Raw genomic sequence first — 144179 nt, 5'->3', positions numbered from 1 at the left:
TTCTATTACAAGTTGGGCAGCTCTGTGGAGCCTTTACATTATAAGTGTTCCAATGTCAGTAACTATGTTTCTCGCATAGAAATCCACTGAAATTTTTCCCAAATTATAATACCTAAAATTTGTTGAATTGAAAGCTTCATATGTTGTGCTTATAATTGTTGATTTGAAAGGCAATTTCATATTGTTTGTACTTATCGGGGAAATCCTGAGCAACATTTCATCGAAGCTTCTCTTGAGATTAAATCAATTTAGTAGAAAAAGGGATTTTCTAATGAATGAAACTCGTCAATCGAAAGTTTCGCGGCGATAAATCTCGCGGTATGTGTGAAAACTCCGATGTTTTCTGAATTGAATTTTTTTGCCAGATAAATAAAATATCGGCTCCCTTTCATACGCTTCTTCTCTCGTTTCTGCTGGGTATTGAAAGGTATTTTTTTATTTCCATAACACGCAGACCAGTATTCTACATTAAGTCGTTGTTACCTTCTATGCCATTTTCGCCCAGCTAAGCGACTTGTTTTGGAAACTCTTTTTTTCAAAAATCACCCTGTTTTCCCCGCTACTTGTGCTTCCTGACGATGTATCGTCTGCTCGCATGGTTCCATTCGCTTTTAAATCGTTAAACGTGAATGTAAGTAGTCGAACCTTTCATTTCAATTCGGTCTGTTATGTTTACGAATTTGTAATTAACCGTTCCGTACCGTTTCGTTCTTTTATGGTGTTGAAAGCGATTTATAAACAATTTGAATATTTATTTTTGTGAGATAGAAATAATTTCATAGAAACATTTAAAAACAAATCTTTCATTTGAATTTTCTTCCAAGGAGAAAGAAGTGTCTCAATATTTTTAACATAAAAACCAAGTGGAAGCAATGTTTAGCTTTGACTGCAAAAGCTGTGTTTGTCTGCACATGATTTAAATGAAGATTATAAATTTAGTTTACAAAATTTACATTCATCAATACAACACATTTTTATTTAATGAACAGAATAAAGACTTATAAAATAAATAACAGAATAAGGATTTATAGTTCATATTTGTTGCAATAAAATATTAAAGGAGACTGGAAGGACCAAAAGAAGAAACAGTTGTGAACATTTTTTTCGAAACACATGAAACTTAAATCTTCTTACTTTCAAACAGTCGAGTAGAAACAAATAGAATGGTTTTGTAAAAACAATAACAATACATGATTATTTTAATCGACAATCTTGAATGCACGAACTTGCATGAATGTCTGGCAAAAAAATTTCAGCAATCAACATTAATACTATCTTCCTATTTTGTTTACACTACAAATTATATATATTACGAAATAAAAGAAAGAACCTGTATAAAGTAGTAATAAAAACAGTGATGAGTACTAGAAATTATTGACTTAACCTGAAATGGTCTGCCTCTCCAAGCACGCCGGTTCCAAGCTGATCTATTTCTAGCCATGCTACTCGTTGAGATTTAGTGCCGACCAAACCGAGGGAAGGAAGACGCGGGTGGTAGCGAGACAAGCAACGGGGGGAACAAAAAAACACCACCCCAATCCGCGGCCGCCAAGAAGAGCGAAATTGAATCCATCCATGCCGGGCCGTGGAGCGTGGCAGCTCTTTCGTGCAGCAAAATGCGCTCGCGCTCCAAAACGCCGGTGCAAAGGGAGAACTGAACGGTGGCGAAGAATGGAACCCCCGAGAATGAGCTTATTCGCGCACCACCGCAAACATGGCCGCCCGGAACAATCCCACGCACCGAGGTGGGGAAGAAAGCAAGAATGAAATGAAAAATAGATAAACGTGTACACAATTGGACAGGTAAGAATTGATTGAACAATGTTGGGGTGGGGAGGGGAAAAGGGAGATGTACTTTCGCGAAGATTGCTGCTGCCTCAAGCACACGGGCTCGCTGGCTAAGAATCCACCCGGAATCCATCCGGTTCTGACCTACAAAGAACCTCTGCAAAGAAAATTACAACAAGGTGCATTTCTACGTTTCCCTTTTGGCCGTCACTTTTACTGCCGGGGAAACGGAAAGTATCGTGACGTTAGAGAGAGAAAGGGAGAGAGAGTGAATTGAAGGAGGAAACAGGGGCGTAGGTGAATGAAGATGAGGAGATGAATTCCAACTTCCCTTCCAACTACAACCCGGCGACGGTCGGCTGCCCGTCTTCTGGGGAGTCTTCGTGGTTTTATTTTTAAAATCCCCGTAGAACCAGGCCCGCTCCCGGGGGCTCAGGGGGCGCCATTTTTCTGTCAGTTCTCATATCCCGTTTTGCAGTTTCCCGCGCCTCAGCCCGACACCTTTTCCATCCCCATCCGTCAGGTTGTTTTATTTTTCCGCAACAGGCCTTTATGCCATAACGAGATGGTCCATTCTGCCACTTTCCCTTCCACCGGAGAAGGTTTATATTATCTTCACCACTTTTCCACACACACATAGAGTCTTGAACATACAGAAAAAAATGCCCCGCACCCTTCACCACCGGTTCGTACGGTTCTGGCCTTCCACGTTTTCCACGTTTTCCAACGAGGCAGCAGAAAGCGGGCTTATGTACATCGGTGCTTTTGGAAACCGTCATTTACCATCTTTTTCCTTCAGCATTTTCAGCCTGCCACCCACCCGTACTATGGTCTCACACACAAACACACAAACACACACACATATACACAATCCGCCTGCGGTCGCATCCTTTTCGCGTCCCTTTTTCCGTGCTTGATGTTCACCGGTCGACAATCAGAGCAGCATCCATCATCACCATCGTCATCGACGTAGTCGTTTGTTGTCCTGGCCAGCGCAAGGAGGGGGGGAAGGAGTGGGAGGTCTGAACCAGGCCGGTGGGCGGTAGGGCGTGTGGAGTTTGTGTCTATCGGCAAAGGGGAGGTGTGAGGGAACGTGGACGACCGAGAAAACTGGTTGGCATTTGTTTTATGCCTCGGCAGTTGCTCTCTCTCTTTTCGTCGCAAGCGAAAAACCCAACCCGAAGGAGCAGAAAACCGGCTTCAGCTGCTCCGTGGAAGCCGTGCCCTTGGCCTTCAGCGCTCTTGAAGCATCCTTCGGGCCGCAAGTTGCAAGTAACAATAAGGAAAAAATAATAAAAATAATAATAATAATAATGATAATCAGAATGCGATCCCACCGACGGGCCAGGGAGACAACTACCGTTCTGGCACAAAGACACACAAACACACACACACAGACGTGCGCGGATTTTTGCTTCCATTCCCTGATGTTTTTTTTAAAAATCTTCACTTTTCGCGTTCCCGGGTCCGGAAAGCGTTTCGCAATCGAGCCGTGCCAGCAACCGGTTATATCATCGCTTAACAAACGGTTGAGGGTTGCCAACTGCTCCACTGGACATGGGTGCGATGAAAAGTGCTGCATGGCGGGATGTATGGCAGAAAAATCTGCCTCCATCCGTTTTGTTCCTCATCCGGCCCGATTTGTGCCGCCCATTTGTGGCCACGCGGAATCATTCACATTCAGCATTTGTGTTCCGATAGCGATAGCGTTCTTTTGGTTTCCTTTTGTTCTGGTTTGCAGTTTTTCCTTTCGTTGTCTATTTTATTTTCCTTGCATGGATAAACGCTTTTTTCCATCAGCAGGCTAGGATTCCAAGTGTTTCAAGTGTGCGTCCGTTTGATGCCTCTCCCTCACACCGTCACTTCTGAGCAAAACGAGAAAGCAAAGTTTCCAGTGCACTTTCACACGAGGCTAAAAAAAAGGGTGTGAAAACTGTTGGCATCCCTGCGTCAGCATTTTTCCGGTTGCTTTCGATTTTTAACTTACCTTTTTTGATGTTTTCAAACACTCTCGCACGCCTCGACTCATCATTCGCACTGCAGCGCATCCTTATGCGGCATCCGGTTGGCCTGCTGACCTCGGGCCCCTGCTTGCTGAAGTGCTTCCAGTTTTATTTGGTTTTTCCGTTTTTCAGTAACTTTGTGCGCTCTGTTTTGCGTCCACTTACCGCTTACTCTACATTTGATGGTTCGTTTGCATAGCTTTTGTCTACCGTCGTTCTTAACCCGTTTTCGGGTTCCATTGTGGAGTATTGTTTGCGCAACTATCGACCTTAATATTTTGTGCTCAAGGATGCAGGGGAAGCATAAGGTGCAAGGATAGGACTGCTGGTTGGTGTAACTTGTAGAAGTGGAGAGTAATGTGCACATTAAAGGCGATGCTCTTACATAACTACTATGTAACGCTTAATTTTTCTGGGTATGGTGTATTTTGAAAACGAACAGAATTCATCATTCAACTTTTCCAACTAGACCAAACCTTCTATTTGGATAGCAACCATAAAGAGGTTGAGTTAAGTTAAATTATTTAATTCCAAATGTTTTAAAGGTTTCTATTCATTACTAACTTAACGGAACGTGATTGTGAGTAACAAATTAACGTTTGGACATAAAAGATTTTTCTAACAAACATGCAGCTAACATTCCAAACTACTTATTCCTCTGTTTGAATGTTTTCGATTTTTTTATATGTATTGCTTTGTATATCGCCTTTCACTTGTCAACTAAAATAAATGAAAGATCTGAACAAAAACCTATTGAAATAATTGTTTATTAGTTTTCGATTATCATTCTTTTGTTAAGGCCTCTGAAAAGTGGAATATTTTTATAGGTTAAAGGTTGGTTTACGCACCAGTGGATGTAACGCTTTCATTTACATTGGCTTGTTGACTGCCAGCTAGGAATTTGATAGAATATACTCAATATTTGTTCGCGTTCAAACAATTAATACTACACCGTTTATGATCTTCATTATTACTCCCCACCGTAACACGTAAACTTTATAGAAAGCACCTTAACAATTAATATAACCTGGGTTTATATTATTAACATATCATATTCCTTATTTTCTTTCTTAGCAACTTGTGTGTAGTGATACAACTATTTGGGCCTGGTCGGAGTGTTGTAAGTTTTGTTTAAAATTATGGTGCAAGATTGTGATTTCCATAACGGTTTAAATAGAGACATAATTTATGCTCGAACCAATTATTTATTTAATAGATGTTTTAGCCAAAGTTGAGCTACAAACATTATTCAAAAGCTGGCCTGGAGAGACATAAATTTAGTAAGCGATAAATTAGCACATTCTGCTGTTGCGTCGAGTTATGTTTTTCATTTTTAATTGCAACCGTTCCCGGTTTCTCCGCCAGCTAGCCTCCATCGAAGACGGCTCGAAGAAATTTCCTAACCTTCGCCCCATTTGTGACATTTGGCAAAGTGCCCGCAACCCCCACGAGCCTCACAAACTCCGCACCGTCCAACCAGTGCTCTCGTCTGTCGAAAATATTTAGCAGCGAGAAAGATAAATTTTTAATTACACAATTAGACCACTTTCCAGCCGGCCAGAGCTCGGATCGAACCTCAACCCTAGTGCGGGGCCCAACGAGGACACGGACATTTGGGGCCAGCTCACCACGACTATCACCACCCTCCTCACCGCCAATGCCGTGGCCGTGTTGTGTCCCACGGTGCGAATTTGCTAAAACGGTCCGCCGGCATCCGGCCCGGACTACTTGAGAAGCATTCGACGCACTTCAGCAGTCATTTAATTTAATTAATGCTTCTTCACGGGCTCGCTGGCACTTCTCACTCTCGCTCTCGTTCTGTCTGTGCGAAAAACACTTCATTGCACTTTGCGAAGTGAAAGAAATAGAAGGCGGCTACCCTCGATGTTGTTGCAGCGGGGAGGGCGAGGAACGGGCGGGGAACAAGATCACGAAACACAACATGATTGGGAACTTCCTTCGTTCCCAGAGAACTAATTTTAGACCCCCAAATCAACCCATTTTTGAATGTCTCATCATTGCCCCAACGATAGCGTCGTCGTCGTCGCTTACCGCTGTCATAAACTCCATGCTTGCCGAGTACCTCGTCTTGATGCAAAAGAAGCGGAGAGAAAAAACCAAAAACACATGCTAGGAAGTCGCCAAATATGGCCAAACGCCAAATGCAACCGAACGACGCGACCGGAGTGGAAAGTGCGCACAACAGTCAACAGTCGGCCAAACACGCCAAAGTGTATCAAGTGCAGAGGGCTGCACACACACACACACACACATGTCCGCCTGCGACCGAGACCTCCGCCATTATTGCACAACTGCACTTGGAGCCAGACGCCGGCACCCTTCCCGGCTCCCTTCGGCCACTGTCACGGTCACCAGCCCGTCACCGGGTTTTCCGGTGGAGTTTTCTGCTTCTGGTTGTTAGGTCGAGTGTTTTCTTTTTCCTTTTTAAATCCCCCTCGCTTACCCTCTTTTTGCAACGAGGGTGGGGGTGAGGGGAGATCTGTCTCTTTCTCTCTCAGTGTCCCTTTTATTCCCTTTCACCCACATCATCAAGCCCGGTCGGATGCATCGGTCGGCTCTGCAGACGGTCGACGATGACGACGACGAAGTCGCGCAGTGAAGTGTGTTAGGAGTGCAACCGTCAGCGTGCCATGGTCACAGGGGCAACCCGTAGGTGGAGGCGCCCGTGTATGTGTGTGCAGTTGAATGTTGGCAGCATAGAGAGTGGGCACGTTTGGGAAAGTGCATCCCTTCGGTGGTGCACCACATGCAGCTTGTGTGTTCCAAAATTGCCTTCTTTTTTTGGTTTTTGTTCTGCCTCTTGTCAGTGACAGTAAGTGGATGCTTTTACGCCGCAAATAATCGCATTAGGAATTTAAAGGTATATTTTGAACCATTCCGAAGCATGAGCGGACAATTCCTAACGTTATGTCACGTTAACTGAACGAAAATGGGGAACAAGCAAAAAAACAGCACTTTAGAGAAATCTACAAAGTGTATAAAAATAGCATAAATGTTTCCACTTTTCATTTACTAAGGATTGAAAGAAGAATATAATATTGATAAAATATCTTCTCAAAACAGTAAAATTGGGTAGTCAAGTAAAAGAGGGTGTCAATGTTTCCATTAAACAAATATTACCAGCCATTAGAATTAAGTTTTATTATACATTTAGACGATGATTGATGAAGACGCGTACTTGAAATAAAAAATAAATATATCAGTAAATAAGTAGGTAAATGAATTATCAAACGACTGAACTAAGTTATGAACATTATAAGTTATGCATCTTATGCAAAATAATTGAAACATTTCTATGTGTTCTAATCACGATTAAACACTTAGTTTGTTTTAATATTCTACTTAAAAATTATTTTCAATAAAAACACTAACGAAACGGTTATGTCATGCGCAATCCGGAAAGGAAAACCAGATAATATTCATGCAAACGCGTATGAGCCTACTGTGGTGAGGGATGCACACACGAAGGAAACGCATGGAGCAAACGCAACCCACCCAAATTGCAGTCGCCAAAGTCGATTCAATGTCAAAAATGCAATGCAATACATTCCCTGCTCGTACCCGTTTCTTGTCGCTTCTTCTTTCGTGGCTAAGGTTGCTCTTTTCGCTATGCACTGTTCAGTCGTTCAGTTCAGTTCATTGGTCGTTCCTGCCGGTCTGTTCAACAGCTTGCTTGCTTGCTGAAAAGCTCATTCTGGTTTGCCGACGGCAATAAACAGTGAACGTCGATACGCGGCGCGAGTTTATTTGGAGTTTTAAAATTTAAATTATCTTTATGAACTGTCAAGCTGGTCCATGGGGTTATATTTTAAATTTAAATTTCATTGCAAATTTACGTGACGTTTAATTTTATTTTTATCGAGCTGTTCAATGTCTTCTCACCAAAACCGTCACCCACTGTACACAGAGTTACACTCTCTCCAGTGCTCTCTTAAGCTGTAGTGGTTTAGCTGGAATGTATGTTAGTAGCTTCACGCCCGGCCACAGACACACAGCGGTTGCACTTTACATGCATGCAGTGCCGGATGCACCTTCACCATGCAGCTCCACCAGCCATCGAAAAATGTATGCCCGAAAGAAACTAATCCAATTCTGGCTGCCCATGCGGGGAGCATCTTCCCTTTCCTCCCGAGAAAGGGACGTGGAGCTGCACAAGATCGATATTTCGCCTTCCCCCGAAAACGAGCGTAATTGTCGATAATGGAAAATGGAAGGGGGAAAGGGGAAGCACGGCTTGTTGTGGGAGTGAAAATTGGACTGTCATTTTCACTCCTGTACGAATCGTCCCGATTGCGTGCGTAAGCTCTACCGAATGCTGATTTTTCACCGAGCATAGCACACTCGGCCCTGTTCAATTTTTCCCGAAACCCATAGCCCATCCCACCCAATGCACACACACACACTAAGTAAAACGTTTCCATTAAAATTCCACCCTCGGCCATTTGCGAAAAACACACGCCACGCCACACGGAAAGCATTTTTGGCACGGGTTGCGAATTCATTAAAATCGTATCCCCTAAAGTACGTTAAAATTAATTTCCCTTCCAGCGGAAGGATAAAAGGCGACAAGGGCTGTCCCAGGCTGGTGGCAAGTGGAAAGGAACTGGAAAGAACGTTCCCGAAAAACACGCTCGACGATAGCGGTCGCTTTCCAGAATCGAAATCGATTCCTACCGAACGGCGTTAAGCATTGGCGTTGGTTTTCCGCGGGGCCAGGACTCTCGTTGGGTTCGAGGCCTTCCCGGCCTGGCGGTGGACGGTAATTATGTGCGGGGAAAATAAATGCAAACAGGCAAAAACAAGACAAATCGTGTGGCCAACGGGGGTAGGGAGGGGAAAATGTACACGTCAAGCATTCCATGCTTTAAAACTCATCAACACAAGGAACAACCCTGCTCACTCATTTTCACACACAACGCAGTCGGCTGGGTGGGGGAGACTGGCTGGAATCGGGGTGTAGAATCTTACCTCACTTCCGTCCGCGATCGTCGGCGACATATTCTATGTTGTCTTTTTTTGTGTGTTTGTTCGAAGCGCCCTCAGAGGACGAAAAGAGGTCGAAAGCGAATCAGACAGCATAAAACGGCTACAGCATAAAAACACTGCGGGAAAACGGGAAGCGAGAGCGGATGGGAGAAGCCTGCCTCCGCCTGCCCAACCCACCGGAACCCTTCCACCTCAAGAACAACGGCCAGACCCCTACGGGGTAGAGCCCGGATGGCGGCTTTCATAATATATTGCATAATCGCAACATATCTCCCGTGGAAAGAACGGGAAGAACCCCACCGGGTTCCCCTCCGGAGGCCGCTTCCTGTCGCACCGTCGACTACCCCATTTTTTTTCAAGAGCACACCACATCCTCCTCCTTCGCTTCGGCACGTACTTTACTGGGGAGGCCCTCGTTTTGCCTGTGTATGCGTGGCATTTGGGAAGTCGTGCGCAATCAAACACCAACCGGCGAGACGATGGTTTCCCCGGCTGACGCTGGAAAAGCGACGATGTTGGCCATCTTGGTTGGTGTGTCGGTCGTCGTTGTTGTTGTTGTTGTTGTTTGTTTTAATTCTTATTTTGTTCTGGCCGCGGCTTGCCATTTCCTTTGCTGCTTTTATGCAACATCCCTTTCCCTCCGAACGCAAACGCTTTTCCCCGAAAACCTCCCCACCGAGTGGCATGATGGATGGCTTTAAAGCACCTACACGCACACACACACATACACGCCATCGACAAAACAAAGTGCAATAGGACGATGGCGGTGCCGGTTTTCCCGTCGGACCGGCCGTTTTCCACCCGGTTCGTTTCTTTCGTCCGCGCCTTGGTAAAAAAAACAACAAACCGCGAGCATACGTTTGCTACTTTTGCCGGCTTGTCGACGGAGGAGTTGTCTTCAGGGTTTGCTATTTGCGCTGCCACATTTGCTTCCGGAGCCGGCAGCCGGCCCTGACAGTGGCCGTCGCGCGAAACTGCCGGACAGGTGCCGAGCGCTAATGGCCGACGACGCGGCTTGCGGATGCGTGTTCCGGCCGATAATTCGCCCGATTCGCTGGCAGCTTGCAGTCCAGCAGCCGAACGGCCGAGCAGCTCCAGCGGGAACGGTAGCACCTGCCGCGAAACGTTTCCATTTTAGCAGCTTTTTGGTGGCGTTCCCCCGGTTTCGACAGGTTATCCCCGTTGGGCAGATGCAAAAATATCTTTATTTACATTTCTACGTTCGTTTTGGCTTGATTTCACTATCTGCAAACCAGCAAAACTGGTTTAAATATTTTCAAGTTCAAGGAAATGTAAACCATTACGATGAGCCATTTCATCAATTTTCTATGATGATTTTGAGAAGACTGATAAAGTACTTATCTTCACTAATTATGAAATTCATGCTTCATTGATGTCTGTTCACAAATATAATCTACTAAAATGAAGTCGAATCTCTCTGCAACTAAAATAAGTTGTTTTGAAAAAGTTAGGCACTGGAGCTTGCTTAATGTTCGTTTCATATTCGAGAGGTTTTATATTTCTTGCGAATGCTATTAAACATATTTTGTAAAATGAATTATTGTACATTTTTGAGAAAAAAACTATTTTTGTCGCAGTGAATCAGAAGTAAGAGTAAATAAAGTTTAGCAGGAAAATCGCTAAAGATAGTAATTAGTTAGTAATTAAGTAAATAAGTAAGTGAGATGTAAACGAAATATAAATGTAAGCAGTATGCGTCATATATTTGTTTTGACTCAATGTTCAAAAGTACAAAATTCCATTACTCTAAGAATTTCATTTTGTTGGATTAGATTTATCCAAAAAATTATCATTTTTTAAATTAAACCATCGATGCGATTTTGTGTTAAGCTAACATTTTAGAGAGATGATAATCGATTCTAACAGTCAATCTGCTGTAACTATACACTATAATAACACAGATTGCTTCATTTTAAACGGCAAAAGAAAAGCAGATGCTTTCCAAAATGATACATCTTCATAATTTCCTATTAACAATTTTGATAACGACGTTAGAACGCATTACGACACTTGCTTTGATGGTTGTGGCATGAACTTCATGCTGCCAGCATGAATAAAATCTCGCCAAACAATGTGCAAATGTTACACTCCCAGCCCAGCGGAGCGGGTTCTCTTTATGCGCCGTAACCAACGATCGGTAAAATAGTTACGCCCTTCAGGCGACATTATTATGCTCGTTTCCATGCCATTTTGCCATGCTGCCCGGGCGAAAATATGCGCATGGCCCGGGAAAGCGTCCGGGTACAAGTCGAGGGTGCGCGGCAACAATTTTCCTACCCCAGCCCCTACCAATCCGCCATTGCCGGAATCCTCCGGAGCCGAAGTCAAGTGGATCGTACACAAACTCTCTCTCGTACACACGCAACCACACACACATACAGAGGCCATCGGGCGTACTTTGTGCCACCGGGTTATGAGGCCCACAAAGGCCACACTGGGCCGAGGCAGGTGGATGGGGGGCAAGTAACGTAGACCCGTTTTCCGGGACCTCACCCGACGAGCTCCCAGATCCGTTCGCAATCATGCGCTTTTCAATTGCTTAACCTTGACTTTGTAGCGAGCCCGGTGCCAGGATCCACACACGGGGGCGCCAATGTACTACCCACACACACATAAACATTGGACCCTTGGCAATGTGCCCACCCGCATACAACGACGCTGCAAAAATACTGCACTGCAGTAACGTCTCCCGGGAGCGCCTTCTGGCTGCTGCTGCTTCTGCAAGTGTGTGACCGCCCTTTTGCGCCCTTTTCCCGGCCTCCTTGGCCCAAACCAGGACCCATCTCGAGGAGCAAACGTTTTGCTTTTATTATGTGCCAGCACATTTTCATCTTTTCCACATTTCTGCACCATTTTTGGCCCCAGAAATTCCTTACTGGCCTGCGAAAAGTTTCCCATCCTTTCGTTGGCGAACTTTTCCACTTGGCAACCCTGGCCCGGAAAGGACACTCGGTTTTGAGTGTGGGAGAGAGGGTGAGAGAGAGAAAGAGAAAGAGAGCGAAAGTGAAGACAGATGGATGCTGATAAAGTCCGCAGCGTGCCGAGCGCAAACACTTTCCTCTTGACCTTCTTACCGGCCATCGGCGGGGGAGCCGATGGGTTTGGCACAAAGATGGCATATGGATCCTTGGTTTACTTGCCTCCCATACGATCCTCCCCCCTTCCGATGTTGCCGCCTCACCCTGGCCAGCAGGACGCCATTGAAAATGTATGAGAGTGAAAGTAGAATATGTCTTCCATCCGCAAGTGGAAGCACTATCCGCTCGGCGACGGCGCGCCAGTTTAGTGGAAAATGAAAATGATAATAGTAGTTACGAGTGCATTTATGTGTGTGTGTGTGCAAAGTACGCTAGCCTAAGAACGACGTACGTTTCCGCTTCCGCGAGGAAAGGGTCGCAATCAATATTCCTAGCGGAACAGTGGCGTACCTTCACCGCAGTGAAAATGTAATTTTCTTCGGTGCGGGAAAATTTATCATTTTCTACGCGGACACTCCGAGCTGGGCGGGGGGCAATTAGCAGACAACGCACCTCGGGGCGAAGGACACTCTGGGATGGACAATTCCTCGGGGCTCGAGGAGGAGGTGTTCAACTGCCTCATAAGGCCTCCACGCTGCGGAAACGTTCATCGGCTGAAATCGAGAAAGTGTCAGTTGAATAATTGATAGGTGATAATTAGCAGCGAGAACCGGCCGACACCGGAACCCCTTTTCGTTTCGTTCGCTCCCTTTTTGCTGGAGGTGCTTGTGTTTGTGTTCTTTAACTTTGTCTTATCTTAAAAGGAACGATAATTGTCTGCAAAGTATTCTGCCGCGTTTGATATCTTTGAGCGGCAATTAGTTGCTACGCACGGAGACTTTTTTTAAACGATTACCGGCCCGGATTCGGCATCGAGTGGATCCATGACATCGAGTCGAATTTCCACCCGCAGCATTTAGTGGCCACAAGCTTCTCACCACTTTTTTTTTTATTCGTCCCTCGTTCCACCATCCCAAGCACCCCCGGAGGCCGTTTTTATCTCAATATATTCAAATTACGTGCGCGTTAACAGTTTAATTATGGGGTCGCATAGTTTTCGGTTATGATCGACCGTTTCCGGCGTTTCGTTGGAAGATTACATGGAATGGCAGGAGGAACCGACGAAAAATAAAAAAAGGAACTCCCCAAAATGCCTCCCACCTCCCGCGGGCGTATCGCTATTTGTATTTTGGGAAGCATTTCAATTAAGTTTCCCCACACGGGATTGTGTTCCAGGCGCAAGAAAAAATTGTCGTAAACACAGATCGTGACCAAACCGTGTCCGCCGTCATTTGGAAGTCATTAAAACGGCCTGCATCGGAACGGGGAAGCGTACTTGTGCTCGATGCTGGCCAACTGTTGAGCTGATTATGATGACGGAGTGAAGCGGAGGAATTTAGCGTTTGCCCGTTTTTTACGGTTCATATTTTACGATCGGTTCATGACGCGATTTTGGAGGAGCGCGATTTATGGTGGAGTGGGTGATGATCGAATGGAAGGTATGTGGCTTTAGTAGTCCTAAGCGTATTTTTTTTTAAAGTAAACATTACAATTAATTCTGAGCATGAACCTTCAATCTGATGGATCAAATCCAAACTCATTTCTTTCTGCACGTTTTAACGTTTGACTTTCGATATGTTGATCGTTGGGAAAGTGGAACACCGATTCGGAACAAGCCATAATACAAATGACCTATTTTAAAACAACAACATCTATTCTCTATCACCAAACTAAAGACAAAGAAACTCCTTATTCAACCAAAACGCTTACATCAATGAAAACATCATCCCGAATTCGAGCCGGCAAGAGGCAAACATATGTTTTCGCCCGATTCAATTTATCACATTCCCGTGCTTGGTTGGGTAACCCGAACACAGTTTCTCCCGGCGGGTGGTTCGTGTGAATTAGAATTGGAATTCGTTCACTAATGAAAACCATCCACCGAAAACGCCATACGCGAGGAATCCGCACGACCTCATTCGCGACAGAGAGGGGCACGCCGAACGGTATTAAATCATCGAATGACTTCGGGGTGGGAATCTCCCAAGAACGGGAGGTACTGATTTTAGCCGGGCGCGCGGTCGAGGCTGGACTCAACTTCTGAACCCCGTCTTGGGTCCACCGAAGGAACGTCATGTTTCGGGGCGGATTCTCACAGGGCAGTGGCGACGGATTCATGTTAAAAGTTCTTTGTTCTCCCGGATTCGGAGACGACCTTAGATGGTTCCGGCACGGGAAGGAAGGGGAGTTCTCTCGCTGCAACGCCAAAGTGGGTCTACTGCAAACATATGTTGCACTTTTATTTTGGTCGTAGGTTTTTTTTCCTTCCCGTGCCGAACATTCGGCCTTCTTGCCAGCACGGTCCCATTTCAACCGCATCGCACGCACGAACCGTTTCGTAATGAGTTGTCACGGTGGAATCAGGTCAGGGCGACCGATCGTCAACCGCGACCGGATGTCGGCTGCTCGGCGTCCAGAACGGCACGATTTACGATGGGTTTTTATGGGCAGCCGGTCTCCAGAACCCGCACCTTTTGTCCAGCTTGTGGCTTGAAGCGGGCTGTCTTCTTCTCCATGTCACCGCCATAGTGGAGCGTCTTGAGAAGCACCAGCACACTCTGGGACCTCGGTGGTTCAACATATTTTTATTTAAAAAAACCGGAACAAAGGAAACATCAGCAGGCCGATAACAGTGGTTGTCAGACGTTCTGTCCCCCCGCCCGATGCGATCGTTCCTTGAAGGTGCCGTGTGGGATTGTGGGAAGATACGTGCCAAACTCAACCGCAGACTGGGCCTATTTGTTTACGCACTTCAACGCCCGGTTCAGCCTGTCATGGGAGATGTTGATTTATGAAAACATAAGTTTTGCGTGCGAGGGGTTTGTTTTATTTTTATTTATTTATGTTTTACAACAGCCTTGCACTATCTTGTTTTCGAACGCGGGTTTTATTATGAAAGAAAAATGATAAAAAGCAAGTTTTCGATAACAAAATGCTCATAAGACAAGTAAAGGAAAATGCTCACTACAAAAATAAATGTATAAGAAAATCATGAAATAAGAATTTCTATATAGCTTACCTCTTAACATCCCTAGTCAAAGTGGATCTAGACAATTGAATTTTTAAACAACATTTATTAAAATAAACGATTTCGTATCTAAGCATATAAAATTGTAGTCATGCCATCTAAAAGGTTTCGTTTGAATTAATGTTAGATTTTTTATTTCTTATGTATTCAAATGGATTGTACCTCCTTTTAAGTAAGATGTTGTACTATTTACCATTTGCTTTACTTACTACTTTTAAAAAACACTATACAGGTCCCAACGTCTGTGATTTAGTGAATATTTTCTAAGAAAATCAGTAATTTTTTAACTTCACCACAAAAAAAAATGAAAACAGAATGCGTATGTGAACATGCAATCAGTAATTCAATACTTTCACTCACTGACGAATACGTGTAGCCTTATATGACTTTCTCAAATGTTGAAATATTGAACTAATAGATGAAACTTTTCCCATAATTTTAGATTGATTTAAATGTTAAATCGATATGTACTTGTTTTATTGGAACAACACAGATAGTTTGAACTTTTATATTTTTGTATTATATATTTGGAACAAGTTAGTTCAATGATTGATAAGTCTTAGAATGAAAATGTTTTCTCAGTTTAAAATGTTACAACATTTTAACATTGTTTTATGGAAATTTTTGTCAACTTTTCAGTGGGAATAAGGCACTTAGTTTCAAATAAAGCGTGGTTTGCATACCGAACCCTTATTTGAAAAAATATAATTATTTCTGCCTATTAAAGTTCGATTTACGTTATGCCCCGGACACCTTCTTTCGTGCTCCCAAGCACTCAAAATATGATCACTATCTGGCAATTATTGGCTCATATCCGGAGCAGGTGCACGTCCATTGTCCATTGCATCGCAGATGATCTTCTGCAATATGGTGGCATTCCTGCCTTCAATGCTTCGGTTTCACTTTCAACCAGCGGTAGTATATTATTAGACGAACTGTAGGCCGCCCGGTTGGTGATGGCCAGCTGTTGCCAATCTTCCACATCATGCAGCCAATAATGGAGCGGCACAATGGACGTCAGCCGATTCTGGCCAGCGGTCGGACTTCCTTTTTCCAGGCTACTGTGTCATAACCCAGATGCGCTACGGCGAACGCATTCCGCCCCAAAGGCCGACCAAAAGGAACTTACATAACCCACTCCGATCGGAACAGGGCTAACTAGAGCCTTGCGTTTCTTCTGCTGAACGCAGGACACCGAGCAAGATCTTTGCCGCGTGTGCAAACGTCCCGGAGTTACGAACGCTCGAATCTCGTCATCTCCGGGCTGGCAAACAACGGTTGCGTTCTAATTCCGAACGGCCAGAACGACATCTCCACACCGTTCCCTTTTGCAGATTCCTCCCAGTTCTCTGGAAGCGACTTCTGGCCGCCATGCATAGAATTGTGCGTTCCCAGAACGTGAACGAAACCGAAAAGCGAAAACGAAGGAAGTACTAATACTGCCAACCGAGCAGAAGCGCGTTCGTGCCACAAGAAACCCGGTCTGCGCGTGCAGATGTTATTAATTTTAAATGAGACAGAATAAAAGCCGCCCAAACATAGGCAGTGGGCAAGGTTGGAACTTGGGGCGGCGCGGTGGATGGACGTCGACGACAGGGAGACATGACTTGATATGGGCGGAAAATAGAGGGCAGCAGGGCAGAAATGGCCCCCGAGCGCACGGCTCTTCTCCTTCCTCCCTGCCTTCTCGCTACGATGCTGAGGTCTTCGAATGAGTTTCGTGATCATACCCAAGACGGACTGCGTACCGAAAGGCAAAGACGACAGAAAACAGCGAAGACGGCGCTAAAGCACGCACGGCCCACCCAAAAAATCCATACACACACGGTCAAACACGCGCACACAGTTTCTTAGTAGGGAGGATTACTTCGGGAGTACGCAATGCCTTTTATCCCCCCCTCAGCATCAGTGGACCAAATCTTGAATCTGTTCCCGTGAATTCCTTTCATGCAAAACTCGCCCCAGTCCCGGTCGGTCCCTTGCGTTGGGGCCACATTTCAGAAATCCACTTGACAACCGACAAAAGAATTAGGAAATGGCACACGGCACGAAGCGGCGCGGCGGAGGAACGAACGGAAGCAAAGACGACCCTTGGATCGGTACGGCAAGATGCGGCAGGAAGCGGAACAAGGCACCGGAGAACGTTGGACACTATGTTGGCCAGCATGCCAGCAGGTCGGACCGATGGGCGAGTGAATGCAGAAGACGAGCCAGATCGAGCGTGAAGCAGCGTCAAGAAACGCGCCAGGGATCGGGGGTTGGTTGTTTTTTTTTCGAGCTGGAAGTCAAAGGCAAAGAATGAGATTCTTCTCGTCGCCTCCGTAGCCGCGGGCTAATTAGACTTCGGTCTTCGTACGAGTGCGTTTACGACAGGCATACCAAGCGACCGAAATGTAATACACCTAGAGCGTTGGTGTCGGCCAAACTGAAGTGGATATTTGAATTTACTTTAAGTGCTCAATTTGAAACTAATAAATACTTCTTCAACCAGAAACTGGTAATCTTTGCTTGGAATTTTCAAATTTCAATCGTTTCTTTGGCAGATACAATTTTACAGCAATGTTATTTCTATTATTTAAATCATCTCTCTCTTTACAGATTTGATACATTGTTATATTAAAAAAAAAACATAACAAACTCCAAGATACCAAAACCGAAATTTCTGTCCTTCAGCTAATAGAGGTATTTTTCAATGTTTATTTCACATAGTTTATGAATGGGTAAATTATACCTTCCTCGATTAAATCAGTGTCTTATATTAATAAGGATTTGATTACGAAGGATCTTATTATTTAAAAAATGTAAAGAGATACTTCTTATTTGTAAAATATCAGGATGAGAAAAAATATTAGTTTCATGTTTGATTGCTTTCTAAAAACCAAAATTTTATCTTTGATTTGAAGCGCAAAAACCTATAAAACATTATCAAACAGTATTAACGTACTAATTGTTATCGAGTGACTTATAAAGTTACAAACAAATTAGTTCAAGGATAATAAAAATAGTTTAATATAATGATAATTAGTTTCTACAGAAATTTTGTATTTGTCAAGAATCGCACTTGTTTAAGAACAGTAAGGAAAAGTGTAGACCCTATCCAAAATCAGGTCCTTGAGGTGGTTGCGCAAATTTTGCATCCCAAACCGAAACGATCCGAGCGGGGAACAAAAACAACCCGAAAAACTGCGCCTACCTCCGCAAACCTTTTGTTCTAGATTTTTGGATATTCTTCTTCCCACTCGCCACCGTTCTGACCCCCCCGGGTGCTGGCGTACGTCAGTGCAACACTGCTGCAGGTCCTTCGGAAAACCCACTTGTTTCTGCCTGCCACTCGACGATGCAACCGCTCTGGAGCAGTGGACCATTGGCACACATATGTAAGTGGGCACCGGCGACGAGGGATCGTGATCCTGGTCGTGTGCTTCTTTTGCTATTCGCTTTTCGTCCCGTTCGGTATGCAACTAATCATCATCCCGATAGCGGGAGAATTTCGTCACAGGAAGAAAAAAAATCCCTGGCGAATGGCGAACAATACAAAACAAAGCAAAGGCGGGGGCCGGAGTGGTGTTGGGGGAGGCGAATAAAAGGGATATACCAGGAAGACACACACGAAAAGAACAAAAAAATGCTAATATCAAACAAGTAATTCGGGAATCTGTGTTAGAAGGTCAGGAGAGCTTGCACGTCCCGAAGCACTTCCTGTGTTTCGCATCATGCGTTAGGCAAAGGAGATTTTTCCCTCGAGTGTTGCTGATGCGTGGTAATAATAGCTCCAAAGTGGGCTGGAGCGGTTTATGTTTTCGGTAGGCCTCATTGTTTCGCTCCATCGTGATTCCGACTCGTTTCTTTTTACTTATTTTATTATTTTTCTTTCCGCAATCCTTTTTTCTGAAGATCGTCTTCTCGTGGTGTAATAATGTGCGGCTGGCGCTCTATGCTTTTCGGACGGTTCTAAGTGCTGAGCAGGGGAGCTCATAATTATAAGCGCCGCATGGCTCGGGCATCGTTTCGCGTATCAATTTCATCCAAGATCATGCTTTTGATCAACGCGGCTCACTCGAAAACTATTCGCGGCCGAACCGGAGCTTGAGCAGAATGCTCGGGGGATTCGAAGCGAAAACCATTTAAACCACACGCTCGACACGGAGGGCTCGATTTGAAGCGTCGCCGTATCGGGTTACATAAGCACGGCAGCGTTTCGGGGCAAGAACGTACCAAATCAGCGCCACCACGCAGCTAAGCCACGTTTTGGCATTGAGATTGAAATTGAAATAACCAGCCCGTGCTGCTGGTGGTTAGCGGAACGCGACCACTCGAGCAATTAAGAGTAATAAGATGATCGTCGAGCATGGGTGCGTTATTTTTCATTCGTTCTCTTTTTTGTTTGCTTATTCGTGAACTTTGGGGGACTGGCAAGTGTTGCCTTAGCGCTTCGGGAAGGCAATACAAGGAAGTCGTTTGGCGCGCGCGGTTCGAATTGCTGAATTGGGATGATTGATGGTACAAGGTCGATTAAGATTAGCGAAAACCGATTGTTTGATCACGTTCAATCAGGCGTCTTTCAACAGTTTTGCGCCAGTCGTTTATCCCGATACTCAATAGCCTAGTTTCAACGCTGGGTAAAGTTGACTCATTAAGTTTTACCAAGAGTTTGCACACCATTTGTTAACAATTTGAGAGCGATGTTCATCGAAATGTTGGAAATGCTACAGTAATCATACATTGCAATTCAATTTAAGCGGAAAAGCTATACTCAATTTATTTATAAGAGCTTGAAGAACGACCTCAAATTGCTCAATTGGATTTTAAACTGACGAGTTTTCAAAAATCCATTCCAAATTGTTGTGACAGACACCATGGATAAAGTATGGTCAGTATGTGTTGAATTCTATGACGATCAGTAAAATGAATTTATTTTATGGTTGATCGTACTTTTATGTTGGGAAGTTAGATACGTACAGTGCTGTAACGAATAATTCATATTCTGTCGCTTAAAATACAACAGTTCACTCAGTTAATTTCGTTAATAGCATTCTCCTAAAAAAAATGTATGGTTTAGAATGTTCCTATGATTACTATAATGAAAAGTGTAAAAATATTGATTGAAATAAACAACACATGATAAGTTAATTGAAAAACAAGTATTTGATCATCATTTTGAGTCTAGAAATCAGTTTCGTTATTAATAGATTTTTTTTAACATGCTGTTCGATTCACCGTAGCATTACAACAGTGCAGAAATATTTTGCCCTTTTTTTCGATTCATAACATAACCCATAAGGAAAATAGATCTACTACATATTTTAGCTTTTTTTTATGTATGGAGTTCTATGTACATTAAAAACTCAACCAATACTGAACCGTCGCTTCTGAAACTCTCCACACATTAAGTTTAAGTACTGCAGATGTTGTTGAAGGTTTGTTTGATCACTATTTTTAATAAAATCATCTAAATTTTACAATTTAAACTCAGTTTTACTAACACAAACAAAACAAGCATATAAACAAATGTCAAGGTAAATCAACCATAGCTACAACAAGGTTTATACAATATGGGGGAATTGATGAAATATCAAACAATTTAAATATGCCGTTATTGTTACTATTAAATTAAATCGAACTTTCAAGTAAAGAGTAAAACCATAATTCTTTTCTCAACCTCTTCTTCACCGAGCAACGCCGGGGCGTCAAGCTAGTTTTAAATAATTAAAAACTGATTGAATGCCAAAAATATACTTCGTCCTCGAAGTCCTTCTATTTTGTCAGGAAGTTGAGAGCTTTGTAACATCTTAAATTTAACCACGGTTTAGTTTGAAGTGGATCATTTAATTGAATTATAACTCAACACCTGATAATGTTAATCGTTTTTTGATTGGAGACAATAAGGCTTTAAGTAGAATAGAAAAAAAGAATGGATAGATTGTAGATCTTTTCAACAGAAAGTAAATCCAACTGGGATACATTGATCTGTTTGGCAAAGAGCTCTCAGAAGCTCAAAATACCATTGGTATTACATAGTAAGTATAACACAAAACTCAAACTTTATACTACAACAAACCAGCATTATGCCACTCGTTAACCGTTAGCCATTCCATCAGATTTAGATCCATTTTAATCACTCGTCCGTCATATCAGAAGGGCACGGATGAAGATAAAAATGAAGAAACAAAACCTATCGCCCTAGAAAAGCGCCAAAAACCGCAAAAACCACGGTGACCTGCTAAAAGGTATTAACAATTACCTCCGTCCCGTGCGCTGGATCCACTCGGCCCAAGCGTCCGATCGGTTTGAAGTGGCGCACTATTGAACTAATTTCAAATTTATGTTAAGCAAACAGTGAAAACTTACCTAAAGTTACGCGGTTACAGCGTGACCAAGAGCTGGAACGAAGGAAGTAAAGTAAACCTCGCCTCAACCTGCTTGTGTGTGTCTGTGACGGAGGGCAAACAGCACCACTTGCAGAAAGAAGAGGAATCGACCGTGATTCTTGACTCGACGCCCGTCGGCGAACGCCAGCAATGCATGTTTGATGAGCAACTCGGAGGGTTTGGGAATGTTTCAATTATCTTGGGACTCTTGCGCCGCAGGTACACCGTGAGCTACACAATAGAGATCATCTCCACCCGGTTTCCGCGGTTTCCGTAACTTTATTCTAGCCCCAAGAGCGCTGAAGAATGGTTTGTTCCCCGGCGAAGGTTTGGTGGTTTTTGCCTTTTATGTTCACCTTCCTGCATATAATTGTTTCTTCCTCTTTGCTAAAATCTTCGCCAAAATTAAGCACACAACAAAAAAATTACTACTCGTGCTAATTCCAAAACCGGCTCACGTAATGCCAGAGTTCTCCACCTCATCTGCTAGCTGTTGGGTTTCGAAGTGGAGTTCTTAATCTATTTTTATTACCAACCTTACGCGTTTCACCCTTCCATGATGTGTTGTGGCCCGGAATGAGCCGTTCGGCGGATGATTAAAAATACGCCTCCGGACGAGCTAGACATCCATGGACATATTACCAGCGGTGCGAAATCTGCCGCGGTAGATCTGTCCCAGCGGAAGTTGTCTACCGCCTTTCGGAATCGTCTACCCAAGAACCCGACTCCACGTTGGAGTCGTCCCAAAGGCCGCCAAAAGGAAAAAAAAAACAGAACCCAACCTCCTTTGCGCTCGTTGAAGGTCATAAAACAATGCCAAGTAAAGTGGGGTTCGAAATAGAAAATCTCGGCAGTTTCGCGTCCGCCTGCGGTTCGACGCCACGATAGATTTTCATGGTTCAGCTCGTTCCACGTTCTTTTTCCCGCCCGGTCCACTGCTGCCTGCTGGCCTAAACCACGAAGAATCGATTTGAAGGCCAAACTACCCTTTAGGTACGGCGTTGGACGGAACGATCCGTTCCCGAAGGGGGAACTGGATAGAATTGTTGTTTGTCTCAACTTCTCGTGGAAAATCGCATACTGCAAAATTCAATCCCGCTTCCAGGGTTTGTTCTCCTGCCGAGCAACCGGGAAAAGGGGCATTTCCACGACCAACCAATACAAGCACACACACGCACTCACACAAACACATTCATGTATACGGATTCCCCTTGGCGGGGTTCGTTTTTCTCGCCTTTCGGTGGTACAGTTCTCGCAAAAAGGATACAACAGGAATCGTATGTTCAAAGGACATTCAAAAGAGGAAGAGATAAAGTTCGCGAGTCAAAGTGCGCGAAAAGGAGAATCTTATTCTACACAGAACACGGCAGAAAGGGTGAGAACATTGTTCACCGTATGGACAATTTCACTCACTCACTCCTTTCTGCCCGGCCGCGGTTCACTTTCACTTGCCAAAATTTTCCCCTCCACTCGACAAACGGATGGAAAATTCGAGCAGTTTCGTCAAGGATACGTTTTGTGACTGTAGTGGTGTGTGTAAACGATTTTCGAGCACATGAAACAGGCAAGCACTATCCTTGTTGTGTCCGAAACAGGTTGAAATGAGCAGGATGGGACGAGCAGGGGTTGGCGAGGTTCCTTGGGGTGGAAGAAAACTTCCTACACAGTTTTCCCTCCACTTCCTACTTCTCCCACCTCTACTAAATAGTGTTCGTTGTGTTGCGTGTGTGCGTACGAAAAATGTGGCCTACTGCCAAATGATAGCGAGAGTGATTATGTTCCAGCTACCCCTCTCTTTTATCCACCCAGTTTCCCTTCTCCCCCTCTCCACCACCCTCACTCGTTCGTAAGGATCCACCATCTACTGGAGGAGGGGGTCTTTTTTCCATGATTATGCGTGTACGCAACCGAGACCGCTTTTTCTTCACGCACAAAGCAATCAAATACGCACCGCAGTATTTTGGAGGAACATTTTCTTCGGACTACTTTCGTCTCGCTTGCACCGGCGTCCGAGGAAGCTGGGCGGCCTACGGGAGGGGCATGGAAAAGTAGGTTGGACGGCCGGATGTGCGTAGAACGGAACCGCGTGGACGGGACGCTCGGTACGCATCCTGCCTTCTTTTCTTCCCCCAAGCCGTTCCTCGGCGTTTCGGTTCCTGCAACCCCCAAAACGATTTCTTTTATCTCTTTCTTGGGTTGTATAAAAGAAAAAAAAATTATACGCATTGAGGTATTTTTTACTGTTTATTCCAATATCGCACATTTTCCACTCTCGAAGTGATGGAACGAATGGAAGGCGAGCCGTTCGGGGCCTCGTTCTGTTACGCAACCGAACACCGCACCCCAAGGACGGTACACAAAACAACCGAGAACCGAGGCCGGGGACTTCCAGCGGGAGAAGGACCGGACACGAACCCGCAAACCCTCGGGATTCTGACACGGGAAGCGAAAGTTCGAGATGTGTTGCCGGGCGACCGTGCAGAAGCAAAAATACGCCTCCTTTCCCGGGGCTTTACGACCATCCGGCCATCCCGCTGCTCCCGAATCTCGGCACATTACGGCAGGCAAACGAAAGTGCTACCGCATCCACGCGTAGTGTTTGTGTTTGTGGGTCGAAGGATGGGCCTAAGCATGGGCCTTGTTTTGCGGACGGGAGTGTGAGGAAACATGGCATGGCGGAGTTTAAAGATGGCTGCTAAATTGGCAAATTGGTTCCCATCCTCGGTGGCATTCGGCACGGATGATGCCCCTGCGAGGGTTGTGAAGCACCCGGTTTCTAGGGAAGGTCAGCGAAATGTAATCAAGATATGGCAAACCTGGTTTGTGTATCGCAAACAAAGATGGCCGAAAATGGCCAATGGAAGCCCCTCGATAATAGCTGGCGGCTTTTTTGGTCCACGCAACTGTCATCATTCTTGTTTATCATTATGTCGTGCTGTGAATTTTGGTAAACCAAAACTGACTAATGAAAAATATAACGACCCCAATATGTGCTATATTTACGAAAAAGCAAAAAGAAAAGATATGAAAATAGAGGAGCAAAAATATTAAATGTTTTTTTTCAACTCTTTATCAATCAACCGTTAATGGTGGTTAGTAGTTGAAGTCGAAAGAAATTAGAAAGAATTGTTAACAAATGTCGTGTTCATTTATCACATAACCTAAAAAGGCTAAATACCATCTCCCAAAAAGGACGTTTGGAATGTTATATGTTTAATGTTATTTTTATGTAATCCTTGTTGAAAGAACCGATAAGATAGACAAAACAAGTTGTTAAAAGAGCTGCTATGGTAGATCAATGCAGAATTATATGAAGAAATGAACCTTGAATCAGTCGTGTTTAAGATAAAACTATTCACATCCATTTCCCAAAGCGAGTGAACCAAGTGTCTAAACTTACATCTTACTTTTATTCAATTGGACTCAAGGAAATCTTGTTTAATTGTAATTAGTCATACCAGACACAGACTTGAATTTTATTTTATACTTGTTTACTTTCAATTCATGGCAATACGTAATCGCTGACGGGTTAGGAAATAAGGTTTAGTTTCCTAACTAACTAACTAACTAATAACTAACTAACTAACTAAATAACTAACTAACTAACTAACTAACTAACTAACTAACTAACTAAATTAACTAACTTACTGTATTTGAACACATTTTTTAAAAAGTATGTTCATACTGAAATGTAATCATACAATTTACGCAGTCCTAGTTGATGGCTTCTCATTATATAGAAAACTTGTAGCAATCGTAACTAAAACTCATAATTTTCGCCTTTCTGTTTTAGTTATAATCTGTTATTTATAACACAACGAAAAAGGCAATGGCTTCATAATTAAAATATTAAGAGAGTAAGAAATATCAAACCACATATTACCAAGCTAATTTCGCCGTCGCCTAATCTCCGCATCAAATGATGAAATTCCCAGCACCAGGTGGTCTCCCCAACTACTCAGCATCCAACCGACAGACGTGTGCAGAAGCAGTGACAAGTGTCACACCGGCGGCCATCACAATTTCCCGCATGTACATGGCGAGCTTCCGAAAGTGTTTGCTCATGCGTTTGCTCGCCAACCACTCCACCGAATCTGCTCATCATCAGCTTCTGATCCCGCTTGGACAATTCAGGAGTCCGGAGATGAATCCATTTGTTTTTTTGTTTTTTGTTTTGTGGCGTTCTCAGTGGGACATGCCAATAAGCCCACACTTCCCCCCACGAACATCACCAAAGCTGCAAGAGTACTTGAATTTAAATGTCTTTTCAAGCACCCGCAACGCAGCCCGTGAGGTCCGCGGCTCGCCATAATTCGCCCCGGTTACTGGAACGGTGGAAATGACGCATCGGAATTAGAGACCACGGCACGTTCGGCCGTCGGACGACAGCGCAAACGTCACCGCCAAACGTCCAGGGACACGGATCCTCCACGGGATGGACGGAATTATTTCCGGATGTCTGGGATTCGTTTGCCTGGACGCGGGTTATGTAATTTGCTTTTATTGATTAATGTCCTCTCGGTTGTGCCCCTCGATGTGTTGGTGCAGCATACAGAGGCCGCGGCATGTATGGTCGGCGACTGTTCGAGGCGTTGTGTCTCCTTCCGAAGCGTCATTTGTTGGCTAAATAAATGAATTTCAACATCCTCCCGCTCCCCCAAAACCTCGACAGCATCGCTTTGGCAACGACGAGCCGCGGAGTCGCCCTTGACGTTCCTCCACCGGTTTTTTTTTCCCAACCCAAGGAAATCCCATCGTCGCCGGGTGACAGCGAACAAATAAAGAACTCCACTGCCATTCGGCCCCTCCAACCGCCATCGATCGACTGCCGAGGGAAAGCAGGAACATGGAAAACTTTTCCTTTCGAATACGCAACACCAGGGAATGCGGAGACCTCTGGCCTCCCTGAATGGCGTACCGGAGACCCGGGAACCGTCCGCGGAACTACGACGTGGTATTATTTTCCCTGGCCTGGATAATGCTGACGCTCCCGGGCTACGCCCCAACAACGCCATCGCCAACGTGAGCACAAACACACCAATACAAGCGCACACGTTGTGGCAGGAAGTGGGAAAACGTAAGACAGAGAGAGAGAGAGAGAGTGAATGAGCTCCCCCACATGAGTTAGAGCGGGCCGGAAAAAGGACTCCAGGTTTTCCCGTTTCCGGTGCGCAGCGCGTCAATGGAAGGATGGATGGCAGGCGGGCGGGTATGGTTTGAGAGGTACAAGAGAGCGTAAATAGATTATGGGGCTAAAATAGTGTTCGTTAGCGTTAGTGTTAGCGGATGGGCCAGATCGGGCTGGAACAGCTCGCGGACAAGAAGTGAAATAGAACGAAACACGTATCCGGGGGTTTCGCCAGGGACATGATCACAAGGTTTCGCTTTCGGGATTTTTCCTTCTTTTTTCCTGCGGCCCGACCTTCCCGACTTTCCCGCTCCGCTGGCTATCCAAGCATGTGATGGACCTCGAGTCCTAACTGCGCCGCAGTCAGTGCTCGCTCCCATCCCAACCGAGGACGGAGAGGAACTTCTGGCACAAGGACACGAAACGACGCAATAGCCAACCGTAAAGGATCGCACATCCGGAGGAGGAAAATCGCCGGGGAGACACACGGGAGGCCAGATCGAAACTGGTGAACCGATTCGGTGAAAAGTAGGGCTGCCTTCGGGGGACGTGTTCGTGTGTGTGTGTGTGTGAGTGTATGTGTGGGTTTGTGTGTCTGTGCCAGTGTGCGAGTTCCGCAGTTCCTTGCGCTTCGTCGGGTCGCCAGAGGGTGTCCTGGTGTTCCCCTTTTTTCTGGTCCGTACTGGTCGCTGCTTTTCCACTGTCTGCGCGTTTGTTCGCAATGGATTCTTTTTCTATTTTTCATACAACTTCCTACTAGTTTTTCTGTTCACGCAGGATTTGTTAATGGACACTGGTTTTATCTACGAGCGCACCGGACGCCATCGCTTGCCACCGGAAGCGCTTGTGGAAATTTCTCGAAATCGATTTCTGCGACAAAAGAATTTTTTATTCGGGTAATTTAAATTTTCCTACCACACCGATTGTTTTGCCGCAGGAAATAAAATCGATTAATAGAATAAAGAAAAAGTGAGCATAAATCTTAAGCGCGCTATGTTGATATTGTAGATTTGTAAATAAAGCGCCATCAATATTTTCAATTACGTAATCGAATATGTGATTCTTGCAGAGTTCTGCAATAGACAAAAGGACTGTCCAAATGAATTCAACCGAATTTTCATGTAATGGCTTGAACAAATGGTTAATGGATAAAGTAAACGGAAACGAAATGGTCAGTGAAAATGATTTACCTCTATAAGATAAGAAATAAACCCACTGTGACATAGTGCGAATCGCGTGGCATGCAAGGTAACGATAAATATCTATTTTTATTGTTGAACTAGTGAACAATTCTTGATAAAGCTTACCGCTTCATTTCATGTCAATATAGTTTAAGATTTGAAATAAAAACAAACCCCTCCATGTAAGATGCTCGGTGGTTGGAGATTGTCTGCTGAAACCACCTTCAAACTCTCTTTTTCTTTTGTGACATCGTTATTTTTAGAAAACTTTTCAGTGCCATAGAAAGCTGAACTATTTTCTATAACTTTGCTCAAGAAATTTCTGTTTTCTTTAAAAGTGATAATGGAATAATAGCATCTAGAAAAGGAAGGCACCTAAACTACATAGAATAAGTATGATTTTGAAAAACTTTCAAATTACTAACTTTAAAAAAGGAACGAAATTATATATTATATGCATTTATGAGGATATAGAAAAGATATTAAGCTCATGTTTGGGAGATCCATACTTCATTCGTAAACATCAGACTTCATACAAACAAGAGGGCAAAGAAACAAATCACTTTTTATATCATCATAGCCAAACAAAATCAGTTACCAACCGTTTCTAGTTAGTTTGAGTCAACTAATTGAAACAGCCATTTTCCAGAACATGCTGGTGTTGGTCGATTCGGCAATCAGCAGACTGATACCAGTAGACCAATTTAAAATACAACCCAAGTACCCAACTTTTATTAATGGAAGCCACCTAAATGACAGTCATTGTATGAAATTGATATAAAAACTAAGAAGATTGGAATTATAACAGACCAAAATATATTTCATTTAATTAAAGAAGTAACATGGGTAAATCATTGATTTTACAATAGCAGTAGTTATTTTGCAAAGAAATGCCAAGAAAGACTAAGATATGTCTCTTCATGCATCAAATTCACAACATATCACTGTGAAATAGTACATTTAAACTGTTGACAAAACACGTCAGAAAGTTGGCAACACTTGTAACTTCTGTGAATGTCACCTTTTTGCGTCAAAAGAAAATTATAAAATTATCGTCCACTTTTCCCGACCGAAAGTGAGCGTGTTTGGCGCATGGTGAACTGTTGCCGGCTCACTTCTCACCTAACGAGCGCATTCCGGTGAAGTGCGTGTCCCATTTGTCTATTATATCACGCCCCCTGTCACCGTAAGTTCTAGCCTCCCTTCACGACCCTTATCGTCATCATGCCTCTTTGTTTCGGAAAACTCGCATTGTTGGAGCACAAGCGAGTGTGAAATGCATCGCCATAAAAGAAACTCACTCTCCTTCTCTCGGATCGCGGTCGGTTTTCCACGAGACGTTCTCATCTGCACGATGGAGGTGCCATGTCGCGTCACCTGGCCGTGAACGTGAAAACAAATTCACCGCCGGACGCCGCATCGCCATCGTGTGGACAGTTTTTATGTCGCGTAGCCCTGGCCCTGGCTCCATTCGCCCGCCACGGGTTTGGTTTCGCTTTCCGTTGGCCTCACGGTCTGGCCACGCGCAACTACAACCGGCACCAACACAACGTTCCGGTCGTGTCGGGCATCCGAGCCCGAGACGAATGCCGAACCCGGTCGCCGAAGTGAGAGTGAAAACATTTCCCATCCATCATCACGGTCCTTGCTGCAGCGTGCACGGTTTTCCCATTTCCCCGCGGCTCCCGGAAACCGGCGCCGCCAGACGCCGGGTGCATCGCACACACCGGGACCGGCCACCGTGACTCGGGACCTCGGGACTCGTAACAACGATCGGAATCGATGCAATCGGCTCGCCGAAAACGTTTCCCGTGCGATTGCGCACGCCGGCTCGGGAAAGCTTCGTGCTTTTCCCATCGGTGGAGTTATTATTTTTTCCCTTCCCCAGTTCTTCGGATTCCATCAACCTTTGCCCCAACTTTCCCTCTCCGGTCGGGGAGGAACATGGATGAAACCCAATACACACCCGAGTACATAGCCACGGAAAAAGGAGAGCGATGTCGGGCCGAAGTGCATCCTGTGTGCATACGCGATTGCGGAAGGTAAACGTTTCCTCTTCGGTAATACCCGGGGCGCGGGGGATTTACCTTTCCCGTGTTTCTCCTCCCCCCCGGCCCTATATGGTCGATGACGGTCAACGGCGAACGGTGGCGTTTCCCGAGCGGCAGGACACTGCACCGCAACCCGAACCGGTGGCCAATGTCCTTCCAATCGAGCGCTCCTCGATCGAAATAATGGCCCGGGAAAACCCATTCTCGGTTTGCTCGGATGCAGGCAGGCCGGAAGTGGTGGCCGTGATGCATGTGCAGGGTTGCAGATTGTAACTGAAAGTGAAATGGTGATTACATTGTAGTGGTGTCACACGATGCACTTTACGAGCGTTACAGCGCAGCTTTTACTGCAATGCACCGGGCCATTACAAACTCATGCAAACGCGAGCCGGTGCCGTACGTGTGCAGTGTCTGCTGCAGGAGCGATATTCGACATTCTTTTCACGGAGGGCACATGGGAAAATACGTTGCGGAAAGTGAGAAAAAGAGAGGGCGGTTGAAGGGATGATTTAAAACTGGGGCTTCCCGTTCGCCTTCCGAATCACCTGTGCCTTAGGTCCGACGCATTCAATAGCATAATTCAAGCTCATGGTCACGGGCACATCCTTGCAATTTTCCCAGCGAAACCCAGGCTTCCGTTTTCCCCACGGCAAACTGCAGCAAACTGCGTACATACTGCAACGCCGCCAGAGTGCATCAGCGTTACTTTCACCATGCTTTCCAATCGATTTTACCGGTATTGGTGTAAAGAATTTTTTCCCGGATTGATCCTGTCCGTGTTCGATGATTTTTCTGGAGCGTGCCAGTTTTCCTCCCTCCTAGATTAAATTTTCCAGATCCAACACCAAGATGGGAGCAACATTTATCGATGGTGCTACCTGTAAATCTTCCACAAGGAACGGTTTTCAAGTGAGGACCTCACCCCAAACGCCGATGCCCGGGCGGGGATTTGTCTGTAAATGTAAATGCACTTTCTGTTCCAGAACTTGCAGCCCAGTTTTCCGCTGTGTTTCCGTGCCCCGCCGTGCCACTGCACCGGGGCGCTGCATTGTCGTGCATGTATCTGTGGGTTTTTGTTTTTTGTTTTGCCTTTCACCTGACCAACGTGACATTGACTGAATTTTCCCAAACCACAGGTGACGATCATCATAATTGTATGGCACAGTGGGTCGAAATGGAAATGGAGCCTGACTGGCGCCGCTTTTCCCGCCGCTTTGGGCTGGTATGTTGGGGCCTAGCCTAGGACGAGCCCGGGGTTGGATTGGACGTAAGCGCCGTGGAAAGTTGCATGATGCACTTCAGAGGAAAATATACACATCCGAATGAGTAGTTGCCGGAAGTTTTACAGCTGTGTCCAATTACATGAACTGGCGTAAATGACAACCACGATTTCAACATGCCACTATCCGCTTTTACGAAAGTGAATGAATTTCACTCACTAATAATATATTTGTTGAACGACAGTCGTTTATGGAGTCTAATTAGAAACAAAAATCAGACTTCTTGTTCACTTTCTAACTTAACCCCACAATAAATACACATTTACAGCCTTTATTTAGAATGAGATCCGCTGTAGTATCCTACCAAAACAATGTTTGGCATCGTTCAAGAATAAGTTAAATATAGATAGTACCACCAGCTTAAAATTCATACAGCGATTAATTTATCAAATATGGCTGATTTATTACATAAAGAGTAATGTGTTTAAAAACTTGAAGTATCTGATTTCTCTTGTTATTCAATTATTTTATATGGCATTGAAATATACTATGCATTAGTTTTACGCTTTACTTTTGTTGCCATATTATTCTGTAGTTAGAGGACATTTATCAAAGCGAATCTTCAAAAATAATATTACACATATAAAATAATAAATAAATAATAAATAACATTCACATAGGTGATAAAATAATATTCACAATTAAAACAATAAGCAAGTATACCAATTCGAAACAAGATTCGAATATCATAAACGTAAATTGGTTATGCAAACTCTATTTAAATATAGAACCTACGATCACACAGTTTCCCTTCCCAATTGAAATGTTGTCATACGTTTCTAATGCACTTTTCTTGGTTTTAATTAACTTTGCCTGGGATGGGGGTTCTGAACAAGAATTTCCTCTCATGGACGCCATTGCGCTCTGGAACGATTCGTCAGAAATGCAAATTAGACAAACGTGCTGACAGAATACATTATGTCCTCCAACCGAACACTAGGCGGTTCCAAACCGGAAAAGCACCGGTGTCCGTGTGGTTCCTTTTCGCAAACCGTTCACCACCGCATCCGGATGTGATCGCTTTGGATTTTCCTAGAATTTTCCTCTATTCTGTTTCATTTAATTTCTTTTTAGAATTCGTTTGTTTTATTCTCTTTTACGTCCCAGCCAAGTGAAGCGAAATAATTGTGGAAAACTGAAGCGTAAATGTCGGAAAATGTCATCACAAATGGACAAATGCATAGGAGAAAAATACACACTTTGCCGGAACTGGGAAAAGGGTCGTTTTCGGGAAAGCGCTACACCTCGCACGGACCTTACGAACTAATAATTTTCAGCTCAACCATAAAGGGAAAATAAAATCATGGCAAACTAAGCTGCCATCATTTTCGGTTTTCCCGGGGTTTTTCCCTCCCACCTCGTTTCTCCGTATCTGACCTCACATCTGCTCCCGTCTCGGGGTTTCGGGAAAACTTCACCATTCCGAGACCGGCATTCCAACCAAGGCTTCCCTTTCGTGGGCTGGCAGTCGGTTGGAGCAAAGGGGCGGGTAAAATTTAATTTTCTTCAACAACAATTTAAAATGACTCACATACAAAGCGCCTACCGCTCGCCACCTTCCACCCCACGGTGGATGAAAAGTCCACCCCCTTTTCCACCCAAACCAAAGCACTATCTTTTTTTTCGTGGGTCGGTGTTTTGGGGAAAAATTACGCTTTCCTTTTCACTCATTGACTAGCACACATACGCGGCACGTACAAACGCACATGTACAGCTACGCAGGTTTACGTTGTTCTCTCTATTGCCCTCTTTTTCGCACGATAAAATCCTGCTTCTTTTCCACTCGAATTTGAAACACACACAAAAAAACTATCCCTGGAAACGCGTGCTGGTGGAAATTCCAAAACGGCGCCCGGAAAAACTGCGAGGAAGGAGCCAAACAGCGCACGCGGCGCCATCGTGTGATCTCGCTCGTGCGCCCGCAGCACGCGGACCTGCGGTGCCTTTCGTTTTCATCCAATCGAAGGACACTTTCCCCTTCGATTCGTCGGACGCTAAACCAGGTCCGGAAGGGAAGGGTGGCGGAAGAAGCGGCGAGCAGTCGGAAACGAATAAGCATGTGTGCGAACGTGCGCATGTGTTGGTCGCCGAAACGGCGGGCGACAACGCACACTTCTACGAAACGCCGGTGCCGGCCGGTGTCACGCTTGAAGTGGTGTGCGAGACGGTCCCTGTTTATGTGTACGTTGACGTTTGACGCTTCCGTTTGTTTTTTTCGCTCTGTTCTGCGAATGCAATTCGTTTGAACCGGCGTCGGATGATGATCTCTACGAGCACACACACAAAAGCAAGCGGGCGCGCGTATACCAGCGCACAGTGTGCCGACGGATTCGGTTGCGTGTGTGTTGGTGTCACTCTCGCTATCGTCGTCGTTTTTTGCTATATACACTTCTGGAATCGATCGCGAGCAGTTTAGTTACGTTTTCGCTTTCCATCGAGTCAGTCGCGAGCGAACGAGCAGCAGAAGTGGAAGCAGCAGCAGCAGCCGCAGCAGCAGTAGTAGTTGAAGCAGCAGAAGTAGCAGCGCGCGAGTCGAGTCTCTCGGAAGTGCGTTTCGGAGTGTAGTGAGTCGAGTCGCGGGAGTGTACGACCTGTTGTTCTTTTTTGTTTTATTTTCGAGTTTGGTTCTTCGTTGGTTTGCATTCCGCAAGGCTCTGTTGTTTGGGAGGCGCTGTTGTGTGTGCAGTTTTGGTGACGTCGTGGTCGTCGGATCCTCAGGATTGCGTGGTGTCCTCGCGAGAGGTGCGTGCATCTGTCCCGTGTGTGCCGTTGCACAGAGGCACAGTTTCGCCGTTCGCAGTGGTGCGTGCATTAACACTTTTTAATGGAGTTAGGACAATCGACGGTTGGCAGTATCAATTCCGAGAACCGAGTCCGAATTCGCTGGAACGCAACAAGAGCAATCATACGCCGGAGCGAACTGAACGGTAAACAACCTCCTCCGGTCAGCGGAGGTTAGTGGTGTACAGAATTGGCAGTTTCTTGTAGTAATTGCTAGCGAGTCAAAATTGGCACCCAGTATAGAAGAAGCAGCAAACGAAGCAATCGAAAATCTACCTCGTTTTTTGTTTTTGGAAAGCCTTCGCTCGTAGAAGAAACGAACATATTACACTTACGGGAGGAAAACAAGAAAAATACATCCTGCCCCTGGAGAATCCTGGAGTTTTTCTTCACACTCTCTCTCGGCCCACTGCGTTCGACGACATCATTTCCCGCGCGATTGAACTTTCGTGTGCCGTTGCGCCCGGCGAAGAAGCGAAGAAAAAATCGATGCCACAACGTGCGCGCCCTCCCGCCCGGGAAATCCGTTTTCCCCAGCTTTTGCGAACGGTGCGTGCCGGTGCCATCCACCGTCCACGGGAGTGACACGGTCGTCGTCGTCGTCGTGCTCGGCTGGTGCACGGAGTTCCAGTGAGTCCACGCGGGTGTTCGCGTTCCGCTGGAAGTGTGTGCCGTGGAAAAAATCATGTCAGATCCTGCTCTCGTTCTCGGATGAACCGGATCGTTTGTCGTGCGTCGTTGGGAAGGCAGTGGCAGTGAGAACAAACGGTGAACAGCGCGTCTTTGCGGAAACTCGCCAGTGTTTGTTGGAGAAAATCGCAACATAGTGCGAACGAAGACTTGAAAGACGGAACTCGAAATTCTACCCGCATGGCAACTGTCGATGTTGGAGGGTTTTGTTTCCTTTTCACCAGAAGTTGCTACGCTCTCGACGGAGAACAAAAGTGAAGGTCAGCAGACGGGACGATTTTCCGAAAGTGTCAAAAGCCGTGTGTCTCATCGTGGTAGGCCGCGCGAAACAACAAACACAAAGGTAACTCCTTCCAAAGACACAGTGTGGATTTTGGCAATCGTGTACCCGGAAAAGGGCAGCTGTTGAACGTGGACCAGCGATGTCCGAGAACTGTTCGGTTCCGATCGATTGCGTATTTCTTAGAATGCTTGAGCAAAGCGCGAGGAACGTGTGACAACAATAGCTCCCTGTTTCGTTGCAAAGTGGATGCCACTGTAGTGCAGAACATAATAGCTTAAATCGCGAAACACTGCCGCGAACGAAAGTAAAACGAGTTGTGTTGGTGCACCAGAAAAATAAGAATTGTGTCTACACATTTCTTACGAACAAACCGCAGAGATAGTTGATAAACTAAATAAATTGGCTTGAGAAAACGTAAAACACAAAGGCAAGAATCGAACCACCGAAAAACGAAAAAAAAATTTTTGTCTGTTCTTGGAAACCGAGTAGCGAAAGAGGGTAGCAGACAGACGACACAAGTAGGCGATGATACAGTGCATGCTGAACAATTAGCGGCAATCGCACGAATGAGTTGAAAACAAACGAAACTTTAGTCGAAATGAGAAGCAAATAAAATCAAACAATCTGAAATATTCTCGGTTTGCCAAAAAACCCCAGTTAAGTTCAGAAGTAGAAGTATTCTGGCGCCTGTAGCGAAAAAGGTCAATCAGAACAATCGTTTTTTTTTACCGGCAAGCAATGATGTAAGTGCAGAACATAGGAAAACAGAAAAGTGTAAAACATTCGTTTGAACAAAACAAAACGTGTTTGAACGTGTCGATACCGAGTTTCGGTTCGGTCGAAAGACGGAATATTTTTTGTGGCGCCTACTTAGACTAGAACGTCATTGTCGTGACACCGTGCGCGAAAGAAGATACGAAAATTGATTCCATCGCGCTGTACCGTGGCTCGTCGTTGTTCGCAGCGATGGCTCCAAGGCGTTCGGTTGGTGGTGGTGGATCGGTGGCCGTAGGCGGAGGACAGGTGCAGAGTCAGCAGCAATTGCATCAGCAGACGACTGCTTCGCTGGTGGCCAACACCGGCAGCAGTCTGTACGATCCATTCGGCTGGGGTGGCGCATCCGGTGACTCGGATCACGGTTTCGAGTCGTCCCATTCGGCCGACGGTTCCGGCTCGGAGGGCGCCAACATGACCCGCTGCTGCGTCCCGGTCGGCGAGTGCCTGAAGCCCAAGACCGGCAACCTGCTGGCCGACTTCGGTGCGATGATCAACGTGGAGGATCTGCGGGATTGCGTGCGCGTGCTGTGCAGCAACGACAGCTGCACCGTCGGCCAGTACATGCACCGGGAGTGTTTCGAGCACTGGGAGGACGAGATCCTGGGCTATCTGAAGTCGATCGGGCGCGCCCGCTCGTGGTCGGACAAGCAGCGCCAGCAGAACCTCTGGACGAAGAAGGGCTACGATCTGGTGTACAAGATGTGCGGCTGCAAGTGCGGCCGGGGACATCTGAAGAAGGATCTCGACTGGAACGCACCCACCACGGCCAGCATGTTCGGACGGGCTCTGGTAGGTTCCGGAGGAGGAGGCGGCGTTGGTGGGGCCGGCAACGGAGGCAATTCCCTTGGGCCGATCGGTTCCGGGGAGGACGAGAGTATGAAGAAAAAGAAGAAAAAGAATCGCCACAACCAGAAACCGGCGGCGGCTCTGTTGGCTATTTCGACCAACGCTAATTTGGGAAGTACGACCAGCAGCGCCAACAGTAGCGCCACCAACAGCCCTAACAATCAGATGCAGATGGTCCAGCAACAACAACACCATCTTCACCAGCAGCAGCAGCAACATGGTGGTCCGAATCACCAGCAGCAACCGGCCGGGGGAGTCACCACGAATGCCCTCTCGGTGCTGAGCAATCTGAAGATATCGGACCATTTTGCCACCTGTCTGCAACTGAGCGGCATCAACCCGAACGGCCTCATCAACAACCACGTCATCGCGATGTCCACCGCGGCCGCCGTCGCTACGGCGCGCCTCCGGGCGAACAGCCTGTCGTCGATCAGCAACGGCTCGAGCACGCCGCCGGCGTCGGCCTCATCGATCGGTGGTTCGGAGCAGTCCATCTCGCCGATCCACAACCAGCCACCGAGCCCGGCAAGCATCGCCAAGTTGCCGCTGACACCGAAGTCGAAGGTGGAACTTTACTCGGAGCGTGTTCGGTAAGTCAAACCAAGTTAGTTTACATTGTTAAAAATCAAAATTGGCAACAGAATCCCATATGAGTTCTATTTGCTACTGTCGAGTGCTATACTGTTTTGTCTGGCAAAAATCGTTTTGCTCTGACAACAGCTGATGGAAGCTTTATTCCTTCTTCCTGTGTTGTGTCATCGCGTGTGTCTCTTCCTCAGTCACTCAAGGTTCATCCTAGGGGCAAACGCACCGTGAACCTTTTCCCCTACGTTTTTTTTTTATCAACGCAACAAAATCCCTTATCACTCACTCTCTTTTCTCCCACCTTTGCTTGCGCTCACTCTCTTCGCCGGTAGATTTTTCCGGCGAAATCCTACTCTCTCAAACTCATCTCCAAGGACCGCCGCACTTTGGAAAACTTTTCCACGGCGACTAGGAGAACAACGAAAGCCGTGTGCGGCGTTTCGTCTTCGCCGTAGATTTCCGTAGAAGAAAGATGAAGTGGAAAAACAAGAAGGCAGGTCAAGGAGAAAAGTGTCGTTTTTCCACCGCGCGAGGGTCGTCCTCGGCGGGTGAAGGAGGAGGCCTACTGTTTCGGAAAAGAAGGCACCGACGATGAGAAGTAGGCTTCTCGTTGTTTCAAGTTGCCTGTTGGGGTTTTTTTTTGTTCCTTGTTGCTTCCCAGCAAGAATATTGCTTTCAGGCAAGATTTGCGGCGTGTCGGCGGCGTCGGCCTCCCCGACATTATGGCCCCGTCGGTTGCTTGCGCGAGAGGGAAATGGCGGGGGAAAAGCGGGCGGCAGTTATGTTGAGAAGAGGGGGTTGCGTTCTCCGTCGGGAGTTTTTCTTTGTGTGTTGCGTTGCGTGCCTCGAAGGGAGAGGGCGGGGAGAATGTGTTTTCCCTTGGAAATGTTGACCTTGATACGCACGCACCACATTTAACACCGTCTCGTCGAGCCTATGCGACGCGGGGTGTGGGTAGTATTGGAGGTTTTATTTCCATTTTTCTTCACTTGGTCCTCGTGGCGTTAAAGGGCTTCAAGCTTTCCACGGAACGTTTGGGGTTGGATTTCCACGAGTTTTCTCGTGAAAGCAAAACGAGGACCTCCTGTTGCTTTGCTCTTGGCAAGTCGGTCTCTCGACTTTGGTGGAAAGGAAATACAACGTCGACCAAGTGTAGAACGAAAAAAAGTATCCAACGCTACGATCCGTTTTATTTGCAAACCAAACCTCCAAATGCTATGGAAAACAAACCAAGAAGAAGGTACGAAAAAGAATGATAACATTTTATCACTTTCGCCAATCGGTCCGTCGGCGGTATAGCAGTCGTCATTTTCGTTTTGGGCCGTCGGAATGGAAAATCGAATGAAACAAAGGAAAACTTTGTTGAGGCTCGACGGAGAAAATTAAGCATAACCTTTTGCCTGCCTGCTGCCCTCCCCCCACTGACCTTGGTTTTGGTCGCCTTGCATCAGTTCGTTTGCCCAAATCAGGCTTTTTCCGAGCCAGTTTTTGGACGACAGGAGATAAAATAAATGGAATTGTTCTTGGGCGCTGTGTTGCTTTAGTCCTTGATTTGCTCCGGGCCCCCAATTGTTTGTTGTAGCGATCGATTGGAGGTCGTGTCTCTGTCGTCTCCTCTTGCTTAAAGATCCGTAGGGAAATTTTGTGCTGGAGGCCGTAAAGGAATTAGATTTTCTCTTTAATTTTTCCGTTGGATAAATGCTGTTTGTAAATTTATGTCACAGATTTGTTTTTATATTTTAAGTAAGGGTTTATTTCATATATTCTAAAATGATCTCGATTGAGTGCTTCGACTGAAGTATAAGCTTACGATTTAAGTGATGTTGAATTTCCCTATGATTTCGCAAAGCTCACGAAGATATGGGCCCTTGAAGCATAATCCCCCTTTGCTCGAACGTCAATCCTTTATCATAATCGCACCTCGTCACGCCGGGTCGGTGGGTGAGGTGGCGGTTCGATCGGTTGGGCGGAGGAAATGCAAACAATATTTTTCTCATCCTTCGTTTGCCGTCTTGCTGCGAGATCATCTCCCCTGTCCTGCTTTCGTCGCAAGGCGCCAATGCTTGCAAAATAGACGAAATCCAATCCACTCGCTTGTGGCTCCTATTTTTTTTGTCCTTTCTGATTTTCCACGTGGAAGTGAAGCTAGAGAAAGAAAAATGCTGTGGAAAACATTGCCCCGCTGGGTGCAATGATTGCGCGTTGGCGAAATGAAGGAAGACGGTTTCGGGAAGAAAAACCCGTAAGGATACGATAAGAGGCATGCTACGACGTTGGGAGCGATGGCGGCGCCATGAATGATGGAAGGATAGCTTGTTAGTAGGAATTTTCGGTTCGATCCTCCACACTCTCATTGGAGCCCGGGTTTTTTTCTCCCGCGATCGATCGAACCCGGGGGCTGATTGTGGAGGAGGAAAGAATATTGAAAAACAAACACATAAAGTTTCATCGAGCTTTTTTTTTGCGCTGTTTGTTTTTTTCTTCCTGTATCTCTCTATCGTTCAATTCGGGAATCTTTCGCTTTTCCTCTGATTGGCTTCGTAGCACCACGAGTGGCACGCGGGGGTGGTGGTGTGGCTTGGGGAAAATATTTGTTTTGAGCCAGGAATGTTCGGAGGAGCGTTGAATCCTTCTTTTATTTTGTCCGTTCTCTGCGCCGGCTCTCCCCGCATTCCATATTTCCGGTTGCGGGTGGATGATTGTTGGTTTTTCCGATTCATTTGGACGCATACTTTTTCACACTTCTGGTTTTCTTGTGCTTTTGCTGTTTTTTTTATTATCTGTGCGTCTTTTGCCGCAGGGCACAATCAATCGGTTTGGGAATATATCGATTGTTCTCTTGTTGGCCCTTTTTTGCGATTGTTGTCGGATCCGCCGAGAGACGATTAGCTTATTAAAGTCGTTGTATGTATTTTCTTATGTTGTTTTTCATTCCTTTTCTATTTGTAAGCATTTAACAGATTAGGTTTAGATGCTTTTAAGTGTAAAATAGTCTTAGATATTTTCTTTCACATTCCCAGTGCTAATCAATACAATTATAAGTTGTTACGGATATTCTAAAGTGTGTGCCGTTTTTATTACTGAACTAGTTGGTTTCCACGCTCAATCAGTTCTCGAACCAGTCACGCTAACGACCCGAATCCCGAACCCGCGGGGGCCGGATTGTGCAACGCGTCGTCGTCGTCGTTACATTATGCTGCCTTCCTCCAAACAGCGTCCCCGTCTCTCCATCCCCTCCCCTGGCGTTTGGTGTGTTAGGCCCGGTCGGACACAAATCTCCATCTATCACGGGAAGATGACGGTCGTCTGGTTATGGTAATGACCTAGAAATTAAAAACCGGTTGTTTCCCTCGGAGATCGCCGTGTGCTGCGCTTCGGGGTGACGAATGGAGTCGGAATCGTTGAGATTGTTGTGTTGCTGGCGACGGATGACAACGGTCCCCCACAACTTCTCGTGGCGCGAAGGCAGCTGGTGGTTTCGCTTTCCTCATCGAAAATGCCCGGCAATGATCGCGCGTCCATTCGCCATGCTTCTCTCCATGTGTTGATGGTTTGTACTTTTGGTTCCGCATACCTATTTGATTGGGGATTTTGTTCGTGTTGTATTCGCGCGCTACGTTGAGGATTCCAAAGAAGTTGGAAATAGATCATCAAAATTGTTCAAATGGAGTTGAGGCAACGGTGTGCAATTCAAACTAATTTGATTGATTCTCTTGTTTTAATTCAAACGATACATTATAGCCATTCAAATGTTAATATTCTGCATGTATTCATATTTCATTTGTTAGTGTTAAACAATTTTAAATACGCCATAAATAAAATCACCAACGTTTTTATTGTGACAACTCATCCTGGTGACTTCTAAACATTATGCTGATGATGCTGTGACGTGATGAGTTAATTTCGCAAAGCCGTCACGACCTGCCTTTTGTTGTTGTTACTTTATACCGATAGAAATGCGGGCGCGCGAACCTTCAAATTGCTTGCTGGCTTTTTTAGCTACAAACACCGCGCAAAAATGTGGTAATTATTATCGCGCGCGCAGAGTCCATTCAATTGCAAATTGGCGCCGTCCAAGCTGAACATGACAGACACTACGCATTCGTCGTCGTCGGGCGTTAGCAACATCGGTCTGGTTTAGTTGTTTCCGTTTTATTTATTTTCCTACCAAACAGGTGTAACCTGGTGGACGTTTCTTTTTCGAAGTGTTAAGCAAAAAAAAAGTTTACACACGATTCCGTTGCAGCAAAAGATGATCCAGCAAATTAATGCTGCAAGTTTCGTTGTTGTTTCTTTCTAGTGCACCCAGTTTTACGATGTCGTCGTTTTTTTTATAAATTATTATACTCTGTTATTTAACACCACTCCTGTTTGACAAGTGTAGAAAAAAATAGGAAACAACGAATTAATTACAGCAGCATAAGTTTTCTCATTCTATTCACGATGAGAGGAAGTAGAATCGAGTAAAAGAGCAAACCTAACAGGAGGAGTGTGCAAGTCAATTTGCGAGGCAACTAACCGAACTTTTTGTTGTACACCTTTAAGAGTGGAGTGTGGTTGTATTTTTTGCTTCTTCAAACCGCGCCAGCATTTACCGGCTGCCACCAAAATGCGCGACGTCACCTTCAACCATATGATGTGTTAACCTTGAATTTTAAGTTTGTCCAAAGAATTGACTGCTTTTTGGGGGTTGCTTTTGGATACCTTTTTTTTTCAACTGGTTTCCACGCGCCCGGAGTGCCATCATATTCGGGGTGGTGCGCATATTTAACTAAATATACTTTGTCGGTAAAAGGCGCAGCTGAAGACTGACTGATTTTTCTTTTAGTATTTAACATGCGGCACCGCTCGTTTTGGAAACTCCATCATCGCTGTACTATCTCTCAGCCTTTTTTTTTGCCGGGCGTGTTTTGGTGGGAAGTGAAAATACTTACAATAGAAGTCACTTATGGTGCACAGCGTTGTTGCGAAGCAAAAGTGTCGTATGGTAATGCGCTTCAGAATGACTGCAGTTTTTTTTGTTTATCATTTTTGTATCGAAAGAGCTTTGGAATAAATTTGTGTAAAACCATTTTTGAAAAAATGTGCCCCGTTCGACTGTGGGTCCGCCTCGGAAAACAGGGTATATGAGAGTGTGAAATGCATTAAATAGGCAGGTGGTTTGGTGGAGGGCGGTCGCGCTGCCACAACCTCTTAACACACTGTGCCTACCTTTGCGGCCTTTGGTCGTCCTTCAATGTCGCCGCGTTTCGTTGCAAGAGATAACCTTGAGGATTTGGAACACCGTTTCCGCGGAACGGTTCGTTTTAGTATTTGGTCCGAACGGATCCGCGCTTTCGATCGGCTAACGACCGCCAAAGCTTTAATTGATCTTCAATCTGTTTTTGGTTTAGCTATGGTTATCAAGTTTTGTGCTGGCTTATAAGCTTAATAGTTTGAACTTAATGTTTGTCTTATAGTAAAATGGTGTGTAAATAACCCACCAAAAAAAAAAACCAACAACAAACTAAACCCCCTCTTGTTTTCTCCCTGTGTTTTCGTTTTGGTGAAACAGTTTCCACCATTGTTTTGGATTCGCCACCAAAAGGCAAATTAAAATATTTAACATACCCACTGACCTCGAAATTGGGTTCTGTTTTGCATGTAGTTAAACTTACAAAAAAAACCTAAAGAGGTATGCAACAAAGCCAACTCTACTCTTTTAAAGGTTATCAGCAAGAGCAGGCGAAAGGGGTGAGTCACACAAAACGCAACAGGGGGTGGGGAGAATGGTGGTCGACTTGTTTCGTGCATTTTAACGTTTTACGCATGGCTTAACCGAACTGACACGCATGTTATGCCATCGTCTAACGCGCCGCCATCGTCATCAGCCGGCATGAAGTTCAATTTCCGTAAACTTGACACTATTATGGTGTTGGAAGGGTGTGCTGGGATGTGTGTGTGTTTGTTGATTAGTGCGACCGTCATTCTTTGTCACACTCTGATTGACCTCCAACGATGCAGGCTCTGGCACTAAACTAGTGCGTTTCCGTGAGGGAAAAGGGAAAGTATCCTTGCTTCTCTTACCTTCCCACAACACATGGAAGTAAATTCGATTTCATTTTTAAAATTAGCAAACCAAAAATGACTCTTTTTGGAACTCTGGAGAAGCGTATTTCACAAGACGGCTTGTGTATTGTCAACGAGTAAACGAGTTTTATTTTTCAATTTTCATTTACACAGCTAATTATTTTTAGTTTGTTTTTTTCACTACAAAGGCAACTAAAAAATTAATGAACATTCATCAACGTTATCAGACCAAACCCGCATGCACATTTTTTCAAACTTGATTGTCCTTATCTGGGATATTTCGATGTCAAAAATTGGACACGACATAAGTGTTGTTGTGCCTTTTATGAGAAAATTTCCAAATATGGTGTCATTTTTTAAATTTTTACCGAACTCACAGAGAATACCAGTTCAATTAATGACATAACTTTATTATATTATTTTACTTGTTTCAATTGCTTTATGTGTATTATTACATTGCTTAATTCTAGCTTGAATTAGCAAATGTTAAAAAAAAAACTATTTTTATTTTTGTCTTTTTGTACACCCGACTTTGTGGGTAGGATATAAAACCGTTGTTGCATCATTGATGACCTCATTTCGCTCCGTTCGAAATCACACACTTCCCGCCAGATGAAAAGGATATCCGTTACCTTCTTGAGCCGCTCGTTTTATCCTGCTTGCTTTCCATTGAACCGGGAATTCAAACCTCTCCGCGGGTGATGTTCGTATCCCGTGCTTGTTTCTCTCCATTCATTGAGCTCATCACCTTCGATAGAGCAAGGGTTTCGACGAATCGGTTTAATAATCCCCGCTACGCTCGTTGAGAAGCCCGTGGAAAGTCCGTGCGTCGTGGTGTTGTGGTGGTGCAAGGTAAGCATGAAAAGGATTTTAAGGTTTTTAAAACCCTCCAAGAAAACCCGCTCTTACGTGTTCTTTTTTTTTCTCTGGCCTTATCCAGTTGGTTTTCTTTCGAACTTCTCGCGAGGTGTGTTTATTCAGGTGTAGGTGGCAGGGGACTGGGGCAGGGATCGCATTCATTCGCCGGTCGACGGAGATTTACGGTAGAGATATCCCGAGACAATGCAGTGGCACGGAAGATCCTCAATAAATCATTATACTTTCAACGGTGTGGTATTATGTTTTTGAGTCCTTCGCCGTTTGGTTTATTTTTCTGTCATTCCATTTCACATTTGGCGCAAAATGGTGGTTTGGGAAGGATGGGGAAGGGATTCGTCCGGAACGCATCCCCGTGGTGCATTTTTGCGCCTGAATGGCCTTTAAATCGTTTATCTCGCTTTGTGTTCGGCATTTCGTTTTGTTGGTGGTGCACAGAGTTTTACTGTGCGAACATCTTCATTTGTGGAGTCTTTTTTTGCTTCTTTTTTTGTTTTTTACAACATACCGTCTGGGAGAAATTTCGTTTAAAATTCCCCTTTTCATCTGCATCGCTTATTTATCTGGTGTTAATTTTTTTTTTCAATTACTACTTCCATTTCACCCACTTCCGGATGGTGTGGAAACTAATTTTCGTCCTTGTTTTGTTTTCCGCCTGCGAGAGGGAAGATAAAGCAAAAGAAAGCAACGCGGGCGGACCAAGAGTGTCCTTTGTTTGTTGTGTGAGGGCTTGGATCGACGACCGGTAATTTCTTTTCCGTTCCGCTCACTTATGCTTTTTTTAAGAAGTGTTGCCGAGGGAGGGACGTGGTGAGATAATGACGTACACACACCCAGTGTTCTAGCGTGTGATGACGCGCTCGGTCGGTAAATGATGATTTATGCTAAACTACTACCGGCTCCTTACGGGTCAATCTCCTTTCCTCCCTCAGCGCCGCCGCACAAACCACCCCGCGGTGGTCCAATTGTTGCGGTGCGTTGACAATTGGCAATTTGGGGACATTTCGCCACCTTCCCTTCTACCGCCCACGAAGGAATCGGAAAGATTTGCTACCAGCTCCAGAACCCCGACCGCGCGCGGGTGCTCGTGTCCTCGTGGCGCGACGGTGGGCAGTTTCTTGTTATTATGATTTCGTTTAGTGGTGTCCCCTTTTAGCCTGCCTGCCGTGTTAGCCGGTCCTTTTTGAAGCTCTGTCACAATCGTGAGGGGAAAAAATTAATCTCATTTGCATATTGATTGAATTGGAAGGTTCGGTCGGACGAATTTGTTGGTGTGTTTCGTGTACGAGCGGGCGGTACCTCACATCGATTGCCGTTTGGATGGCGATTTAATTCTTTTCCGTTTACCCACCATGCTATGGTGTGTAGGAAATGAATGTCGAAACGGTGCAAAATTTAGCAGAAAGGAAGAGGGAGGGCACGTGGCTCCTATTACAATTCTCGCACTCCATGTTGGGTATTAAATTTAAAAATAGATGCTGTGAAGTTGAGGTTCCATTTGTGTCTTACATGTTTTCATAATTTAAATTGAGTTTCGTTTAGAATGTTGTTTGAATTATTGAGTTTATTTGAGTTTGTGGTGGTAAACATCATAGCAAAGAAGATGCCAGTGTAAAATAAAATTTAACAATTTTGAATCCAGTATAGATTGTCTGATTATTATTGTAGGTTGCTTTACTTGTAGTGCAAAACAATTGATTGGTTTTGTTTTGTTTTAGGAATTAAGTTTCGTATGGTGTCTGTGTCTTCGTTTTTATTTAATTAAAAAATGTGCGCTTTGTTAAAAATTCGATCACACCAAACGGGCCTCAGTTAATTGAATTTATAATTTATTCTGGAATATTTTCAATCAACAAACATTTGTTAAGCACACTGATTGAAAAACAGAAGTCCATGTAACAACTATCTTACAACTAACTATCGTTTTGATAGACTGCAATGGCACTTTGCACAAAGTTTGTGGGTAGAACAAAAAAAAAAAATTTTCAATAACGAGAATGCACCACCACTAGTGTCCTTGGTTCGACACAAAGCTTCAGTCATTTCTTCGTGCACTATCCTCACTCCACAAAGCTTATTGTTTAGAATGCGTATGCAAATGTGAACTCTCCCGGTTGTTGGTGGTGGTGGATTGGGAAAACTTCTTCGTTCAAAGTTTCCCCAATAGCAATCGGGATGATTGCAGTTATGGCACGGAAAAAAAATGTGCCAACGAAACCAGTCGGGAAAAAAGAGTGCATGTAATGGCTCTATTTTGCTATCATCATCTCGCGCATATGCTTTTTTTTTGCGTGGTAACGATGGATGCATCTGGTCGCCAAACCCCCGACCATTTGCAGACGTTGATCAGACGCTGGAGCACGGCAGGGGCACCACCACGAACGGAAGGAAGAAGTTGATCCTTTTAAAACCGGTTCCATCGCTCGCTTAAAGGTTAGTTGTTCTGGCAGTGAACTTCTTTGGCAGCTAAAGATGCCACAGAGCTCGATGTTGGACACGCGGTGTGAATATTATGTGTGCGGGTGAATGGCGATTTTGTTTTTGTGCGCTTAATTGAAGCGCAAAATCCTGTGTAGCTTGTTGTTGTCCCCACATTAATCGCCCATTCACCCACACGCGAGAAGGCTCCCTGCGGGGGGTGAGTCATGTACGTTGAATTAACTGAGTAGGTTTGAAAAAGGAGATTGCCTTTTTCCTACCTACCGAGCAGAAAGCTCTGGCCACCTGATTTACAACCCGTTTCCCATCGACGTCGTTTGTAGGGTGGTTTTTTTAAAATTATTTGACTGTATTTTACGATATCCAGAATATGACCCAATTTTTAATGCCGGCGTTTTCTTTATCTTTTATCGCTCCGTCACGCACGTGTATTTTCGATAGTCCCTCTCAAGCATTCTCTGTGGTCACACGGCGTGAATGCTCTTTGTGCACTCTGTTTTTCGGTCTCCATCATAAACTTGTTGGTATTTACCGATGCGCGGTCAAGACTAGCTCTGAGAATGTGTCTTGTTGATGTCCTTGGGCGGCCCAGTGCGAACCCTTTTCTTTTTCCCGCACACCCGTTCGTTTTTCAACAACGAACTACACAAAGGGAACTCATTTGGGAACGTTAATTAGAGCGTGTTAAATTCACACTGATATCCTCTAATGGGCCGCCATGATATCCGTCACGGGAAAATGGTTCCATCGGTTTACAAACGGTTTCTCCTTATCTATCGCATGCCGGTGGTGGTCGGTGGTGGCCGTAGGATGCATTTTTCATGCCCCCATGAGTTCGGGGGTCCTTCCTCCCTCCCCCCACACAAAGAAAGGTACCGGCAGCGGAGAGCAATAAAGACTGCAACCCGAAAAGAACCGAAACACTTTGCTCCTGTAAAGCAAATTTGCATAATTTACGATCGTTTGCTTTCTCTCTCTCTTTGTACACACCCTCCTCCCCAGGCCTGCCACTCGCCGTTACGTCAATTCATCCGTTCTTCCTCCACGGATGTGGGGTTATAGGACCCCCTTGCGCCCGGGCAGGTTGTTGTTTTGGCCCACCAGCGCGCCCGATCGTGCGCGCGTGTATTTTGCCTTGTTTCGCTCCGCGTGATCCAATTTAAATTAAATATAACACCCAATTACTTTCGCCCCGAAAAATGCGCGCGCCTCCCCTTCACATGTTTTGTTGGGTTGGGGGGAGGGGGGCCTTGGGTGTGTTTCGGCGGGGTGATTTTTTAATGTTTTAGTGCGTCCGGAGGTGTCTGGTCGCGCCGCGCGCTCCTCACAGGAAGAAAGCCACTCGGAGCCGGTCTCGCGTTTATCATCGTTCCGGAAAATAATGCTACCGAATGTGTGTGTGTGTCTGTGCACGGTAGCGCGAGGATCGGATGGATTTATGAACGCTTTCCGGTTTGGGGCTCTGCCATCGTAGCTTCGGTTCGGTTTTGGGTGGCCTGTCGCTTTGTGCGGGCTTCGTCGTGCGAGAGCCGGAAATGGACGAATAAAAATAGCGTACGTTTCGGCTTTTTAAAGGCTCTTTGAAATGTTTTGTTTCGCCACTGTATTTAGATCTGATCTTTTGATGATGATGATTGCGGAGATAATTTGTACGCATTTTGTGGGCGCAATAAATTTCAGAAAGTTTTGTGTACGGTGCGATATATATGACACCTCGGCTTTTACCGAATCCTTTATCGCACCTGAATGCCACAACAAATAGTTTGAGGGCTATTTCAGTGCTTTGTATCACGGTAACATAAATTGCTAGTGGTAAATGTTTCGTTATTGCTGAGGGGATTGAATAAAATACTGCGTAAATGAATTCCAACGAAAACTTTCGAGCGTCAAAACTAGCTGCTACAGTCGAGAAGATATTCATTTAATTCCTACTGTTTCTAGCAGCGATCCTAACACGCGTCTACAAAAACAGTAAATCATCAGACAAATGGTTTGTTTAAATTTTTGTGACTCGCAACAACATTATTTCTATCAATCAACGATCCATGCAGGATCGGCTACTCTCACAAATTAAACCTACTCTTTTAACGATCATTTGACGGCGACAACACGGAACGTGTCGTTCGGCACGTTTTCTCCACTGCATACACTCCCGTAATCTTTTCCGCAAACATCATCATCCCAAACGTGGCGCCACAACCGCTCCGTGTGAGAAGTGTGTGACGATCTAAGTTCTGTTTCATATTTCTTTTTTCAACATCTCTCGATATACGAGAGATTATGGTTCGTATGAGTTTTTGCTTCACAAGCAATACAGCGTGTGTGTCCGTCGCGTTTACGGAAACGAACGTTTCCCAAACGTAATCTCGATTTGGATGAACAGTTCTTACCTACCAAACCCCCTCGTTCATCTCCCCTTTTCCGGCCATCGAGAGGGAAGTTTTCATTAAGGCAGATTGTCACGTACAGCCAAAGCAACCCGATCGTGCTGCGTGAAAAGTGTTTATTTCTTTCCATTTTATTCCGGAAAAGAACTAGCAATTAAGAATCTGAACTGTTTGGATTAACTTTTTTGAAGGTTTTTACGACGCACAGAAATATGGTTGTATCCGAATTCGGTGCTGTAATGAAGTGAAACGCTTAGCAAGGAAGGGAGAAAGGAACATTATTAGGCCTAATGTAAATAAACAAATCAAGCAACAGCGCGCGACGCTAAGCATCCACTTTCTGCTGATCGGTGGAAGTTAGAAGCGGTGGGCTTCGATCCGGTGGAATTTTACACTCTTAGGAGTGCGGAGTCAAGAAATGCGCCCCAGTGTAAACAACTCCGACGGGTGGCGCAGTTGGATCGTAAGAGGAACGTTTAAAGAACCGCTTCGCAAGTTTGTATGTGCAGCTGCTGCGCCAGCTTGTGGTTGTTGCAGCAAAACCAATGCTGATTGATAGTGGTTTGCTGCATATTGGTGGGGTTTGAACAGGCACAAGGAGGGATGTACGCGGGGCCAGTGGACGGACGGATTGTGAACGCTGTTCCGGGATGAATGGAAGCCATTGTGCACAAGTTGAAGTGCGCGATTTCGAAGTTGAGGAGTTTTGCTTATCAGAGGCACATTTTGTGTCTTCCAAGCAACCAAACCGTTGGAAGTGAGAGAGAAATAGGAACTGTAGTGGGGACTCGAAGGGTGTCGTACGGGTTGATTGTTAATTCCTTCTATGTCATAAATGCGCCCTCCCTCTATGCACGTGTGTGTATGTTGTGTTTCGTTGGGCAAATATTGGTCGTCAACTCTGGTAAGTTTGCGCCAGATGATGGTCAAGAAAACGCTGATCGCGCTAGACTTGACATGATCCATCGAAACACACCGTCGTACGCCACACCAGAGGAGGTGGTCGGTCCGTTAAGTGTCATGTCGACGTGTTGTTGTCGTTGGTTTATTCTTCGACAAAATATTTTCTCAACGCACGTATCCACCACCAACCAAAGGAGCACTCCTCCACTCCTCTTGGAGTAAATTTAATACCGACGGAGGGGAATCTTGGGCGTTTGACGGTGATTTCAAAGAAGCCCCTTGTGCGCGCACCCCGAACCACTAGGTGGCGCCACACAGTGGTGTACCCTTTTTGGGGGCAGATGTGTGTGCTGCGCATTGTTTTTCCGATTTTGTCGCGGGTCAAATTGCGTAGAGAAACACACAATGGCTAAGAGAGTCGGGGACAGGTGAGCGTGTCCGCATAATAAGTACGAACCGTGTTATAGCGGATCATCCATACGATGTCTTCATTGGAAGTTGGATGGTATGTTACGGTTATTGGGTCGGAGTAAGACATGGCTGGTGACATGTGTTCGGCTTGATGAAGCATAACCGTTTGTTGAGCCAACGCCGTCTTCCGAAATTTCTTAGCCTCTCTCCACCATTATTCACTTTGGGAATTCATGTACCAACATATCGAGTATCGATGTCTGATGGCGGTATGTTGGTCCCGCACGTCTTAAGTCTCCGCATTTCGTGGGGGTGTCGGTTGTTCTGCATAACAATTAACGTTTTGCCGCCCGATTTCCTTTGACCGTATGCGATCATGGTGAGTGTCTGGATTGCGGGGACGACTAAATGTTTTTTTAATGTTCAGACGCGAAATTATCCACCCGAGTCTGGAACTAATATTAGTTTGAAGATTATAGTCATAAAAAAAGAACTCCTAGAGGAACTACAGCGTGTTTAGTTAGCGAATCTTTTAAGAGATGGTCATTTTATGTTTCGATCTTTATTTATCGCGAAGATCGAATTCCGCAAAAATTTCCTATGATCCCTCCTCAGACGGTCGCGCCAGGAGATCGGTACAAAATGATTGAGACTGGGGTTTACCGTCATAAATCTTTCAGACGTAACCGAAAATCCCTTTTTCTAGTTGCATTAATAGGTCTTAGCCCGTCGGTGTTGTGCCTCTTAATGGTTGGATTTTGTGTTACGGTTTAATTTGATCGTCACTTCGACGAAAAGCGAGGTTTGGGTCGAGCTTTGAAAATCTGCACGAAAACGCTTGGTTTGGAACTGGTGTGGAACCCTGATGGGCAGAAGAGTGCCTAATCGAATCCAAGGTGGAAGTGTTTATGTTTGACCGTTTATTTTGATAGCTTGCTTGAGCTTTTACAACACGGAACGAATGTGTGTGTGTGTATGTATGTTTGAAAACCCCCCAACTTCGTGTGAGAAAAGGTTGATTGCTGCTACCGCCATTGTTACAGACATTGGAGGAACACCGCAAGTCATCTTCGTAGATATTCCTCCCGACGAAGCGAAGCGTTTAAATAAGGTTAGCAGGGGGACGAAAACTGTAGGCTCCCGCTTGCGTGCTCATGTATAGAGATGTAATAAATCTTGTGTAGTCTTGGAACCGCCAGTTTGTCCATTTTGGACCCCTAATCGTTCGATTCGGTGCCATGCCGACAGTGGTAGAGGAAGGACATATTGTTGAATCGAGTCATGTTCACCCTGTTGGGATTCGCTTCATTCGATGTGATCGCAGGGGGTAGCGTTTCGAGACGCTCATATACCAACACTCCACGTACCACCAATATAAGACCCTTTTGGGAGGTGACCCTCTTCGGGGGGAAAATGATGTTTCTTTTGGTCTCGGAGGGCATGTTCCGTACCCCCGTTATCTTTTGGTGACCATCTGCCATGTACATGCGCTTCAGGAGTTGTGCCTCGGTGGATAACCAGGAGCCTTTACAGAGCTCTATGTTGCAATTCTCGTACGTCGAATTGCATACTTGTTTTGTACTGAACTGATCAGCTTCACCCGAGATCGAGATTATGGCAGCCTGTTGTTTCCTTGAGAAGATGCAGATCGATCTTTTGGAGACACACTCATTTTCGTGTTTCGTTGCATAACGCCGAATCTGGCCAGGCATCGGTTGGCAGCTGCCTGCTAAGCACGACGCCGCACACTGCACATCGCCAGACTATAACCGAGACCGACACGTTTCGGTTGTGGTGCATCCCCACCTCCTCCTCCATGTGATCCTTCCGTCGTGCGTCATTGGCTCGATGATGGTTCGACTCGTCGCTCATAAATATGCTCACGCCATCCGATGGACGGAACCGTCCGGACTATAAACATCGCCGAGCGAGATGCGGTTGTTTATGGTGGAAATATCTAATTCATAGAAAAAGGATCTTTTCTGTCTGGGGGACCCTGGTTTTTTTGGACCGTTCGGAATCGAATGATATTGACTAGGCTAGCCGCGCGCGCGCCCGCTTGCATTTGAACCCAGGGCCATTAATGGTGATTTGGGTTAATTTTCATTTGGAGTGGCTTTTTTTTCGCCCCCCATGTCTCGTCTCTTTAATCATAGACCTATGCCAAGGTATCATCTCTCGCGCGACCGATTGTGTATTTATTCGCGATCGCCCCGAAAGATTGTTGCCTCGGTCTTCTTTCTAACCTTGACGGGGTAGAGGACGGGTTTGCTACCTGCCCTCTCAGTCTGGGAACTCGAGCTCCGATCCGCGGTCACTTTCGAAACAACAATGGTCCGTGAATCGAAAAGGCCTGCCCGTTATTGTATGTGGGAACATAAAATTGTGTATAGCTTGGCGTCGTTTCAAGGTCGCCGTAGGAGAACAGTCCGTGTCTTTTTAGAACCAGGATATATAGCTGGGAACATAAAACATTAATCTTCTTATAGCCCACGACGGGTCCACTGTAGATGGGATCTCTACGTGCCCGACGACTCGTTTTCGCCATATTGCAAAATCTACTGAGTGTCTAATTCAACTACGCTTCGATAGTTTATAGCGACTAGTATTTGCTAGCATCCGCCTCTGCGCAAATTTACTTTAAATATTGGTTGTTGCTGCATCTGGGATGACAAATATATATGTCCCCAAGGCGAGGGTATATGTGTATGTGGCCCAGTTTTATGAGCCTCGTGGCGGCTACACGTAGAACCAATAAATTGTGTCGCGCACACCTTCGGGCGCCAACGTCGAGGAGAAGGTTGTCTACCAACACCACCCGGAGGACTCCCGTTACTGCTATTCTTGTCGTCCAGTTGATGAGCAATCGAAGGGTTAGTTATTTGCGGGTGAACCGTTTTGCAGGCCACACTTTTCCGGTGTGTCTAATGGACTATGGATAGGCAATCGTCGTCTTACACACGCACTGGAGTATAACCCGGCCCCATTTCCTCGATGAGACGCAGGCTACTAGAGTATTTAAACTAAAGCTCACACTATTGATTCGCTACCAAATTGGAAACCCCATTGAGACGCGTTTATCTTTGCTCAATGGTTACTGGCGCGCACGTTCCCTTCTGTGTTTGGAGTGACAGCTGCGTGGTTAGAGTGTGTCTAACGCGCTGGACTTTTGCAGCAGAATAGAGGATGGATGGTACGGTGTGGGCTACTGTTGTTTGCCGTTAGTCTAGTTTGGCGGAACCCACTTGTCACGACGCACTACTCCCCCAGTTAAAACCGCACGAGGTGGTTGTGCACCCAACAACACAATGTATCCGATGATTGATTATCCGACCATCGGCACAGACACGGCGTCTTTCTAGAAAGAAGTATTGCTAGACAGTCATTGTTGGTATTAGTGGTTCGCAAAACACACTGTTGTTACTGCCCTTTCTGGTTTCCTTCCCGCACGCGGAAAACTCGTTCCCTTTCAGAGAATGTCTGGAAAGAAGCCACCAAAAACCAACCAGGCAGAGTGTAGAGCGCTCCAGCTAAGTTTATCGTCTGCTTCTAGGTTGTGTAAGTTTGTGGTATCAACTGGACCGGAAAAAGGGCGCTGAGGAGATGAGCCCGCCAACATGCCAAACGTGGAGGAACTCCTGAGCGTGAAACCCCGTAGGGGCCTCTCCACCCTTCGTTCTTGGTGGGCGATAATGATTGACCACAAGTGGAATGCTGCGAAGAGGCAGGATGTATGGAAAAAAGGTAGCGATAGTGGGTCATGTTTTTCTGCGCACCCGTTTTGTTGGTGAATGATTAATTGATTTTTCGCGTTTACGGTCAGTCACTGTCTGCCGCCATGTGCACATCGCGCTAAGGTTGAGCGAAAAGAGAGCGGACATTAAACTGGCAGCAACATGCAACTCACTTACACAATCGATAATGCAATATAGGATGTCTCAGGACCCCATTGCAGTGCTGCTGCTCTTCTGCGGAAACGATCGTCAGTCGGTTTCTCCTACATTTTAGTGCGTCACGCAATGTCCGATATTACAGAGTGCTGCTATTTTTATATCCCCTCGCAAGAGACTCATCGCGCCGGTATGTGGCTAGGAAACGATAGGCGCCGGCTTCATAACCCTATCGAGGGTAGGGGACCACAATCGATCGGCACAGAGATTCAACGGAGGAGATGATGGAGTATACTCTAAGGAATTGACGATGGTCTGTGGTTGTGGAGAGTGAAGTGGTTCCGAGACGCGGATAATTCTTGGGACGTTCGATTTTGGTTCGCCGGCTCGCGCGCGCTACACTTATGATTTATGCCGTCAAAGTATCTGTCTGGCGGGGTAATTATTTCCAAGGTCAACCTGGGGTTGGTGGAAACCCCGATCCCCGATCTCGATGGTTGGTTGCGATTCCCACTCGAAGAGTGAGTCTCGTTCGTTTTGATCTTCGCTTCCGAAGTGTTTAACAGTTCGATTTGTATATTGTTTAGAGTGGAACCCCAATGGGGGAGAACGGTTTGTTTCGGAGGTAGATCTGTAGACTCCTCTTCCGTGAATGGGGACAACCTTCTGTCTTTTGTAGTTGTGGTAGCACAGTATCACGACTTTTAAACATATCGAGGGTTGAAGTATATCAATAAATTTAAACAAATTAAAGGCAGGTGGCAGGTATGTTTCGTTGGTTTATTACCATTGTATAAGTTCTGGTAACACATCATCTCCTCAGGGCTTTGTTCTGTTCGTGCTATTCATACAACCATTGCTCTCGTCAGGGTTTGCCATTGATGGAAGCTTACTGAACACAGAATGTCACCGTTTATCAGCTTCATCCGAATCAGATTGCGCCCGAGAGCGGGATTGCGCTATATATCTCCACACCTGCTTGCAAATCCGAGACCGAAAGGAACAAACCTTTAAATCCCAAACACAGGTCACCGTGATCCGATTTTTATGTTTTGGTTTATGTTCAGCCTCTCTTAGGGATTTCCCTCGAGAAGTTCATATACGAGTGATTCTGTTTCCCTCCATCCCCATTTTTTTGCATTTTAAATCACCTCCAAGTGTTAACCGGCTTCTGATTGATCTTTTTGGCATTTCGGCGGAGCTGCTTTTGCTGCGTCGTCTCGGTGCTTCTGTTTTTGCTCAAGTTTTTTTTAGTACCAAGGCAAAACGAACTCGATGGCATTTTCTTCGGTGCATGGCCTTGCAATGAATTTGTGAGATACAGAAAGTGCAAAGTGCAGCAGCACAAACGAGGGATGGAGAAGTCAGTCAACCGAGCATTTGACCTTGTTTTCGGTGGACTGGATTTTATTTATCGGATGGACACGCTCAAAACTATGTAAATCAAGTTTTTGTCTCATGTTTTATTATTGTCTTTGACACGGTTGAATTTTGAAAAGTAAACCCGAAATTAAATCATTTTAAATGTGTTTTATGGTCTATATTTTAATATCTCGTGATCGATTTCGTGTTATTCAAATTGATAGTTTACGGTCGGGAGTGTTAGTATTGTTTCATGTAAATCAAGATTTTGTCTCATTTTTTACCAATATTTTTGTCATGCTTGAAATTAAACCTTTTTAAATGCGTTTTTATTTCAAGATCTCGTGATCGAGTGCTTGTTATTCAAATTGATAGTTTACGGTCGAGAGTGATAGTTTTGCTTTATCAATTTCGTTTCATTTAGATTAGTTTCAATTTGTTGGGAGAGTTATAGCTCTTCATGTTTACAATGCGTAAAGCTGCCTTTCTCTTCCCCCAAAATATCCTACATTAGCAAAAAAAGCAGTGCACCGAAAGAAGTTGATTCAGAATGTTTATGTTTTTGATGTTAGATTTGGTAGGAGGCATTTGAATACGCACAGAAAAAAAGCATGTTGCACGACCGGACCAGCGCACAGCGATAGAGTAAGAACGTGGTTGGGGTTTTTTTGCCTGCCAATGTTCGTGTTTGTAAGCGGACCGTCGTGGGCCGCGCTCTCTATATTACATATACAGCATGTAAAAATGTGTGCCACCCATCGGATCGCGATCGCACGCGCACACACGCTCGCAGAGCCGGGCGTGTGGTTATGCTTCTTTTCGGATTCAAACGCGAAAGAAACGCCACAAAGACGCGCGAAAGAAACGCCGGAAGGTGGATTATAAAATCAAGATGGTGTGTGGTGGGTGGGTGGAGGCGGTGGAGGCGGTGGAGCTCTCTGCAGCTTCCACCGCCACCACCACCCAATCCGGCGTTCCGTCGATAATTTTGCCGACGTCTTCGCCGACTCTCAATGTCAAGGTTAAACAGCGAGCTCTTTGGGTGCTGGCATGGTGGCATGGGCAGCATATGCATGGTTATGGCAGTGCCGCCGCTTGTGGTTGTCGTGTTGCGCTTGGTCGAGTTGTTGATGTTTTCGCTTTTTTTTTCTTCCACTCCCCCTTCACCAGCTTCTACACTCTTCACCGGCAGCAAGCATTTGAGATACAGCACTGGGGATTGTTGTTGTTATGGCCAGTTTGCACTTCTTCCACTCACGCAAACTTCGCGTTTCAATCTTCCTGTTTGTAGTTAGCGTTTTAGTCAGCGGAGGGCCCTCCTCCTACTGGAGGAAGGGGGTGGTGGCCATAGGAATTCACCAACCGTTCACGTGTGTGTTAGAGAATAGTTGTTGCGTGTTTCACCTTCTCAGCGCGCGAGTCTTTTCTGCGGATGAATACGAGTTTTGTTTTCAACATTCCGTTTCCGCCTTATCGTACCGATGGGGCTAAGTGTTTCCCTCCTTTCGAGGGGGAGATCGCGATGTGGTGTAGGTCAATCCAGGTTTTCGTATACATTCCTTCCCGCGTTCACCCACTTAGCTCGTCCCCAGATCGGTGTGAATGTGTTACACAGTCTCGCAGTCTGTTTTCGTTTCCACTTCTTCTCATATGAATTTACGGCGTAAAGAAGGAATCTGGTGTAACGAAAAGGAAAGGATACAGGAAGAGATTAGATAATTCCAGTTGGGCTCAATCAGATTTTTTTTCGCACTGCGTTGTTTTTGAGTTATGTTACTCTCATTTACGATGCGGTTATGCACGACGGGGAGGTTTTGCTGGTTTATTTTGCACCACAGAGAACCGTGGAAATTGTGTGTTCTGCCTCCCGTGCTGGACGTGTTTGCTTGCTTGCTTTGGTGTGGCGTTGACCAAGCTTCGTCCGGTTTGTTCTCGCGCGCGTCAAATGAATTCCTGTCACGTTTGAAATGTGCGGCGGGAGAGGAGGATTCTAACCATCGTTTCTTCTCCTGACCATCATATTCCCCTTGCAAAACGAGATACACCAAACCTGCCGAATATTAAGAAGGAGGAAATCACGATTTGTTCGATGTTACGACCAAATACTTGCCCTCCCCTGGGTTTTTGAGTATGGGTTTGTGCCCAAGGTGGTGGATGGGTGGTGGGGTAGTTACGTCGGGGATTGATTGAGGCACGTCACACTTGGTGTGGCTCGGTAGTTGCGGTGTGGTATCTTGATTGAACGAGAAGTATTTTGGGCACATCTTTCGTTCCGTTACCCTTGGCCTTCGGAGTCGCCGAGAGAAGGGGTATAGTTCTTTGATAAGAAAAGAGGACTCCTACCGCGGGGTCTCGTGCTTTGAGACGCTCTTTGTTTTGTGATAAATCAGCGGAATGTGTTCGGTAATATGCTACACCCGTTCGCACGCGGAATATATGATCACTCCTGCGTGAGTCGATTTGGCGAAGAGAAGAGGCGATTTTAGGAGGAAGCATTCTGACCGAAGGTCACCCTCCCCAAAGGCAATGGAACCACGAGGTAGGTGTACGAATAGTTAACCTTGACGAGGCTTCCCGGGGCGGCGAAGAGCAAATCGTCGTTACGACCTCAGCTCGTCCGGCGTCCCCACTTGTCTGGGAGTTACTCCTCCCTGACCCGAACCTAAGGCAGAAATACCAATGTTGGGCTTGGTAAAGAAAAATAAAAGCCCCACACAACAGTGTATGTCCGCTAACAACAATAACAACACAATGCACAACTTAGGTAAACACGCTTCGTGAACTCTCCTCACTCCTTTCGCACGCCGGTTCTAATGGATTTTCCAAACGATGGGTGGGTGCCGCATCGGAAATGGTGGCGGTATACTATCGATGAATCATCGAAAGTTTTTCTGGATGGCGGCTGGTTTGGCATCTGCTTTGCTATCCGGTGGTGGGTTGACTGAAGCTAGAAGAAAGTTTCGGTCTTCAATCACTGGTGGCATTCAAGTTTTCCAATAAAGCAACGCTCGAAATGTGTTGTGTGCGCACTCTTTGCCATATTACTTCTTTCGTCAATCGACGTTGGAGACAACATTTCGCTGTTTGGATCATTCGCTGTTTTATATGCAGCCAGAGGTTATATGGATAAATGGATAAAAGCTAAATTTTTACCGTCAGTTTTGAGAATCTGATCAGTACATATAGTAAGTTGTCCATCTCTGATAGGTTGATTGTAAACTTTCAACTGCACAAAAATTATTTTGCATCGCAGATCGGTCATGTGGCGCCAAGTTTCAGGTGTTTCCGTTTAACGTGATCCAAACCATCCTGATCCAGATAGTGCACTGGATCACCTTATAACGGAAGGAGTAAAATATCGAACGAACGATAGCGGATTTTTGGAACAGTATCGAATTGTTGACATGATAGAATAACGAAGGTCCATTATCATCACGTTTCCCCCTGGTTGGATGGAGGAGAGGAAGTTGAGAATAAAAGTGAGCCAACTCTTAGTCCTCATGTTGCCGTGCCCGATCCAGTTTCAGTTCTTCTGCTATGGCTTTCTTTGAATTGACATTTTTTTTAACATCCTCAAGCTCTTGTTTGTTTTGCAAAAAAGATTCGCGATAAGCAGCCACCATCCCACGGTTGGTTCAGTCAGGGGAAGGAGGGGAGTTGTACGTAGGTTCGAGTATTTGGCATTCGATCGTGTTCTGGTTGCGTTTTTGTTGGCGTGTTCCTCCGTCCACCCAATGCATCGCGCCCCGACGAACGACGTTGTGCGCTCTCTGCGTCTTATCTTGCCATGACTTTCCTCGCTCCATCCCGCGCGCACTCTTCTGCAAGTTTGGGGTTTGCCGAACATTCCGTCGTGCGCTTTTCCGTTTATTTTTCGTTTCGCGCTACTACTACTACTCACGTTGCCGGCGTCTTATCTCATCCAGTGTTTATTTGCGTACCGCGCGAAGAACTGTCGGCAAATGTGCTGAGGATTCTCGGAGGTTGCGGTGGCGTGAAGGGAGGGGCCTCGAGGTTTAACGCGGGAGTGGCGATAAATTTCCTTCGTTTTGTGTGTGTTCCTCACGTGTTTATGCTCCTCCGAGGCAGCGTAGAGTTTGGTCGATCTTTGGCAGTGATCAGTCATGACGCGCGTGTAATGGATTGGAAATGTCGATACAGCTAATTGATAACATCGTTTGGCCATCGTCGTCTTTTATCCAACACTCTCGGCATCGAAGGTTTAAAGAAAAGGCGTTGTTTATGTTTTGTGGTTTAAATGTTCAACGATAATAATAGGCATGTGAGTGCGGTGAGCTGGTATTCCAATTGTTATGTCACATTGCGTCACAGTTCGATTTTGTAGAAGGCAATTTGCTTCTAAATGTTCCAAATTTGCAATGTTAAGTTATTTCATATCGTTTTCATAGAGAAATAATTTCAATTTTTAAGTAAAAAAACAAGCTTAGGGCAGAGTGTAAGTAGATTATCTTATGTATAGCTTCACGATTGAATATTTCGTGAGTTATGGAGGTGTTGAACATAAACAACGCTTGGATTATTAAAACCAATTCTCTATGGATCCTCTCAATTGCAGCGTCTCATTCAAAACTAAGTTATACCTTTTGAAAAACCACCCTAAAGATTCTAGGCCCAATTTGTGTCGTCTCTTTAGCTCTCTTTATGCTACTTTACGTGCGTTGTAATGTATAAATTTCACGGGCTCTACAACTTACCCTTTTTATTCTTCCTTCTTCCATTACAGTGCCACATCGGGTGCCAACGGGATCTTCTCGCGTCGTTTGGACTTCTCGTCGTTCAACGTGCTGCCGCGGCAGCGGATAAACTCCTACTCGATCAAGGTAGGTGTGTCGTGAGATGTGTTTGGCTCTATTCCCTTTTTCAGTCAGAACACCACACCCCACGTCTCAAGCAAACGGATTCGTTGTTCGATCGACACATTTGCTACCCCTAGTTGCTTCTCGATGCACTTCTCCGGTGCATTTCCGCTGAATTGCACGTGTGGCTCTTGGCTTACGGGTGGTCAACAGCGGGTGTGGAGATCCGTAATGTGGGTCGCGCTAGATCATGTTTCACGTTTCCTAAATGGAATGGAAGTACTTTTGGTTTTTTTTGTTGAGTACTGTGTGTGTGTTCCTTTTGCGGTTTTGTTATAACGACAATGTGTCACTTCTCTAAGAACGTTGAGTAAATTGATTTGGCGTATGAATGTTAGGTCAAGATTTAAAATTGAACATGATTATCATATGTAACATGTGAAAAGATCTTTATTTGATATCAACTTACAAGATGCAATTTTATTGCTTTCATTTTTTGCTATATTTAAAATATATTATCAACAAGTCTTTGAATCCATCCCGTACACTCTGTTGCAACGCAATACTGGATCGTCCCCTGGTGTGTGCCCTTTTCTCAAACCCCTCCACGGAGTCCAACCCCCGGCTGACATCATCGCGCAACCTAGGCAAAGGAAAACGTGCCTTGGCAAACGTCAATGTTTTACTGGCAAATTGGTCAACAATACGCGTTTGGACGGCCGGAAGAGAGATGTGTGTTCCTTTTTCTAACATTTCTATTGCGCGCCGCGCATTAGCTCAACAAACTTATCGCCTCTGTGGCGTGATAATAAAACCCTAACGCCTTTTGGTGGCGAAGATGTTGGTAAGGGTGTGTTTTAGCCCAGGGTACGCTACTGACCAACCGCAATACGGAAAATACTAGCAAAACGTTCAGGCATAGGAATGTGAGTTTTACTACTTTTACTAGGTACTCTACTCCATCGTTTTGGAACCCTGCCAGGCGTGAAGTGTGGGAGAGGAAGTACTCCGAAGGGAAAAGACGAGGTACTCGGGACCCCGCCGTTCGTTCGTGCGATCCGGTAGTTCCGCATTCTAGTTCCTTCGTCGTCGACCGTCGGTTGCATCAGAGCTCACTTGGTCGAGAAGCGCCCTGTTCCGTCGTACCCCCCTCGCCGCAGAAAGTGTCAATGACGCTGTTGTCGGTCGCTAATGAGTGACAGTCACGTTTTGCATGCCTTCGAAGTCGGGGCAAAACCACAAGAGCATGACAATGTTGTGACAATGTATTTCACTCCCCCAAACCCGAAGTAACGTAGTTTGGGTTGGCATAGGTTTGGAGGATTTCGCAACAACTGTCCTCATCTGAACCGGCTTTTGGACGAAACCGGAAGTTTTTCGAGGCTTTGACATAAAACTTACTACTCTTTAACAGATTCATAATATTCCACGCAGGCGTTTATGGTACGCATAATACCAGGGCAATCGGGGGTATTTCTTCGTTTACGCCTGTGATCGGGAATACATTTCCGAGACGTCTTCGCGCTTTTGTCGCGTAATTCATTCCAAAGGCATCTTCTTCGCCCTCGCGCGGGTCATCACACAAGCCGGGCTGAGAAACGAGCACTTGTCATGCGAAAAAGCGTAAGTGTGCTCTCTGGTACCACGCTTGGACGCACCTTTTTACCTTTCGCATGGTGTGCGGTTCCAGCAGAGCCCGGGGTATCATCGAGGTGGCCGGCTGGTGGGTTTGGCCTTTTTTAGAAGCGAACGGTTGAACGGCGAGTTCCCCGGGAGTTGATGGGTGTTTATGAGGTTACCTGAATTAACCGCCGTTCGTTATTACTGACCTTTGCTTGCTTGCTGGTTGCGATATTACGGCATCGTGTATGCACGATGAGAAGCTGGCGTTGTGTGGGCAACTGGAATGCCGCATGTATATTCCATTCGTTTTCGAGTCTCCGCTCCTGTCAGCAGGTTATAGCAGTTAATTACGAGCAAAGCGTTATTTATGTGCCGCGTATTATATTACGTGTCGTTTTGAAATTGTCAACGTGCGTTACGGCATTTTACAAAAATGTAGAAGAGGTTTTAAAGTACCTTTGTGTGTTGTATCGTGCAAAAATTAGACAAAACTTTACTTATCTACGGTTTGATTATATGTCTGTACCTAGTATTTAAAGTTGAACATATCATTTCAAAAACCAGTTTAGGTTTTGTTGGTTCTATTTTTAAACATAATTTTCAGATCTGTCGAAAGCAAACAGCAGGAGGATTTGTTTTCAAAGATCCTGTTGCTCTGAACTCACTAAGTGGACAACCACCACTATGGTGGACATTGACACCAGAAAAGATCTGTTGTGAAAAACGAGCTCTGTAAGTGGAGGTTACACATCCTTCCGGTGTATCTAACATAAAAAAACGCCGTTGAACCGTTTCGGTATTCTGTAAAAGTCGGCACAAAACCCGGTAAGCGAATTGCTGCAAAAACCTCAGTGATTTATTAGTGTTTGATACGAGTTTTGGCACGGCGCCGGTTGAAGTCGGAACTTTTGCTTAAGCTTTTTCCCCGCTCTTCCTCCGCCCCCTACCATCGGAGGTTGAAGGTGGGTTTGATGGGATGAAAAAGTAAAAAAAATACTGAACCTACCACCCACAACCCCCCATAGTGATTGACCTTTTCCATCGAGGGTTGGCTCGAAGTTTCGTTAACTCCTCTCTCTCGCCGATAACATGCTGCGACACAACGACGAAACCGTTGGCAAAAGGAAGGGAAGGAGATCGATAACGGGAGGGGGTGCCAGGCGGCAATGGCCTGTCAGTTAAATGCAACAAAAAAAACGGGGAACCTGAACAAAACGGAAAGTGTAAAAGTTTTCCATTTTCCGAGCCCCCTCCAGAGCTGCTGCGCATCCGGTTGAGGGGGGGAGCAAGGAGTCGATTGGTAGTTTATTTTTTACCATCTTCAGAACTACGGACGGCGAAGTACCAGCGAAGGAAAAGCCATCTTTCGCGCGACAATCGATAAGCAATCAATTCTCCTATAATTCTCCTTTCGGTTCAAATTCCCGTTTGCGTTCTTTCGGATGGGCATGATGTCCTTTTGCGTGATGTTACTGTGGCTTGTCGTTGGGGATCCGTCGCCTGGCAGACGATGTCGTCGCCTTTACCGGTCACCGGTTGATTCTTTTATTTTCGTTGGGAGAGGCGATGCTGGTGATAAGAATGTAACTACTTTTTAAACGTGGTATGTGTAATTAAAATTTAATCCTTACTTATCTCGTCCATGATTGGTGTGATAATTTTCGTTCGATGCATTTTGAAAAATGGCACAACCAGTCTGGGAGTTAATGATGCAGTAATGGACTTCGGGAATGTGCCCATGAAAAGTTAAAACCCCTTCATGGTTAAAGTATAAACAAACAGGTCACCATGAGCTCTGAAGTTCATTGATTCGGATAGATTTACGACTCACGTGACATTATCTTTAGCGCACAGATGGGAAGCAACGCGTTCTCTCGTCGTCCCTTGCTTTCCCGGATCCCCCCGGCGAAAAGGATTTTATTACAGACCTGCCGAGCGCAGTCTGGTGTTCCAATTAAATCATAAAAATTCAATTACATCCTCATAAAGCATCGAGGCGCACTCCCGGTCGTGACGAGGACGAGGGCTGTGTGAAGGTCGACCTCTCCGTTGGATCTAGTTTAGCCTTCGAAATTACGACACATTAAGAGAGGTCCTACTCCTCCTCTCGTAAGTGTGTGTTTGTGTGCGTTAACGTAACGTGCTTCATCCTCAAAGATGGGACATTTATTTATCGATCCTGTTTATCATAAATTTCTGTCAGGTTCTGGACGTTCCGGTCACTTTCACACATCGGTTTTAGCCTTTGGCAGCAGGGCCTGTGGATGATCTTCAGGACATCTGGTTGGCATACCCCGGGTGGTGGTGGTGGTTATGATCGGAACCGGTTTTTCGTTCAACCGGAGATAAATAATTCATCACCTCAACCGCAACACCGACAACTCACGCAACCCATCGACGACGCAACAAATGGGTGTCTGGCCTGCCGGCTTGGCATCCGTGTCTCGTGTTGTGCTTCCCGGGCATAATGATGATGCTCTTTGGAAGGTGGTTTCCTTTTCGCAAAAATCTGTCGGAAGTTTCGTTTTTTGCTCGGAACTAGAGAAATAAAAAAAGGGAAGAAAATCGACTTCGGGTAAAGGGTTGTGTACGAAGGAGTGCATTCGGGAAATTGCGGGTGGAAAATCCACCCAACGGCTATTAAAACCGAGCACACCCTGTTGCTGCTGCGAGAATCAACTCGGTCACACACACACAAACAGTGGCTTTTCCATTGTTTTTGGCTGGTGGTAAAGTGACCTCACGGGCATCCCGTTCCGGTCGCTATAAAAATGATAATGAAAGTAATTAAAGCTAATTAAGGATGAACATTTTTCGTCCTTGCCCGGGTGGTTGGTAGCTCACTTTTCGGGTGCACATTGTTTTGGTTGACTAGCACAAACGATGGGGAAATTGATGGCGGGTTGGTGGAACGTCGTGGAGCGACGATTAAAATGACCGAACTCAAGTGACGCATTTTCGGAATGGGTTCATTAGTCCCGAGTAGATCGGTTGCGCGCCGGATGGGTTCACTTGTGGGAGATGGATGGACTGTTTTTCCAAAGGTCGGCTGTGATGTTGGTCTTCCATTTTGTTCTTTTCTGGGTTCGGGATTTAAAAGTGTCCTGTTGCTAAGTACCGACTATTCCTAATTTTTTCCCCCACCAACACCATGCAGGATGACATCCCGTGTTTCCCAACAAAGAGTTGGATGGAGAAATTTAGTACTAGAGTGCAGAAGAAGGCGATGGGTTCACTGTTTGTGGATGAAGATATTATCTTACAGCGGCTCTATTTCACGTTACATCACCTGCGTCCGGGTGTCCCATTCATCAATCACACGCCACACTGTCTGCCATCTTTTCCACTGGACTTCAAAACGATGGCAACAAAGAGCGCTATCAAATCTTTCAACCCCTGTCCGTCAAGATAAAAGCCCTCCGAATGCGGGAGCGCAGGCCTTCGACAAAGAGATAATTTAGATATACCAAACGTCGCGCGCACCCAAACTTCCGCTTTATGCTAATTGGAGTCGGTGTTTAATTTTCAATGGTCACCGAATAATTTGTTTCTCGACTTCCGCGTGTGCGCGCAACTCAAAGGGAGGGAAGGTGAGAGAGCGAGTGGTGTGCTTTTTGTGGGAGAGCTTCACCGTAGGTCCGTCGTGTGTCGGTAACGAAGTATAAAATCATTCATCACCCTTACGATGGTGTCGTAGGGGATTTCCAAGCAGGCATCGGACCACGACTCCTGGGAAGATTGATTTGTTGAGCAAGCAAGCATGAGCACACAGAAAAGAAACACTCCGGGTCGGCACTTGCATATGACACGAGCACCTCTAAGGGCTGACGCTAGTAGTAATGTCTTAATGGAGTGTACACAATGAGCTGAAAAATTGTACCGTCCGATGATCTTCCAGTACTTCCGCCCTTCGCACCTAGACATCTTGGGTAAGGGATACCTAAATCCAAAAAGGGAGAACTGTGTTGTTTGGTGGCGGTCGCTTTGTCGATGTCTCTGCCGAAGCGAGACACACACACATAATTTAATGTGCTCGTAAAAAGAAAACTTCTCATGGCCCTCCGAAACACGGGAGGTCGGTCTGTGGGTCTTATACGGCTCCATCTGCTTCGTTAGTTTTTACGACATAATCTAGTGCCGAACTATAGTAACTACGAGTTTGGCGCGAGCGCGATGTAGGTAGGGGCTTGGGACGTTCATTTCTGTCGTGTTGTGTATAATGGAAACTTGCATAACTTGCCCGAAGGTAGGAGGGAAAACTTTTTCCTGTAATCCATCTACAATGCATAAATGAGGAGCGAAAGGGAGTGTACCAAGGAAATTCGCCAGCATCGGTTCCTGTCATCCACGATGCAGATTACGTTTGACATTTTCGAAGCAGAAGCAGTCGATGGTCATAAAACCAGAGGTAGAGCATGTCGCGAATATCAGTCAAACTTTTGCTCCTTCCCGATGATAGACATTGGGGCGTTGAAGGGAGCGCGGGACATATTTTTGCAACTGCATCTCTGGTTCGCACCCAGTTCCGAATCTCGAGAGGAGAACAGAACGAGCGGCTTAAAAATATGGGTTCGAGTGTCATAAAACGTTCACCGTGTGTACCAGTTTCGGATCACTTGACTCTGCCTCTCTTGGAAAAGAAGTTTCATGAGCTCTCCCCTCTTCACCGAACTTACTTTCGGTTGAGATCAGAAGTTATACGTTTATTTTCTGGGACTTTCGAAGCCGGTTTTTGGTAAAGGATTTGTTCCGATTTCGCTCGTCGTCGTCATCGTCGGTGATGTATTTATGTGTCTTACGAGCGTGGTTTATGTTGTATGATTTATGGGCGGCGAAACTGCTCGGGTAGTAGTGAATATGAGCTCACCATCGGGCGTTGTTGGTCTGGCCGCTGGTTTAAGGAAGAAATTAAATTTGTGCGACCAAAAACCAATACTACCACTACTCATAATAATCAAGAGAAGAAAAGAAGATGCACTTTCGGTAAAAACTGTACGTTCAGCGGGAGAGGTGTCCTGTTGGTAACTTGAAGTTTTGCTTCCCTGACTCATCGGTCGGAGGCCAACCAGACGGGCGTGGCGAAGGTGGTCATCGTTCGGATCAAGTCTAATAAAGCTGCTTATTGTTTAGGGACCATGTTTCACGGGCGAGCATTGGCGAAAAAGCTATAAATTGTACAGTTTTCGTCTGCGAATTGGAGAGGACGCCTTGTATGAAGGTTGTCTCAGGACGATAGAAAATCGGGAATTATTTCATCAATTATTTTATGATGAAACTGATTTTCGGTTATAAAGAATAGAAACTGCAATGAATGCACCCTAAATATATGTTCAGAAACAAATTTCCTAACTATGTACATTTTTGTGCTCCTTTTAACACCGTTTATGCCTTTTGCAATTTAATTTGAAAATAGAATACCAGCGATATTCATTTTCATACGACGACTACTTCACGGATAATGCAATGTCGATGTGATGTGGGCTAAACGTACAAGGCGGAACAAATAAAACGATCCCGGTCAGAGCCGCCATTAGAATCACTAGGATCGACACTTTCCCGGAGTCGCTCCGGAAGGCAGGAAAAAAGATCATCCGGTGGTGGGGAATAAGCAGGAAAAGCTGTGTGGAGCCCGAGAAAGCCGTGTCGCGTCAGTCCTCTGTCGTAGACGTGCGCAAGAATGCCATTACAGGCACAAACCATCCGAACCTTCAAGCAAAACTTCGCCCCGGTGTCGTCGGAAAATCCTGTGGGTGGGTGGTGTCGTCTGGTGGGTTCGAAGGAATGTGGGAAAAGAAAGGAAGGTGATGTCGTCTTCGGTTCCAATAACAAAAAAAAAAAAAAAACTCCGGCATGGCGCAAAAGTGCTTCCTCCCGGAATGATAATAAATTAAACGAGGAAGTTTAATGAGAAAAAAGTTGCTGCAAGAATTTGTCGCTCTTTTTGATCGCTTCCTCGTCCTGTTTTTCTTGCTAGGGCGGAAAAGCGTCCCTGAAATGGATGGCGGTACAGACACGAGTATATCCAGCAGCAGCAGGAGATTCATCGAGTGAGACAAATGCGCTTTCGGGTTTCGGGGTGAATCGATTTGCGTTTTGTGCACGGACGACACAAACGTCGTTTTGTTGTGTGTGTGTTTGCTTCCCGGTTTGTTTCGATCGTGATCGGAAGGTTTGGGAAGTGATTTGCATAGCATAAGCCCAGGTGGAGAGTTGCGGCACGATAGCCGGGGTTGGGTGAATTCTTTGGAGGGTTGTCTCTTTTTATTCGTACTAGGCGTCGGGAAAAGCGCACACCAAGCCCGGGAAAAGCAGACGCCAGGAGAGTAAGCGCGCTGTTCAATAACCGCGTCGACCTTACCGAGGAGAGTGAGTTATTGTTGGGACAGTAGTAGTATTTCCTTTTTCACGTAGATAACGGCATCGTCCATCGCATTCCCCAGACGGATCCCCCACTCGGTTTCCCCCTTCATCCACACCTCTTCCCAACCGATCCCAATGGGGGGCGGCGTTATGTAAACATTTGTTATCCTTTTGCTGCGTCGTATGGACATTTTCCACGGTCTATCGCGCGCCTAGGTTGCTGAACTCTCTCGAGCATAAGGGGGAGGAGGGGAGGGGTGGTTACCCAAGGACACCCCCCAAGTCGGTATTCCATCTTGATCGCTGTTTTAGTGTATCGGCATTTGCCCTCGATAGGTTTATGGTGGTGGTATACACACGCATTTCCTAGCTTTTTGATGCCGGATCTCAAGCAGCGTCTACCTACGCGGGACAAAAATTCCAAGCTTAAAGCTACATTGTAAAAGAATAAAATTAAATCTGTTTTTCCAAAGTGCTTTCCCAGAGGACGGGGAAGAAGAAGTCTCAGTTTGTCCGTTTCGGCACCATTTAACCCACAAAAGGAACGATGTTCGTTCCACTCGAAGTGTCTGGCGGCGAGAGGTTGATAAAATAGGAAACAAATTTGCAGACACCTCACACATAGTGCCCCATAGTCCCTGTGTGTGTGTGTCTGTGTTGGACCTGTGTGGTAGAAATAGAAAAGGATATTCTCCCTTTGATGTTCCGCACTGAATATTGGCTATCGGTTGGTCAAACACTCTTCTGTATGGCGCTAGGTTTTTACTTGTTTTCCACATTCCCTTTCCCCCGTTCTCGGCGTGTGATAAGGGTTCGATGGGGGGATAATAAATTTCCACATTTCACACCTGCTGCATTATGCTTCGACAGGGAAGTTAGTTCAACTATGTGTGGGTGTGTGTGTCGCACAGATATTGATGGGAACTGGCGAGGGGAAAAGCTCTCTCACATTCTTCGGCTTCGGTACCTATTTTTGATGAAAATAATTCCTGGCGAAGGTTATCGAACTGCTCCCTCCCTTCCATCTAGTCCGTGTTTATCTCAGGTGTTAGCCTTAGGGAAATGTATGCATTGGTCATCCATTCTAGTGTCCTTGGAAAAAGCCCTCCCCCATATCGATTTTGTGCGTTACAATAACAGGTTTATTTAAAGGCTGTAGAAGTACAAATCACGGCAGTGGATGGATTTAAATTCGAGTAGTTCGCACCGCTACAGAAAACACTCTTTATATGGTGCATTTTTCCGAAAGCAGCAAACAAACCAAGGAGCTTTTTTGTCACTAGTGTAACTCGCTGACGAAAAATTGGATTCAATTAATCACCAGCTCTCTGCGTGTTATCGCGTCTGGCTCGTTGGCCATCTCGTGGCGAGGGAGAAGAGCGCAGATTCAGTGTTTTTTTTCTTACCTCCACGATGATATACCGCTCAGTCGCACGTTGCAAATGCGATGTTAATTAGGTGTAATATTTTACCCGTTTTGCTCGAGTCTCCTGGCAGCCACCTGAGCCGAGAGCGGGTGGGGGAATGGTGTGTGTTTGTTCACGAAGAAAATCCGGCGGAGAGTGCGGCAACAAACGAGTCCCGAGAGAAAGGTGTCAACATGGTTAAAGTTTTCTTCTGCACCGAGAATGCAAACACTGGCCGGCTCGTTTTCTGCTGTCTGGAAAGCGAGCTCAAATCTAGAGGAGCGGAGAGGTGTAGAAGAGGATGTTGGTGGGGTGGGAGTTGGGTGTGATGAAGTCATCAACGTTTTACAATCTTCCCTGTTCAACCATAACCATTCGATAGTAGACGCTGTACCAATTAATATAAGCACAGTTTCGAGCGTTATTCGGATGGAGCGATTATTTTATTCAGGATCGGAGGAAAGGTGTCCCTGGGTGAAGGATCGAGGGAAGGACGAAGGTCTTCCGTCTGGCCGAAAAGCTAGGGTATCCATGATTGTGCAGTCTCCTCTTTTAGTGGTGTTTATTTTCGTTCCTTCTCGTTAGGTTTTGAATCATCCCCAGCCTGAATGGGCCTTTCCGAATCGTTCGATTGAATCTTTGTATCCACCAAAGGTAGTTCTAGAGCAGAAGAGTGGGGGGAGAATCGATCCCATAACCGGCCAAAATCTCCATCCGTCTGATGGTTGGGAAAAACCTTCCCTTCTCGATGGCGTCACGCTGCTTCCGATCCGGTCAATCTGGGACCGACGCAGAGAGTTTCGGGGTTTGAGACATCTATTATGATAACATTTGCGGTCTCGTCACTTTTGTGGACTCGTCGGACGTGACCGGGCGGAAACAGCTCCAGAAGGTGAGAGAAAACCTTTCTTGGTGCGGAGATGGGTTATGTTTTGATTTGCGGATTGCAGACAACGAAGAATCCTCAACCTTGCTTCCTCGAAAAGCCATCGCCAGACACCTTCTCCTTTCTTGAGCTGTGAAAATGAAACGACAAAATGAATAATGATAATGACGCGCAGCACTACTGTCCAATGGCCACAAACGGCATTTGCACAACCGCTGTATAACCGCTTTTACGTCTGTCTGCACGAGTGTTGGAGCAGTAGATTGTAGTAAAGGACGAAAAGGACGTGATACTGAAAAGAAATACAGCAGCTCGCAAAAGCAATCAATTTAATTTTCGGTTTGTCCTGTGGAGTTTCGGTTCCTTCGCTCAGCACGCGACGGACAGGCGAATTTTCCTGGTCCGGCGCCGGAAGAAACACCTGATCCTTCCTGGTTTTTCCACGCTTCCGCCATCCGGCTGGTGGAAATTTTCCCTGATTGGTTGTGGTCGGGTTTTCGCGCTGCAAGGTAGAAAAGAAGGATGCTGTGGAGAAGGGATAACGTTAGGCAGATGTTTTTGCAACACCATCCCTTTGAACAACTTTCCTCCCGTTCGTGTCGAAAAAGACGGAAAGGTCATTGCCCTGTGCGATGCCGAAGCGTGTTAGACGAGAATATTTCACACCAGACGGACGAGGTTTGGTTTTGCGAGAAGTGACTGACTGACAAACGAACGGGTCGGTAGGGGACGAAAGGTTTGCTTACGGGTTTTCCAACTTGAGGCACGAAATACGTCGTACCCACCTGTGTGCCCGGTCTTCCCTCTCCTCCACTTTTGCCCGTTGAAGGAAAAGGAAACACGGTTTGACATTGATATTCATTGAATATTAATATCGATAAAGGTTTTCCAACCGGCACGGCGACGCGAACACTTTCGTCCTTTCGCACGTCGGGAAATGATGTTTTTAAAAATGTATACACCGAGCTTTCGGGTGGGTTGTCTGTTCGCGGAAAAGCCCGAGAGCAGAACGAGGGTCGAAGAGGAAGGTGTTGTTCATCTTCATCGATGCTTCTGTTGGGGAAGGACGAGACACACGGCCTGCGGGATGCTGGTTGCGATCTTGTCGTTTTCAACGCAGTTCTGCAGAGCACCGTGGTTGGCTTCACTTTGCCCAAGGAAATCCTTCGTACGTGATTTTATTAAAAGAAAATTAAATCCTCTTCGATTTTTCTTTCATCCTACTACTACCCGGTCGTTGCAATGTGCGTTCCCGATGGTTTGTCCTTATTTTCCGCCCATGCTTTTGGGTGGTGATGAGTTTCTGTGAAATATAAAGTCAAAAGCTTCTTCTATCCCGGGCCCTGGATGATGGCAGTAAACAGTATTAGTGAGAAGACCGCAAGTGAAGCGAATGCTTGGGTGGCTGAACTTCTTTTCTTCCTTCATTCTGGGTCCCGAAATGTGGCAAGCTTTGTGGACTGTTGTTGTTGTTGCTTCCCTTCTCGGCTTGTTTGCTTAGGTGACCCCCAAAGTGTGCATCGTTGCTCGAAATTGGATGGGAAGAGACTGTTTTACTTCAGGATTTTTCGTGCCTCGGGAAAACACGATGGAGCCGCCCGGTTGGTGTCATTTCGACGCTTGGAAAAAATAGATCTTTTTTAGGAGGTTGAGAAAGAGTAGGTGTATTAGGTTGAATTATTTTTCTTAAGCAGAACGAAACGATGATATTTATTGAATTCAAAGTGAACGGATTACCCTCCTCCACCGTGTTCTCTCTGCTACTTTCCTTGGTTGTGTTATTTTTCGCGAACGATTTTAGCTCGCCGTCGTCTCGTTCGCAGCAGTATATCTCTCCTTTCGCCGGTCGTAAACCGTATCCAAAAATGCAGCCATAAATTGGGATGGAATTGTAAATTGAATCCTTTTGGGTTTTTGGGGGTCGTCTGTGAAAGGCAGCAAAACTGTAAACTTATCTCTATCGTTGGTGGTTTCGTTTCGAGGCGAAATTTTATTGCGAATCGGTTTAAGATAAACTTCCTCTCAAACGCGTGGAAAACTGATTGCAATTGCATTCTTGCAACGATTGGGCGTTCCGTTTAGGTTCATGTTCCGTTTCTACGGTTTTGTTTGCTACAATTTCTTTGAATTTAAACAAATTGGGTTTGTGCTCGAAAAGAGAAAAACACATTGCCAGTTTACGAATTCCGCAATTTGAAAGAGGTATATTTTTTTCTCTTGATTTTCTCGTTTTCATACAGATATGCTATTTTTCTTTTTTTTTATGTCTCGTAAAACAATGTGCAACAAAGTGCACTTTTTCGTCCGATGAAACCTGGGACCATCAATCATCGCTCTTTAAATATCGCTTTATTGTAATTTCAATCGGTTTTCGTTCTCTTTTCGTTTTTTATCGTTTTTTTTTTCTCCCGCCAGTTTCGTGTTTATATATTTTCATGTATTTCACACCCTTTTTTTACTGCCTTGATTGATAAATGAATACTTTTACTCCGCGCTCCTATCGAAATGGGAGGAAATTGAATTTTTCGCATCGAAGCAACTTCCGCAACACCTTTTCCTGGTTGGGGCGAAGCACCACCACCACACCCAAGCGTGGGCGATGGTTGGCAAAAGTAGTTGAATGCACTAAGAGGAGCGCGCGCTCGCCGGCAACGAAAGTTTGAACGATGACAGCTGTCATCGATCGAATGCCTCCTTTCACTCCCAGTTTTCCATCGGTCTGGTCGTCCCACTGAGCTCGGACGCGACGCGCCGTCTGGCGTTTGTTTTGTTTGGGTTTCTGACGGGTTGTATGTTGTGATTATTTTTTTTATATCTCAGCAGCGTTTGGAAAAGTAGTTTTTCCAAAATGATTCGGAGTCACTTCCGTTTTTACTTTTTATTCTTTAACTGTCTGTATTTTTCCGTTTTTACTCTGCTATCGTATGCCGGTGAAGGATCTTTTTGCCAAAATTTATGCAATTCTGTTCCTCTTTTCTTCCTGCTTGCGGCCGACTGGGTGGGAGAAAAAAAGGATCTTCGAAGGAAAACACTTTTCCCATTGAAAAGCGACGTGAGGATGCCGATTCGCGCGCGTATATGCATCGCCGCTCGTCCTTGGCCGCTGTTCGATGACTGTGTGTTCCACGGCTTTTCCCACCCTACAGAGCCACGGGTCGGAATCGTACCCCCCCCCCCCCCCCCCCCCCCCATCACTTATCTACCCATTCCGCTCGCGGTTCTCAACGATTTGAAAGAGAGATATCTGTCGGGCGGAGGAAAGCGGCGGCGTTTTTGTGAGCTGCGATTTTGGCATGAATAGGAATGTTTATAGCTTTTTGAAAGCTCACTTTAGCTCACGTCGGTGGAATTTCTTATGCCGCCCCCGTAGGAGGAAGGAAGAAGGTGGTGTGGCGCACATGAACCGGGGCAAGAAAAATGGCAGTTTGAAGGACGACGAGGGTCGCCGTGCCGCTGCGTTAGACAAACATAGATAAATTGGGTAAATATAGAAGCTGTTGGTTCTTCCCGAGAAGTGACGGTTGTGGGTGTGTTGGGGTGTATGGTGTTGGTGCCCTTTTTTTTCCTATTGCATCTACTTCCTTACCATTTTCATCGCAGGCGCGCAGCAGTGGTCCTTGACAGAGAAAGCATCCGGGAAGCGAAGGGAAAAGTCTAGGAAGTTCACTGACTTTTCCGTGTTCTGTTGGGTTGGATCTTTTTTCAGGGTTTTTTTTTCTTCTGTTGCACACTCCTCACCGAAAGGCAATCGTTCAAACTTACGCATGACTGAGCATGGGGATGCTTGGATATGTTTTATTTTAACATTCAATGGCAAAACGCAGGCCAGTCGCGCAGACTAACAGGAACAGGACCCCGCACAGAGTGAAGCTTTTTTCTCACTTTTCTTGGTGACCTCTAGACAAGGGGCAAGGGGAGGAGAGGGGTTGGTCGAACAGGATCGGGAAATGGCCACGAAAGTGAAAGAGTGGGCACACCGCGCACCGTTCGCTGACAGACGGTTTGCAGGGAAATAAATTTGAAAAAGCTCACCATCTGCAGATTAAAAATGAGTTTTCCCACCACTCCGGTTACCCGGTGGTGGGTTCGTGGTGAAAAAGTAGGAGTTAAAGTGGTGCCAGCTACTATGCCACTACGTTGAAAAATCCAAACCTCTCCCTGGCCCCTTTCGCTGCCCCGTGAAACGCGAGGAGTTTTCGTGCGAAAAACTCTGGGAAAAGCAGGACCTTTGTGCAAGCATATTTCGGAACCTTCGTCAAACATTGCCTCATTTGGTGTACTTCCATCATCCTCTCGTCCTTTCGGCGAGGAGAGGCGCAGTGTTTGGGGGTGGTGTTTCTTCCTTGGTAATTTATTACGCAATTCCCTGAATCGCGCGCTACTTTACTATAGCATTGTACGAGCGTAGCGTGGTACTCCCGTTGCTTTTCTTTGCAATGGCGCGCGATTCCATTCGACATCACATTCCACGGTTCGTTATTTATGAGATCCCCCCGTTCAGAAGTATAGAGACCCAGCGCACAGATTCACAAGTGGCTAATTTCGGGTAGATCGTTCTCGAGGTCCTTCAGGTGGAAAAGAAGTACTTGACGATTATTTCATTCATTGGTTGTTTGCTGTATTTTTTAACGTAATATCTATTTTGATTCAGGAATGCGTTCTGAAGGAATCCTCATAACGAGTGAAGGTGTTTCAATTTCGCAAAGGAAGCTTCTTGCATGCTCAGAACGAATTAAACGGAAAATATTGCTTCGTTAAGGAAGAATCTTATTTTAAAATTTCGCAATCCCACTCCATCGTCTCGTTACGAGTTCGATGCGATGGCGACAAACTTGGTTGGAATGATTAATTGCCGAGGATGTCCCCTTTTGTACCTCCCGAGTCGCATTACATGCCGGCATCAATCTTTGGTGACGGTGGTTGGTATCCTTTCGCTTCTTCTTTTCCGTCTGTCTGGCTTTTGGCTGGAATCCTTTCGTTGTTCTTCTTTGCGGCCTAAAGGTAAAACCCTCTGGGTGATTATCCGATTAGGGGGCATCAGCAGGGTTTCGTATCTCTCGGACGTATCCTTTTTTTTCGCACACGCACATATACACATAAGGATCGTGTTTTCTCAGTTTAGGAGAATATTTTTCCGGCACATGCACAGTCACTCGTTCTCACTGGAAAATTACTTCTCGGTTGTTTTTCCCCTCCCCGTTGTGAGAGTAAAATTCATTCATCGGGAGGCAACTTTGAGTGCGTTGACAAGAGGAGGCTTTTCCGATCCGTAAATGCCGTTGCTTCAGTGGAGAGTGGAGCCTCCGTGGAAAACTTGAGTTAGGCTCTCGGGTTACCATTTGAGTCACGCGCTCTCTTGTGTACGCAACGATGACGACGACGACGACGAATACGCAACCGGTACGCAACGACGCCGAACGACAATAAATAAAAAAAGAAACAAAACGAGTAAAAAATTGGAAAAGCACATTGAACTTCGCGTCTGGCTTCGGGTTCTTTGTGTGTCTGGCTGGCGTCTGGCTAGCTTAGCCCCCCTTGCCGGTTTTTCCGACCTCTCTCACCACCGAGCCGGGAAAGGCCTTTTCACCGTAGGCTCCACTCCGGGTTCAATAGACGCACTTCGGCCCCAGACAGGCTTTTCCGAGTGGGCACGAGAAAAGCTTCGGCTCCGAACCAATCCACAGACGATGGAAAAAGCCTACTCCGCGGGTGGAAATGTGAAGCCCTTTGGAAGATACTGTGCACACCAGCGCAGGCCCACAACCTCACGCAACTTTTCCAGCTGGGGTTCTCCTTCTTTACGGTTGGTGGCCTGTTTTTCCTCCTCGTAGGCGGTGGGTCAGGTCGGGCCGACGATGGTTGTGCCAGACATCATTTATGATTCCAGCCTATTGGGTGGAAAGCCATCCGGTGGAAAAGTGCGGAGGAAAGGCAACGATGCGTGATTCCTCGCGTGGTGATTTTGCCCTTCTTTCTTTCAACCGTCGTCGTCTTCGTCGTCGTCGTTGTCGACTGCGCTCCTCTCGTGTTGTGCACGGTCGATGGGTTTTCCGTCTGAATCGTGCCGAAATCGTTTCGCCGTCTCGTAGGCCTATTTCTTCTTCTCCTTTTTTTTTTGTTTTTGAAAGGGCGTTTTGGTGCGTGCGAGAGTGTCTCAAGGACAAGGTCAAATATTGCGAAACGGTTTTACACGTCGGGTGGTTGGTAGGATGTTGGGAAAAGGGAGATGGAGTGTGGAAATGTGACCGGAAAAGTTTACTCCCCACCGGGCACTCTCTCCGAAGTCCGAAGTGCGTAGGCTCCTCGCGAGTTTTACGGCGAGTTTCCGTCTGATGGAATATAAACGCTCTGTGCTTGTGCGGGCAGAAAAATGCGCACGAAAACAGCTGACTTTTCTGTTGGAATGCTTTTATGAGTTTGCTGTTGGGGGGTTTTTTTTTTCAAGCAAGATGGATGGTCTCTAATAATGAACGAGGGGTTTAAAGCAGGCTTAGGTTTTTGGAGACTTTAATATTTTATGAGTTGGGTGGTAATTTTAGATTGAAAGAGCAATGAACTGCAAATAAATACTTCATATAGTATGACGCTTATAAAAGAGTTGTTTTGGGATCTCTAGTTTTATTATACGGTTGCCATGAATAACTTAACAATGTGTTTTTTTATATTCTTCAATTATTTTTAAAACTATTCCTAGACGTCCTGAGCATTATCCATTTCGATTAACGTCTCCGGAGATTTGGAGAAACAAATGCTACTACATCGTCAATTGGCAAAATAAATGAACACCATTAGTCAACATTTAACACCATTAGTGGCGCGATGGCCGACGGTACAACTACTCATGGGCAAATGTTGCAGAAGATATAAATCGTTGGATCATGCTTTAGGCAACCCCGTGTCGTGTCGTCTAACAACGGCCGTGTCAGGTCTCTGGTTGGTCTCCAGAAATTCTACTTTACACCACCTTGGCGTAGCACCTGCTGGCAGTTTGCCGCATAATGTCGTATGAGAAATAGTTTTATTAGCACACAGCACCTCCCAAAACTTCCCCGTAGATGCCTAATCTTCTCGGTAGATGGCCCTGCTTCTGGGTGTGTAGCGTATAGCAAGCGAAAGTTCTCGTCCTCAAACGACCCAGACCAAGACACGTTCGTGGGAAGCGCGCACGAGCGCCTCGTACGCCGTTTTACGCGATTGTGGAACAATAATTAGGTATGTTTAATTAAATTTCTTACAATCTAATTTACGATGCGCGCGTAACACCTGGCCTCACATCGCATACGTGCATGGTTTTGTTGTATGTCTTTTCCAGTCCTAGTGCTCAGAGGGAAATCCTCGCGCTGTCGTCGTAGGGAGGAGGGATGATGCTGTACGTCGCAGCCATAAACACGCTGCTAGTTTTCGCTAAACGACGGCACGGATTAGGCAAGCTCCGCTTCGGGACAATTTGGAAGAGCAGTCTCGTGTGAGATTTTAATGAATTCTTGGCGATGCAAGAGAACTTGCCAGAACAGAAAGGCTTCGAGTGGGAGCTCCTAGTGGAGTTGCCTGCGCGCTTGTGGTGGCAAAACGGGAGAAGAGTTCATCAGCACCGGTGGCGCCCACCAAATGTCGGTTTGAAGCGTTCCCGGAAAGGGAACTAGTTTTTCCTGAATCGAGAAAACCGAGAGTGACATCGGTGGAAACCTAGGCAGACAGGTGGATGGACAGGTTCTAGTTGAAGTTCATCTTCGGGGGCCCCCGGTCGGTAACTTACTGCGAGATTACTTGAGTGACAGGAGGAAAAGCAGCACAGCGGGATAAGTAGTGGGAGTGTAAAAAGGCATGGAAAATGGAGTGAGACAGCATTCGCAAACTCGGTTGCGCTCTCCCGCCTAGTCACCGACGGGGTCGGGTCGTGATTTGACAGATGAAATTCAATTATCCTATTTCTATCCCCTGCAGCGGATCGAAATCATGTCTCGGTAGCTTTCGGGCTAATCACTTACCGCGCAGAAAATCTCGGCGGTGTTTCGCCTCCATGCGAGTTCCGGACGTCTCTCAAGGAGTTGTGAAGTTGGAGCTTGTAGTTGGGGAACACAAAACAAAACATCTCCATTTTCCTCGTCTTCAGTTGAGGTCATTAATTTAAAGTGACTTGAAAAATGACCTTTCGTATGACTCACATATTCACCATCTGTGTGACAAACTCACGTTTGCTTCAGTGGTCCATTTTTTGTGCTCCACTCGCACTACTGAGGTCAATGCACGGAGAACCTTTTTTTGTTCCAAATTTTTGTGCGCATACATGTGTTGTTGTTTGCTCTGCTTCCTTGCTTCCGGTGAGTGAATTGTCAAAATCTGTTGCAACGTCTCTTACCGAAAACACACACATCATCCATTCCAAAACATCCAAAAATGAATGTGTTTTTTGTCGATGATGCGAGACTTTGCATATGTTTGCGATGGTAATGAATAAACCGTAATGAACGATTCCCGTCTGTGCGGAAGTTGCATCAAGTGCTTGTTGACTTTTGAAGATCTCCTCTTCACGGAGGGGGGGGGGGGGGGGGGGGGGGGGGGGGGGGGGGGGGGAATCGGGGTGAAGCAGGTCCTCTTGCATTGCAAGGAAGTATAAATCATAACATTTTCGTGTTTTTTATTCATGGTTATCGTAGTTTATGTGGGACAATAATGTTGAGGAACATTTTATTAAACATCATGAAATATTTTTAGGCGGCACCCAGAATTTGCTGCCGCAAGGGAGAATTTGAGGGGGTTCCTCTTCGGAAGAATGTCTCTCAGGCACACGCGAGACAATTTATGAGCTATGCGTGCCTCAAACCGAGTGGTTGTCTGTTACGCAATGGCGGCGGTGTTTTGCGAAAGTTAACAAAAACGAAAAAGAAACCTTTGCGTGGATGCTGGTATGGAGGTGCATTTCATCTCTTCGTTCTCATCTCTTCCTCGAAGAAGCATTGAGGTTTGGCACGAAAAAGGGGGTAAATAATGCTTGCGTTTAATGGGTAAATAATCGGATAATCGATCTCTCGCCGCGGTAGCGCGCTACTTGGAGAATCGTGGCCTCGGGGTTCCTCCTCCTCGCGGGTCACGTTTATATGGTTTCGTTGACCTCCCGACGTTGCAAATTTTTTCTACGGTGTTTCCTGTTGAGAGTCGAAGGGTATATGCACACACGGAGTGGAGAGGGATTAATGACGCAAAAACAGCTGTTTGCCATTTTCGACGATTTTTTTGCAACCTTTTTGTTTTGCTGGTGATAGGTTTTCTTGCCATACCGTTTCCACGAGATATAATATCCACCGGCGAAAATATGTGCTCGGAAAAGACATCCATATTGAGCTGCTGACGGTTTTGTTGCATGGGGAAGCAATTTTGGTGGATTTCTGTTTGTCTCCCCACAACCCTTCCTCTATTTACCCTTCCTTTTTTTTTGCTGGGCCAGACAGTGAAAGTGGCGAGGAATAATTTGACGTTGTGTGTTGTTCGTTATGATGATCGTACAAGCGAAATTTCGCAAAAACACACCCTCCAACCCTTAACCGGGGGCCAAAAGGTAGGGAGATGCCATCAGCGCAATGTGAAGTGTGCTCAGAATAGAATTCTTTCTCCGTTGCACAACAGCGGTGGTTGAAGTCATCAATCGAAAGGCGATCCTTTCGGTTTAATTTTTTCTTCTCCCTCACGCCACAACAGGAAGGAAGGAAGGAAGGCAGGAAGTGGAAGCATTCCTCGTCGGTCTTGTCATCGCGAATACACCCGACGGTCGGTGCACGGGAGAGGTCGATTGCTGCGTCTGCTAACGATCTACATATGGTTAACGTCGCGAATGGTTGGAGGGTTGTGTTGTCGTGTCCCCATGCAGTTTGTGGTGGACGTGAGGGAAATCTGCCGAAATTGTTTCCGACCGGCGCGCGACGAGCGGGCGGCATAATGTGACAGCATATTTCATGAAAATGTTAATGGTAATGAGAGAGTCGTCGTCGGCGACCCCATCCTCCGTTGTTCTGTGCTTGCATATGCAGTTTGGCGGTACTTAGGGATGCCGTTGCAATATTTTACTCGTACCTTTTTTTTCCTTTAATCCTCATAAAGGACCTTTTCGTGCACCGATGGCTCGTTGGGAGTTGATTTTGGACTTTGGTAAAAGGGAGTTGGCCTTTATCGTTGTTTTTTTTTTGCTTCAAAGATAAACCTCACCTTGAAGAGAAGAATGAGCGCTGTTCAACATGGCCGTTCGTTCGATGTGGGAAGACGTTCATTTATCAGCGGTTAGTTCGTTTTATTAATGAAAGGAGATTATAAAAAGGCTAAGGCCTTATACGATGTCGTGCTAAAGAGTTTACTGTTTTATTATTAGGTACAAGGTAAGCATGTAATCTTGCGCGCTTCTCGTTTCAACAATGTTCCCCAAAAAGGGTCGATGTGAAAATTATTGTAAATCACGACGAAGAATCAAACGATGACGCCCATTTTGTCTTTAGCGGGGTTTAGATAAATAAGAAAGTAAAGAAACGGAGGAAAATGTATCCTTGAGCTACACTGCGAAGGGTTTCTATTTAACGTGAATTTGGTCGTGAACACCTTTATCGTTCATGTTCGTCATTTCTCAAGTAACACGCGATAGATCGAGGAGTTTCGAACTCGTTTGCTTCTCATCCTCATCCCGTTCATAACAATTCCACCACGAACCATAGTTGGATACGAGCATCATCTTCAACTAAATTGTAATTATTATATAGCGAACGAAAAACAGGAGAAGATTCTTCAGTTGCGAAATGACGGATAGAATATCAGGGGAGAAGTAAACGGGCACCATTAGGGGAAAGCTTCTTAAATGATTTTTGTTTCACCTCCATGAACCTCTCCCTTTCGTTCGGGCTGAAAGGTACAAATTGTAAATGTCTGGAACAGAAGATTGTTCTGGTTGGTACTTCCTTTCGCGTTGCAAAATCACAAAAACATAAACGGCGCTCTGCTGCCAAATCGCAGTCAGATGCCATTTGCTGCACTCCCACGACGACACCTCAACTCGGAACTAATTGGAGGCGACGAATTTCTTCAATGATAACTTAAAAAGAGAGAAGGGTCGCTCGTTAGTTAGTTCTGCAGAGGTCTCATTTGCAATCGTGGTTCGCTTCAAAACGTACTTTCTTTTTGTGCATAAACCGGTGGGAAGAGTGCATTACTTACTTACTTGCCCAGTGTAGAATTTTATTCGCTTCTAACACGGGCTTTTTGTGGACAGTTTTTCTGCTCAACTTTGCATTCAAGTCTTTGCTGGGGTGGAAAATGAAAAGGAAGTCACAAAGAGGAACAGTGGTGGTTGGAGGTCAAGATAGGAAGAAAATTTACACTAAATGTCTTAGCTTGGACATTGAGTTTACGGCGAAGACACCCAAACACACACACAACAGCGCAGACGGTTTGAGTAGTAAACTTTTTCCTCGTTACAGACTGGAATAAATTGTTCGTTTTGTGTCATTTAATTTTTCATTCGCTCAGTTTTTTTTTTATTAGATTTTCATTTCCTTCCGCTCCGGGTAAAGATTCTTCTAAATGCCATATACTTTCTTGACCATGGTTCACTGTCGCTACTCCGAAAACTTAGAACAGCATCAATTTAATCAATGGAGGGATGGTGTACTCCAAATGGACTCTCTTTTGTGTGTCGTTTTTTAAATTTAATTATTTCTACTCCATGTGAAATGATACTTTCTTTGTGCATTCTTTGCTTGATTTTGGTGATATTTTCCTGTGTCCAAGGTACAGTCTGTGGAGTCGAGCTCTTACTTCTGTACTCATTAGAAGTCTTTTGCAAGGCCGTTTTACTTGAATTTGTGGGCTAAACAAAGTTTAAAAATGTTTGTAAATTGATAGGTTCAAATCTGAAATGGAATTCTGTTCCATAAATCATAAATCATGTACAGACCTAAGTAGTGGTTCGTCTAATTAATTATTGTGGCAAGCGGAATTATCTACACTTTTATTGTCTTCTCCAATAACGAATTGGGTACTTATGCCCATTACGGGTTCGATAGTGGGATAGAAAACGTGCGCGATGCCGTTAGGAAAATGTGTTGCACAAATTGCGTGTGGAGAATTAAAGACACTTCAGCTCCCAACCTAAACGGGGATACGGTGAGGTTTAGACCGCAGTTTTCTTTGCCCGGAACCGGTCGTGATCATTATCGCCGTCTGTTGTCGAGTGGTATTTTATTGTTGGTCGTGAAGATGTGCGAATTGTGCGACTTCCTAGAACTTTTAGTGTAGGAACTTATAGCTGATAATGAAACCGTATAGTATCGCCCCCTAATAGAAACCGATAAGAAGGCAGATCATAATTTTGTGACCAACCGGTTACCGTTGAAGTGGAACTTTTGAATTAATTAATTTCAGTTGTTGCTGAAAAGCAGTTCATTGTTTACCATTATGGATAGATATCCCTCCGGTGGAGTCGTTGAACCGCAGGCTCCCCCACAGGATCCACCATTATCCTTCCCACCTACCACGCTCCATGCCACGGGGAATAACACCGACGGTGTGGTGAGCGTCGGGGACTAACGAACTGATAAAATGTAATTTAGGTTTCAACCACGCGCACGTTTTCCTCCTTTTTCCCGGCAGCGGATTTCGATGTTTTCTCTGATTGCTCGTAGCGATTTACGAATTCCGGCGTGTTGTTTCGGCAATACACACCACACACCACACCAAGAGCCCGACCTGCCGGGGTTGTTCGGTTTACACCACCAGTGCGTGAAAGTGTATTGCATTAAAATGTGCCACACGTAGCATGTTCGCTGTCCGGACCTGACCGCTGGAGTAGGAACAGCGCGAACAAAAAAAACCCTGAAGGTGAGTGAGAACCGCACACGTGTGCGTTTTCCTAACGTCCATTACCCGTCCTTCCCAGAGGAAAAGAGGAGCGAAAATTCACTGAATTTTCCCATCAGGAAATGCATGGGCGTTTTTTTTTCGTTTGAGACAAGCAAGAAGAGCAAAAGCTCAGCGAGGATTTTCCGGATCCACATCGCGTGTGTGTCCGTGGGATGCTGTTGCTTGCGTGCAGACGGAGACTGGCTGACCCGCACCCGGAGTCTGTGGGAAAATGAACGATGAAGCTAGTTTATGGCTGAGTAATTTCCCCATCCGGTTATCGCTCTGAAGTGGGATGATGGGCCGGCTAGACATTCCCTTTGGCTGTCGCGCGCGCCCGCTTTAGGAATCCGCACGGAATCCCTGATGTGGTGTAGTTACTCGCGCGAACGGATACCGATCGCGTCGTGTCCGCATCGCATCGCCTTCCGCAACGTCTTTCATCCTGAGGCAAAACCCGCAGATTCGCATGGTCAGTCGATAGGATATGATGCGGTACGTTCATTAATCAGATTTGCGATACAATTTGTTATCCTTATGGTTTTGGTCTGTGTGGGCCAAAAGGAAGCGGAAAGGGCCGGGGCAAGTTATTGGTCGGTCGGACATCGTCGAACCGAACCGTCAATTGATTGCTTTCGTCCGCCACGCGATATCCTTGTCCCTGAGGCGTTTTGTTTTTATTGGTATGGAGGGGGGACGCTCGCGGGAGGCGTTGGCCTCGTGGTTGCGTGTGTTGACCGCGGGTCATCATTATGACAACGGTCTTCACACTCCGGAAACATAAGATCGATATCATCGGTTTTTCGGTTCATTGTCAGGGTGAAGTTTGTGCTTCGAAGGACTTGAAAACAAAATGTTCATGACTTTTGGAGGATATAGAAATGAACTAAATTTAGCAATGAGACATCAATTTAGAAATTTGAAGTCTAGTGCATGAAGACGTTAACTTTTATTCTGGATACCGTCCTTTGTTTATCAAATATTCTGTGACACTCTCTGGTTTAGTGCAACACGATAAAGGACTTCATTCTGCGGGCAATTGAACTTCTTCTTCTAATTTTCTCTGGCATATTGGAATATTTTTCCCACTTGTGAAAACTTTCCCTTCGTTGTGTACTCCGCTCGGTGTTTTGAACATCAGCACAGCAATCACCTCGTATAAACATACCATAATTGCTTGGACATGCCATTGTTCTACCCGCGTCCGTTTATTGAGGGTGACTTCGTTCCTTATCATGCTGTCATCCGCTCGAACTTTTGATCCTTCGGAATGTTTGCGGGTTCTGCTTATCTCTACTGTCGTCGTCGTCGTCGCCCGGGTTCGACGGTTCAAAATATCCTTGCACATTGCCCTCTGCTTGTGATGCTGTGTTCCAGAAGAGAGATGCTGGCACTTTTTTTTCCTCCACTCCACTCGAACAACGCCGCGCTTGGTTTGGGTCGGGAGATAGTTTTGCTATTTAATTATTCCTACGTGCAAATGACTTTAACTCCAACCACACACCACAGCGAGACCCCTCCGTTACGTCGGCGTGTGTGTGAGTTTTGGGTACGCTGGGAGTGGTTTCGAGTGTTCTGTTGAAGTTAGCTTTTGTCTTCCACCGTTCTGATCCTTCATCAGTCCCTTGGCCACAAGCGTTGAACCACGAGTTCTGTTTCTCACTCCCAGTGAGACGCTTCTTCGACTTCGAGGAACTACTTATGCTCTAGAAAGCACGAAAAATGACGAAGAATGGCACTTGAACCTTCATGTGGTGTGATATGGCGGGTCCTCTCTCCCAGCGTGGTGGTGCCTCTTGTTGTGTGGCTGCTTTGGTGAATGAAACTGATAGTATTTGCTTGGTTGAAGTTTTCCGCCTTAAGTACTAGACGAGGGCAAACCGGTGTTTATGGGGGAAGCGGAAAAGTGTTGGCGTTGGAGTGCAAAGGAGCATTCGCTTCCCACACTTCTGCCTTTCTTCCCGTTGGCGAGGTAACTACTACCAATAACACAAACAAACTCAACAGGATACGCTTTTGGGGTCCGCGGGAACGACTTCTTCTCGTTGTCGTGCGCTCTTCACTTGTGCCGTGAATTTCTTCATTCAAAATAAATGTGATTTTATGGCTGCTTTTTTCGCCCATAAACACAGACGGGTGGCGTTAAATTGATGAACCACAGACGACGGGCGGGACCGAGGTTGGTTGGTTGGTGGGTGGGTGCCATTGTTCTGAGGCTTATACCCCCCAAAGGAGGACACTCGCTGCTGCACACCGTGAAGCGGAAATCCAGTCTTGGAAGGTTGCTGCTGCTCTTTTCAACGTCCCACCGTTATCGCGACCTTCCCTGGAGTAAAGTGAGAAATACCACCATTGGAAGGAAGGAGGGTTTCTTTCGTTCACTTTTGTTGTTTTATTACATCGCGCGCCATCTTACTTCCTTAGGTGAGTCGTCGTCCTCATCGCGTCGTCATCGTGATCGTCGTTGTCGTTGTCACGCCATAGGATAATAAATTTAATGTCTCGGAACATTATTCTTATTTCCTTACGGATAGCTTTTTTCTTCTTCTTTCCTTTGCTCGATGAGTGCTCTGTGTGCGTGTGGATCGGGGAGCGAAATCGGCGGTAATGAAGACGTTTACGGTGGCAAAACGGTGGCAATTCCTTTTTCTCGGTGAAGGAACTCGTAAACCTGTGGAGTGTGGTGCTACTACTACTGGCCCGCCTGTGGAACGCAGATTGAGACTTGGGCCGCTCATTAAATTGTTCCATTAAAGAGCTCCGAGGATGCTGCAGGGAAACATCGGATGCGCGGTCTTATTTGAGCAATCGAATGTATTTTTGATGCTGTAATTTTGTCCAATACATCAAAGCGGCGGTGGAAAAGTTAATATTTTTCCAAGACTTTTATGTCATATTTCCACGCCCTTTTTTTCAACCCCCCCGGTGTAGGGGTGACCCACGCTAAGTTAGCAACAGGTAACCGTGGTCGAATTGCGTTTGTTGGACACTTTCATCACGATATCCGTCCCTTCCACATCACATGCTGCGTATTTTTTGACGTTGCGCAGTGCCGTTCCCGAAATTTATCGTCCTTTTTTGCTTTCTCCCTTTGTCGCCGCTTTCTCCCATCACACTCGATGTCCTCCTGTTGCCGTCAACCAACCGGAGTTCAGTGGCGATCCTTCAGAAAAGAAGGCGTAGAAAATCCTCCTCGACCCACCGTCAGGAATTTGACGAGCATTACAAACGAGAAGGGTGGAGCGAGCGTTTCCGAGCGACGAAAGTTGACGGTGGTCTTTGCACAGACGTGTTTTCTTTCTTCTTACGGAAAGAGGAGAGTATATTCCGGAAAGAACTCCCAATAAATGGTTGTTGTACCTAGAAGATTGCGTTGCTTCAAGAACATCGGTGTTCGGTTCTTTGTCCTCACTTCACCGCAAGGCAACAGCATCATCGAGTTGTTGCGTCGCGCTGCATAGTAATGGTCATTTTGTCGCGGTTATTTGGACCAGTTTCGTTTTGCTCGCCCCGGGAGTCGTTTTGTGAATGTTTCCGTTTGGTAAATCGAGTCGTGTTATTTTCGCCGGGGAATGGTAACGACTTCGTTACTATTCTTTGGAGTCGTTTGCCGCGTTGTGGTGTGTTAATTAGTGTCATCAGTACGTGTCGCCATCGAAAACGGGCCGTTTGAAAGTAGCATTCGGTTTCCAAACGCAGAATTTTCTGTACGCACTCAATTATATTGCCGGCGAATAGTTTGGGTGAACCAAGAAGTTACTTTTCACGTTGCAGCAACAAAAACGACAGTGAAATCAACTAATTTTGATGACAAACTATGCTGAGCAGTATTCTGGTAAAACTCTTCACCAGCAATTTTGTACCTTCAACATGTTTAATATATGTATTTGTTAAAACCACAATTGTTAGGAGTTGTTAATGTAGTTGGTTTAATTCGTTGCACCATTCTGTATGAAATTACATTTGTCATCTTTTATACTGTAAAATACTACTTCTTTGCCATCACGTGGTTACATATAATCGCTGTATTTCGAATCAACCTAAGTCCATCTTTCAATTTTGCATAACTTGCTTTCTTGCGGGTCAATATTCCCCGGATGTATTCGAAGCGTAAAACCGCTTGCCGTAGTAAGTGTACTCTTTCTGCTGTCAGTTGCTGCCACTTCAGTTCAATTTGGTAAGAGTTCATTTTCCTCGTCTTGTTGGTTTGGAGCGTTGCCAACGAGGTTAACGACTAGCTTGCTTTTGGTATTGCCCATCTTGCGCAAAATCATTTGCTTACGAAAATGTCTCCATTAGGTTGACGTTATTTGTGACAACGCTCTGCCAAAAAAAAAAAAAAGATTCTATTTTATTGAAACATACGCCTCACCAGAACCAAAAAGAAAAACGTTTTCTGAAAAGTTGCAATGTGGAGATTTTTGTTATCTAATGATAGGATTATGTGGTCTATATAATTTCGCAAATCTTAACTGCTGTTCCACGAACCACCGATTAGTTCTATTGCTTCGGGGGCGGCAAAGAAAGTTTGCGAACAAAGTTGCGCTGAGCTTCGCTTCATCGTAACGCGTCGGTTATTATCGGAAATTAATAAACCAGATTGATTTTTTACGATGGCACAACACAAACCAACCCGAACACCACACCACCCGGTAGACTTCGATTGAAACAAACTAAGTCTGGTGGGTGATTATCAGAGTTCGGTGAAGATATTTTTTGTTCGCCATTTTGAGCCCCAGTGGTAAGCTTCTGGAGTAAAATGCAAAGAAACCAAACGGAAGCAGCGAGTGTGAGAGGTGGTTGGGTTTGGTCAAACTTTTCCTTGGTGTGTGGGGGGAGTTGATCTGTCGGCGATGTTTTCTGTCAAAAGTTTTCCCTGCACGAACATATTCTCCATCTCTCCAACGGTTGGTGCCATTGAAGACGTTTTCAAAAGGAGCTTTTCCAAAAAGATTTCTTAAGGAAGCGAAAAGAAGAAAGCTTAGAAACGAGTGAGGGGGAGTTGCAGGAAGAGAGAGCGGAAAAGAAGGAACACAAATTGGTTATAGAAATCGAATCGTGCGGCAAACGATAGAAGTCATAAGAAAACACCCATAATTGAGGATTATCCTTTCCAAATAGGATACGGATAACGGTTTGGGAAGGAATAATACTAAAAATAGCAATATTCGGAAGCAATGGACAGGTCAACAGTGGAGACACGTACACCACGATGTGTGTGAGTTGAAACTGTATTCTCATGCGACTTGAATTTTGGCTTTCAAAGACGGAACGCAGCTGTGGACGCTGGATTCTTGATTCAGGTGCTTTGGGAAATGTTGACGGAAAATCGATTCCACTGGTGGTATTTTTCCGGCTACAAAATCGAACTGTGTGTGGTGATATACTTGAGCCTTGTTCCCTCTTCCCTCACGAAACGTAGACAGATTATGGTTCCAGTGGAAGGAAGAATCAATGATGTGGTGTTCTATAAGAGTCGTCGGAAAATCGAATGGTCATCAGTTTTGCTTTCACTTTTTCGCCGATTAGGCGCTTGAAGACGCGAGGTTGCGTTGTTGTCCTGTGTGTGTTTTTCGTAGATCGGAAAAGTGTCTGGTCGGCCAATGAACTCTTTCTTGTGATACGTTTTAGTTTCCCGAATTGTTGGTATGAGGCTAGCGAGTCGATTCAGGACAGAAACATGCGACATTTGAAGTCTAAATTAATCATTTCCACGTAGAAAATCATGGTTGTTCAAAATCTCAGCTCTAATGTCACGGTGGTTAAGTTAACCCCGCACGTGTTCAATCCTTTCCAGCTTAAGTAACAATCGTTTTTATCGTTGCAAGAAACGGTGTAATGCCCTCCTGCCACCAATCACTTGTGGCTACTCAAGCGGGGAAAAAGACCGTGGAGGATCTATTCTCGACGCCCTAGGGAGACTCGCCGTGAGCGGCTTGGAAATGGTGTTCATGTTTTCTTCAAGGACGAAGCGAAAAAAAAAACTCAAACGGGCAACGCAAGCTCTGAAACTTGATTTACGGCCACGATCAACAGGATACACAACGGTTCAGTCGACGAGACCACCACCAAAGCGGAGCAGCGCGGTGTGGCGTTTCAATGCCAGTAAATCATTCCACGCGTGTGGCACTTTCGCCAGCGTCCACCAATAATGTACCAAGCAATTCCCTTTGACCACACCATACACCCCACCGTGTGTGTGTATGCGGTGTATCCTGCCGTTCTGCAGGACCTGTAAGCGAAGCGGAAAAGGCAACCGCAGGAGATGCATCTTCTTTTCGGGGACTGTTCGCGCCGGAGAAGGATAATCGTGTTCCCGACACCGTTTCTCAAATGCGTTGTATTATTATTGTTACCCATAGAGAGGACACTGTCAGCAGTGAGCATCGCTGTGGCTGGTTCGGATGGCGGAAAAGGAAGCGGTTCCGTTTTCCCTACGTGACCACAATTTCCTTCCACAATTGACAGTGGACACACGTTTCCGCACCATCGGATGGTGGAGGACATCGTTGGGAGTGTTGCGAGAGAGGGAGGTCGGGTGTGAAAACATATGGACATAAATTGCTCTCTCTCTGTGGTCAATCTTAGATGGCGAACCACACTTTTCCTAAGACCGCCTGGTTGAAGTCGTCCGATGAAACACAACTACAATGTGGGGTTAATTTTTTTCAATACCAAATCAATTATCGGGTTATCGTCGGGATTGAGTTTCGCCAAAATGTGTTGTTTCCAGCGCCATGGGACAACAGGACACACACACACACCTACTCACTTCTGGGGTGAATTGTGATTTATGGTAGTGGACGCGGTCGCCGTATTTTTAATGATGCACTCGTGTCTTTTGTGGATGAGGGAGGGTGTTGGTTGATGACACGTGCTACGAAAGTGTGATCAAGGATGCTATAACTCTTCCTGGTCAGTTTGCCGTTGTCTCTTGTGTGTGTTGCATTAGAGTTGTGCACATTCACCGTGTAGGGTAGTTTATGTATTTATCGATAGCTGATAGAAAAAATTAAATGATACTAAATGATTTATTCTCTCTTTTTCGTTCCAGGTATGTGGAAGTAACCATCTCTCGTGAGCTGTAATGCGTAAGTTGACGTGTGTTATTTGATTTTAAAAACATATTCTCTTAATTCGTACAACGTTGTTTGTTATTCAACTGAGATGGTTGAAACTAAAAGAAAAAAATCCTTTAATACCAATTCTTTTGGGATTTGAATTTGGTTCTTCTTGGTTTTTGCATTGGTGATGAAAAACTTAACAACCCACTTTATTCAAGCTACCATCTTTATAGTATTTTAAATATATTACTGTTCTGGATTTTATGTTTCAATTGCCATTAAGCATGTTGTTCGCACGGCTTTCAGGCGAAATTCCAGTTTCCGTACACCCGACGAACGTATTTCACAGCAAAATTGCACTCGTTTGTGTTTTTCACAAGCTTGTTGATTTTCGCACTTCGATTCGTCGTTTTTTGTTCCTTTACCCCGGCCCCGGGGTCGAACGCGCAATGTCCGAGGTCGACCTTCAAATTGCGTGCATTTTGCTTAAGTGTGAAGCTGATGGCTCATTTCATAGACCATTGGTGAACCGATCGGGTTTTTGAAGTCCTCCCCCCTGACGCCAGTAAGGGGGAGAGGGAGGTATCATTGAATAAAAGCGATGCAAAACGAGAAGATGGTTGGTGTGTCCTGTCTCTTCTTGTGGAAAGCGGGATGCAAAAAGGGAGAAAAGAAATGACCATAAAAATAAATTTTCATGCTTCCTCTACCTCACTGTGTTTGTGTGTGTGTATGCGCATGCATGCGTTGTCTTGGTCTGGTCTTTCCCTGCGGAAGGAAGGACTGGCGAAAAAATGTTTTTAAAAAGCCATTTTGAATAAATAAACGATTTCGGGCAGGATCAATTTCAATCTGTTACTTCACCGACGCCCCATATCCTTTTCCAATGTGTGTATGTGTGTATGCATGCTGCAGCAGGGATGTGTAGGTCGGCAGGGACGACTACCATGATCACCAGGAATGACATTAGATGGGGTCTTAAATAATGTCGTTTGCGTGATCTAACTTTCTTTCGGTGCTGCCGTTTCGGTGGACGCCTTATCAGGAGTACAATTTTGCATTTTACCTCACGTTTCCAACTATGCCTTGAGCCATGGCGGCAGATCTATCTCACGAATGAACTTTTAAACATACTATAACTTTTTATGGGATTGCAGATATAAGCTCCCGGAGATATTTGGGTGTTTGTGTGTGGCTGAAAGAAGTTGGCTCGCTTCTGCATTGGAAGCGATGGAAAGCTTTTTTCCGTTGCCATCTAGGGGAGGAAGAGTTATCTGTTGGAGAAGGAATCCAATGCATAATCCGGAAAAGTTCACAACTATAGGATAGAGGGTGGTTATGCCTCCTTTACCGTTGGATAAACTTGTTCCACACATTCATCGAAGTGTTTGGCTATTTTTCCTTCCCCAAAAACTACCGACTTCCCATAAGTAGAGTTTCTATTTGTGAAAAACAGAGTGTGTGTTTAAGGGCCGGAGGGCGATATCGTTTCACTTTGAGAAGATGTTTGCCCTCCTTGGCATCCTCGCTTTGAGGTAGCAATATGCAGTATGGGAATTTTTCACTTCTCATATGACCCGAAGACGTTTACGCGGAGCGGGAGTATGCTAGAAAAGTCACATCTGTATGCAAATGTTAAAGGACACAGTAGCGTGTGTTGCTTTGAAGAAAATCCTCCCAAAGAAGAAGCACCAGCAGGAGGAGTCGCTCTTCACTTTTCAACTTTCTCCGGCAACGCGCATCATCATCACGCGTGCTTGCGGACGGGGGAATTTAGTTTTCCTGATCCTGGAAAAGCACGCGACAGACATTTTCTTCCCCAAGGGGGGGTAAAGCGAGCAGAGCAGAAGGTCATCATGCCGTGGGGAGGAAAAAAACTTGACAAAACGTTCCCTTGGAGCCGTTTTTACTAACGGCAGTTGAAATTGTTTGACAGACATATTTGGCGTCCGCTTCGGAGCCAGCCATCCTCCATACCGTTTTGCATTTTTCCTACCGTTCGTTTGTGAAGATTCATTCGAACTGATAGGATGGCTCATGGAGAAACGCCTTGTTTGTGCCTGTGTGTCTGTGCGTGCCGGTTGAAGGGAGCTTGAGTTGCATTTCGTGGCTGGAAATGGATTGGAAAGCTGGAAATAGTTGTTCCAGTTGTCAGCGGGAACATACACCCAACCGATGGACGAACGAACAGACGAAGACAGCGGGGGATGGATGACATTATGGATGGACAAATTTTCCCTGTTTTTGCTACGGAACCCTTTTTTTCCTAGCGGGAGCGTGCATGCTCTACTGCTGCAAAGTTTGGGTCGCTATCTTGCTAAAACATATTTTGAGGTTATTTTTCGGTACGAGGCAACCATCATCAACATTTACGATATGACCGTGTGGAAGCTTTTAGTGAAATGATCTGTTGTGTTGGGAAGCGACAAGATGCAGCAGCCAACGAGTCGTCGACGATTTCATGGAGGTTGGGCATAACGCACCGAACATATGCAAGTTAAAACTTTCGCCGAACAGGCGATGCATTTGTGATTGATTTTATGAGCTCGGGAATCGTTGTGCGTTCGTCGTTTTGTTTTTCTTTCGACCGAAGAAACCCGTATTTCTCGCTCCGACGACTGGGCGACATATTTTTTGTGCTGACATTTTCCTCCCGTCCTTTTGCTCCCCCGGGGAGCATCATATGTGTTTTGAATTTGGGTGGTTTTCAGATAATAAGAAATTTCATTCGCGTTCCCATGTCCCCTGTTTTTGTTGTTCGCTGCACTTTTCAGTGCTGCGATTGCAAAAAAAAGGAAAAAATAAAATACAAATATGGATCCTTCCTCTCCCCGGTCGGGTTTGGTTCTTAAAAGTAATTTCATTTTGTAACCGCACTGTCGGAAAGAAAAACGTCAAGAGATACACGCCGCCGCGACCCTTCTGCGGTTGACATCTGAACCCCTCCCTGACGAAAGTGGGACACTTTAAATGGGATGGATGGGGGTTCACACAAGAGTATACGGTGGTGGTGTGGTGTGCTGATGGTTGTTGAAGAAAAGAAAGCGAATTAAAGCCGCCCCAGCCTCTGCCGCATATGTTGTGCAGCTGAAGATGTGACGATGCTCTTGTTGCATATGGCCGAATTTTGCCGTTTTTATGTTTGCCTTTTATGTTGCAGTTGCGGGGTTGTTTTTTTTTTATTGTTGTTTCCCCCCGAAAATGTGTTGGCTTTCTCTCCGGTTCCATAAGGCCCACATTGGAAAAGGGGGAGAATACGAAGAAGTTGAACGTGCATTTTCGGTGCATCCCGGTGCGGTTGGCAATTGTTTCATGGTTTTTTTCCGCGACATTGTACAGTAAGCGTTTAAAAATAGCACGCACATATCGTGTAGCATACTGAATTGCATGTGATGAGAGACCCTCTGCAATGGACCGGTATGCCGGAGAAAATGCAAATAAAAGGACTGAAAGAATGATTGAAAAATAAACAAAACTTTGCAAAATATGTGTACCGTACCGAAAATGTGCGGCGTAAAGAAAACATACTTAAAAACCGGCGAAAAAGCCAAAAATGACTGATGATGATTGCGTTCCATTCATCAAATTTCGGTGCCAGTGGAGCCAATTTTCGGTTGGACGATTTTTCAACGGCGGCAGTAACGACGACGTGTGCAATATGCTATGCACCACTCGCACATCTCGTCGATGCGTTTTTGCATACCGATATGTGATGTGTGATGCATTGGTGTCGCCGGAGTGAGTCTGTCGGAGGAGGATGTGCGATGTGTGGGGGGTATGTGCAGTCTTCTGTGGTTTCGTGCGTCTGGGGTCTGCTGCTGCGCGCCATCACCACTCGCAAAAGTTCACCTCGTTTGACGCATTTTCATTTGTCAGTCAGTCAGTCAGTAAGCAAGACCGCCCAGCTTGGTCCCGGCGGCAGTTAGTAGTTGGCCAGTCACGGAGTAATTTTCGAAATGCATTTTTGTTTAACATAAATTACAATGTGTGATTTAATTGGGGGTGAGTGTGCAAAATGCGATGGGGTTCGTGAAAATAAAAAAGTGCGGACAATAAGGCTTTTTCATTTCTATTATTTTTGTCCTCTTATCAAGTAATTTGATTGAAAATTAATCTCAATTTTTATAATGACTAGTACTAGCAACCATACTAGTTAAATTGTGATTTTGTTTTCTAAGTTTTCGATGACTTAATTTAACAGTTAATTCATTTTTATATGAATTTTATTTAACTCTCACGTGACACTACTATCACTCTTGCCTTGCTAAGTATTGCTTAATTTATATTGTAATGTTAGAGGTAGTAACTTGTTTTATGCTTCACAAGATGTATGTATGCAAACACATCAAAAGTATTTTCTCCCTACAGAAGCTACGCTAGGGTGGCTTTGTTGAATGCATCACATGTACTGTTTCACTTCTCGAAATGAGGCAAACCATGTTCATCCTCCCCGTTCATCCTGCAGTTCATTTAGATTTTCTCATTTCCACATGTCACATGCATGAAATGGGATTGGAAATTACTATCTCAAAGTACTACACGCTGGTTTGCGCGATCACCAAGCGATGGGAATGTTGTTGCTGTTGAAAGAAATAATCACGGTTAATGGATACTACACAGTACGAAGGAAAAAAAACACAATAATGCAAAACTTTTTATTCAATCAGGATGTTTGCTAGCTTTTGGTTTTGCTAGTTTTGTATGGTAAATGTCAAAAAGTAAAACGAATGTGTCTGTAGAAAAAAAGGACTTTCATTTAGGGTTGATGGTCCTTTGGTGGTTTCCAAGTATGTGTGTGTGTGTGTGTGGGCGGGGGGGGCTAGGCAACTGGATCCCTTCCTTCATTTTCCGCTTCTGTCGCCTGCTGACTGTTCATAAACGCAATCTCCGATGGAGGAACGATGGATTCGCAATTGCATATGCAACGACAGTCGCCGTCACGAGCTGCAGCAGAGGAAAGCAGAGGCCGTTAACGTAAAGTGTGCCTCCGTGAATGAGGGGGTGGTCTGGGCATTGTTATTAAAATGATGCATTTGGGTGGTTCATTTGTTTGTACAATAAAGTACACGTTCGTTGTATGAAGGGGGAAAAAGGGTGGAGTAAAAAACTGCACTGGCACGGAGGTAGCGTTATGGACCCTCGGAAAGCAGAAGTGATGACTTTGGGGACTTTGGCATGCTGGGTGGGGAGGCAGCACACCCATTGGCCTGCAGCAAATGGTGTAGACGGCAAAAAGGAGGAGAAAACAATGAATGGATGGGATGTCGATGCAAGCAAGGGGCGAGGGGGGAGTAGGACGAGTGTGTGGTTTCCCAACCTCGCCGGCGGCGACGTTTGAGTTGTGTCATTTTTCGTTTTTAAATATTTGCAAGACACATCGCAGGAATGGAAAAGAAGTAACGTTGTTTAAACAGAAAATACAAAAAACTGTTTGTTCGTTATCAAAAAGGAGAGAGAACACGATGAGAAACATTGGGAAAGCAGGCAGCGAGAAGAGGACACGAACTGGGAATGGTAAAGGCACAACGTTCCTACGGTGTCCTTCATCCACTGCAGCTGTGGCATTTTTCAAGCATGCCAAAATATGTGTGTCGATGACAGACGGGCGGCTGCAACTGCAACTGCAACTGCTCCGGGAACGTAAACCACGATGCGATGGGCGAGGAAGGCACGAGAAAAGAGGAGAAAAGACTGTCCGAGGATGGTACCGCCGAACGTTTACAGTTCTTAATTAGCGTTGATGAAGTAGTTTCATTCCATCTTTCCTTCATTGCCTTCTGTTAACATTATTTTCTCGCTCGCTCCTTCTGCTGCATCTCGGTCATCTGCTGGTTTCCGCAAGGATGTTTTTTTTTGTTTTTTGGAAGTCATGAAGGTTTCTGTTTTTACGCTCAATAAACCATCGATTGATATCCTTATTAAGAGAAATTTTGTTTTCTGCTGACCGGATTATCTTTTAGTCTTTTTAATCCAAGGCAGCAATACAATTCTTGCGATCGTTTGTTACTTGCTCTAATTTTTTTTATAAAATATTCTCAGCATTTCAAATATGGAAGAAAGAGAAAATATTTTTTTTGCAATGTGTGGCGCTTGTTGGGTGCTTTCATTTTTCAAAATTTGAGCCCCATGATTGATGATGGTAGCTGCTACCAGACGGAATCAAACTATGGTCTTCCTTTTTTAAAACTAACGACAATAGTTAAAACAAGTGTAGCTAAGTGTGGGAAACGGTAGAGGAAGCAACAAAAACACCAGGTTGCCCTAAACTCTACCGAAGTATTCCCGAATCCTCCTGGTGTGCTTTGCGACAAATTTCACACACTCGCATCACATCATTACGTGCAGCCGAAAGGCCGTTAGCCGTAAGGTTATTTAGCTTGATCCATGTTTTTCACTTTTTTGAAGGTGGCGAATCCGCGCGATGCCTCTAACACCGGAAAAGGAATAAAACGAAACCTTAGAGGCTTCGTTGTAGTCTCCAAGTGAACCGCGAATTGTGAGGAAACAGCTGATTACAAAGTTGTGTGTGCAGCTTGAGAGGTTCGTTTTGAGACGTTTTGCTTTATTTTTTTTTGCAATCTTCGTCTCTTGTTACCCCTCCACAGTCTCGAAATCCGCCTTTCCACAAAATTCCGATAAAGAGCGAGCGGTAGCAGCAACGAGCCCAAGACGTCGATGGAGATGTTTATTTATTTACAATCCAATGGCGTCCATCTGAACCGCTTGCTTGTCTGCCTCGCCTAACCTTTTCTCCCTCCTCCTGTGTGCTTCTCATCGGCGGCGTACACGGTAAATGCACCGTGGTCGCGGAATTCGGCGAAGTTGGCTTTTTTCTGCCTTTTGCTTCCGATTATTTCTTGGCACTTGAGCAACGGGAAGATGTTGGTGTGTTCTTTTTGGGGTTTGTCTTCTGTTTGATGGGGTTTTTATTTGTTGCCCAGCAGCACGATCCGACCGGAGGAGGTAGAGACGACCGAATCTTGCACCAATCGTTAGAGGATGTTGGCAAACGGACGGATTTAAATAACCGAAAATTCAAAGACCATGGAGAAGTGGTGGACCGAAGCTAAGAAGGGAGGAAATAGGTTTATTTTTAGCTCCTGTGATTTGTTCCTATATATGTCCCATTGAACTAAGAAGGTTTCATTCATTAATGGTATTTTGCTTCCTGTATCGTTTCAAGCTGAACAAAAGTATAGTTTTGGAAAATTTAAATTTTTCAGTTTTAATTGTATTCCTTATGGCGGATAAAGTGTGTTTGCTTTAAGTCTCCCATCAAATTTAACAGCCCAATATTTACCTCACACCGCTTTCGAGCAAAGCAAATATTTGTCATTGACAAGGACTACCACCACCAACACCACGACGCGACGTCTTGCGGGGCTCTGGCTTGTCAGTCCATCTTCCCCATGTGGCGATCATACGCACTACAAAAAATAATATAAATAATTTGCACACCGGAAAGACGCGAAAAATGTGTCGTCGCTAATGATGTCATCAGCCGGGGGGCGCTCGTTTCGCCACCGTGTGCCGGTGCTGTCAAGTCGAAAACTCGAAAAGTTTTGCTGTTGTTTTTACATCGCGCTCTCCTCGAGGGTAAGAAATAGTGGTAGAGACCCCCGGTAGACCAACCCACGTACATTGCAACATGGACGGGAGCAGCAGCATCAGCGCAACGTGTGTTCGCATTCGGAATTCGTTCAATTTGTCTTCTTTCCGTTACGGACATTCGTCAGCTCGTTTCCGAAAGCCGAACGGGGATCGAAATGTTGTGTGGTGTGGTGAAAGGCTTGGTAGAGAGAGAGAGAGAGGTTGGTACAATTGACAGACGTGTCATCATCATCGTCCGTTACGTAAAGAAGTAACGCACTTCAGTTGGCAAATCCAAAGAAACCCGCATTTCAAGAGTTCAGTGCCCTATGTGTGCACCGCTGACAAGCGAACTTTGGCTTTGATTGGCCCGTTCCGTTCGAAAACGTATAAATAATGACAACCAAATGATGTTGCCGGATAAAACCATCTTTTGAGTGGAACTTTTGCATCGGTTGCATTTGGTTATCTGTTTTTTCTTCTTCTTTGAACTCCAACAGATAGACGCTTATGCAATTAGTAACCAATAAACAATTATCCTTAATGGGGAATTAATTAATCCATGCACTCTTCGTGAGTCATGGAAGGTGCAGTTTAAAAATGAAATCCCCTCTTGAGTCCTACGTGTCAAATGCACTTACCGCGCGCGCGCCATCAGTTCGTGTTGAATGGAGGTGAAGTGACATTAGTATTGAAATTTATTAGAAAAATGCATACTGGGTCGACCTTCCCACCTCTACCCCCCTGTTGGCATTCATTTGGTCTCATCCGAAACTTGTTTCGTGTCCATAACCATCGAAGGACCTACGAAGTGGCACGATGCAGTCTCGGTAAGGGAGAAACTTGAGGGTGGGAGGAGGCACTGCAGAGTGCATGTCATTACAATCTATTCTTGGGGGAGCTGTGTCGAACCACCCGGCTGGCAGCCTACCGTACCTCTCCTTACCGCGAACGAACTGCATTGCGGGCAGGGCATTGGCCGCGTACAAGGTAAAAGCGTAAGCTTCTTACACTCTGCAGATCGTGCACAAGCTCTTTGGGGTGTCAGTGTGTGTCTCCGGTTGGGCTGTGGGTCAGCGCGGGCCGGTGGAGAGTTGATGATGATGGGAACTGGCAACCGTAAGCTGTAGGCGAGGCGCTCTATTAGTCCGCTACCAGAAGGTGTCAGAAAGCGGGCGCATTGCAGAGGGAAGCGTTCTGTAGGTCAGAGGAAGCAAACAACCCACAGCTATTACATGAATCTCGTGTGTCTCGATGACACTAGCGCGCATAACTGGGTGAGGCCGGCGGTTTGAAAGGCGGTCAGAAATGCGCAAACTTGGCAGCTGACTAACTGACCGACAGAGAGGGAGGAGGATAACCACTTGTCGCGCGGCGGTGTAGGGGAGAGATGATATAGGAGCAATGAGGAGTTCAAATGCCTTCCATTCCGCGATATTTGTAGCGGAGAGTGTCGTAAAGCTGATGGTGCATTACTTATGCAGTCACATTCATTCTGCATCCATCTGTGTGGCGTTCTTCATTCGGTGAGTCCTTGGCTTGCACATTTTTGTGCGTGAAAATAATCATCTGGTCAATGCTTTCCGCAAATTAAGAAACATTATGTGTACCACAGTGAAATATACGATCGCTCCCTTGACCGACAATCATTCACTCAGATCGAACGCGCAAAACACGCTGGAGTGTTGTGAGATACAATCGAACGACGTTTAAAAGTTATGGCTGCACTTATTCTCGCTTGCCCCCTTATTACAGCATGCTTGCGGAGAGTCAAATTGAAAAGTCAAGGTATGCAACATCGGGGACGGTTGGTTGTTCCCCAACCGCGAGTTGTTGTGCGTCTCCTGCTGCAGGTCCGTACCTCCCCCGAAAGGGGACTGGTTGATGCATGTGTGTTTGAATAAGGCATGAAGGAGTCCTCGGTCCCTTTCGGCAGAAGGCGGCACGCAGCTGTCATTTGTTTGCTCGACTCCGACGACATCCCAAGGCACGATCACGAAGGGACAACACCACACCGGGACCTGTCATTGCAACCTGGTGTGGCGATCGCGATCGCAAGATGGATCGACTTATTAGCTCATTCGATATGCAATCTGCTCTCACGATTTGTCTCACCGCGTGCCGTCTCAGGGTTAGAGGGGGTAGAGATCTCTTTGGGCGTGGGTCGTCGCTTGTGACTGCCGGTGAGAAAATAACAAGCGTACAAGAAGGTGGTGCCTCGTTCAGAAGGTAGAACAAGGTCTCGTGTTCTGAGAATGGGTTTTGAAACAGACGGTAGCATAGGTAATTAGATCGGTACAATCAGCCCGTCGAAACGTGACTCTGAGGTCTTTGTCCCGCCCGAGGAATGTCTGCTGCTTCTAAGGCCTCTATGAACACGTTTTTTAACTAGCAAAGAAAAACGAACTAAACGGATATGGTCGCGTATATACCGTGTCGAATGAAGAAAATTGACTCCTATCCTCAAACAAGAGCAACCGCAGATTGACACTATCTAATCAGGTGTTAAACTCCTTGAACTAATTTCGCCGTTCCAGTTACAACTGACCTGCCGTCAAAATTGGCTAATAGATCTCTTTTCATGGCTTATCACCCACCACAGTGTCTAGGAATAACCATAAATGGTCGAAATTCGCAAAGTAGAAACATAGACAGGCATGTTCTTTTTTCCCGGGTTCCCATGTGAAGAGCAAAAACCGGATGGTTCAAGGAAGGCCTATTAGTTACACCATCCAACAGGCTCTACCACTTGCTTGCACATCACCAGGGATAGAGTTTAGCGATATGATGTGAGATTGTTGACCGTGTGTAGTGTACAAGGATCGCTGGTGATGGCACACATGCGAACCGAGCGCGCACATTCGACGGCGATAAGAACAACGGTCCGTTGAAAGGGAAAGTAATGTGAGTGTGTATTAAATAATAATCGCTGCTACTTACTGTACTGGGGTCCAGTGGGAAGCTGGATAGTTGGAAGGAGGCTTGTCAGCTGTGACTCAGGGCAGTAGGTAGCAGCCATCATATGGTGATGATGTTATCAAGTGCCGCTACTGTTGCATCACCGTTGAAAGATTGTTTTTTCGAACGTTGCAGAAGCGAACTTTGATAACCCCCGCTGCAGCTTGCGATGCAACCTACACGAGTGTTTTGTTGAAGTCTCTGCTGTGTGAGAGATGTCCGACGACAGTGTTGACATACATTTGCAACATTGACAGCCACAATGGCTCGTCGTTGTCGTCGGTGTTGTAGGGTGATGAAGATAATTTGTATTTCGCACGTTCGGATTATAGTAGGTATGATTTGTTCTCCTTGACCATTAAACCTCGTTGCGGTCATTAAACCACCCGGAGGTCGAAACGAACATACTCGAACGTGAACGATCTCAATAACCAAAGCTTATTTGACTTACATGGTCATCTCTATTCCCTGTCCCGAGGATGGGTAACATTTCTTAGGCCAATTTAAATCGTTGAAAAAATGAGAGATAGCGTTAGCTTCTAAGATTTGACCTCTAACTCAATTCTCGAATATATCTAGATGGCGTTGACATGGTGCATACGTAATTGATAAAAAGGGAAGGGTAGCTTTCATCAGAGGTTAGTTAACCTGTGCAAGTCGTTGCTTTCATCCATGGGTCATGGTCAAAACAACTCAGCGAGTTCACATACGGTGACAGTAAACATTAGCCGCTCCTACGGGTGTGTTATCTCTTTCGGCGTCTGTTGCGTATTCTGGGAACTGGAACTTACCTTCGTCAATCAGTGACTTGTCGTCAAAGTGTGGATGTTGAATTTTTAAATCGTGCGACCCGATGCTTGGCCGTTCTAGATAGATCGTATACACGAACAGCCGAGAACTGTGTGTGGAGATTTATGCACCGAAGTTGAAGTTGTTTTCCCTTTCGGCCGTCGCACCGGAATGCGGACTAATGTTTGGTGGGGGGCTGAATTATTCACCATCATCCAGTAGGCAGTCCGTCGCACGATCTCTTAAAGGTCCCAGCAAAACAGTGTCGGTCTTTAAATGAATGAGTCCCGCCACGATGGTAGAGGCCGGATGTCGGCAACCTCCTTGAAGGAAGCCGAATGTCAGTGACATTTGGATGTGGAACTGTGTTGGGCGCCGGTTGGGAAGTCAAGGTAGTAATGCTCGGAATTTAAATGTCCATTTGCGTATGTGTGTATTGCCAAATGGTTTTCGGTGGAAAACGACCCATGAAGTCGTGGTTTAAATGCAAATGGTTCAGGGTGTGAGAGAAGAGAGGGTGTTGGTGATGGGTAGCGTCACCGACGGATGAGATTAGACAGCGTGGGAATTCGAAGAATAACGAAGGGATCCTGAAATCCGGAACCGTTCCTGTGAACTTTGCGCTTCGGCGGCGGTCGAATACACTGGACGACGTTCTATTGTGGGGAGGAACCTCCGGCTTTTCCGGAACGTACACGGAGGCTCCGAAAACTGTCCGGGATCTCGGAAATGGAAGTTTAGAATTGATGATAAAATATGCAAATCCATTAGACTGATGTCTGACGTTTCCCAAGCCCGCAGAGTCTGGATACAGGTCGTCAGGAGGAAATAAGAAAAACTGAAATGACCTTACCAAGAGAAAATAAAAACCAGATGATTTTAGAGAGGCAGCTTTCATCATAATCTTCGTCCTTCAGTAGTGTTTTTGAAAATAATAAAAACATCGCCTAACTCACGCCAACATCCATTCAAAAAACTCTGTGAACCACAATTTAGTCACTGAATTGGCTGGCTTCCTTCAGAACAAAGACCAAGCACAACACATCGCACTGGGATCGTATTTCATCATCAACAGGTTGTTGCTACTAGTTCCTTGGTGGCGATGCTGACTGAATTATTCACCGCAAACGAGTGCAGCGCTCTACTGTGGATTCCACACAGCTGTGGAATTCGGAATCAATCCGCGCATACATTCAATACACTTTTTCTGCTTTTTTCAGCGCTCCGTTAGTGATTTGCTCAAGCCAGAATTGAGCGACCATCGGGTCAGTCAATTCTGCACTTTACTTCTCCTTCAGATTTTGTCTTGGACTAGATGAAGTCGTCGGAAACATTTGTTCACCCTCGAGCCGTGGTGAGGAAGCATAAAATCACAGAATTTATTAATTATTCAGCATATGCATACGAGACCCTGGGAAGCAGCTTTTGAACCAAGCTTATACGGAGCGAAGGGAACTGAGTATGTTTTACGTCCTCGGACGTAGAACTGTTTTAAATAGAATAATTTTCGAAATATTTTACACACTTCTCTGGCCTTTTAGTTTTTATACCTATATTGGAAGACAAACAAAGTGTTTTCGAAATAAAAAGAACTAAAATGTGGGATATTTACGAGTTCCTAACTCGTCGAAACATCATGGTTAATTGAAATGTTACGACACAATTTCAGCAAAAGCCCTTCTCCTGTAGTTACAGCCTATCATAGCTGTGTTATTGAATATTAAGACATAACACTGATACCGGTCTAGAGTATAAGCTTTCAAAGACCGAAACGAAGGACCATCTACTTCCTCTTTAATATTATCGATCGTAAAAATCGTGTAAAACATGTCACCGATCATTGTGCACGGCGTTATAACCGTGTTGGCCCATCAGCGCTAGCCTTTGTTAGGCCTATGTAGCAACATACCGCACAACAAGAGCTGGAGAATAGGATAACTTTCATCGCTTCATTTTCTCTCAGTTTTTCTCCCTCGTCGAACTGTGCCGCCATCTCTCGGGCTATACTCGGGTCGGGTTCGTGTGCGGCTTTCCGGTGGGCTCGTTTACTAATAAAATCCTGCTACCCAAGAGCCGTAGACAGCAGAGGGGTAGGATGTGTAACCATTCAACGGCTGATCCAACGAGTTTGCCGGCAAGGCCACACCGAAAGGAAAAGCCGGAAAAGCCTAGTCGCTGTGAAGGTGGAATTCCATTAAACGGTTGCGAGGGGCTGGATGGCGCTAGGTGTGTGAGGTAGGCCTATGTCAAGGGCTCCTTCGGTGTAGCTCTCAGGCTTTCGGTGCTGCCGTTTAGGCGCTCGTTTGTCGTCTCAATGTGAAGGTTCTTGCCGCAGTCTTTCCGTTTGGTTAAGCTTTTGCTTCGACGCGGTGGAATGTTGCGACCATAACGAGCTTACTTGAAAGGCGCTTGCTGTTTTTCTCTTCTTCACTCGTGTGTGCGTGTGTGTGGGTGCGATGAATGTGGAAAAACACATAGAGTTTGTCGGTAGTTTTTTTTTCCCTCTTGGCGCATTCTTGGAGATGTGAGTTTTTTTTTCAAGAAGCTTTCGTATGATATTGGTGACTTCCACTTGCGCGCCCTCCCGGTTGCCTCAAACAAGACATTCTTTATTGATGCGATATTTTTATTCGTTCCATTTGGCCCTTTTTTGTTATTTACACACAGAAAACATTCATCGTAAGCACTTCGTCCGACGTTTCTTTCACGCACATGCTCTTGTATGCATTCTGATTTCCTCACATGCCTCCTTTCGAGAGTCAGTCCCCCCCTAGCTTGCCTCGGCGCAAGAAAACGATTATCGTGCCAGCTGATAACATGTTAATGTTGCTCTTCGTCGCTCTGCTGTCCATCTCCGAACGCTTCCTCAGACTGTTTCTCCTCTTCCTTCCCCAAACCGCGATATTGTTGGCGGCTGCGAATTAATTCATACCCTTGACAGCAAGAAGCGTTGTTTTGTGTGTACTCTGCTGCTCCTGCGTGCATTAGGATTGCGACTTTCTTGTGTCGTCAGTTTTCTTTCACCGCGTGAATGGGTAGAACGTGTGGTTGTTGGAGCCGCCGCACTGTGGTCGGTTTTCTTCTGCGGTCGTTAGGCAGAATTGATTGCCAAGTGAAGGAAGAGCAGCTCCAACAAAACACACACACACACATACGGTCGGGAGAGCATCTTTGTTAGGAAAGCTCGAACGCTTTCCACGATCGAAACTCAGGGTAAAGCAATCACAGGAAAAATAGTATCTCTTTCCTTTCTTTCCGAACCACTTAACTGCTTTCTTCAGCGCGTAGACGAGTGTGTTGTGTCTTGTGCCAATCTTATTGTAGGAAAAATAGAGTAAGAAAGGAAATTGAACAAGTAAAAAGGGGTGGTTGGGTAAAAGTGGTGGATATTGGTGCGTGTTTGGACACAAATGCAGAAGACGAGAAGCATATTAGCAACGGATAAATGGCTTGGTGAGTTGCGTGTTTCATTCTGCTGCTTCGGAACCCACAAATGATCAAGTGAAAAAGATTCACCCCGAGATAGTCGGTGATAATTGTTTTGCAAAACGACCGATAAGTCGTTCATTACGACGTGGGTAACTAATGGGTGATGTTTGTTTGTTTCAATGAAATCTCTTCAGAGCGTTGTACTAGTATTTCTTTTCCATCTACACATGAAAAAGTTTTTGTTTCGCAATGGAATGAAGCGGAATTAAACTTCTCCCAATTTATTTCTCAGCATCCGATTAGGGTCTTGATATTACTGTTTTTAAATTGCACAGGAAGACAAGAAAAGATCGAAATAAATAAAATCCTTGTGGTTGTGGTTATTGAATCCTATTTTATTTCTGCCACGCCAGCACAAAGACTGCCAATGCACGTGGTATGTATCTTATTTTTTAAAGACATACATTTGGGGTTGTTGAAGGGCAAACTAAAACCATCGATAGAAAGAGGCACCCTCTTCTGCTGATGTTGTTCGCTGTTGCTGATTCCGAGGGCAAAGTCCTTACTTGACATGGCAGTGATCGTCATGATGTGTCGCTGTTTCTCTCGCAGCATGACGGATATTGATTTTTTCTTCTGGCTTCCTACTTGCCCGGAAAACCTGAGATGTTGGTTCCTGTTTTTTTCCTAACCCGTTCGACCTCGTCTCGGGAAAAGGAGAATATTTTTCAGCGACATTCGCCCTTCCGCATCGCATCGCAGTTTTCCGCATATTTCGAACCGAAGTCATAACCATTCACCACCACCACACCCACATCGTTGGACCGCGTGTCACGGTTTGTTGTATTGCCCTGAGGAAGGAAAGAGGACTCTGTTTGATTTTTATAGCCCGTTGGATCGAATTGGATTTTCGCTTTTCCAGGTGACGACTTGACAAGGCGCAGGGGAATAGTGGCAAGCGAACGAACCGAACGAGATGGGCCCTCTCGGCATGTCCTGTCTGTCAACCGTCACCACACCGTCTCGAGGTGGTGGTCGTCCTTCGTCATAATCGGTGTGTGCTGTTGATTCGCTGCCGGCTCATTGCACTTTCTGTTTCGCGGGAGCATGGTCAGAGGTACATTGGGGTGGCGGAGGGGTGGAACCACCCGAGGAGAGTCCGAGAAGCGTAAAAGTCATCATAAATTTGGTTGATTTCGAACGCCGCGCATTCGTTCTTCCAGGTGCATGCATTTTGTTCCATTTTGCGCGACGCGAACGTTGGCAAACATCATCAATGTGGCGAATGGATTTGGACGCTCCTCTGTCCTGGTCCGTGTTCCCTCAGAATATCCCAGGTTGGTGAGGGTTCACCGAAGTATTTGGGTTTGCTTTTGCCTGTCAACGCCCGATTGGGTAAGGGGGTGGCGGGTATAGTCGTAAAACATGGATGTCAATTTATTTAGACGTCTTCTCGCTGGCAACTACGCGGATTTGCAAGATGAATATTCTTACAGTGAGATTTGATTTAAATTATAAAACTTTTATTTAGATTTTTAGTGTGCAAACCTAGTCAAATGTTGTGTTAGTTTTGCTGGCTCCATTTGAGTAGCTTCGGCAAAATGGATCGAACAAAGTTCGGATAGTTATCTTGTAAATTTTCTTGGCATTCATCATAACTAATATGCTTCAAATAATGAGCATATTCCATTTTTCCCCGTGAAAGTGACGATCTATGATGCGGTGGCTGATAAATTGACCGATAAACGCATCACCAATCGAACATCGAACCGGAAGTGGCTTACTGTCAATCAAAAACCCCGATCCATTGTGATCGGATTTGTCATCAACCGAGGGACGGACAACGTTTTGGTGACGCGTGTCGCGTGTGTAATTCCGTTCCGGGTCCTTTTAGTAGTCGGGGCGTGAAGGGGCAACATGAAAAGGGAACATTTTTGTCGTCGAGTTTGCAGTCCTTTTCAATGTAGTTTCCCGGTGCAGGCTTTTGACTGACGGATGAGGAGAGGGTATCATGTGCACAAACGACCGGTTCAAAAGGTCACGAAAAAAGCCGATTTTATCGTGGATGTGTGGTATAGTTTTGGAACGTGTGCGCTGCCGTTCGCCGCCAACTCACGAAATGATAGTGCTGGGAAATGTTCGCTACAATGCATTGCCACGGAGAAGAGACGCAAGCATCAGCCATTCACCGGAGCAAATCAATTCCATGCGATGAAATTCAATTTCCATATCAATTAATTAAATCTACACGGTGTTTGCACAGAAGTAAAGTCGGCACCGCTTGTCGATGTCGGTGGACGTCGTTCCACACTTCCATTTTACCCAGCAGAATGGTTAATTCTCAAACCGTCTGCGTCCATCTCTGATGGAGTGGAAACAGTTTAGCCGGTTATGATTGTTGTTGGCATGGCCATGGCCTGCAGAAAGTAACATTGATATCCAGAACCGAACTCGCTAGAACAAGCGAACGGAGTGCGGACGGCGTTTGTTTCGTGGATCACATATTTCTTCATAGAAATCAATCACCCATAAATTTACTCCTCCACAGAAAGGAGAGGTGTGTGCCCAAGCTTGGATGTTTGTCTGGCTGCATGGTTTCCCAGTGAAAACCCTAGTCTCGCTTCGAATATTGGCTGCCAAGCGCGCCTTCTCAACACACACGGTTGGCCAATGATTTCCAATCGGGTGACCAACCGGAAGTCACGAACACATTTGGTCAAGCCCGGGTCTCCGGGTTCGGGTGGTGACGGAAAGGTCCTGTTTTCGGTCGGCTGATTCCTCCTTTGCGTTGGTCCAAAGGAATCAAATGGATGTTTGTTATTCTATCGGCGAAGCTCAAAAGCGTTTTCCAGCAGCGAAGCCCCCCAAAGGACGCGCAACGAAAAAGAGTTACAGCTCCCGTCGTGTGTAAGGACTTCATTTTGTTGATCACCTCCTAGCCATCGGTCAGTGTCGGTTATTTATTTATATTTGCAATGCGCATCACTGATGCGAGCGAAGTTCGCTTGGCGCTTCCCTCGAGCGTTTCAGGTTTTTATTGACATTCGCCGCAAGGTTTTCACATCGATAGGTCAGGATAAAATTTATGTTCCAGGAAGGCAACACCTTTTTTTTTTAGTTATCTGAAAAACTCATGAAGTAGTCCGCCTCTCACCGTTTGTTGATTATATGTAATATGTTGGAATTGGAGATGGTTTAATGAAAACAGTTATGTCTTGTAACAAATCCTGCTGAAATTTTGTATGGCTTCTTAGACTAAAGCTTATTTTTTTCTTATTCGTATAATTTTTGTTCATGTTCTGTTAGTTTTGTTTGCTCTTATTAGTTAATTTTGAAATAGCTTAATCTGTTTGCAATTTTCCTTCGCGTTTTTTTTATTAAACAGAAAGGCCATTTAGAAAGTCATTCGCTTTAAACAAAACCATTTCATTTATAATAGTTTGCTCTTCACTTAAAAATCAATTCTCATTAATTGCTAGAACCGAACGAAATTTCGTACCTTCAATAAAATGCATCTTAATACTACAAAGCATGTCGGTACAACTGCCGAATTTGTTTTCTCATATTAAAAATGAGAAATTTTTTTTGTTCATTTTTCCCATTCATTTATCAGAAGCGAAGGAAAACGTTTTTCCGGCGGTCACCCTCCCCGGGAGTCATTTATTAAAGCTCGATTCATCTAATTGAATTATGGATTTGAGCCAATTTGCGAGCCGGGCTCGGAGCGTACCTCACGTTCCGCGGTAACGGCAGGGAAACAACGTAGACGGAAGAGTCGAGGAGAAAAGCAAACTAACCAGGAGGTATAACACTTGAAATACGATTTATGTTCGTTCGTTGCTTCGTCCGAAGAGTAAAACGAATCCGCCTTGGGATAATATTCTCTGTTTAGTTTGGTGGAACGTTTAGCTCATAAAATTATTTTCGAAAATGCAGTATGATCAAATAGCTAGCAGGTACGAGTTGCAGGAAGACATTTAGCAACATGACATGACGGATACCGAGAACGAGGAACGAAGAAGTTCGTTGTCCGAATCTCCCGTGTTGCTGGGGTTGTTTTTTCCCACCAGCTGCTAGATGAGTCCGATTTAATATGAGTCTCGTCCTTATGGTGTTTCGGCTCCCAGAAAGAGGATCCTAAACCCTGCGGGTGGAATTAAGCTTGATGACACGCCGTGAACCATCATCCCCACCGTGGTGTCATCCCTTGTATTTATATCCGTCTGGACAGGATAATCTTCCGATGGCGGGGTGAGCTTTTCTTGCACTTTTCCGTTGCTTCTGTTGTTCACTTTCGCTGCGGAGCCAACAATAAAGGCAATAATGGTGGCCACCTTTCCTTTCGCCGATGACGACGGAAGCGGCTAGGAAGATCAACCCGAGATCTTTAACGGGCGTCATATTGTGAAATTTAATATTCAAACCCATTCTAAGGTCGAAAAAGGGAAAACAACGCTATGCTGCCATCAAGCGAGGCAGGGCAATGCTGCACCACACTAAACACAAACAACGTTTCGGTAAAGAGCCCGAAGAGGATGTCTTTTTTAATGGCTTTAACGCAACCATCACCATCATGAAGGAGAACTGAACCTCGCTTGAACCTGTTCGAACCTAACCTTAGGAAAAAGGTAGGTGAAATGAAAAACAAAAACGTAACCTGTACAGTTTTTCCAAAGTCACCACCATTTTTATGACCATCGCCCGTCGAATCCTATTTTCACTTGCACACTCCAGCAATAACACGGGGTGGTGTGGGTTTTAATGAAACGATCCTTGGCAAGTTTCTCACCGGTCGAGTGATTGCCATCTGTTGTTCTACGGTGGGGAGAAGAGGGAACTGCTTCAGTTTGATGGCGCATAGCGAATCCCATGTTTGATCGTTAGTTCCGGATGAATAAATTCAATTAGGTTTAGATTCAGGAGCTCAAGGATGTCCGCCCTTTGTCCGCCTCGGTGAAATGCAATTGCTAGCTAATACTCTCCTACCAACATCGTCCGTAGGTGGGACGTTGTTGAAAGCGCGGATTACCGGTTGTTAAATTCCGGTCCACAATGACACTAAAAACTAACAATTACAATTTTCCGGACCAAAGAACGGCATCGTGTTTTCGTTACCCAATTTTTGCTTTCTCCGATGGAGAAGTGTCTCAGCTTTGCTGTTCATCCGAGGTTTGTTTTTGTTCCTCTAAAGGATCCCGAAATAGGCACACACATAGCATATATTCACCCAGGAGAAGCCGCATGGAGTTGAGTTCTTCCCCTGTTAGGTGGATAATTAAATCGTTCGTATGCTGTTTCGGTACCAGAGGACCCATTTTGCCAGTAATATGCGTCATTCGGTGGCTAAAAGCAGTATTCAATTGTTTTGAGTGTCTTGTGTGTGTATTTCCCTCTCGCCTCCCCTCTCCCCCTGCGCGCCCACGGCACGGAATGGCTGACAATTACATCAAGTCAATTGTTACGACCTCACCATTAAGGGAAGCTGCTAATGGGTGCTAATTCTTTCCGACTCGTCTTGAGCGCGCAGATGTATTTTTCAGCTGCATTTTTCGGCTAAGAACCAAAAACAACGACGTTTAGTTGGTGTCTTGCGAATTGCGATTTGATTTTCGGCATCGGTTAAAATTTATTCACAGCAAATTGAATGTCCAATTTGTTCGGTAAATGTCCACGAAATAGACTAGCGGCTAGCAGAACCTGGTTGTAAATGTTTTGTTGCCAATTGAAATTAACATATTATGCATTTCCGTTTTTTGTTATCGTCTTTGCTCGTAGTATGCCATGCTGCTAATGCATTCAAATGTGCCTGTTTAATACCCGCCGAATGGTTATGGAATCATTTTCCGTTCCCCTACCAAAACTCAATCCCATCCCTCCTCAAATCTATCCCACTATCATAATTCGTCGGTCGTGAGCCAGGGGAGTACAACACAGGTCATTTACCTTGCGAATACACTCGGAAAAGCGCCATGTCATTATTTCGGATTTTTTTTTTCCTTTTTTGGAACTTCTTGATCCTGGCGTACAGTGGGAAGAAAGGTAGAAGAACGGTGCGGGAATTTGTATTGACCGGTCGTGTGGGCGAGTCGCAGCGGTCGGTTAATGATCGTGTGCAGAATTTTCCTCCTCGCTCGCCGGTTTCCTTTCCGTCGTCTGCTTTGTTTTTTGTTCTTCAAACCGGCGCGAGAAAACGTGGCAGGACCGGAAGGCATTAAACAGGGAACAGACAAAAAAGACACCCTGTCGATCCGAATACCGGTGCCGAAAGCGCTAACCACCATCACCACCATCCACCGTTACCTACCATCTAATTCCTCCCCTGCGCACTCCTCTTGCGGAAAATGCCGTTCCCATTCCGATGGATTAATGGGGTGTTGAAAATTTATTGCCCCGGCATCGTCAGGAGCAGCAGCAGCAGCAGCACACAGCTGGCAATGGCAAATTTCGGTTTCAGTTTCAGGTTGCCTCATGCAGACAACCGCCACCCCTCCCCATACCACATCATGCCGTTCACCTACGCGGCCGGTCATGCCTTTTTTCCATCGCCAGTCGGAAAACCGGTTGTCCTGCTTTGCCTAACCCTACTCTCGCTCCACATTTCCCGGGAAGTCTGGGAAAAGTTGGTTCTCCAAAAGCGGTTGGAACCGGGAGTTCGCGGGGGGGGAGAACGGGTGGATGCTCGAATCGGTGATTTATACTTTCGTGATTACAGTCTAAATGAGATCGTCTCGAGACTTCCTTAGAAAGGGAGGGATGTGTGAGAAAGGGGCAAAGAGTGAGATCCTTTGCCTCTTAACGATCGCCAGGTTTTTCACCGCCGAAAGGCGCTTTTCCAGGGGAACGACGGAGAGTGCCGCCTGATTTCTTCCTGCTTGCTTGCTTCGGGGAAACATTTATTTTCCAACGCTTTTCGGTAAAGCTTTCTAAAGTTGGAAACCAGATCATCCATCCTGCTCCAGGGGGAGGGAAAAAAGCCCGCAGCAAAATATGATAAAGGATTTATTAATGACAAGCTCTTGGGTGGTTGGGTGGTTCAGTATACACATACACAAAAATCGCACCCTTCATCCAGAAGCGTGGTAATGTTGACCTTCCTGGGGGATGGTTTTTGAGTACGTTTGTCCGAAAAGATGTGGCTTTTTTTTTCTCGCTCGTCAGAAGGTCCTCGAGTATGAATAGATACATATATTTATGTGACGTTAAGGCAAATGGAGATGTGCCCTTCGAAAACAACATTATGCACAGCTGGGATGGGGTACTTCTAGCACCCGTGTGGCATCTGGTTTTAAGGCTATAAAGAAGTCTGTGTCGGCAAAGGAAACGTTAAGGCATTGAGGCCAGTTTTATGGGGCACTATTCCCCAGACACCTTAATCACTTGGGCTAAATATTCTTTTTCAATATTTTTGAAGGCGGAGAAACCCCCTTCGACTTGGATTGTTTAATGTAGCAAAAAAAAAAAAAAATTACAACAGCTTTTCTTGCAATTTGAGTGAGACTTAAGAAAATATTTGATTGTCAAAAAAGTTTGTAGTTTTATGAGTTGCTTTCAATTTAAATTTAATACTTTATACATTTTTACGCATGTTTCGAAGAAAACCGCAGTTCTTCGTTGTGGAATAAAAACCTAGAAAAAAAACTTACCCACTCGTCCTTGACCTCGAACGCCGATTCCCTGTCACGGATGGTCGAATTAAGGCCAGGTTTACCAAATGAGCCGGCAAATTTTATGTGCTTCATAAAAATTGATATCACCTAATCAACAGAATCCTGTTGACTTTCGACTCCGTGGACTTTAGCTCCGTTGGTGTTGAGTTGTACCGCGTCGAAGCCCAAGACGACGTAAGAAGGACTCCGATTCTTTCGCCTTTGCGACGGAAGCAACCCACCTTGTGCTTCCCGGTTGTGTTCCCTCTCTCTGCCATCGCCTCCAGGTGCATTTATCAGAAACATATTTTACAGCTCATTAATACTTGATTAAGCAAATCCGCTTATCGTTTGCACCCTCCGCCGTCTCCCTGCTCCCGTTTTGGCAGTTCCCAAATCGAAACCAAGTGTCGGTCGTCTCATCGTGGCGTTTTTCGTGGAAAAAGTTTTCCCACCGGTGCGCTTCCATTGCGAGTTTTTCCTATTTTCTGTGTTTTCTCCGTTCGTTTTCCACCCCGTCAGCTGATTGTTGTCGGAGGCTAATTTGTGGATGGCGTTCGTTCTTTCTTCGCCACTGTCGCGCTAGTGAACGTTCGGGACTTCCAATGGAGGAGGAACCAGTGTCGTTCGCTCACGGCCCCGGAATCAATAGCCCTTAACCGGTGGGGGATTGCAAATTGGCCATAGTTCGAAGTTCATTAAACAGGCACACCGGGCATCGTCGTCGCCTTCTTTCTCTCTCCCTCTCGAGTCCAATCATTGAATGCCTTTCTTCCCAAAGAGTTCTAACGTGCCTGGCAAGAGACGAAAGGCCAAAGAAGAAGGATTGACATTGGCCCAACCGACATTTCGAAGGATGTAAAAGTTGTCGAATAAAATAAAAATTTATAACTTTTAATTGAAACCGGTATTTTTCGGAACGATTAGGGCGTGCAAGCTTTTATTCCTCCTCAGGGGAAAGTTTCTACCAAAGTGATATCGATTTGTGCCGTGATGTGGAAATACGAAGGAAGGTGTATAATGAACTCATTTTTGGTTTTGAAGAATGTTAACTGCGCTATAGAATATTTTATACAGCTCAGTTGTGTCATACACAGTTGTGTCTCGTCTAGTATTAGCGTAGAAAAAATGTTCTCCAAATCTAACTGAAAACATGTATCAAATAATTCGATTTAAGACATGGTAATCAGGACCGCTTCGCGAAAACTTGATTGAGGAAACTTTAAAATACAATTAAAAGCTTCACCCTGTGGATGAAGTATTCCTCGACTCTATCAATTGTTATCACGTTCTCCTCAGCAGGACAGACAGAGGAAGTGGTTGATTTTTCTTTACTTCGCGAAGCGCGCCCCGCACGGAAGCACAAACAAACTTCCGTCTGAACTTTGTTTTCCGCACCACACCACCTTCCCTGTGTGCGCCTCTCGCGGTGTGTTGACGGTTGTCTACCACAACGACCTCTTCCGGCCCAGTGGCGGCGCTGGCTGACGATGGTTTGCCGGCAGCTTTCTCGCCTCGATTGAAATGCCACGACGCGACGAAAATCGCTTTTAATGAAAAGTAAACAAAACAGCTGTTTTTCATCAGTCTGTGTAGGGGCCGGCGGGGAGGAGGAGGTTGCCTTTTTGCGGTCGATGGATGATGGTTTGCAGATAAGCCAAGTTTATTCTGCTCTTCGAAGCGAAGGATGGATAGGCCCGCCGTAAAGCCACCGACCGACAGACCACAACCCCCCCTCCCACTCACGCCGTGGTGGGTGACAAGCGGTGGGGGTGCAATGTCAATGTCAGGATTTCACCTCACGCGGTGTTCACGGTGGTTTCGTCGGTTGACCGCACGCGGCCCAAGATCCGAGCTGCTTTCTTTCGCGATGTCGCGACTCGGGCACGGATTAAGCGATAAAACCACCTCCATTTTCTTCCTGGTTGTGCGGCGAGGAAAAGTCAGGCCAATTCCTCCGAGACGCGCGCACACGTTGACGTCTCCGTCTCCGCCTGACAGCTGTGGAAATCTTTCTCTCGGATCACTTAGTTTTTCTCAGAAGATGGGATAAATTTATTCTAGGTGTAAAGCACAGCAGCGCGATGAAGAGATGAAGAACCCCCCTGCTTGTGTGTGTGTGTGAGTTGGTGTGCGCAAGTAGAATAAATAGAACTAAAGCTCATTCACCCGTCCTTTTGAGGGTGGTTTTGTATTGAAATTCGGTAGATCCTTCTGAGTTCCTTTTTTTTGTCTGTTTTAAGATGACGTATTGTTTAATTACGTTTGGCGCGAAGTTTTCCTCCTTCCGATCCGCGACGGGCGTTCATTTTTCCGTTGATTGGATGTGGAAGCAAGTGCAGGCGATTGCAGGGGGACCAGGGGAGAAGAGCTGCCTTAATGAATTTAATCAATCACGACTTTAATGGATTTCCGTTTTCTTATCCGGTTAGCTTCGGTTCCTTCGGCAAGAAGCGCTCGGAAAAAGCTTCTTACGATAGCGACGAAGACATTGTCAGCCATCGAGAGAGAAAGTATCGAGGGTACAGGTGTAGGTTGTGGGTGCAAGTTTGAATTTAAATTGCAGACGAAAGACAAACGAATTGTGCTGGTGTTGCCCTTTGTGTACTTAGCTATTTAAAATGATGGACTTGCTTTTCCCAACATGGATCATTTTTTTTCCATCAAATCAAAACAACAGTTTTATCTTTAATGACTGTGGTCTAACATTATTTTTTTTTATTTTTCTTTCTAGGTAAGGACTAATTCTTCAAACCATCATTTTTGATGTTCTGAAGAACATGAAACCTCAGCCTTCCTCGTGAATTGTCTTCGCCATAAAAAAGTAAAATAGTAAAATGCAGACGTAAGGTACGTGGGGATCGCCTTATTTGTTCTTTCGTTTGACATTCGATACTGTCGGCAAAGGCAGTGAGGAGAACATTAACTTGCACTATTACTCCCCCTAAGGAAAACACCGAAATAAAAGTTGCGTAACCATCTTTTACCCGGTCGGCACAATGCCCCCTCCCTAAGCTAAGCTTGGTGGAAAATGTGTGCAATAAGCGGATTCTGGTTTGCCATTTTCCGATTCCTTTGTGTACACCTACACACACATATACACACACACGCGTCTTGGAGCTGCAAGTCCTTAGATGGGTTCCTCCACCAAAGTATCGTCGAAGCACAAAGAAAAGTGCAATGCTCGGACAGAATGCAACATTGTGTTGTGTGTGGGATTTACTTTGCACTTCATTCGAGCGGAAATGGATTTCCGAGGACCGTTTGATTCCGAACCAAATTCAATTGCTGTTTGGCTTTGGGTTTTCGCGATGCTGAAATGTTTCAAGAGCTGCTCTTACTGCGTACTACGGAAATAGCTTTTTGCAATTGATTATTTTGCTGTTAAAGATAGGTTTTTAAGTATGTATTAGCCTGCACAGGAAAATGATGATGCTTGTATTCCAATTGGAAATAATTTTGGCGATGGAAAATAGGATGCCAAACAAATAGAGTTAGGTAATTCAGGTTCAGATTCGTGAATCTGAATGATTGTTTGTATTTTTGCATGAATCTTTCATCAAAAGATTCATTAATCCCAAAGGTACAGCAACTGATGAAAAGTAATGAGCACAAAATGGGTTAACACGTTGACTGGCCATGTCACTCAATTAGTTCTAAAAAGTTTTGGGCCCATAAATAAAAGAAAATGCAACATAAAAACTATAGTAATATTAAAAACAAGTTCTTTGGGAAGCAAAGTCTCTACTTTGCTTTGGAAAACCGTCGGTTTAACAAATGTTATAAACAAATTTAATTCGAGAGAGATTCGTGAAAGATACATGCAAGATTCATTAAGGTATCGAAAGAATCATAAACGTTTGAAGATTCTAATTCTCGATTCTTGAATCCATCTGAACGAATTTTAGATGAAAATTCATATGAATGAATCTCGCCAAAAGATTCATGAGGCACAGCGCTACAAACAAAGCTTTCCGTTACCTTGTTAAAGCACGAGTACGATGTCATATGAGCGGTTTTATTGGAATTATCGAAGAATAGATGCAGTTTTTTCACTCCTTGCAGATCGAGACAAAACTCCAGATGGAATAAGATTTTTCACCCTTCACGGAACCTCGTTAGCTGTTCTCGAGTCCTCTACGCTGGTGCCGTTGGTTGATGGGGAACACGTCATGGCGCTGCGTCAATCCCCACGGTGGAACCGGAAGCGGAAGGACGAAGACCGAACAGAGAGAAAAAAAAAGGAATGTCTACTAAAGCTTCCTTTCTTCGTGACGAGCGGCAACTCGTGCAGTTTTCCGAACGCGTCCGACTGGCTTTCGCGAAACGATGACGAAGCACACGTAGACACACACACATACACCCGTGCGCGCTGTTTTTCCGTCGGAGTTAAATTTTCCCATTTCCACCGTGGTGTGCTTTTCTCCCACGTGTTTCGTCGCGTTCGATGGAAAGAGAGGAAAATGTTGCCCACCGTGCTCTGTTCCTCGCAGTTGTGTTGTAGGGTTGTTTTAAAGATCGTTCTGTTGCCGTTCGAATCACCGCCAGACGGGGGTGGTCTCACGTACAAAATCCACCACCCAACCACCCACCCACAACCACGAAAATCGACAGAAGCGTGCGGGGGGGCCGGAGTGTCGGAGAAGACGACGGCTCGCGGAAGGTGTTCGTTGTCCGTGCTACTTACCGACCCGGAACAAGGAACGACGGAGAGCGCTGGCCTGCCCGGTCGGTTCCTAATAACGTTATATTTGGCGGAGGTTTTTGACCTCGTTTCGTGCCGATGCCGGCAACGATCCTCTCCCGCTTTGCAAGCTTTTCCTTCCGCGCTCTCTCCTTTTCTCTCGCTCGCTTTGGCGCTCTCCTGGGAGCACGAAAAGTCGTCCTTCCTGACGGAAAAAGGCACCGGCTGCTGGTGGAAAACTCGCAGCAGACGAACGAACCGACACCGTTCTTCCTCTTCTTTTTGGGCGAGCGGTTTCGTCCTTCCGGTTCCGGTATGCGACAAAAGAGCCTTTCCCATGGTGTGAGTAGTGTTGTGTCAAGTAGCTCTTTTCATTGAGCAGAGTAGAGCCTGCTCGCTCAATTAGATGAGCAGAGCGAGCCACCTAGCTCAGCTGCTCAGCTTGCTACTGAGCTGAGCTGTTGTTACTGAGGTGGCTCACCAACTGAGGTGGCTCACCAACTGAGCTTGCTCACCTACTGAGGTGGCTCACCTACTGAGGTGGCTCACCTACTGAGGTGGCTCACCTACTGAGGTGGCTCACCTACTGAGGTGGCTCACCTACTGGTGGCTCATCAAACGCAGTTGTGCGGTGGCTCAGTAAACTCAGTTGTGCTGGTGGCTCAGCAAACTCAATTGTGCGGTGGCTCATCAAACTCAATTGTACTGGTGGCTCTTCAAACTCATTTGTACCGGTGGCTCAGTAAACACAGTATGTTTTATGTCCATGAACCGACAGTTGAGTAACATTGTAAAACTGATAAGTTAGATGGTCAAACATGTTCGTTTAATGCGGTTGGAAACACGTTAACCGCCATGTCAGTCCCTGGGGACTGACCGTTTCCGTTGGGTGAAGTTTTCGTTCACGCCACGTAGGTCCCTTGGGACTGACAAACCTATAAGTCGTGGCGGTCGATCAGCGTCGGTCCGCCAGTGTCGGTCCGCCAGTGTCGGTCCGCCATTGTCGGTCCGCCAGTGTCGGTCTTAGGCAAAGTTGAAGGGTAAGACTTTCCCCTTCGTGTCCTCCTTCTTGTCTCTCCTTAGTTTTTGCAGGCCGTTTGCTCTGAGCGAGGCGCGGATATCGCGGCGCGTTTGGGTTATGTTTCTTTTATTTTTATTCTCTTTGTCGCACTTGTACGGATTGCATGCGCGTATGTGTGATTGTGCATGGGTCTATTGGACCCGTTAGTTTTTTTGGGTTATGTTTTTTTTTTTGTTTTTATTCTCTTCGTCGCACTGGTACGCATTGCGTGCGCGTATGTGTGATTGTTTACGGGTTTATTGGAACATTTGTACCAGCTTTGTTTCTATAAACTGCGGTTACTTTTTCGTCTCGTTTGCGTTTGAAGCTTATTCGTGTTATTGCTATTTTTAAATATATTTGTGCAGCAGAAGCATGTAGCGGAAAGCATGACAGTAAAAATAAGGATGTTTTATATTAATGATTTGGCTCTAATTAACGTCGCTACACATCTGTACGGATTTTTACGAAAAATAATCAATAAGGTCCGAGGCATGTAAAATTACACTAGGCCCAAAGTTAATCCGGACGCTCAAAAATGAACATCCGTCAGATTTCGTTTCCATTTGTAGGTGTTGGGAAATTCTTTACTTAATCGAATTTCAATTCGTCAGGAAAAACACCTTTATCTGTTATCTTATGCCCTAAATAAGTTACGACTGATTTGAAAAATTTACATTTACTGGGGTTAAGTTTAAGATTATATTTTTTTAATCTACAAAATACTAGGTTACTGATATGATGCTGTGCACTGCATCCAATAACAATTATATCGTCTATATATACAAATACGAGTTCAGGTGTCAACCCGGCCATGGGTATTGCCATCATTCTTTAGAAGCTGTTTGGGCTAATGTTTCGTCCAAATGGCATTCTTGTGAATTGGTAATAGCCTGAAGGAGTTGAGAATGCTGTATATCTTCGCGAGTCTTTGTCGAGAGAGATCTGATGGAAGCCTGACATAAAGTCTAAAATACTGAAGTACTTGGCTCTTCCTAATTGATCTAAAATTCTGTTAAGCCTTCATAATGGAAATTTGTCAGTCACGATTTTCTTGTTTAACTGTCGAAAATCTACAACTTATTTCAATTTTTTGTTTCCTTCATCTGATTTCTTCGGTACCTTAAGAATTGGTGAGTTGTATACTGAGACAGAATGTTCTACAATGTTGTCTTTCAGCATTTTGTCGACTTGCTTGTTGATTTCATCTGCTTGTGAATGGATTTGTTTGTAATTCGGAATGTAGGTTTTTTCTCCTTCAATTGAATTTGTTGTGTAAAAGTTGTTGTTTTTGATTGGATCAGATTAGCAGCACAAAAAAAGAGCTGTTCTTCGGAGATTTTGCGATACTTTTTGAAGTTTTATACTATTTAATGATGTCTAAAATTGATAGTTTGCTAATGTAAGGCTTATTCCATATGTTTGAAAACTTTTTCCATGATAGTTATGATAGATTCGTTATGATAGATAAATGATGATTTTTCGTTCCAGCAAAGTTGTGTGACGCATATTTCAACGAAAACTTCAATAATCGAAATCGAATCATCCGGAAGCTTCTACCGATGCGCAAGAGTTGTCTGAATCGATGATAACAAATATCATGAATCGAACCTTACTTACATACCACTTTAGCTAACAAAAATACGATGAAATCAAACTATCCGACTTTACGTTTGGCCGTCAACATTCTGACTTTTTCCACTCTATTGTTTATAGTGCCGCTTTTGGAGGATTTTTTAAACCTTTTTTTGCACGTACTTCGTAGCAAATGGAAACAAGAAGATGCAATGAACAAACATCTTTATTATCAGTTCTAAGTACTCTAAAATCGAGCACAACGTCGGACGCATGTTCATTTTTGAGCGTCCGGATTAACTTTGGGCCCAGTGTAATTTTACATGCCTCGGACCTTATTGATTATTTTTCGTAAAAATCCGTACAGATGTGTAGCGACGTTAATTAGAGCCAAATCATTAATATAAAACATCCTTATTTTTACTGTCATGCTTTCCGCTACATGCTTCTGCTGCACAAATATATTTAAAAATAGCAATAACACGAATAAGCTTCAAACGCAAACGAGACGAAAAAGTAACCGCAGTTTATAGAAACAAAGCTGGTACAAATGTTCCAATAAACCCGTAAACAATCACACATACGCGCACGCAATGCGTACCAGTGCGACGAAGAGAATAAAAACAAAAAAAAAACATAACCCAAAAAAACTAACGGGTCCAATAGACCCATGCACAATCACACATACGCGCATGCAATCCGTACAAGTGCGACAAAGAGAATAAAAATAAAAGAAACATAACCCAAACGCGCCGCGATATCCGCGCCTCGCTCAGAGCAAACGGCCTGCAAAAACTAAGGAGAGACAAGAAGGAGGACACGAAGGGGAAAGTCTTACCCTTCAACTTTGCCTAAGACCGACACTGGCGGACCGACAATGGCGGACCGACACTGGCGGACCGACACTGGCGGACCGACACTGGCGGACCGACACTGGCGGACCGACACTGGCGGACCGACACTGGCGGACCGACACTGATCGACCGCCACGACTTATAGATTTGTCAGTCCCAAGGGACCTACGTGGCGTGAACGAAAACTTCACCCAACGGAAACGGTCAGTCCCCAGGGACTGACATGGCGGTTAACGTGTTTCCAACCGCATTAAACGAACATGTTTGACCATCTAACTTATCAGTTTTACAATGTTACTCAATTGTCGGTTCATGGACATAAAACATACTGTGTTTACTGAGCCACCGGTACAAATGAGTTTGAAGAGCCACCAGTACAATTGAGTTTGATGAGCCACCGCACAATTGAGTTTGCTGAGCCACCAGCACAACTGAGTTTACTGAGCCACCGCACAACTGCGTTTGATGAGCCACCAGTAGGTGAGCCACCTCAATAGGTGAGCCACCTCAGTAGGTGAGCCACCTCAGTAGGTGAGCCACCTCAGTAGGTGAGCAAGCTCAGTTGGTGAGCCACCTCAGTTGGTGAGCCACCTCAGTAGGTGAGCCACCTTAGTAGGTGAGCAAGCTCAGTTGGTGAGCCACCTCAGTTTTTGTTTCAGAGAGGTAGCTCTCTGCTCAGTGAGGTGAGCAGAGCGGCTCAGGTAGCTCATCTGCTCACTACACAACACTAGGTGTGAGGGACTGCGTGGACGCAAGGTCGATAGCGAAGGCAGGGGTAAAGACCGTCTGAGCGGTGTCTGCCCGCTGGTGGGTGGCGCTCTCGGGGGGTAAGTTGGACGTGTGGTGATGGCGTCCGGGACCTCCATCATTCATCATTTCAGAGTGGGAAAACTTGGTTGGGAGAAAAAAGCAGAGGAGACCTACGGGGCGGCAGCCTTGAAGAAGGTGGTCCTTTTGGAGGAGGTGGCCACAGATGGTTCGAAGCTGTCGCCTTCTGGCTGCCTGCGGGCTGGCGCGAAGCATTAGAAGAGCCGTGTGGAGATGTAGATGTGGCTACCATCACCACAACGAGTGTTCACGGTAGCGTGGCATGCCAGGGTTTCGCTGCGTTCGTTGTTGTTGGAGTCGGTGGAGTGCAATGGATTCATTTTTCTTTCGCTCAACACGACAAACCCGACCGAGGTACGCTTCGGTTGCTTCCGTCCGCGCGACACGCTGTGGACGTAATCCTTCGAGCTAACAGGATTCAACACTGGGAGAGAGAGTGTACACACGGGGGACACAAAGACCTCCTAGAGTTACCGGTGCGGCAAACTCACTCTGCTGCTGGCTTGTCAGATGCCATTTGTAATTACGGTGCCTCATAAGAATTTAGTTTATTAGATTGTTTTGGTGTCGTGCGGTGGTTTTTCTCTAGCGACCCGAGACTCAACACAGAGAAGCGGGGAGGTGACTGCAGATGAGGAGGGACTGGAGGATGCATTATGCTGAGTAATAATAAAAACGTCATATCCATCAAACCGTCGAATGATGGTGGTTAAGAGTTTGTGGGAAGTATATTAGTTTTCAGAAGCTCATTTAAAACTATTTCCGTATCATAAAAACCCGCTTTAATTCATTTTAGTTCCCGAGTGTGGTATGGTGAAGTAGAGTTGACTCTTCATTTTACCATCTTAAAAACGATTTGTCATTATTTTGGTTAACACATCTTAAGGCCCCATGTTTTCGTTATTTTCGTAACTCCAAAACCCGTATCGTCATACATAGTCAAGTATATTGAATACAAGCTCAGCAATACCGTTGATCCCTTCCGTTTGCATCCGTAATCCACGATGCATGACAGTTTGCCTACCTTTCAGGCGCACTCAATCATCATCCCCCGTCGTCGTTGTTCTATGTCATTTCTGTGCACGGTTTATCCTTTGCTGCTCTGCTGTTCCGTTGTTATGCTTCCAACCGGCGGTTATGAACATTGTGTGGATTATGTATGTGTTGGATATAGGAAACTTTACTTTCAATAATATCGTCATCGTCACCGTACTCAATAAGCGTTATTGTCTTTCGGATGCTATCCAACCCGTGAGCGAAAGGGAAGAGAGAATGTCCGACCGGTTTTCCCAGTTTCGGTTGGCGAGAGGTGAAAAGCGTCCCTAGAGTGTGGGAAATTGCGGTTTGGTTTCACTAGGAAGGAAAAAGGGAGTCTACCACTATCCTCGTATACATTACAAGGAGGTCTCCGGAACGATAAATTCCCCATCGATGGTAAGTCGAAAGTTTCTCTCCGACGCTTCTTTTGCTCTATCACACACCTCTATCGGCACGTGTAGGACGGTGCATTACCTGTCCGGGCTTTATATGTCTACGTTTGTATCGTTATCAGACCGCTGATCCTTTGTTAACGCCCCCTTCCGATATCTCTCTTCTCGTTCGGTTCGCATCCTTCCAGCCTCGTCTGCTCCATCGTGTGTTCGTCGTCGTCGTTGTCGTTGTGTTTCGATTGTCGTCTCGTTTTGCGGCGACGTTATCATCGTCTCATATCATATCTATTTGTTATGGAAAGTAATGTATCCTCTTCCTTCCTTTCTCTCCCTCCACCTCCCACCGTGCGCTCGATCCCCGCTACATCATCCAAAATTGGAAAGGAAAAGTGTCGCCCGGTGGATAAGCTTTCCGCGCTGCAGGAGGACGGTGGTTTTTCACCGGCATTTGGAAGGTGAAAGGCCCTTCTGCAAAACGTGCTTTTGAAGGGAGACATACTTAGCACGTCATTGCGAAATGTGCACCCCGTCTCGTACATACCCTTCTCATGGTACTTTCATTCCTCCCGAAAACTGTCTGCCTTCTAGTCACATCGACGTTTACGGAAGGGAAGTTTTCCGATCCTCTTCATTTTCCTATCTCGCTTTGCTATCGCCCACGCCAAAGGTAGCTATGATCTTTTCGGTGATGATATTTTTTTATCGCTCTATCGTGTTTTCCTCATACGTTTGTTGCGCCGCGACACCCACGGAAAAATATCCTCGCGGAAGGAAATTACTTTTTAATCCATTTCACAGACGAATAAGTTCTTTGACCATTTTTTTGTGTCTTGCGTCCCTTTTTAAAGTATTTTAATGATTCAAGAAGTTATTAGGAAGCGGTTTTGCTTCGTTCGAGAAATCTACCTTGTCACTCCACATTTTCCAAACAAAAATGAATGAAGCACTCGTAACGAACTCAAAAGTAATTAAAATATTTTTAAAGTAATTATAATTTGTCGAGTGTTGCGCAACGATTAAAATCTTTGATGTTGAAATATCTGTCATTGGAATTCAAGCCAAACATGTTTTCGTGTCCATAGTCTTTTTAAAGTATTTTTTTACTTTTTATTCACCACAAACTCTCGTTGTCCTCACTGTGTAGCTTTTAAACGGAACACTCTTTACTTCCTTAAACAATGTTGAAGTTTATTATTTAGTTCCCAAAGATCAAACTTAGAAAGAGCACTCTTCGCTCTATCAATGGGCCATTGTGTAACGTTTCACCTGCTTGTGGCATCTTAAGAATCGGTAAAGCGAACTTGGAAGTTATTAAACGATTGAGTATGTTAGCGTGGTGAGATGGCGTTCTTAGGTGTTTTTTATTCGGCTCTTAGGAATTTTTCTTTCGTTCTTCCCAAGTGCCATTTCCCTTCGACCTCCTCCGTCAGAGATCAACGTTTTTTTCGGAACTCTTAACCCTTTACCAGGATGCGATGGCGAAAAGTCCCACAAATAATACCACATCACAACGCCTTCTTCCGCCTTGTGAGAAACGAGAGACCGTAGGTCTATGTGTGTTGTGTGTGTGCTGCGGTATGTGTGGGAAATGTACGTACTTTACCCCTTTTCCCATCTATTCCTGTTATGCTTCCTGCGCCGTTGTTGTTGAGGCATTCAAGTGTCCTTTTTCATCATCTGCCTTACCTTCAACGAGCTGCACTTGCTTTTCCTTTTCCATCGGTTTATTTGTCGGACTTTTTTTTTCGCTGGTGACTTGTGTGTGGATATTTTTGAGAACGAAAAGGACCCTCCGCCCTCCGCCTCCCTCCTTAGGCTGAGCGAAGTGAAGAGACCCACTTTCACATGGCGACTTCAGCTCAAAGTAGCACAACGATGCGCCGCTCCGGTGGTGGTGCGATAATGAAAATGAACTGGAAAGTGAGGCGGTAAAACATTCCCATGCTAACTTCTCTCGAGGGTGCCCTTTTCCTCTTCAGCTCGAGCAATCGGGAAGAAGGGGAGGTGGAGGAGGAAATGCGTCTGTTGATATGGTCTCGGAAAAGTGCTACGAGGGGCGTCTGTATTGCTGGCGAGATATTTACTTACTCCCTTGGACGGATGCATCCTTTGCAGTAAGGTGTAGGATCTGCAGTCAACCGGCTGTTGTTGGACACTCGGCGGTTGTGTGTGTGTGTGTCTGTGTGTGGATGTTTTGACTTGTTACCGACAGAGAAGGATGAGCTCTCCTTTGCTTAGGACAAAGGAACTAAACTCTTTTTCGAAACGTAAGGACGAGTGCTACACGTCGCTTGGAGTAGTTTGTTATCACATTTTAATAACGTCAACCAATAACCTCTCTTAGTGAAAGCCATTTCTAAAGCCACAGAGGAGCGGTTAGGATGAAGAAAATGCCGTGCCAACCGCTCATAAACGTCGAAACGTTGTAAGACATTGACATAAATTGCTGGAATGCTCCCACTTTCTCTTGGTTGAGCCATAATACGCTTCCAGGAATGTTTTATGCATAGATAAATTTAATCCTACTTGTTCTTGCTCACTCTCTTCAGGATATGTTGCGTGACTCATCCTCTACGGGTTCTACGGCCGAACAATTCGATGCAAAAGTGCACCATCCGTTTGAGTGCGCTAAATTATGCAACTTCTCGCTTTTCCGCTCTCACGCGGGAGCGCGCATCCGAATGGAAATGGAGAGCGAGCTTGACGCGCGCTAATGAAGGTGATAGCGAACCGCTTTCGTCGATGTTCTTTGGTGCGCGCGGAGGGTGCATGCCTCGTTAGCGGAAAATCAAATTTAATTAGCACGACATCACACGAACCCGGTGAATGTGTTATTAAATGTTTTACGCTCCGGTGGCATTCCCGTGGTCTGCACTTGCGTGAGTGTGAGTTGACAAAGTTTAAGGTTTGGTAGGGATTTTTGTTCGCTATGGCACATTTGCGTTCACCTTCTCGTTTACACCTTTTCAAAGGATGGAACGGTGGAAGGATACTAATTTATTAATGTATTCATACACCAATCCTCCTAATAGCCTTCAACGGACCCCGTGCGGTCGATGGTGGAAGGTTGATGATACACCGCACCTCCCCCCGGTCCAGGATTAAGTGTCCACCGACCGACCGACCGGTGGCTCCCGATCCACTGTGGGAGGTTGGGGTGGATGAATTGGCTCGTCTACATATCGTTCTTCATTGCTGCATGCGAAATTCATTCCTTCTGAAGTGAAGTGTTGGGCTTTCGTGATGTAAACCTCATCAGGGTTTTTCGGCGGTGACGAATAACCCTCCCCGATCGATTCTCAAACAGCACAATTTCGAAAACCATCGGCCATAAATGATGACCGGTGAAGAAGGAAGGGGAGGTTATAAATTTTTACAACCGTCACGTTGCAATCCTCACGCCGGAAACACGCGCGGTGTGTCGCGAATGCCAATGAAGTGCAAATGATTGCAGCAAATCTGCGATAGAGGCAGAGGGAAAGAGAGATATGGAGCCCCTACAAGTCAAGCACGCGCCTTCAAACGTCTTATCCTGTCTCCGAATGGAACGAGATTTGGAATCGTCGTGCCACGAAAAGGGTTTATGGCACCTGAAAACAGTACAGTGTCCCTTTCTTGTACCTTCGCATGTGGTTATACAGGCTCCTTTTGACTTTTTTTTCTCTGGCCGGTGCCGTCGGAACACTACGAAACCTCATGAGATATTCACTCATCTCCTCTTCGTCTGTGGATAGGTTTCTCGCTTTCCGCTGTCCCATTTTTTTTGTTTTAAATTACGAGTCTGGGTACGCGAATAAAACAAATTTTTATATTTCGCACTTTTCGCGCACTTGCGATTCACTTTAGCGCTTCCTTTTCACTGTGGTCTCTCTGGGACCAATGCCTCCCTTTTTTTTTATTTGAAAGGAGCCTTTTGCATTCGCTTGGAAAAGGAGTTCTCCGTTGTGTTTGAGCGTTATGAATATTTTAGTATGATTTTCCCAGGCCACGGCGGTTTGTGCTGTTTTTTTCGGGTATGGTTGTTTCTCTTTTTTGCTTGCCCCCTCCCTTGTGTGTCGGGGATACAAATTGTGGCGAATACAAAGCGACGTTCGGTGGTGACCCTCCCCCCGGCTGGTGTTGATGTGATGATGGTGCTTTGCATTCTTCCACCACCCACCAACCACCACACACGTGCGTTGGAACGAAAGGCTATGAATGTTTTTGATGTAACGGCTGGTGCTGAGGTGATGTACTTTTGTGGTGGAGATTCTCCAATCCGGGGCCGGTTTTGTGTTCGAGCTGCAAATTATCCCCGTGTACGCGATTAACATTCATGGTGTTTCATTGCTCATGAATCTCTAACTGGATGAGATCTTGCTGGATTACACCATTTTCACCACTCTGTTGGTGAATTTAAAAGTAGGAAATATTCACATCCTTCCAAATGTTTCCTTCGTTCTACGCTTGGGTCATTGACACTCGTCTTGAATTTCCACCAAAATTTTGGATTCTATACCTGTTGACAGCGTCGTCGTCCTTATCGATTCTCCCCCCAGCGAGAGAGAAACATTGGCCACCGGATGCATCGATAATCAACGGCAAAGGCACACCTGCATAATCATGCTAATCCACCCACACCTCCGCCGCTCTTATCAGCACAGCCACCACCCTCTCCCTCTCTCCAGCTTCCAGTGCACGTTTCACGAGTGTTGCCCCCCGCTATTATTTGTTGGCGTAAGCATATCCTCGGTAAGCAAGATTAAAGCATCATGATGAAATAATAATAATGCTAATAAGATCGTTGTCCTGTGGCGTATTTGCATTTGGATTTTACTTTTCCATTACGAGCGTTTCCATTTCGCTCGAGGACACGTTTTCGATTGGAATGTTGTTGTGTGGCGTTGGCAGGAGGAGAGGTTCGCTGTTGGTGGGAGTATTGGGGGATAGCTGAAGTATTAGGGGGGGGCATTGAATGAAATGATTTTAGACTGTTGATTTTACGCTCACAAGCCACATCCGTATGCTTGTGGCGCTTGCCTAGAGGAGCTTCGGTTCGACGCATTGTTGTATCCCGATCGAATCCGGCACGAAATGATGGAGTGGGGTGGGGAGAGTTGCACTGATTAGAATACTATACGCTTCTGTGGCATTTATGGAAGGTGGTCTCTCACTGTTTACCTTTCCATCGAACCGGGGCCTCTCGGTTCTCCGCTAACTTTCGGGGCGTGTATAGACGTTCTCCGAAGGGGGAAGGCGAAAGTATCGTCTTCTGTTTACCGAGACACTTGCCGAAAGAACGACCGCATAGTCTCTGAAGTGCTAGCCAAAGTTTGCGGGGCGAGTGCGGGCAGAAAGTAATAAAGATAATACGCCAAAATCAACTCCCGTCCTTCCTTCCTTTTTGCCAGAACGATGTACACAATTTGTTTCAATGAAGCATCCTTGCAGTGTCCGTTCGCATCGACGAAATCGAATCCATCCCCTTGGACTTCCGTAGGCTCTTTTCCCTACACACTGAGGGTTGGGGGGAGGGCGACGGGTGGCGAGTGGCCAGTCGTGATTTAATTTACTGCGGCATTATTTTCCTCCTCCCTTTGTATTGGCAAGTGCACACATCTTACGATGCGAAGGGAGAAAAGTGATATATTATCTTCGATGGTGCACTTCTGGTGGTGGTTTGTAATAAATTATCGACGCCATTATCGACGGGTGCGTTTCGAATAGAGAGCGTTTGATCTGCTGAATGGAAAGCGGTTTCGTGGGGTGACCTTCGTGGGGGGGTCTGCTAAAAGAGAGGATGAGGGGATGAGGCTTCTGGGGGAAGATGGAGAGAAAATAATTAAAGCTGCTCCTTGAGTGTATGTTTACTTTTAATCGGTAACGGCTTTCTTCGATTTGTCGGCGAAAGACAATCGAGCGATGCTTAGAAAGGATATATGTAAGGGGGGCTCCTTCTACTGGTTCATAGGTGTATGTGTGTGTGCCGTGTGTTTACCTTTCGATCTGCTGCTTCTGACTGGTTCTGGTTCAGTCAATATTGATACAGACACACTCCGATGAAGCAGTAGAAGAAGCAGCATCACGGTGCGAACCCTGACACCAAACAGCAATGCTGGTAGCGTGGTGTATTTCTTCTTTGATTTACCTACCATCTTTTGTCTTCCTAGCGTCATCGTCTAGCACAAGGGTGTGTGTGTGTGTGTGTAAACCTCTCTCACGATTGCAATAACCCCTGCGATTCAGCTGCTTGATTGAGTTGGACTAGAGGAATTTTTCTCCATTCAATTAAGAGATGAAGTTATCATGCATCCATTGGAGGATTGCACTTGCAAAATTTATGTTCTTATTTTGCTACTTCATCCACCGACTGACTTCATCGTCAGAGAACAAACCGCTGCTTGTCCGCATTTGTGGGCGAGTTTGCGGACTTTTGCATTTTGATTTAAATATTATTCAATCGTCACCTCGTTCGTGAGCTCTCTCCCTCACTCGGGTGGATACGACCTACGATGTGGGGGTTGTGCAAGCAAATTGCATTCGCGAACGTCAGTTTCGTGACGTCTTGCGATGTTGTGAAAAGGCAACAAGAGTGAAAAAAAGGTTCCTTAAACAGTGTCATTTGAATTCATCAACTGAATCACCGGGCGTCTCCATGAGGTTTGCGTGCTTCCTCTTCAGTGGGAGGAAATGTCCTTCCCACACTCACACGCTCTTACTACTACTACAGTCGTCGGGGTGGAAAATTGTAAAGCTTTTTAATCTTCTTTTTTTACTTATCCTCCTTTCGCTCGGAGACACCAACGAAAGGGAAACTAACGTCGGTTGGTTTTGCGAGGAGAAAGATAATGCTGCTCGTTTAAATGCACACGAGGCATCACCATCGGCAAAACCCGATGTCATCGTGCGACCTTTGGCGCATCGGTGGTTTGTTTTTCCCTACTTCCTGCGTAGGCAGTGGGTGGATCGGTGAATGGAAGGGAGGGGGGAATACTCCGAGGATTTTGTCGCCATCGGATAAACCGCAAACTGACGACGTTAACGACGAAGACGACGACGACGACAGCGATATATACCAACCGCAACGGACGAAGAGTGGAGGACGTTTGACAATCCTATCAAATTAAATGCACATTAAAATGGTACCATCGTGCGGTGGAGATGGTGATAGTCCCCCTTTTGAGTGGGAGACGGGTTGGCGAGGATAATAAAGTTTTGCCGTAGAAAGAACGCCGCGATCCTCTCTCCCAAGGGGGCACAGTTTGTTCGTGGAGGTTCAAAATCCGCTTCAACGGCGACGTCGGCGTTTAAAATTGTGACCATTCTGCTGCTCGCAAAAGACAACGTAGTTGGTTTGTGTGTCTGAGCGTGTATTTTTGGTTATGCAGGGAGCGCAGCCCGATAATGGTGGTTTTGTAAATTCACAGCTTTGCCAACATTCCCATACCTCGCTCGTGGCGTTACCGAGCATTAAAAGCTTAAATGACGTTCGAATGACTTTATCGGAGGTTGTTATGCTTTTGCGCGCATCGGTTTGACATTGTAAAGCTACCGCTTACCGTCGGTAGCTGCGAGATAATACGACGGGCATGCCCGAGAAACTTATCTTCTTTAGAAATATTCGGTTATTGTATTGTTGTGTGTTATTCAAAATGTATATCATCTTTCCAAATTTACCTTCCCTTCTTTTCGAAGGATGCGACTTCGTCAAAGTTTTCATTTTGTTGCAAAAGCAGGAAACACAAAAATAACAAAGTTAGCATCTCATTGCACTCTGCATCACTTCTGCGTTCAGCGGCCCGTACTTAGTTTGTCCCTTGTTTGAGTGAGTAACATTGTAAGAAAGGATGAGTGGCTTTGTTTTTTTCAAATGGTCCTTCGCTTCATCACCGATCCCGTGCACCATTCATAACCTCTTCTCCCCTTTCTGTGGCAGGTTCATATTTTTGCTGTCACAAGATTATCGCGCTATCGCAAGGCACTCCGCAACCGTGCGACCGGGGCAGGAATTCCGAAGCGTTCACGTTACGCCGGTTGTTGTCTACCTTTCGTCGTGACACATCGTGTCCATCACCGAACCCCACTCGGTCTGTCGTCTGGAGGATACAACCCCAGGGTTTGCTGCTCAACTGACACAACCGGCAACACCGCAGGACGGGCTACGAAGGACAAAGTTTAATATATTTATGAAGTTCTCCAGTCGGCAATATTTTCGAGTTTGTTGGGCTCCCGCTCTCTCGTAAGAAAATGGCAAGCCGTCAGTGAGGTTATTTTTTGCCCATCTTGCTTGTTGCAACTCTTGAAGGGTCAGCTTTTCGTTTTCTTCATTGTCGCATTTTATGATGGTTTATGTTGAAAATTTTGCTCACGCTTTTCGGGTCTACGGTTTTCTTTCTTTTGCGTTTCGGTTACAACAACTCGTTGACGCTGGAACTGTCGTCTGCTGTGGTGGCTTAAAATGTAAACCAGAGGCCTCTTTTTCTGTGCCGCCGCCTGTTGTCGGTTGGGGCTTGTGTGAACCGTCCGCACACGAACGTCGCTTTATGAAAAGTTTCTTCAAGTGGATTTTGGTTGATTTGTGAATCGGTGTCTTTGCTTTCACACAGGCACGGATTGGAGGGGAACTGGCATGAAGGCAAAGAGAGCGCAACAAGCGGAATTGCGTTCACACACTATGGACACACGTGAAAAACGCTCAGACAAATGTTTGCCGATCATGATTCCGTGTAGTTATTTTGGCTGAAGTGCATTTGGTATCTGACGTACAGAGATCGATTGTCGAAAGATTCTGCCGATCGCCGACCGGATTGCGTGCGACAAACAAACCAAATCGGAACCCTGTGGTGCTTGGCAATTTCCAAGACATATTGAGCCTCCAATCCGAAAATGGCGACACGGCTGAGCTCTCTCGAATTGACAGCAAACTGCTGCGAGGCACTTGTATGCTTTTTCCACCTGTCAGCTTCGTTTCGATGCTTACAGATGGTAGACTGACATTGCTGATGTGTACTCTGTTCTCAACGTTGTCAGATATCATCATGGGCGGTATCATCTAGGGAGTCTGAATTCCGAATGATCTAGAACCAAAAAAAAAATACACCGACGGTTTCCTTTCGAGCGAGCTCGGTGTCCAATGTTAGTAATCTTATTTCAATCAAACTGAAGTGATGCAACGTGTTCTCTCTTGAGTGTGAAGGTTGTTCCTGGTTGTGGCTCCAAACCCTTCTTCCGAATGCATCGCTGTGAAAACACGTTACACATCGATGCAGTGCAGTGCCAGACACTTAAACTACACTTCCTGGAATGCAATTTTCACTTCCAAATTCGATAAACACACGTCTGCGAATCTGGGAAAGTGTAGCTTCATTCTTCCGGAAAATCTATGCAGTTTGTAACCTAACTTGCTCTTCTTGTCCAAAACCAGGACTTGGCTATACTGAATAGTTCTTGGAAATAGGCGTCTGATCCAGAACATTGACTGAACTTTTCTCCTTGCTTTCCGGATTTTACTTCCACGCAGAACTTATAAGGATATTCGTGCTAAACAGCTACGTGGTGTATTGGTTTTTGTCAGTGGCTTGAAGTGGAATCGGTTTACAAGAAATTCAATACGATTTTCCTACGTGTCAAAAGTTCGGTTTGTTTGTTAAAGCTGTACGTTGATACGATTCCATAAACTTGAAGCTACACCTATGGTCACACTATCCAATGGATCTGTCCTTCGATTTGGACTCCTAAGCGCTTGTTCCGGGGTCGTTTTCGCATGTCGTTGAAACGGGTGAAAAGTTTACTCCTTCCGTAAAAGAATGAAGGCGTAGTGCACTCCTCAAGAAAAGTTTCCATCCCGTTGTGCAGTAAGCTGCTCGAAGTTGAAGTCCCATGATGATAGTTTTATAGTCACTTTCTTTCAGTCAGATTTTACCCACCATTTGCTTTCCCGGGGTATCCGTTCGGCACACACGCACACACCGCAGGCAAGCTGTGTACGTTCGCTCACTCCTTCGGTCCGTTCGGTTTAATCGAAACCAACGAGGAGTGAAAATGATGAGATTGAGGAAAACTGTCGATCATCCTCACTGTGAAGTGAAGAAAGAAGAGAATATAAGAAGTTCGGCGATGCTAAAGAAGAAATCTTTTCTTTCGTTGAAGACAGAATAGATTGTGGTTTTCCTTCTGGCGATGAGTGTCGATAGTGTCGGTGTCCGGATCACTTTCCCCCGAGGAGATGGTGTGGCGCGCGAGAGTGGCCAAAGGAGTGACGACTGCACGATGTGATTGTGAAGAGCCAAAGAGTTGCAGAACCTGGTGGTTCTGGTGTCTGCCCTTAGGCTTCGATGTGTTCTCTAGCGAAGATGGAAAGAAAAACTTTCCCATGGTAGTTTCACTCCTGGAATCGAAATTTTACACTGTGGTTAGCTATGCGTTTTCTTCCCTACCACACACCCCTCAGCGGGAGTGTCCCGGGCGTTTTGCTAACGGGGTGAGAGATGGCGCACTAAAGCTCAGGATGATGACTATCATTTTCGTGCTGGTGATGGTCTGCCCCGGAGTACCACGCTTTCTAACGCAACGGTGAAGAAGGAGCGAGTCGATACCATTCGGTGCCAATCAGAAGGTCGTAACTGGCGACTCACTGTCGTCAGTCTCTTTCCCCGGTGGCACATCGCATTTTCATAAAGGAAGCTAACGGGCTGCCGAAAGCTGTTGCAACAACCGTATGCTCGCACACGCCGGTATAGTGTTAACTTTTGAGCCAACGATGGGGTGGAAGCATCGGTGCAGCTGTTAGTTTCCCCCCGAGCAAAGGAAAAGAGGAATATGTACCCCCGACACACTCGGTCTATTGAATGGAATCCGGTAAAAGGATGTTAAACTGCTATTTGTACGCAGAACTTGGAGCAAAGCGTATCTCCGTTGGAAGGGAAAGCTAGCTAGTGGCAGCAGCAACAAAAGCGTTCGCAGTATTCACTTTGAGGCTGAAGAAAAAGGAAACTTCTCATGGGAGGAGGGAGATAGTGATGCTTTTCACAAAGTGCTTCTGAAGCAACAGGATAGTGATGATGCTGTGAACGTAGTGTGGCTAGTAGAAGTAGTTCCGTTCCCTTTCGGCAAGACGATTTTGATGATGATTTTTATGGTGCATAACATATTCATTTTACTCCACTTTGGAAGATAAATCATCGATTTTGCTCCGAACGATTGTGTATAGACATACTTGTTAGCAAATGGAAGGTTTTGTTCACATTCATTTAACTGCATACATGTTGTTGAAGCGTTATCATTGATATCTTAAAATACACCCGATGCAAATAATATCCAAAATAGGCATTTACGCTCGTTATATCAGAATTTCTGAAAAACTCTGGACTTACAAATATTTTCACAGGTTATCTCTGACAAATGTCGAATTGTCGAATGACTTGTTTTGTCTCATTGGAAAATAGCGTGCCAATGATTGCTTCGGTTGTAAAAATTAAACCTTTATTTCATTATATTGTCCCCCCGACGCCTTGGCAAAACTCCTCAGCATTACTATAACCAACAACATTGTCAGAAAGGACCGTTTTACCACGTGTGGTCGTTTTTGCCGGGGTGATGGAAGCCGACCTATAAAACAAACACCCATAAAGATAAACCGTGCAAGATACGGCGGTGCTTTCGACTGCATCCGACGAGGAGGCATTACAAACGTTTATGTAGCATCAGCATTTACCGAAAATTTCACCGAACGAATCGAGAAAGTCGTTTTGCAACGACGATGCCGACGTGTACCGAAACATGACAATTGTATGCAAATGATTTATTCGAATGGTTGCTTTATTTGCCAAAAGCTGCAACGGGTTTCAGTATGTGCAGTTCGTTGTAAAGTGGTGCGCTTAATGAACAAACATGGTGTGGTTGGAAGACATTTGTATTTGTCTCAAAATGTTTGAGCACGATCGTAGTTTGTCTTAAAGTCAGAAGCAGACAGCGAAGAAGACGGAAATGTATTTCATGTTATTCAAACTGATGTGTTTCTTGTATTTACTATCGCCAAGCTTTTTTGTAATATTTTAGTAAAGCACATTGCTTTTTACTTCTTTCATAACGGTGTCAATTTAAGAATATTTCATGTTTATATAATTCGTCATTTCTACTTACTCGCCAAACAATGGTGTCGGGTACGGGAAGAACGAACTCCATTGGGATAAAAATTATGGCACTTGAACACCGTTCTTTGCCCTCTCACCTCAGTTGAGGTAGTTGCACACTTTGGTGGAAAATTTACCTTTCCTCAATTCGAACGTCGTCGGCACACCGAACTTAAAACGAGCAAAGGGAAACGGTTGAACAATGCTATTGCGAGCGCGGTTCCGTTGCCCCGAAAAATCCGATAAACATATACACCCGAGAAAAAAGGGGTTTTCCCCGGCCAGCATTGTGGCCAACCATTGCGAAGCGAAAAGCACAAAGGACAACAGCATTTCCCCGCCACCTTTGGTATCGCGCCTCGCCACCGTAGCGTGAAGTTGGTTTAATCCGTATCTGCCAGCATTTCTGCAGCCGGCAACAGCACCCCCAATCCTCATTTGGTCTCGCACCTTTTCTCGAGCTTCTTCTTTCCCCACATGCTTTAAAGGATCTCGTTAAAAATGCATAGAATGAGTTTAAAATATTTAAATAGCTGCTACAGCATTTACACCTTCTGCCCATCCATTGCACGTTGTTTCCGTTTTGTTCGTTTTTTTTCCGCTGCAGCCAATGCACCCACCGATGTTGAATGACGCTGAATAAGATTTCCCTTTTTCCCGTTACCTTTTCCCCTTCACTGCCGCCTGCAAGTGGCGGGTCTGTGTGAAAACGAGGAAGAAATAATAAGTCTGATCTCTTAGTGGAGAAGGGAAAAGTAAAGGAAAAGCGAACACCAACACCTTGCCTTCGTTCGTTATACTACGCCCGAGTGTAGTAGAAGCTTAAGCGATTCAGTGCTACGTGTTTTCCGGAACACGTGGAGGGCGAATGAAAAGCAAAAGATCAGGTGCTTAATGCGCTCGACGAGAATTTAAAATAATATTTATCCTTTCCCGTCTGCTTTTGCTTTTCTCGCCGTTCGTTTGCCCAGCCAACGGGAGAGATGCGAATGTCGTCATCCACCATCCTCCGGATGCGCACTGTATTGCTCCTTTTTCACCTGGACGGAAATGAAGCTTCTGCAGGCAAACAACTCTTGAAGTGGCGGAGCTGATAGTCGGACGAGAGCGAGAGCAAGTACCTTCGCATTTTGTAAGAAAACTTGTGCTGGTAGAGTTGGGATGGTTGCTTCATTCACTTGTGCAGTGCATTGTGTGGCGAAAAATATATGGAAAGCAACCACCAGCACCTTGTGCAGATCTTCTGTTTGTTTTTCCATCCGCTGTCTTTTTCTGCGCCCTCCGTAATCAGATTCGGGAATCGTTTAATTTTGAGCTTGGAGGAAAATTAACCAACCGTTTTGTAGCAGAGGGTGTAGTTCGGGTGTGTGCATCCGCCATGCTTATTCCGCTCAGTGCGCCAAAAGTACACTCTGGTTGGGAAATTTGCGAAGATTTCCTCTCGATTGTTTCACTTCACTTGTAAGTGTGCTTGAAATAGTTAGTGTCGTCCTTCTGTTGATGCTACATTTAAATTGGTTTGACGTTTCGTACAGATTTTGTATTCTGTGCGAGGGGTTTTACTGCCTTTTGGTAGACTGGAAAAACATTTCCCCATGTACCATGGATTAGAATATTGATTTCAAGACTGTTCTATTAATTTGGGGTTAGAAATATGTCCACTCTGTTTATTTCAACAGTTGATTCCTCTCAACCGAAGTGGGAAATCGTCCACTTTGTTTTGGCTAAATCCTATGAAAACTCTTTTAACTTGGAAAATTATGTTCGCAGAAAATGTTATTAGAAATAGACAAGGAACTTGCATCCACTGCAACTTTTAAATCTGCTACCTTTGCAATTTACAATTTGAAGAGTGCAATTGAGTTGCATTTGCGTATGATGCAACTAGAATTCTTATTTTCTTCAAACATTTATTATGCTACTATCTTGTTGGGTATCTTACTCATACAAGTGTATTTGTGGATTCGAATTTTGTAAAAATTAAACGGATGTTATAATCTTCTTTTTAATAAGAACGTGATCGTGACATACTCAATAAATGTAGTAAACATCGATTTTTTTACAAGTTTTCTATACTATCAAAATATTTTATAACGTAATCAATTCAGAGCATACACGCCATGCTTTTATGGTCAAATATTCCGTGTACGTATAAACTAATTGGAAAGATTACTTAGAACCCTCAGAGGACCACAGTGCAACTCAATTCAAATCTACACCACGATCAGCAAATCACAAACGTTAACCTCTCTTACTGCTGTGGGGTTTCCACTTTCCGCGGTGGACAGGTGAAATATTTCTCTATTTATGATTTTATTGATAATCGACCATGGTTGGCTTAGGGCCATGGCGTTCTGGTTACTCCTAGCGAAGGGAACTAAAAAGGGCAACAAGAAGGCGTCGTCACCACGGATCCACTGCAGCGCCAATCTTAATGACGGTTTGTCGTGACAAAATCCGGCTGGTAGACAAAAATGCCAGTCCCACGACGGAGAGCGTCGCCGCCAGTCGTCTGGCAGCAAATGTTCACACAAAGACAAGCCCAAGTCATCGTGATGTGCTTTGGGTGGGATGAGTGGGAGCGGACTTGGAAGGTGGTGGATTTTTCTGGGTCAACATTTTTAACGTCGCATTTCTGGCATGGCCGATGCCGCCAGCCCGTGTTGTCTGTTCTATTCTGCCATAATGGCGTTCTCCAGGCTCAAGTCAGCGCTTGCTTTAGTTGTTTTTCCGCGTCTGCTAAGCTTTTTCCTTTCATTCCTAAGAGACCAAAGTCGGGAAGAGAGGGTGCGATTCCTCTGACGACGTTTCCCGTGTTGCTTCCATCAAGCGCTAATATCACCATTTGTCGTTGACGCGTCGTTCTTGAGCAGCCATCGAACTTTCGGCGAACATTTTACGTCGGTGCCAACGCTCGAAAAGCTGCTTTCCTTTCCGCTTTATGTGCGAAAACGCATTTTAATGAGATATTTCAATTTCCCATCGAATAGTTCATTTTCCGTTCGCCGCAATAAAGTTGCACCACTCCCGGTTACTTCCGGCTTTACTGTTCTCCATTCTACAGGGTGGCATCGTAGAAGTGATACACTTATTCGAGCGGTTTCTGCCAAACCACTGTACCCAGTGTGTTAAACAAATGGGTATATTTCGACAGATTTACTTGTTTACTATTTATGTCCAAAACGTACACTCAGTGTTCAGTTCAGTTTTCTAGTAACTACAATGAATTCAAGTCGCGAGCAAGTAAAAATTTTGCATATGCAAGGTTTGACAAACATTCAGATTTGGCAGAAACTGTCTCATCTCAATTTAAGTCGATTATTTGTCTACCGGACCATCAAGCGATACGAGGAGACAGGGACAGTTGTTCCAAAGAAGAAAATGGGTAAAAACCGGAGTGTCCGGATTCCAGCGGTGATTAAAGCGGTAAAGGAACGTGTCCGGCGGAATCCAGCTCGCTCGGGAAAAAAATGGCGCGTGACATGAACATGAGTCACTTTGCCAGGCAATGCATTTTGAAAAAGGACCTTGGTTACGAAGCCTTTAAAAAGCAGAAAATTCACGGCTTAACCTCCAACAATATTGCCGGCAGGGTTACCAGATCTCGCTTGCTACTGAAGACGCACGCAGGCCACAACATCATCTTTTCGGATGAAAAACTGTTCACTCTGGAGGCTCCCTTAAATAAGCAGAATGATCGAGTCTATGGAGCATCTATTCGGGATATACCAGCCGATAAAAGAGCAGTCGAGCGGTATCAAAATACGTCAGCGGTTATGGTTTGGAGAGCTATCTCGACCAAAGGGAAGTTGCCGTTGTTATTTATCGACAAAGGCGTGAAGATAAACAAGGAGTAATATTAAGAACACGTTCTCTAAGGCCACTTGAAACCATACGCTATGAAGCTTTTTGGCAAAGACAGCTTTTGCTTCCAACAGGATTCAGCTCCATCCCATAAAGCTTCAATCGTTCAGGAGTGGTGCAAGGAACATTTGCCATGTTTCATCAACGCATCGGAATGGCCTGCTGCCTCTCCAGATTTGAATCCGTTGGACTTCAGCATATGGGGATACATGCTTGGGAAGTTAGGCGACGTCAAACGTTTGAATTTGGCCGGATTCAAGAGACGGTTGCAAAAGATATGGGAAGAAATGTCGGATGAAGTTGTGCGTGCGGCCTTCAACGACTTCCAAAAGCGTCTACGGGCCGTTATCAAGTTCATAGGTGAAAGATTTGAAATAAATTGAGTCAAATGCAAGTTAAGTAGTAATAGAAGTTATTTAAATCAATTTCGAAGAGATATCGTACCTGGTTTCAATTTTATCACATAAACAAAGTGTATCACTTCTACGATGCCACCCTGTAAGTTCTTTTAAGTCGCAAAACTTAAAAGAATCGCTGATGGAGAATTTCTTTGGGTGGCGTGAAGTGTTTGTTTTTTCCTCTGTTGAGTTGTTTATCTTATTTCTTACCGTTGGTCATATTCGTTTGATGCCGGAATGATTGAAAACGACGCGGAAGCTGCTTTGCGGGTTTTAATGAAAAATGAACTCTTTTTAGAGTGACTTCGAAGTGCAAGGAAATCGGAACAGTAAACGTGAAAAAAGTTTCTTTCAATAAAAGCTTTTCTTTTCCCATCCCTTTCCAGTCTGAAATAAATATTGTGGAATTTAAGAAAATTTAAGAGGCATCGAGAAAAACTTTTGAATGTTTCTACTTACTTCATGGGTTTTGTAATAGTCTTCATACACTTTTTTTTACTTTCAGATCGAGGACGAAGGCAACCACGGTAACGATGAGACGCGCCTGTTTATTCTGTCCTCCCTTGCCGCACAGCACAAGTGCCGCGTCGCCTGTGTGCTCTGCGAGGAACCGATGCTAGTCTTCGACCGCTATCCACTGGTCGACGGAACATTCTTCCTCAGCCCGAAACAACACGCCAAAGGATGCATTGAGGTAAGTGTGTGACTCACCAACCTTGTGTGCCGTTGTGTGCTTGTCTGACCTAGGTTAGGTGGGGAAGGAAGAGAACCCTCTTATGACTACCACGAGCTGCTCCATCATACGTTTGGATAGGTTTACGAGTGCTTTCGCTTTTACCGACCCGCGTCGCATTAGTTATATTGGGTGTAATCCTGTTCGGGGCAGACAATTGGCTTTGCGATCGGTCGTAGACCGAATGTCAATGTCACCGGTGACCCAAATTTCACCAATTCCACCAGTGACGGGGCCCGTCCAGACCACCACCCCCTGCCAGAGGAGTCGTCTAGGCGGACTTGGCGTAAGGTTTCTTGCAATTGGAGTGGCATAAAGAAATAATGGCCATGACTCTATCACACCGTTGGCATCGCCCAACGAAACACGTGAGGTTTGCATGGTGTTCGGTAATGGCGGAACATGATTTACAGTCGCTTCCGCCGATCGTTGGCAGGAGGAGGGACCACGAAGAACACACATTAAAAAACGATACCATTGCTTCAGGCACCATCCAGAGCCGGTTCGTATCGCCATCGCGGAGGAAGGTACAACCAACGATGAATTAATAAACGATTAAGTACGTAACGCTACTCCGGGGGGAGAGCGAGCTTGAGTTGTCGTCTGCGGGGGAGAGGTCCTAGAAGCACGAATTATCCCCCTTCCAGAAGTTATGCAAATGGATTGCCCCAATGTTTGCGGCAAGTAGCAACGTTAGCGATGGCGGCTGTACCACCTTCCTTCTGGTTACTTTCCGTTTTACAGCTTTTTGTAATGTAACACACACACTATATTGGGTTTCTTTCTTGCCTACCATGCAGGTGAAGTACGAGAACCGGGTCCAGTATCTGACGTCTGTTTGCTTGAAGTGCTTGCAAGGCGTCGAACCGAACCGCACCGTACGATGCAGGTAAATATAAGAATGGCATGATGTGGTGATGGTGTGGCGCTTCTGATGAGGACGAACTCAGCTGTAGCGAGCTGCTGGAATTAGATTTCGATACGATATCGGCAGTGTATGCGCGAGAGAAAGAGGAAAACAACGAACGCAACAATCCACTGGCATTAAACTATGTCCACGAACGAGATAGGCAACAGTATGGAAGTCGAGACTAACGATGGATTATCAGAGCAATTTAATTTCATGGAAATTCTTGTTCTGAACGGTCAATTAACCCGAATATTCATGAGTTATGCTCTTTTTCCAAACGGTTCTTTAATTGAGTTTCGTAAAAAAAGCACCCTTTGGGAAGCAAATGTTTCGCATCGGGAAGATTGATTATTTTGGATGCCTTGCTTTGTGAATGCGTTGGTTGTTTACACTCGGAACATATGACAGGGGATAGTTTGATTTGGATGCGAGTTTAACAATATTTTATTTGCTTTTTGTCCAATTCGCAGGTTCTGTGTTAAAAAATGGGATGGTTCTTCGCTGGTGCTCGGAACCATGTACACGTACGACATATTTGCAGCAATGCCATGCTGCACAGAGCGATTGAAGGTAAGATCGATATATTGTCCATGCATTTGGCCTCTTGTTAAAATTTATCTTTTCTATTTTCCTATTTCTTTTTCAGTGTAACACATGCTTCAAGCTGCTGCTGCATCCTAACCAGCGGTTGAACTTCTACAGTGACTACAGCCGCAGCGTACCGTGTCCGTATTGTACCGCGCAGGACAACCACTTCGTTAAGCCACTGTCCTACTGCTACACTAAGCAGCCACACCAGTTGTTCCAGCAGTGGCAATAGCATGAGGCCACGTTGGAGTCTCCCAAGTCGTGCGTGACTAGCGGCTTCGCGCCGGATGCGTCCGGTCGTCAGGAGCAACAGTCACCATTCAACGGATCGTCCGCCTCGTGCGCTACGTCGACGATCGCTGCCAGTGTCGCCGAGAGAGCGGCCGTCGATTCGGCGGCCATGAACTCCTTCATTCAGGAGCTTCGTCTGCTCAGCAACAGCAGCACGATCAGCAGCATCAGCAGCACGAGCACCGATTCCGGCTTCTCGACTTCCTACTGTGGAGACTCCAACGTGGGCAGCGGCCTGGCCCCTGCCAACACCCTCGCCAACAGCAACAACTTCGACCTCCAGCAACTACAATTTCACCTACCGATGAGCGGAACATCCAACATTCATCAGCAGACGAGTTCAAAGCAGTTGGGTCCGGCGGGTTCCTCTGTGTTGCCAGCCGCAGTCTGGGGTAACAAATCGCTCTGGGGACCAGCACCACCACCGTCACCACCAACGGCAACAGCAATTACATCAGCGTTGGTGAGTCCAGCAGCAGCAGCAGCGCCAATGAAATCGCCACCGGTTCTTCCTAGCGTAGCAAGTAAGGAATTGTACTCTCCCTGGACAACGCCTACTGCTTCGGCAGGATCCGTTCAGTCTCCCCTCGGGATGAATAATGTATACCACCACCTTCCTGCACCAATCATTACCTCGTCGCAAATGCTGACACCACCTTCCCCGTTGGTCTCGAGCAACACTTCCACAATTCCCTCCAAACCATCCTCCTCACTCCATGGCAACAATGATACGGGCAACATCTGGGAAAGTAAACTAGGTCTGATCGATGCCCAGCAGCAGCACGGCCTTGTTGAACCGTTCGGGTCTATCTGGCAGGCAACGGGAGATGCTTCCGTTACCAACCCCCAGCAGACATCTATTACCGGAAACGGCAACAATGACCATGGCGCTTGGCAATGCGATGTACCTTCAAGTGGCAGCAAGGCAATGCCATCGGCAGCAGCAGCAGCAGCAGCCAGATCTCAGTTCGTGCGTCCGCAGGACACTCTGTGCGACGGACTTGCGATCGACACTACACCAAAGCTTAGTTCCCTCTGGACAGCTACGCCGTGGTCCACTGCAGGCAGTGTAACTGAGACCTCTGGCGGAAGCAGCAGCGTCCTGCGATCGCTACGCATGGGCAGCTCACCAGTCAAGCCTTCGGGCAATGACGCTGGCCACTGTGTCAGTCAGAATGATTTTGTCGGCGGTGGGTTTGCTTCCGGCGGAACAACCACCGCTATGCCAACCAACAACTCGTCATCCATGGCCATGTTTTCGGAAGAGGTCACGAGTTATTGGAGTATGTTTAATTAGAAAATTTGTTTTTTATTTTTTATTTTCTTTTGATTGCATTGTTTGCTAGTTTGTTGTCGCGTCTCCCCTTGCTTTCGATCGCGAAAGAAAGGCAACTCCTTAGCCGAATGTTATTTAGTTCTACTTCTTATTTTTGTTTCGTGATGCTCTATGTTTTCTTTTTTTTCAATTTATCATAAAATGATTTAGCTCTTTGTTTCGTTTTTTTGTTTTTATTTTTCCGGTTATCTTTTGGAGACATAGTTTGATGTTGATCAAAAACAATATTTACTATTTTCGTTACATTTTTAACAATTGAATTCATTTATCCCACACTCTGCTCGCTCGTCGGTACATTTCCGTTCACCGAAACGATGGCCGTGAGTGTGCTGAGTTGTTGGTTACGATAATTTTCTTCCTTCCTGAAGAAAGATCCGTATAATATAAAAAGTGAATAGTTTTTATCCTTAAGCGTGCATACATAATCGCGCCGATCGAGGCACGCGAAGTGCGAACTAAGCCACACATATATGAGAAGACTCTCTGTCCTATGTGTCTTGTAATACTACATTAAGTGACATCTACCACCGCCTGTACCCGAATGGTAAATGTTAAAAAAAAGTAGTGTAAGAATGATGTGAGGGTTTCGGCGGAAGAAGTTTTCTTTCAAATTTTCATCTTAACTGTACGTAGCCAAAGGCGCTTCTCTTCTTACATCATTAGCTTACGAGAAAACCAAAAGAATTAACTTGTTGTCCTTATTTTCATGTACTTCGTAACCTCAGGGACTCTTCGGTACGGCAGCTGCTATGATGAGTGCCTCGAATGTGTGGGAGAGGAGATGGGTGTTAAGAAGTATCGCTAAGGGAAATCATACGGTGGGGAAAACAACCCACTATTTAC

At 45.4% G+C, this 144179-nt stretch overlaps 1 protein-coding gene across 1 annotated transcript; it reads left to right on the top strand.

The window, feature by feature from the left end:
• Positions 1 to 33445: 33445 nt before the first annotated feature.
• Positions 33446 to 143297, top strand: LOC131262540 (headcase protein). The gene is made up of 8 exons (XM_058264578.1): positions 33446 to 33516; positions 35435 to 36899; positions 59976 to 60072; positions 139984 to 140172; positions 141012 to 141100; positions 141592 to 141691; positions 141768 to 141934; positions 141983 to 143297. Exons 2-8 carry the CDS (start codon positions 35653 to 35655, stop codon positions 143295 to 143297), a joined length of 3204 nt encoding a protein of 1067 aa, XP_058120561.1. The 5' UTR covers positions 33446 to 33516; positions 35435 to 35652.
• The last annotated feature ends 882 nt before the right edge of the window (positions 143298 to 144179 follow it).

The sequence above is a fragment of the Anopheles coustani genome, chromosome 3, assembly GCF_943734705.1.
Source record: "Anopheles coustani chromosome 3, idAnoCousDA_361_x.2, whole genome shotgun sequence".
Taxonomy (NCBI): Eukaryota; Metazoa; Arthropoda; class Insecta; order Diptera; family Culicidae; genus Anopheles; species Anopheles coustani.
The sequence above is the reverse complement of the archived record's forward strand: the minus strand, read 5'-3'. Positions and strand labels throughout refer to the sequence as shown.

Excerpts from the sequence above, each read along its gene's own strand:
- LOC131262540 (XM_058264578.1), top strand. The coding sequence starts at position 35,653 with ATGGCTCCAAGGCGTTCGGTTGGTGGTGGTGGATCGGTGGCCGTAGGC. Across the intron at positions 36,900-59,975 it reads CTTTACTCGGAGCGTGTTCG|TGCCACATCGGGTGCCAACG; the intron begins GTAAGTCAAACC and ends CTTCCATTACAG. Across the intron at positions 141,101-141,591 it reads AACCGCACCGTACGATGCAG|GTTCTGTGTTAAAAAATGGG; the intron begins GTAAATATAAGA and ends TCCAATTCGCAG.